The sequence below is a fragment of the Anastrepha obliqua genome, chromosome 1 (genome assembly GCF_027943255.1).
Source record: "Anastrepha obliqua isolate idAnaObli1 chromosome 1, idAnaObli1_1.0, whole genome shotgun sequence".
In the NCBI taxonomy this organism is placed as follows: Eukaryota; Metazoa; Arthropoda; class Insecta; order Diptera; family Tephritidae; genus Anastrepha; species Anastrepha obliqua.
The window spans coordinates 90,756,108-90,900,286 of NC_072892.1; the positions used below are offsets into that span (position 1 = coordinate 90,756,108).

The 144,179-nt window shown below is 35.7% G+C and overlaps 2 protein-coding genes across 3 annotated transcripts; one reads left to right on the forward strand and one right to left on the reverse strand.

Annotated features, from left to right (window-relative positions):
* The first annotated feature begins 6,077 nt into the window (after nt 1-6,077).
* On the forward strand, nt 6,078-10,154 carry LOC129235906 (uncharacterized). Its single transcript, XM_054869982.1, has one exon. The coding sequence runs from the start codon at nt 6,078-6,080 to the stop codon at nt 10,152-10,154; it is 4,077 nt and encodes a 1,358-aa protein (XP_054725957.1).
* Nucleotides 10,155-34,292: 24,138 nt separating this feature from the next.
* LOC129250813 (protein obstructor-E) lies at nt 34,293-105,541 on the reverse strand. 2 transcript variants are annotated; one of them, XM_054890406.1, is made up of 5 exons: nt 105,315-105,541; nt 59,352-59,561; nt 58,060-58,248; nt 57,777-57,987; nt 34,293-35,424 (listed from the first exon to the last, which is right to left on the reverse strand). In XM_054890406.1, the coding sequence occupies exons 1-5, from the start codon at nt 105,355-105,357 to the stop codon at nt 35,370-35,372; spliced, it is 708 nt and encodes a 235-aa protein (XP_054746381.1). In that variant the 5' UTR covers nt 105,358-105,541; the 3' UTR covers nt 34,293-35,369. The 2 variants fall into 2 exon arrangements, with proteins under 2 accessions (XP_054746381.1, XP_054746375.1); XM_054890400.1 differs by lacking the exon at nt 34,293-35,424 and adding an exon at nt 56,382-57,308.
* Nucleotides 105,542-144,179: the final 38,638 nt, after the last annotated feature.

Consider the following 144,179-nt stretch of genomic DNA (forward strand, 5'->3'; position numbering starts at 1 on the left):
CCAAATAAGGCCCTCTAATTGGATTGAGAGAGTTCAGAAAGTTGTTCCTCTTTTTGCGTTGCGATCTTTAAACTTTTCTGAACCTTTGTCATCGTACCGCCCTCGATGTTATTGATTGACTTAAAACCACTTAATAGCAGAGTATCTATTCTATCGCGCTCATTTATTATTCGTATCATTTTTGGAACTATTGGCTGTCCTCCCCTTTTATGTAAAATACAATTTAATATTATATTTCTAATAAGAAACTTCGATAGAACGAAACCTTTAAATTGCTTTCTCGAGAACTAGTTACGGTGTGAATGCTTCGATTTCTAGGGCATTTAAATTTGTTATTCAATTCTTCTGGTGCTGATTTTATATGGCCGTACGGCATCTTAGTCAGCCATCTTAAGTCGCTTTTTCTTAGTAATTACTAGACTATTGTACATTAGCTTAACATAGTATGTAAAAGTGTAACCATTAAAAGACAAATAAACACAATAAATAAAAAAAAATCAATAAATATTTTAGAAAATTTATGTGTATCTAGTTTTATAGCCCATTAAATTTTGGTATAATAAAATGAAAGTTTGAAGTGGCGTACAAGTGATGCATTGATTTTTGACAGTTGTTTTTTGCAGACGGTCTTGTGCGGTGATTGTCAATCTATCACCATTAATGTTACACTCACACAACAATTTTAGTGCAACATTTCGGTTTTTTTCTCAGCCATAGTCACAGAAGTGAAAGGACGCCCACATAATAATTATTATCTTATTATTGATTTCTGTTAACGATATGTAATTGTTGAATACATCTAAAGGAAATGGCTAACCTCTGCCTTACAGACATATACATTTTTTTAAAACCACTAATTCTCTTAAGAAATCATGCGCGCATTGGCATATAATCACAGCTATAACATTATACAATACTTTTACTTAATAACAGTTTTCCATAGGGCACTTAGCTTGATGAAAGTCGTAAGGACAGCTGACCATGGTTGATGACCCTCGACAGACTGAGGTAGTCGCCATCTTAGTGTTCACAAAATGTTTATCTACACGAGAAGTATGCGTACCAATTTTGAGATATTTAGCGCTTTCGGCCAACCTTTTCTCCTCACGCCCCAATATTGCAATAAATCCAAAGAAAGACCCAGAGTTGTGTTCCCGCCTTCGAAAGGCAATGGGCGAGAATGCGTATAAAGTTGGCGCTTACAGCTTTTTTTGGGTGTTTGGCCGAGCTCTTCCTCCTTTTCCCTCCTATGTGGCGCGTCTCGATGTTGTTCCACAAATGGAGGAGCCTACACTGTTAAGCCGAATTCAAACGGAAGATGATTTTTTATGGCCAAGAATTTCATGAATAACGATCAACGATCAAAAATTTATCGACTACATATTTTTCATGAACACAACTGAAGCGCATTATTCGGAAATAAATAGCAGCTATCATCTAAATAGGATCATATAACATACTATATGTAGGTTAGTTTACGGTGGTTGCCACTTTCTATACGAGTCTAGAGGATCTTGAGGCCAATTGTGACACACGTATTCGGGATAAATTTCCCTCTGAAATTCTCAATATTTGCGAACACGTGCACGCGATAGAGCAGAGTCCGCATAGGTTGTCTGCAACATTTTTAAGGCGTCTGAAGTCGAAATTTTGTTGGAGTAACAAAATTTCAAACAAATTCTTTGTTCAACTTGAATTTCCATCGTTAAATTCGAAGAACACACTCGAGCTTGACTTGTTTACAGTAGCACAGAAAACAAACTATGTGACATATCACGCTGAAATTTGCCATGTAAGCTTATAACAGTCCTACCAAAAAAAAAAAAATTTATTTTTGCCATATGCCATCCGCGGACCGTTTTATTGATAACGTCTCGTTCATATTTGAGTAGAAAAGACAGTTTAAGATCACACAGAACAAAAAATTATCATCAGACTTAATATTTTTTGATAACAAAGCTATTCCTCTATTCATGTTATCAAAAATTATTATTTTCATTGTTTTCTAGCTCCACATTCTTACTATTCTATTATATTGATATGACAAAAAAGTAACCACATTTTTCGATCACTCGAATCTCGCTGGAAGATTTTTCTTTCTTTCTTTCTAGTTTTTTCTTTACCACAAAGCATAAAACTGCAGCTTCACCCGCCATTCTTCAAACCATGTCACACTAACGTATGTATAGACAAATACGTATATAAAGCCAAGTTTTTGTTGGCATATATTTTGCTAGACCACAACCATCATAGTGCTGCCACAATTGTTCATTTTGCGGTAGAAACAACAACTTTTGCAGAATGGAGAAAAAAACATCAACTGCTACGCGCAATGTGTTGCCAAAGAATAAATACTTGACCGCATGGGGAGCTATAAATATCAGCGATAGCGGAATGCAATTACAACAATGAATGCGCTGCTGCTGTGATGTGGTACCTGCCACCAGCAGCAGCAGCGTGAAGGGTGTTCAACGAATTTGCGCAGGATTTCTGTTGTAACAAAATTGAGTCTCCCATTTTTACTATAGAAAAGTGACATTGGCTAAAGTGAATTTTGTGAAGGTGAAGCTGCTGAACTAAATAGCTTGAATAGCAGCTTTTAGCCATCCAAAGCGTACGTCTGTGCGTAGTACTGAATGCAATGCGTGCCAAGTATGCGTGTAACGTGCGTGTGTGTATGCAAGTATCCACAAACATTCTTTGGCAACTTCATATACAGAATGTGTAGATGTTTTTGTTTTTTGCTTTTGCTATTACTTTACCGCGCCAGTGATGAAGATAGAAGCTTTGCGAATGCCAAGCCATGGAAGTGAAATCTTTGCATTGTACAGTTTATGCTTATAACGTACAAAGTTCAATGGCAAATATCGTAAAGTATTATAAATGACACAATGGAGCCAACAAACAAAGAGAGAAAGAAGTTCGCTGAGAGAAAGTGTTGTGGGGGGATTTACTACAGCTTTGACTTGGCAGCTTCAACTATTTTGGCGTTACTCCTGCTGGCCATCTCATTCATAGATAAGCGATATGGTAGTAGAGCCAAGTAAATAATCGAGCTGCGAAATGGAATTGGCTATGGTGAGCAGAATTAGTTTCTTTTTGTCTTTCCCACTCTCATTCTTTTTTATTAACTTTCAACTAACTGACTGCGCTGACAAACAATATTAGTAAGGAATTTTCGCTACAATCTTTTGTTTGGAATGTATTCAACACCAAATCAACAACAACACCGACTTTTACGCTCACGCATGTCCATATCTGTTAATACGTATCTGTATGTGCATTAGGGTAGGCCAATTCTCCGCGTTCAGTTATTCGAATTCTGCACAAAATTCTAAGAGAATAAAAAAATAGCTCTAAAGTAACTTTCGTGTTCAAAAAAGATGTATTTTATTAATGCAGTTGATAGTATGGAAATTTAAAAAAATGATTAAAGTATTATGAATTTTGTTTTTTTAAAAGAAACTTATACTTGAGGACCGTCGTTACACTTTTCGTAGGACTGACAGTATGAAACTTAAAAGATAAATGTAACCCGGCCGCCGTAACCTAATGGGTTAGTGCGGGACTACCATACGGAATTCACAGAGAGAACGTAGGCTCGAATCTCGGTGAAACACCAAAATTAAGAAAAATATTTTTCTAATAGCGGCCGCCCCTCGACAGACAATGGCACACCTCCGAGTGTATTTCTGCCATGAAAAAGCTCCTCATAAAAAATATCTGCCGGTCCTCCATTTGTGGAACAACATCAAGCCGCACGCCACAAATAGGAGGAGTATCTCGGGTATTTACCCAAAAAAGAGTGTACACGCCAATTATACAATATATATATATAACCTGAATGATTCTAAGATTCTGCGTAAGATTTTTGGACCTTTGCACGTTGGCAACGGCGAATATCGTAGACGATGGAACGATGAGCTGTATGAGCTTTACGACGACATAGACATAGCGCAGCGAATAAAGATCCAGCGGCTTCGTTGGCTGGGTCATGTTGTCCGAATGGATACAAACGCTTCGGCTTTGAAAGTAATTTCTCCGAAATTCCGTAATTGATTTTTTTGTCTGGTTACTTCTTGAAAGAGAAACAGGGAATTGAGGGCTGATAACATTACATTACCGCATACGTAGAGAGCGACCGCTTTCTGCCGGCCGAGGGAGAAGGTCAGAAATATCGGCGCTGGGCTCGACGTGCTACATGGCGTTACAAAGAAAATTATGATAGAATCGCGATAATTCGTAAAAGGACGTTCACATATGCAGTAATTAGCAATAAATCCACAAAATTAATCTACCCGTTGACATATGGCAGATTACCTCCAAAATTGACAATCAGCTGTCAATACTGCTTTGAAAGGATTTTGTTCATAGAAATTGCTTTGGTGAAATATATTATTTTGGAGTTTTTGGTTTTTTTAATTATTATTAAGGATATGAAGAAAATACATAGAGAAGGAATAACTAATTTAATTGTGCAATTGGCTACCAGTAATAAACAGTCGGACGAAATGCGTAAACGACGTTTACTGAGGTTGGCAGCAATACGCATTCGAAGTTCGATATACATTTTATAATGAGTAATAAACGTTTATGGACACACGTTATTTTCTGTCCATGTCTGCATTTATATGCTTAGTTAGTAATACCTAACAAAAATTTTATTAGAATATCTCTACAAACCTGATTTCTTTGCCGGCTTCCTTTTTATTTAGTTTTTATTTTGACGTTTCTCTTTACATTCGTAAAAATATTTATCTATAACACAAAAAACACAGGGTTCTATGTAAAAAAGTTTAGGATTATTTTATAATCTCAGACTTCCGGAGAGAAATTTGGTATGGGTAATCTTGCTTTTGAATTACTTATTGGGAGTTGAAAAGTAGATAATCTACTTATAGATATGTGAACGTATTATAAGCCAAGGATTTGCCAAAGTACTACAAGTTGTCCCGATTTTCGAATCAGCGGAATGACCATCAACTGAGACTACGAATTTTAAAGCGCCTTTGCAAAACCAAAAGCAAAAGTTATGGCTAAAATGGATGTAATTTAAATTTTTGTATTATTAAATAAACTACGAGTTATACAGCAATAATTTATAGGAGTTATAAAGTAGAGCATTTTTCTCGTATATGTAATTTTTGAATATTGCGTTAATAAAGTGACTGTTTGGTTATGCCGAAAGTAGCGCAGTCAGCGCAACCAACATAAACGCGGCACTTGCCCTCTCTCATGCACTCTAACACCTGTATATACATACATACAAACTTTGGGAAATTTCTCTGCGCAGCAATCAAAGAAAGTATATATCTACGCCCAACTGCAGGGCAAAGTCAGTCGCAATTGGATCGTATACCACGTCGCGCAGATTAATTCGAGGCGCCGTGCCGTAATTTTCTATTTACCTTAACTTCGAATATATGTATATATATATGTATATAAAATAAATTGTATTTTTCGGAATAGCGTGTTTTTCTTTTCGTTGAAAGAACAGTTAACGAAAATGCTCGTTGACTACACATTTTGGTGACCCCGACGTGGTAAATGCAAACCTGCGCGCCCTACGCACCATGGGGACTTCGGAGCAAATAGCGGGGTGTATAATCGTACACACTCTTCTGCAAAAAGTCGACAGTATCACGCAGGCAAATTGGGAGGAAGCTGCGCCGTTAGATCTCATACCCTCATGGGAGCAGTTTACAAGTTTCCTGGAGAAGCGTTGTCAAAGGCTGGAGAATGTAGAACATTCCATGGCAGCGTATACTCGTGGCTCTCAGGTGGGAAAAAATAGTAGAACTATTAACCATGGTAGAAAATCATTTATTGCTACTAACAATACAAACAATTCAACCAATGGCTGTGTTTTTTGCGACAACACAGACCATGCTGTATATTCATGCACCCCTTTTTTAAATTTATCTCCACAACTCCGTCTCAAGGAGGTCAAAAGGCTTGCCTTGTGTTTAAACTGCCTCAGAAAAGGCCATCAGCTTCGAACGTGCAATGCTGGTCTATGTCGTACGTGTGGATCCAAGCACCACAGTCTGCTCCATATCGACTCCTCTTCTTCACTAATGTCGTCACAAGGTCCTGCATCTTCAGTGCAAGCATCCTCCCAATTAGCACCTCCAAACACCTCTAAGCTTGTTTCAACTTCAGTCGCACACCACACCTTGGCTGCAATCTCACGAACAACGTCAATTGTCACATCTGCTCAGAATCTCAGTCCTGATGTTGTGCTTCTAGCCACTGCTGTCATCAACGTTAAGAACAGCGCAGGTACATGGGTACCATGTCGTGCACTGCTCGACTCAGGGTCGCAGTTGCATATTATTACGTCTCGTCTTGCTCATCAACTGCAGTTGCGAAAAACCAAGTCATCCACCTACGTATCGGGTCTTGGTAATGCAAACTTCGCCTCTGATGGTTTGACTGTCAATATTAATATTCAGTCTCAAAACTCAGAGTACTCTACCTGCATTACAGCGTTGGTTGCTCCTAACATAACGGACAATCAACCCTCTTTTACTTTGGATATTTCTAAATGGAAAATACCGTCGAACATTTGTTTAGCAGATCGAGGTTTTTTCAAGTCGCAACGAATAGACATGCTTATTGGAGCCAGCCTCTTCTATGATCTCTTATGCATTGGACAAATAAAGTTAGCTCACGGTCTACCGTGCCTACAGAAAACTAGGTTAGGATGGGTTGTAACAGGTGGTGAATCGCAGCGGCAAAGGGGAGCGATATTGGCCGCACAGTCATCACTTGACATAGGTTACGAATCCAATGTTCAAATCGATCAACTAGTACGTAGATTTTGGGAGGTTGAAAGTTGCTGTGAATCTGTCGCCACATACTCCAAGGAAGAGTTCGACTGCGAGGCGCATTTTAAGGCCAATTATTTGCGTTTGTCTACAGGGAACTATTCGGTCCGGCTACCAGCAAAATTTAATATTGACCTCTTGGGTGACTCTTATCAACAAGCGTTTCGTCGTTTTCTTAATCTAGAGCGAAAATTGGACCGCCACCCACAGCGGAAGGCCCAATATGCAGCATTCATACGGGAGTATTTGAATTTAGGGCATATGTCACTGGTTACTAAAAACAATCTGCGGTATTGCAAATACTTTCTGCCACACCACTGTGTTTTGAAGGAAGAGAGCACAACTACAAAACTCCGCGTTGTATTCGATGGCTCTGCGGCTTCGTCTTCTGGATACTCGTTGAACGACTTGCTTATGACAGGACCCACCATCCAACCTAAGCTGTTCAACACATTGCTTCGGTTTAGAACCTTTCCAATCGCTTTGATGGGTGACATATGTAAGATGTATCGTTGTGTACGAGTCTCAGAGCCCGATAGTTATCTGCAGTGCATCTTGTGGCGTGACTCCCCACAGCAGCCGGTCAACGTCTTTAAACTTGACACAGTCACTTATGGTACAAGACCAGCTTCATTCCTCTCAATTCGTTCGATGCACCAGTTAGCCATTGATGAACAAACTGTCTACCCCATAGGCTCAAAAATATTAAAGCGCGATTTTTATGTCGATGATCTTATTACAGGCGGTGAGTCCATTCAAGAAGTCAAGGAAATTATGAGTCAAACTACAAAGCTGCTGGCAAAAGGAGGATTCAAGTTAAGAAAGTGGTGCTCCAATAATCCTGAATTGTTGCAGACGATACCACCTGATGATCGAGAAACACTACTTAAGTTCGACGATGGAAGCGATATAACTAAAACACTCGGTTTAACTTGGGATCCTGCATCAGATTGCCTATTGTTCGCGTTCTCACCAATGCAGCCTTCATCAAAACATTGCAAGCGGTCCATTTTGTCAACTATTGCTCGTTTTTATGACCCACTCGGTCTCATCGGCCCTATTATTTCGAAGGCCAAAATCTTTCTTCAACAAATCTGGAAAGAAAGGCTTGACTGGGATGAAAGTTTGCCTTCATCACTACATTCATCGTGGCTTAGTTTGTGTGCAGATTTTGGCCGCATACCGCAAATAAAGTTTCCCCGTTTGTCAATCCAGCAGAATGGCGCCTATGAAATTCATGGTTTTAGTGACGCCAGCATCGAAGCATACGGAGCTTGTCTTTACGTCGTGTCAGTCAGTCAAGGAAGAAACCAGGCGCAACTGCTATGTTCAAAATCTCGTGTAGCGCCCTTAAAAACTTTTACGGTTCCAAGGCTGGAGTTGTGCGGTGCCTCCCTGTTGGCGCAACTCATGCATGAAATAGCTCAAATGAAACTTTTCTCGTGTCGATATTATTGTTGGTCTGATTCGGCGGTGGTGTTATCCTGGATCCGCGACGAACCTTCAAGATTTCAAATCTTTACAGCTAATCGCATAGCCACTATACAGGAGTTGACTGCGGGTATGGAATGGCGCTACGTGCCTACGAAGTTTAACCCAGCTGATATTTTATCCAGAGGTGCAACCTCTAACGACCTCATTAACTCATCTCTATGGCTGCATGGACCGGATTTTTTAGCTCAAGATAAAAACAATTGGCCAAAGCCTTGCAGTCAAGTCAGTCAACTTCCAGAAATGCGCAAAAGGGTGTTATTTGCGACATCTGAGTACGTCGACATAACACTCAGGTGTAAATTCATAAATTCATTTGAAAAATTACAGCATGTCTTTGGTTACATTTATAAGTTCCAAAATCGCTTGCGGCTTTCTGGATTGACTGTTGATTGCATACGCCGTGGCACAAAACTACTCCTGCGCACCATCCAAAGGCTTCACTTCAAAGAGGATCTCAAATTCCTTCAAGCCGGTCAAGGTGTGAAGGCATCTAGTTGCATTGCGTCGCTCTCACCGTTCATCGATAGTTGTGGATTGCTTCGTGTGGGTGGACGACTGAAAAATTCAGCTCTGGACTTCGAGGCGCAGCATCCAGTCATACTGCCGAGGCGTCATCCTGTCACTCAGGCAATCATTATGCATTTTCATAGGCGCAATTTGCACGCGGGTCCTCGTTCCCTACTAGCATACATTCGGCTGCAGTATTGGCCTATTGGCGGACGAAAAACTGTTTCGAACGTTGTCAGCAAATGCACTCTATGCTTTCGAGCTAAACCGCACTTAGCGGAACATATTATGGCTGATCTTCCGGAAGATAGGGTAAACTCATCTTATGCATTTATGGTCACAGGCGTCGATTATTGTGGACCATTCCATTATAAAAACGAAATACGCAACAAGCAGCCCATAAAATGTTACATTTGCATATTCATATGTTTCGCCACGAAAGCTGTGCACTTGGAGCTCGTAGCAGACTTATCAACGAAGGCATTCTTAAATGCACTAAAGCGGTTCATCCTAACGCGTTGTCGCCCCACTCGTATATGGTCGGACAACGCAACCAACTTTGTGGGCGCTAAGAATGAGATGGCAGAATTAAAACGTTTATTCCTGAGCGATAATCATGTGCAAGCAGTTCATGAATTTTGTCTAGCCAATACCATAGAATGGCATTTCATTCCACCTCGCTCTCCACACTTTGGTGGGCTTTGGGAAGCGGCCGTTAAAACTGCGAAATATCATTTTCATCGCTCGGTGGGCTCGTCATTATTAAACTTCGATGAACTGCGCACACTTATTTGCCACATAGCGGCAATTATTAACTCAAGACCTTTGTTTCCACTTTCAGAGAATCCGGCTGATTTAGACGTTCTAACTCCAGCTCACTTCATTGGCACTGCTCCTATCTCTACTTACGTTGAACCAGATGTCACGAAGATTAACTTTAATCGTTTGGATCAATGGCAGCGCGTATCATACTACCAGCAGATATTTTGGGCACGTTGGCGTGAGGAGTACTTAACTACCTTGCAGCAGCGCTCAAAGTGGCGCACACAGAATTTCGAACTCTGCATCAACGACATAGTTTTAGTAAAGGACGAAAATCTGCCTCCTCTCAAGTGGCCCCTAGCAAGAGTCACTGAACTAATATATGGATCAGATCGTGTGGCACGTGTCGCTGTACTAAAGACTGCAAATGGAGTCATCCGAAGAGCCGTCCGAAAGCTATGCCCATTGCCAAAACAGGATGAGGTTGAAAGCCCGAGTCTTCCAACGGGGGGAGGATGTTTGGTTATGCCGAAAGTAGCGCAGTCAGCGCAACCAACATAAACGCGGCACTTGCCCTCTCTCATGCACTCTAACACCTGTATATACATACATACAAACTTTGGGAAATTTCTCTGCGCAGCAATCAAAGAAAGTATATATCTACGCCCAACTGCAGGGCAAAGTCAGTCGCAATTGGATCGTATACCACGTCGCGCAGATTAATTCGAGGCGCCGTGCCGTAATTTTCTATTTACCTTAACTTCGAATATATGTATATATATATGTATATAAAATAAATTGTATTTTTCGGAATAGCGTGTTTTTCTTTTCGTTGAAAGAACAGTTAACGAAAATGCTCGTTGACTACACAGTGACTATGTAATTTTTTTTATTATATGGAACTCAAACTAAAACTAAAAAAAAACCCAAAAACCATTAAATTTTTTTATTAGTGTGTTTTGGTTTTTTGTGAATGATTAATATTTATTTTTAAATTCAGCAACTTATTTAAAACTGTTTTTATTTTATATGCTTTTTCTATGGTTATACCCGAATTGTCCTTTTTCTCTATTTTCGTATTGATTAAAAGTTTCTATTAAAATTTAGATGGCTCGAAATTAACTTTAGAGCTATGCTCTAATGGACGTCTTTTCTCAGTATTCCAAGTAGAATGCGGAAATGCCGATAACGATGTCCAAAAAATCGTCCAATACAAATTGGCCCCGCCCTAACACACATACGGTTATACCTATATATACCAGCAATCTATCTACCAACATTGGCTTAGTCCTAACATTCACTTACTCTGCTATTCACCCAAAGCACTAAATTTAGGTCCCTGCAAACCATTTGGTAATACAATAGCAAATAACTGCCTAGCTATTGATAAATTTTTGGAGCACTTACAATTTCATATCATACAAGCGCTCATATTCACGTATACAAGCGTGTTCACAATAATAGCAGCGTGAAAAAAAGTTTTACTTACTTACATATTTGTATTCTTATTTATATCTTACTTATTTTTTTATACAAATATAGCTTATACCATTTTTTTTTTCGTTGCAACAAATTTTCCAACTTTTTACTCACAAAGTATCTAAAGATTTTTGCAAAAATTCTCTGTACACAGTTTAGTGGCCCATTAAACTTCGATCATTTGGCTATTTTCTTCTTTATAACGAGTGCTCGAAATGTTTCATCTGGAGAAAATTCACAAGACCACCAGCAAAAAAGAAATATACATATATACTTATACTTAGTTCTGTTACAAGTTAAGTCCGTGTATGAAATCATAATACCTTTTTTAATGAAGCTAATTTTATTTAATTATTAAAGAAAAAAAATTTTAAATTTTCATTCGAAATGATCACCGTTTGCTTTTACACAAGCCTCAGGCCTTTCAGCTCTTGCAGCACACACGGTGTCCATGGCTATTAGCGTCGCTGCTCAAGCCCATGATTGTTTGAGGCTCTCCAAATGTCTGCGAAGCCTTCGACAGTCCATGTTCTTCCATTCTAACCACAAACTATAGTGCATTGGATTCAGATCTAGACTTCCATAGGACCAATCTTCTGTGGTTATGAACCTAGGAATAGTGTGTTTTATCTAATGCTGGGTGGTTTTTCTCTTATGGACTGGAGCGGAATCCTGCTAGAAGATCCAACGTTTTCCATTGAATAGAGTACCGCTCATCTGCTTCACCACGTCTTCTAAGACATTCTGCCCAGGTCTTAACCTTTTTTTTCGCAGAAATAAAGAGAGGATTATCTTTGTAAGACACTCCCCACCAAACCATTACGGGGGCTGGATGGTGGCCACATTGAACCCTTACAACAACATTTTGTGTGTCTTTAGCAGTTTGGGCATAGATTTTGTTATTTTGCTTTTTCAAAACTTGTTCAACAGTGAAAATTTTCTTATGTGAAAATAATATTTTCCGTGTGCCACCGAAGAAGAGTACTTGCATATGTCGAGCCTAATTTTTTTTCAAGCGCGTTGTCAAAAGATGATCTGCGAAGGAAGGCTTTGATTTGTGCGAATTCTTTCTCGAGCAGCTGCACTGGTTCGAACCACGCGAGGACGACCACATCTTTTTCGGTCTGTCACTTCAGACATTTGTAAAAGTCGATTGATCGTGCGGTAAACGAACAAAACAAAAACAACGGAACCTTTTTTTGTGATTTGTTCTCGCCGTACACATTCTAAAATTTGTCACAAAAATTTAACAAAAATTCGATGGATTATAGAGCTGCATAATCGAAATGTTTCTAAAAGGGGTGATTAAAAAATTCAAATAATATGTTTTGTAATAAATAAAAAATTAATAAGTAGTAAAAACTTTGCGACATGTCGCGCTGCTATTATTTTTAACGCATGTGTACCTGTGTGTATGTTCGAGCGCATGCTCCCATGCATTAGCCGCAATTCGAAAAATGTTGCTTATACACCCTGTTGACAATCTTGACATGCACTGTGATAATGAGGTTTTAGGCGCCCATAATGGATAGACTAAAAAGTTTATCAACAATTTGGCGGTATAACTCTTTAAAGTCGAATAACCTTTTGTTGGGTAGGTGAGAAAGAGGATTTTTAATGTTCTAGAAAAATATTTATATATTTATCAGTACTTATTTTGTCTCCTTGTAAGCCTTTTTTCAGATACAGCTAATTCTGACTAAAATATAATATTACTTCTGGGCTCTATTGTCCACAATAAATAAGAGTGAAGTAAGTAGTTCTATTGGAGCGGTCAGAAATTACAACTCAAGATCACATAAATTCTGGAAGCAGCGAAAGGAACTGCGCGAACTTGGTTGGAAAAGTCATACATATTCCCCATATCGTAATACTCTTACAACTTCATGCCTTTTTTCAGAATCTGCGGAACCCTATTCATAGACCTCAAGAGAGGTCTACAAAATACACATCAGAATATTTTTCCCTCGGAGAAATGAGAAGTTCAACAATAACCAAATAAAAGCGCGAACCAAAAATAGGCAAAAGGCCATTGATCAAAATCGCACATTTGTTATTTAAAAAAATTTCAATAAAGATCGTATATTCTACTGCAGTTCGTGACCGAACTTTTTAGATTACCCGATATTTTTATTCTTTCACGAATATGTACACATACTCGTATGTGTATGTGTATGTACTTTTATATTCGGCAGCATGTTTATAGTGACGGTAGTAGAGCTCGGCTACGCAAATACACACATCTCTACTAGTTTGCCCGAAAAACCGTAATCATAAAATAAAATGCATAGAGGCAAACGCTGCTACTAGTGTTTGGAGGCAGTTGGCTGATTTGGTTTACCAACACCACAATAACGCACATTTATCACCCATTTAACTTTATCAAGTTGTCACCACGGCCGGTGCATGTTTATATGAATTTTTTGCAAGTAGACAAGCAGCATACAGTGAAGCAAATGCATGGGAATAGGAGTAGAACATAGGTGTCTATATGCATGTATATAAGATTTGATGTACATAGCTATTATATAGAAAAGTGCCACCTGACCATAGGAAATGTGAACGTTTTCAGAAACACTTTCCATACCAACAATGCGTATTACACGCTTTTATCAAATGCTTTGCGTATTTAATCATGGTTTATGCGTTTTGAATTTTATTCGCAAGTTTGCCACAAACAAATGGCCGAATAGTAAGAAATATCAGAATATGAAAGTAATACGACAATGGGGCATTTGGCAATGTAGACCTTCTTAATAAGAATAAACGCCAAGAAGAAGAAAATTAATTTGAAACTCGACCTAGGCTTGAGTTTTGAGCATTTATTAAACGACTAATTTTAAGAATTCCAAACCTGTATGCTGATAAATTGCCATTTGCGTGAGCCATTGACCAATTTTTAAATATTCCTCAGTGCCATGGAATCCAGTAATAAACAATTATTGTTATTAACGTCAAGCAATTTATGATAGAATTAATCAAGAAGTCATCCTCCGTAAAATAACCGATTAACTAGTAGCCCAACTGGTTATTGGGCCCTTAGTGATGAGGAGAAGACTAATACGTTTTCTCATGTAGCTCCCTACACCCTGTTCGGTTACTTTCCAAAGTCAAGGAAAATGTCTCGAATCATCAAGATTACCCAAACTTCAAAAAACTCCAATCAGATGTCTTCTAACACATCAGTAAGTGTATTGTCTTATCTTTTGAAACTAAAAAAATTTTGTTATTAAAGACGACTCACTAAGAAATCAATTAGGGTCCCACGAAAAACATATCACAAACCAATAAATTAGTCAAGTCAAAAAGGGCATATCAACTCAGGGGGCAGCCAAACTATAATCCAGGGCTGGATTCGGCTGCAGCAGCCTCAAAGCTGGTGTAACAAAGCAGAAATAGACTTGCCACTTTGAGCGAAAATCATAACACTCCTTTAATGTTGTTCCCGGGACAGCGAAACTATGAAGGAAACGAAAAAGCAAACGAACTGTCAAGAGGTGGGTCTGCCGTTACTTATGGCAGGACAGAGATTCACACCACTGGGTGAGAGCAAGAATGCAATCACCAAAAAATACCTATGAATCACGGACTGTATATGGGGTATCAGACGAAGTTGGCAGAACGTTATCGCCTACTACAACCACAAACAAACATCAACATTGGCAAATATGAAACAAAGGATTGCCTGCAGACTCACGGCAGTGAGCAAAAGGAAACTATCTTCCACTTCCTCTGCGAATGCCCCGTCTTATGGAAGGCGCGGATATTAATACTTGACAAGTCGCTGTTTGGGAACCTCGACGACGTGGCCAGTATAGACGAAAACGACCTTATCAGATTTCTCAATCGCACACACTGGATATAATCTTGAAGGAATAACCCGTATAACTTATTGGTAGCGAGGATGTGGCGGCATAATGGTGCCGAAGCGCTAATTTGTTCTTTGGAGAATCACCACTTAAACCAACCAACCAACCAAAGATCTTTGCCGATGTATCTGAATCATTTCATAAATTGTGGCACGAAATCTTAACACATAATATTAAAATATTGTTACATATGTGCACAATTTGTGCTTACACCCTATTTGTGGCGTACGCCTTGATGTTGTTCCCCAAATGGAGGAACAGTTTTAAACCGACTCCCGGGACATTTAAAACGTGTATGGGGAAGGTGTCATAGGTGAATCTACAGCACTGAAATGGTTTGCACAATTCAAAAATGGCGACTTTCACGGCGAATTCGATGAAGAACGTGTCAAATCGCTTTTGTAGGGGAACGGTCGCCAAACCAGTCGTGAATTGGTGAAAATTGAACTGCGGTCATAAAACGATTCTTAACCACCTTCATTCAATGAGATTTACCGAAAACTTGGAAAAATCGTCCAACAATTGCTTCTCAGAATTTCGCCCGCCATCGACCAACACCCGGTCATAAGCATTGCTCGTTGTACCGAATCGTCATGGAAGATGAGAAATGGTGCATATACATAATGCGAAGCCTGTTCCGACTGGATGGCTCCTGCGGGTCTTTATTTAAAGAAGATCATAATAGGTGTTTGGTGGTACTGGAAGAACATGGTGCACTTGGAAATGCTCGAAAAGAATGCTACGTTACCCAGCTAGACCGCGAGAATTAGGCTATTGGACTGAACAGACCTTCAGTATTCGACGTATTCTCCGGATCTTGCACCAAACGATTACCATCTTTTTCGCTCCCTGTCGAACTAACGATGCCCTGGCTCAACAACTTTTTTGATACCAGACCGGGTGATTTGTGGCGGGCCGGCATCAATTGGTCGAGAGGTGGGATGAGGTTGTAAATAGCAACGGCAAATATATAATTGATATAATTATTAGTTTTTTGTTAAATAAAAGATAAGATAAGCACGAAGTTTTGACAACTCTGGAACAGGGCCGAATAAATGCGGAATTATTGCGATAAAAGAAAAAAATATAATATTAGCCTACGGAACTTCCGATGAGTGACTATCGGTGCGAGCAGACTAGTGTTGTTCTGAACTATCCTATTGGCCTGGGCTAGTTATTTCTGACGATTTCTTTTTTCAGAGTGTCCAATAGTTGACAGGACAAGTGCGAATTAAGACTTCGGTCGGAAGTGAGCAGCTAAATGCTGCCCAGACAATCACACCAAACACATAGCAAAGCATTCTTTGCTGTCATCCTGGGCGTAAGTCATTGACACCAGTTCGCCGGGGATTCTTTGCGTTTGCCACACTTACATTGAGGCACTTTCTGTGTACAGCCTGACTGAAATGTTTATAAATTGTTTTTAGTGCAATGTCTAGGTTCGGTATAATCTAAAAAAATCTTGTAAGGTGAGTACGTTCGACGATTTGCATTATTTGATCGAGATTTTCGACAATTCGGACTTAAGATCGTAGTACATGAAAAACCGTCGCGCATAAGTGGGCGTTGCAATATCAGATTCTTAATTTTACACCACCTGGCTTGAATTTTCGCTATTATCGGTGTGCTCTGCGTTTACAGGTATCCATTCTGAGGGGAGTTGAAACTGATTATTGAGTCAAGTAATCAAAATTTTCTCAACAACTTTTTAGTACGAAATCTTATATTTCTGTATGCAATTTTTTTACTAAACTAATAAAAATTGTGAAAGAACAATTCGAGAAAGCTATAGCGAATCTTCTATGAAAACTTCCACAATTTTGCTTTCAAGTTAGTTAGTTAGCCTACATCATAACATATCCTTTATGCCAGCATCTACTACGACAATCAACATCATCAACTAGCCTATGATGTAATCTAAAAATGTTGTCGCCAACAACAACAACAACATCGATACAAATATCGACTTCTCATGCCTCACTTTTGGGCTCAACACAAACAACACCATGCAAATGGCATTGGTCATACGATGTTGTTGCGGTTTTAATGTAACATCGGTGCTACCAATCAGTTAGCCATGCATTTGCAGAGAAAATGTGGCTTGTGGTGTTCGGCTGTGGTTTCAATGACAACAACAACAACAATAGTGCAAAAAACTCTACATGCACATATATGCAGTTTCGTGCGTATGCCCATGGGGATGTGTATGAAAGCACACATATTTTGTAAGCATTCAATGTTGTTGTACATTAGCCCATACACTGCTAACTAATAGCCTGCAACATAGTCCACGCATGTGCATCAGAGTATGTGCGAAAGATAGTCGACAGCCTTGCATACACATAGGCGCTCGATAGCTATTACGAGACATTCGTATAGAAAAGTAAATTTGCTGCACAGCACTTGGAAAAACAGAAGCAGCGGAAAAGTATACCACAGATTACATCAACAACATTTGCGCTGAAGAAATTGGCAAATAAATTTCGAATCACGCATGTAAATGTTGTTGCAAGTATAATTTTCTCTTTAGCATGCGCTGTTTTGACGTTGCTGTTGTTGTTGGTATTGTTCGTTTGTTTGCTTGCTTGCTTGCTTGCCTTGTTACGACTGCTATTGGCATTATTGTCACCATTATTGCCGTATGCTGCATTATTGTTGCTGTTTCTGTTGCAGATACTGTCTTTCGTTATATGTATTGACACATACCTTTCTACTTATGAATCTACACGCATGCATAGGGGCGAGTATGATTACCCGTACCTCGACGCTCGTTTGCTATATGCTCGTTGCTTTTCTTTGTTTTTTTTTTTTTCGTTTTGCAATTTTTGTTCATTGTTCCTATTGTTGCTGCATTTTTATGCCGCCCACATGACACAATGCGGTTTTTAGCTTACATTGAAATAGCAAGTAAAGGCAAATTGAAACAGTAGGTGTGGACAAAATAGTCCAAAGCGGCAGCAACAACAAGGATAGCTCAGCAAGTGGCAGTGGCCATTTTATTAGCATTGCCAACATCAGTGACACAACAATGAGTGCAACTAAAATTGCAATGATAATAGAAATAGCCATGCTAATAACAATGATAAGGCCGATCGAATGCACTGCATGAATGGCAATCAGGCTGGGCTGAAGCCGATGCCGAAGTTAAAGGCGATGCTTAGGCACACGTGAAAAAAATTTTTCTTTAATTCTTAACTGCTTGCTCGATATAAGCAAAAATTTGAGGACAATGTTTTTCGTAGAAAGTATAAATATGTGAGCAAGCCTGGTCTGTTTGTTCAATATCCATACATAGTCATCGGAGTTATGCGAATTTCCTTTTCATCCGACGAAAAATTTGATTTTCATTTTAAATGGCAATCAAGTAATTGAAATTCAAACAATAAATCATTTTTTAATATACGACAGAATCAAACATTCCCCATTTCCCCAAAGTTCCGGCAATAGGTTCTGGGGGAAGCGGGAATAAAAGTATTCATTTATCGACGATTTGAAAGTTTACGTCTGAATTTTGTTTCCAGAGAAGGTCAAAGTTTTCACCTTTTCGCACATTTCTATGGTAAATTGATGCAGGAAACTTTGCGATCCTTGCATTTTAAATATCTGATGGACTCAGAAGTTCTATGTAAGAACAACGAGGAATCTTTTCTTGCAACTTTCTAACCCTCTAATTTTGCAATATCCCTACCATTTATTCCCCATACTCATAAGGGGAAAATAACGGGTTCAAATGTCTATTACAATATTTGTAATTAAATTCTACTTACAATACGTGGGCGACCTGAACTAAGAGCTTTACCACAGTTTGCTATTTCAGCTATCTAAAAATTGGTTTCGAAAAAGCTATCTTTAGTAGTAAAAATTTAATAAAACCTATTTCGAAATATTTTTAGAAATTCGAATTGAGTTGTGGTAATAACAATGTTGCTGCCATAACTTAAAAATTAATCAATAATTAAACTCTGCAATAAGAAATTCTTTATTCCATAAGGCGAGTTAGTATTTTCCAATTGGGCTATTAAGTGTATCTATTATTTCTGCTTCATTTAGCTTAGCTGCGTTTAGGTATCTTGTTCCGGTCTTCCTCAGTACCGGACTTCTTCCTAAGAAACATATCTTCTTCTTTTTAAATTGCAAAGGGTGCACATTTTCTGAGCATTTCTATGCGTATTTGTATTTCGCTTTAGTAAACCACATTTTCCTTTGAAAATTGTTGTAATGTCAGCTAGCCGCATATGTATCTCCTTTAGTATATGATTCCCCATTTGAATAGTCTAAGTCACTGTGCTTTTTGCCTTGCCATATTCAAATGAATAATATTTCTATTTCATCTGAACTTTACAATGCCCTATTTTCGATTTAAAACTATCGAAATGTATCGCTTGTACTAAATTCGATTAGGTGAGCAAATCAAACATTTTACAACGGCGAAATTGCGAACACTCTTTATTTACTAAAAGTATTACAATGACTTCCTAGGTGAAGGATTGTTGATGTGAAAAAGGGTTTGGCACGACTTGACAACGTATAGCTTTGGATAAGTGGTTCGATTAAGGTGATAAATATATTAAAAATTGAAAATGTGATTGAGATAGGTCAATCTCCATAAATACATAGGTCGAAGACTTAAACTTCGTTAATAAAACTTCCTCAACCCAAGATGTGATGCGACCCGTGAATACTGGATGAGTTTGGCACTAACTAAGGCTCTCTTCTAACGGAGCCCTCTTGGTATCAGGCCGCCTCAGGTTGTAACGGTGGCCGTGCCATGGTATGGGGCTCTGCCATGGTCGACCGGTTACTTCCCCTTAGTCCTCTTTGGTCACCGCGCATGGCGACATGCGCAGCTCTCTTGGCGAGGCAGATTACCGTAGGAACAAGTTGAAATAAATAAAACAAAAAACAAAAACTCGGATGACGGTAAAAAATTCACAAAACAAACGGACAAAACGATGGGAAAGCATACAGACTCAGTGGCAACACGGACTTATATAGAAACAGACACACGGACAAAACCACAGGACAAGCAAACGGACAGACAGTTTAAGTTTAAACCGGCCTAAAACAGAACTTATGCTTTTTACCACAAGATACAAAGTACTAATGTTTACTCTACCAAATATTAACGGACAAACTCTTTCACATTAACCCAGTGCAAAGTACTTAGGGGTAATTCTGGACTCCCAACTTAGCTAGACATTAAACGTCGAAGAACTGGTAAGGAAAGCAGAAATTGCTTTATATGCCTGTAAACGTATGCTTGGAAGAAGATGGGGTCTTCAACCTACAGAATGGGGTCTTCAACCTTCAAAATACAAAGATCAGCCTGTGCAATAACAGTGGGTGCAATCAGATCATGACCTAGGTAGGCTCTCAATGCACTGACACACGTTATTCCAATAGATCTACACATTAAGAAGACGGCAACCATAAGTGCATTTAGGTTAAACGAAGCGGGTCGCTGGAAAGAAAACACTTATGGTCATTGCAACAAACTCAGCTCACCTCGGAGAGGACCGACCACATCGTCCCGACGGTAACATTCAATAGGAATTTTACCACTCTCTTTCCATCTATGGAGGAATGGAATAAGGGATTCTCATTAAACAGCTTCCACACTAAAGTCTATACAGATGTCAGTAAAATGGATTGTGGTGTTGGAGCTGGCATATATTCTCATAGACTTAAAATTTAAAAATCTGTGCGTCTCTCCAACGCCTGCAGTGTCTTCCAGGCGGAAGTACTTGCAATTGGGGAAGCTTGTAGACTACTAATCGCAGATTTATCTTTTAAGGGCAATATCGCTATTCTTTCCGATAGCCAAGCTGCAATCCAGGCACTTGGTTCGGATACAACAACCTCTGTGGTGGTGGAACAAAGTAAGAATAGCCATAAAGTTACCTTAATCTGGGTCCCGTGACATTGGAACATTGAAGGTACCGAAAAAGGAGATGAACGGGCAAGAGGGGGATCTCCCATGAATAACAGTTCTTGCAGAATCGGTATTCTCACTATCGCGGATTGTAGATGGAGAAACCAGACGAAATAAAAAAATTAACAGAACGTTACGGCCCACTTACAACCTCAAGCAATCGTCGACATTGATAAACATGAAACGACGGGACGCCTGGAGACTAACGGCAGTCATAACTGGCTTTTGGTCTGTGGGAGAACAAGCAGCCAAAATGGGCATCCCTCACAACACATACTGTCACAGTTGTAATCAACCGGAGAAAAAGGAAACAATCTTGCATTTCCTCTGTGAATTCCCTGCCCTATGGAAGCACAGAATGTTAACCTTGGGCAAACCGCTGTTCGAGGGTCTCGAATAACTTTCTGGCTTAGATGTCAACAACCTAGTAAGATTCTTAAACCGTACAGACCGGATTGCTAAAATAACCGTTGAACAAGTTGGTAACGAGGATGTGGCAACAAAATGGTGCGGAAGCGCTAGTTGGATTCTGGATGAATCACCACTTCAACCAACCAGCCATTGGAATATTTTATTCTTAATCTCTTATTCCATTAACTACATCACGACGTTTCAAAATCTGTTTACGAGGTTGAAGTTTTGCATCACTTACGAAGGACTCAGATGATACAAAACATCAGTGTTTATTGAATTTCTATTGCATTTTTTTTAAATCTTGCGGTAAATTTTTAACAAAATATTACTTTCAATAAAAACGTTTAAGCCTAAAAGTATGCAACATATTTCTATACTCGTAAAAATTTGGATTTAAATTTCCGTGACCTCTATCAGAAAACGTGTAACTTTGTTCAAAGTTCCTTACCCAGGAAGACGAAGCCAACTCATTTTATTTACAAGGAAAATTACAGACGCTGTCCTTTTTAATACAATTTTGATTCGCAGATTTTTTGAACCACTTGCGAAAAGAAGAAATAATTATTTATTCAAGTTCTTAAGAAAAAACCGTGCCGTAATAAAAGCATCTTTAAAATTTTTGTTAAAAAAATACCTTGCATATATACGCCATTGAAATATATAAGCAAGTCAACCTGTTCTCGCTGTACAAACATTTAGTAAATCTGATACAATTTTTCTTGCTCCTTTTTTCTACTTATATAATACCTGAGAAATGGAAGGTATTCGTACTTCCAAAATAATATTTTTTTTTTCAGAGCACAATAATATGGCCAGTGACCCTGTTTAGGTGACCATACTTTGCAATAGTATTAGAAATAATAATACGAGTAGTTTATAGGTGTTTGGCCGAGCTTTCCCTCCAACCGGGTGTTTTCTTAGCTGCATGAGATTAAATTAGATTATATTTGTGGGGGGTTGGACAAATCCCTCACCTAGACAACGCCGGACAGCTACAGAGAAAATATTCTACAGTGTCCTCATTCTCACTACAAGGTAGACATATTGGGTCGCCAATGATTCCGATGCTAGCCGTATGCTGACCACAGGTGTTGTGCCTTATGATTACACCTACCAGTACTATCTGGCCCTTTCTACTAAGTTTTATGAGAAAGGCAACTAATTTCCTGTTTGGGTCTTTCACAAATCACTTAGCTACTCTGCAGAAGCCCAACACAAACTAATGTCTTCTATATGTAGATTTGATGAAGTCGTCAATCCATAGTTGAATCGATACAGAATTTACCTCTAGGAAGGTTTTCAGGGTCCGGTGGCATGCTTGCAGAGTCTTCATTAGCCAGTTTATCAGCCAACTCGTTCCCTGTAATACCGCAGTGTCCGGTCACCCAAATAAGACAAACTTTGTTGTGTTTAGCAACTCTTTGAGTTTTGTCTTACATTCACTGAGTAATTTCAAAGAGTCGCGTGGAATGGCAAGGGCTCTTAGTGCAGCATGACTGACACTACAAATTCCAATACTACTACCCCACTACTTTTTCTCAATTAGCCAGTATGGTACATTTATGATGGCATAGACTTCCGTTAAGAATGGCTATTGTCTTGTAGCGAAGGAGTGTTTAGTGTCTTCGTCTAAGTATGCACCATCCAGATCCGCTACCATCGCTGGTTTTGCATCCGTCGGTGTAGAGAGTGTGCTAAAATCCCGTGAAGGGTTCCTTTGACTTAACCATTGAGGTGCATGAAAACCATTGATATCGATAACTATGACTTAATAGCTGAGAATAGCAAACTGTGTTGATACTTCTGTTCAGTAATGTTTGATAAGTCATCACGAATTGTTTAATGGTAGAACAACGTTTTCTAATAGGTCTATGAATAAGTTCGTGCGGTTTTTTTCGAAATTTGAATTTCGGATCATTCCCATGGCTTTTAAACGTTTGGAAATGGTTGATTGATCAACTCCCAAAGTTTTTGCAACCTCTTCTTGCGTTTGAGCCGGATCTTGATCGAGCAATTCCTCCAATTCGGTATCCATGAACTTTGGCGGCGCGGCCAAAATCACCACTTTTAAAGCGTGCAAACCACTTCTGGCACGTTCGCTCAGCTAGAGCATGCTCACCATAAACTTCCACCAAGATACGATGACTTTCGGCTGCTTTTTTCTTCATATTAAAAAATTCCCGCGAAAAAAACACATTATTTGGTACGAAATTCGACATTTTCAAGTGTGGTAAAAATATTGTTGTTTACGCTTCAAATAAAAAACTTATACTGACGTTTGTGCCTTACGACAGTAGCTCTCCAATGAATGTTTGGAAATGTGGATCGATGGAATAATAATCAAGTTACGCCATCTGTTGTAAAACCGAACTTATCCATAGACCTATTAATTATGGAAATTTCTTTTGAAAATCACTGGTGTCATCATCGGTTCTTATTTCTTTCGAAATCAAGAAGAACCAGATGCTACAGCGAATGGCGAGCGCTATGGAGCCATGTTGACTGAATTTTTGTTTCCAAAAATTAATTAGCTAAATATTGACGACATTTAGCTCTAACAAGATGACGCGATTTTCATATAACGTTTAGCAATCGATTTATTGCAATATTCAAGCCACACAAAAAATAGTAAAAAGTTGTACTGATCGAATGGATCGTGTAACTTGTAGCAGTGGAAGTCATCTGCCGGATAGCATAGTCTAAACATAAATGCCATTTTATTCCATTATTCCAAGAATATTTCTGTTTTATATTATCATTTTAAGCTCTCAAGCTTTTAAAAGAAGGACCCGATGTTTGCAGTGGGCAAGTTGATATTTGTTTTCACAAGTGGAGGAATCAACAGTCTTGTGCTGCCTCCAAATGGCAGCTCGTTGCTATGGGGAGCTCTTCCATATCAGAAGTTCAGGGTCGTGCCACTGCTTCTCCAGGGAAGACTGCTGCCCAAAAAAAAAAAAACATATACTAAAAAGTAAATGTAGAAAACGAAACTCCAAATTAACTGAATGTTAGCACCACAGGGTTGTAGTGACATAGCCACCCATTCGGTTGCGGTAGCACTAGCGAAGTGTTACGTAGATTAAAAATGGCTCTTCTTATCTAAATAAGCCATTATTCTTTCTAACAACAAGTTCTGAAACTATTTTTTAATCTAAATTTTTTACAGTGTTTTCATTTTCGCATCATTAAAAGCGGGGCACGATACCATTGTCATTGTCATGGTTGCATAAATAGTAACAATGCTACTTGTAGTCATTGATTTTGTGCAGCCATATAAGTAGACTTACTTGTTGACATCAAATAAAGTACTACACAGTCTTTGTGAATAGTCTGTGTGCATGTGTGTGTAATATGAACGCATCAAGTGTTTATTGATTTCATTTAGTATAAAAGTACAAAACCTTCCACTCAACTCTTCGCCAACTTACGCAAAGTCTTTATCGTTTTTTATCCACATGTTTGTTTGCTTTTGTCTTCCCTCTATAGCACAAAAGCAAATACCAAACGCTCATACTTGCAACTGCATACAATGTACATAAAATGTGTGAAATATTCCTGTAGCCGCTGTTGTAGTAATTGCCTTTCTATTTATTTATTGCGTGCTTTGTGTGATATTGGGAAAAGATTGCAACAATGTGTCCATTACGGCTATCTTCTTTAACATGCAGAACTCTCTGTCAATGCATGTATGTGCGTATGCAATTATCATTTTACAATCTTTGTCCGAACTTTTGTTTGCTATGCTCAAGTGTCACTCGTTAAAATAATTCATGACTTTGTATTTGTGGGTGAGCTGGTGTGAGCAGCATTTATTGCCTGCATGTTTTAGTTGTTGCACTCATTTATTATCATTTATGCACTATTAAGTTCAATTGTATACATTAAGCTCTTTTGTATTGAACTTTGTTAGCACAATTACCACAATACACTGTATAACATTTTATCATTGAATATTGGGATGCGGGTACGTATGAGTGACATCAATTAGTATCAACTATAGGTGTGCGCAGGTTTTTTTCTTGTAGAACGCTTACATTGAATATCTGGATATACACAGGTGTTTCAGAAATGGCTTTTTATTATTGTTGTAGCAGTTCATTAAACCCTGCCGGAACGGCAGTTCGTCTGGCTCATCGAGCGGTATGCCCAGGAAACATGCTGTTTCGACGGGTTGGGTCCAGAGCGAGGGAGAGAGAGTAGTGGCTCGCCTGGGTTTAAAAGAGCAAGGGAATAGGAGTTTAATATAGTGTAAAGTGCCTCATATATTGAGCATGCCAAGATCGATTCTGGATAAGTAGGGGCTTAACCTGCTACAATATCTAGCACGTTGATCTCACGAGGCGACTGAAGCTCTTTGTCTACGATGGGTGGTGGTTGGATTCCGATGACGGCATTCAGGGGTCGGGAGTTTCGGAAGCTGGTAGGAGACTCCCGATGGATGTCGTTTAATGTCTGTCTGTATACTGTTCGATCCAGTAGTAGCGGTCGTGCCAGGTCCTGAATGTCGTCATTGTTGTCGAAAAGATAGCTTCTAATTTACATTACCCTCTTTTTTTCTTTCAAACCTGCATCAATGCTACATTTTTAAGTTGTACGTTAAGATTTAAGGTATCTTGAAATATGTCGGTTTCTTGCATTTACTGACGCCTGTTAATATGTTATATTACCCAAAGCAAAACTCCAAGTATTCAACATTTATCGTTTAGTTTTAACGAAGCTGTGGTAAAACGAATATTCAATATTTTTTCAATAGATAGTTTCGAAAAAATTTATCTCGTCTTGCTTAAGTACGATCAAGTTACGTTAGATGGCATTAGAAGGATAAGATTTCTTCATCAATAGTGACTCCAGTGGAAGCCGAAAGTTTGGTTGGAAGATTCTGATATATATTTAACATAAATTTGAACTTCTAGCTATGCTAAATAAAGCTTTAAATGTCCTAAAAAATTACCTATTATGCAAAAAACTGGAGCAGTAAAATTTCGCAACCTTCCTTTGAGGTATATCTTTTACTTTCAGATTCCTGCGCCTCATGCAGAAATATATGGTAATCACTTGGCGCTAGGTTCGGACTATAAGATCCACCTGTCATTAAGGAGAAGGGACTGCAGACAGCTGGCCCACTTTCTGTGGGCGAAGCACGTGGAAAAGGTGGACATCTCAGCCAGTGTACTCTCCCCGGGTTGTAAAGATTAGGATGAAGCGGTCAGCTTTGAGGTCTTTGGCAGTGATGTGTCTCCTTGTCACCACTCCATCTACTCAGATTTCTTCGGAGATCGGGGAGATTTAAAAAAAATTAAGCCCAAGTGTAGTACAATGGATTAAATTGTGTCTGAGTGCTGCAATTGCTGGTTGCCCCGACAAAAAACAATAAAAAAGTAGTATTTTCCTCAATGCTTAGATATGCATTTGAACCATCATTTGGTGGCAATAAGTGCTTGAAGCCGGGCAAACATTAAGGCAACGACCTTATGATGAATTTTTATTTGAGTTTCCTGCTCCCATACCTTGCTAAGCACCTTTTTCAGATTTGTTTAAGTTTGGTTTGTATAGAGCCACTTTTATTTCAGTGCGTGCCATAGATGATCAACTGGGGAGAATTTCCTGGCCACTCCGTAAGTAATATTTCGAGGTGTGCAACTATTTTGTGCACCTGTCGGAAACAGAATGGCGACCGATGACCCTTAGTGGTGTTTAAAAAGAATCAAAGGAAAAAAAACATGGGCAAAAAGGGAGAAGAGGCTTTTAACCGCTTTAAGAAATTTAGCAGGTGTATTTATACCCGCAATAAAAGGAATATGTCCGAAGTAAAACATGAATTCTGCACTTACAGGTATGTTCTTTGTAATATTTATTGAAAGATTATGTTGTCATTAGTAATTTCTTTTAATTTTACTTATAATTCCTAATTCTGTCACCTGCCCCCCTGTATATTCCTAAATTTTTACAATTACAATCAAAAATAATTAAATTTTCTACTTTAGGAACACCAGTTTAAATCAGAAAATGATTTGGCTCCCTTAAATAGGTCGTGTTATCGTAACCTTCAAATACTATAAAGCAAAACACACCGCATGGGGCTACAAAGGGAAGAGAACTGTATAAAGCTATGCAGCTTGCAAGTTGTAGTTCAATCTTTACTGCTAAGCCAACGTCCTGGCCATCGGATGCTAACAAAATGCCAGATATATATTAATTTTTTTTTTTTTATTGTTTTTTATTAATGCATCTTAAAGTATAAACAGAATAACGTTAAAACAGAATTATAACTAATAGTACTAAATAAAGATACTAAGGAGCAATTTTTATTGAACATATGTATATATTAAAAGAAGGAAAAACTAAGATGCCTCAATATTCATAAATTTATTATGAATGTATAACTATGTATATAAGGTATAGCTGCTACTATATGCCCATCTGGTCTAAAACTGTTTTCCGCTGGAGCCGCCGACAATGAGTATTTGGCTGGAGCAAAGTTAATGCTTCAGCGTTGACATGTGTACTTAGACGTCGTCTGTGAGACATGGCATATTTATTCGCCACAAGCAGCATACGAAGATCACGATGGCGGTCGAGATTTCTCACATAGTATAGATCATTGATAATAGTCATACAAGATTCACTTGAGTATCCCCATAGCTGAATGCCATACATCCAGATTTGGTTATATTCTGTGGGCAAAAAGTAAGGTGAATTTATTTGTTAAACTTCGCGGGATTAAAATTTCGCTCTAGTTATTTTTTTCTTGAGTTGGCAGCACTGTTAATAACATCTGGGCCAACTTTTATGTGAATGTCATTATCAGTAATATATTTACGCTTGTGTTTACCAAACGACCAAGAGTGCATTTTTCGATATTTGATTGAGCAGAGAAGTGCCATCAAATTTTGTTTGCGGAATGAAATTTCGGCTGCGGAAACGTTTAGCATGTTGCAGAAGGTATTTGGTGATTCGACCATGTCACAGAAAAATGTTTATAAGTGGTACAAATACTTCAAAGAGGGTCGAGAACGTGTTGATGACTTGGAGCGCTCCGGACGACCATCGACGTCAACTGATGACCAACATGTCAATAAAGTGAAGGAGTTAGTGCTCAAAAGTCGTCGGTTGACTGTTAAAGACCTTACTGATATGATCGGACCATCAGAAGGATCTCTGAAGACCAATTTGAAAGACCATTTGGGCCTACGAAAAGTCAAATCTCGTTTGGTACCGAAAACTCTCAATTTCTTGGAAAAAAATCGTCGCGTTGATGTGTGTGAAACAATGCTTTCAGACTATCAGGACAAGCTCAAATGCATCATTACGGGAGATGAGACTTGGATTTATGCTTACGACCCTGAAACAACCGACCAATCAAGCGAATATCGTGCTAAAGGCGAGACCAGACCGAAAAGAGCACGTCAAAGTCGTTCAAAAATAAAGGTCATGATGACAGTTTTTTTCGATTTTCGTGGTGTGGTGCTCTATGAATTCCTTCCACCTGGCCAAACTGTTAATAAGGAATATTATTTGAGCGTTATGCTTCGTTTACGTGAAGAAATTCGTCTAAAAAGACCAGAATTATGGGCCAACAACTCTTGGTTTTTGCATCACGATAATGCACCGTCTCACACTGCACTCGCATATCGTTCCGCAACCACCGTATTCGCCTGATTTGGCTCCGTGTGACTTTTGGCTATTCCCAAAACTCAAGAGACCACTCCGGGGAACGCGTTTCGAGTCGATTGAGGAGATAAAAGCTGAATCGAAGAAGGTGCTGATGGCTATATCGGAAATGGACTATTTGGCATGTTTCGGGGGCTGGAAAAATCGTTGGCATAAGTGTATTTTATCGAAAGGGGATTATTTTGAAGGGAATGAAATGGATTTACAGGAATAAATAAAGATTTTTCATTTTACAACCAAATTCACCTTACTTTTTGCCCACAGAGTATAGCACTAGTTTGTTGTTCGTTGACTGAATAGAGTGCCTGCCAATGAGATAAAGAAGGTTTTTTGTTTTTAATTCAGATCGAATTGATTTCTGTATCTGCAAAAACATTCCAAAAACCCACTTAAGCGTCGCTGATTGTTTCGCTATGTGCTCTGATCATACGGTAGAATTGATTGTATCTCAACATGCAACGCAAAATCAACATGCAATGGGGTTGACGAACTCTCTAACCGATTGGAAATACTCTCAATTAAAACTAGAACAGCTAGCCGAACGCGACTGTATCAATACTTGCAAATAGCTTGAAGATGCCGTAAATCTTTTTATACAAAAAATTCAGGTAACATTAGGTAACACAAACACACTTGATCAAGTTGCTCATGGTAAAAACTACCCGCCCCTTATTAGAAGTTTAGTCGCCAAAAAACGGAAACTACGGAAACGTTTGCAGCAAATCAGATCTGGGGAAATCAGAACTAAGAACACAGTGATCCAGATATTAAAAAACGATTAATTCAATCCGTTTCTAACAGACTCACAGCTGCAAACGGTTCAGACTTAACTTTGTGGAATGTGGCAGAATCTTTCAATAGGCCAATACAACACTGTGCTCTGATTAAAATTGATGAAAGGTTAAAACTTGTGAGCAAAGAGCGAGAATATTTGCTGTACACCTTAGGAAATATGTAACCTAAATTACGGCTACGACGTAATCGAAACAACAAAAAGTTTAAATGAATGCGATGTACACATTACTCCAGCTACAGCAAAAGAAGTTGGCAAAGAAATAAATAAAATCAAGTTGAAAAATTCTTCTGGTTTTGGTTTAATAACCGCTGAAACGCTCCGAAATCTCCCAATGAACTGCATACTATACTTGACCAGCGTGAGATATATGTCAATATAAGTATACTGGAAATTCGCGGAATTTATAATGATACCCTAGTCTGGAAAATCTCCTAACAAAATCTCCTTATAAGTGCCAATATCGCTGTTACCAGCAATGTTAAAATTATTTGAAAAAAATACTATTAGCGCGGCTACTGCCTTTTATCGAAAACAATCACTTGATTCCCTTTCATCAATTCGGTTTCAGAAAAATCCACTCAAAAATCGATCAAATTCACTGCTTTGCAAGCACCATCAATAACGCTATGGAAGAGAAGAAGGTATGCTACGCCGTTTTTCTTGACGTGTCACAATCATTTGACAAGGTATGGCACGTAGGGCTACTCCAAAAGCTGAATCGATACTGCCAGCACAACTCTGCAAGGGGCGTTAAGTACGAAAATGCCTATTCTGTTTAAAAAAAAAAAAAATAAGCGCTGGCATACCACAAGGAAGCATCTTGGGCCTCTGCTGTATCTCCTCTTCACACAAGGCCTACAATTGGAAAACCAGTATGTAATTGCAACATTTGCGGATAATACGGCGCTACTTGCAGTGCACTATAGAATTAAAGGTACTGCTACTAAGCTTGAACAAGCTGTGAACCAGATTGCTTCCTGGACCAAAAAGAGGAGGATTCAACTAAAAAAAAGATAATCAGCCCACATAGTTTTTTCTCTGAGCAATACAGTATACAAACCGATCTTTATGGATCAGTCGACAATCCCATATGTCAATGAAAAATAAACGTGCGGAGTTCGGTTTGAAGCTCAAAGAACTACATTACCTACATAATTGGACGGCGCTCTAAATAATCAATTTTCAACAAATTACTTATCTACAAATGCGCCAGCAAAAAGCAAACAACTTCCATCCAACGTCTGCAGAACAAGGTTCTGTGAAACCTAGTAAACGCGCCATACTATGCAATGCACACGAAGCAGAGATCTTCATCTTGGCATGTTAACTGTCACTGAAGACGGCTAAAGCATAAACAGTTGCAGACCTCATGCAAAGCGAGCAGCATACATTTTATTTTTGCTTATATGCCTTTCGTACATGTATTTAAAATAAATATAAAACTAGTATGTAACCCCCGAAAATCGGGTGGGATTTTTTCCCACGGAAAGTAAACAGCGTATGTGACACTTTTTTTTCACAGATCTTTACGTTTTAAAAAAATTTACTTACCTGCTCTATTCCTCCACTTAAAGTAGGAACTCTTCTACGAATTCTTCTTGGTCGTCCTCTAGGCATATTTAAAAATTAAATATGGATTTACTTTTTTCTTAAAATAAATTCTATTTTGCGTCTGTCCAAAACTCTTTTGCATTGTTACCGTTGTTTTAAGTGAATTGACAAATTTCAAGTCAATTGTCAATTCATACCAATTATTGCCATCACAACAAAATTTTGAAAAAAATTCGCAACACCCGTTGGGACTATGTTCATGAATACATATTTATTAGTAAAGAGAACAAAACAAAACAATTATTGAGAATCCAAATGTATACAATGCTGTGCTCATTAGAAAGAGAGCTAAACAAAGCAAACGTACTCATATATGTATATGCGTATATTTGTGTGTCATCCCGCTTTGCATAGACATCGCTGTTATCAATATGAAAATTTTGATAACTTTACACGCAAATATTTCATGAACAAATTAACCAATTTTAATTTTTATAATTTTCCGGAAATATGCTCATCAAATCCTTTCTTTTGATATATATTTCATATCTGCACATATTGTAGTTTAGTCAGAATAAGCGCCATGTTTTAAAATAATACTATAGATGATTTCTTTTAAAATAAAAAAAATTCAATTTAAATGTATTGTTAGTATTATTACAATATTTATATACCAGCTGCAATATTATAACAGAGATGTTGAATTGTATAAGATATGTTAATAAAAAAAATCGGAAAAATCAATTATAAGTTTTAAATTAATTAAATTGTTTTATTCCTGATGCGTTCAAAATAAACTTCAAAAAGCACTAAATAAACTAAAATATCGTGTTGCAAGAAATAAAGTAACTGCATGCACTACAGATGCCAAAAGGGCATATCTACAATGAAAACTCAATGATAGTTTACCTACGAAAGTCCTATGGAAAAACCTTAAATCCTTAAATGCCTCATGAGCGGATAAGTCCGTGTGCAGTTTGGATCCAGAAATTTTAAATACCCACTTTCTGGTATCTAACAGGGTTCCACTCAACATACCTATAAAATTTCCTCGACGAGAGCATGCTGATGACGGTGAGTTTGAATTTGTGTCTGCAACTGAGACGGATTTGACAGTACAGTGTGTACATACTGTCAAATCTAATGCTATAGGGACCGACGGCATTTCTTAAAATTATTTTACCATTTGTATTACCATCACTTACGCATATAATTAACTTTTCACTCACCTCATCTACATTTCCATATCTCTGGAAGATAGCAAATATCATACCTGTGTCTAAAATAAAATGATCTACCGCTCCTCAGCACTTCAGACAAATAAGCATTTTACCTGCCCTATCGAAAGTATTTGAAAAAATGTTGGCGAAACAAATTACATACTACTTGGACAAGAATAATCTACTGAGTAATTTCCAGTCGGGTTTCAGAAGTCTGAATAGTTGCTCCACAGCTTTGCTTAAAATTTTTGAAGATGTTCGTTCTGCTTATGATAAAAACTACCTAACAGTGCTAGTATAGTATTACTCGATTTTTTTTCTGCAAAAATTGTGCTATCACTATAAGTTTGGAACATTTTCTCTGCAACTAATAAAAAGTTACCTTTCGAATCGGCTACAACAAGTTAAGTGTGGTGATAACTACTCAAGTCTAAAACTAATTACTTCAGGTGTGCCGCAGGGCTCTATTTTAGGTCCCATTTTACTATGAATTTTTATTAATGATATTGTTGAGTGTTGCCAAAATTTGTCGATTCCTCTCTATGCTGATGACACTCAGATCTACCTGCCAAGGCTAAAGGCGATTGCTATTTCTCATTCAAAATATGATCTTAGCTCTTCTTAATGAAGTAAATATCAACTTTGATGGCATAGTAACTAACCTGGGTTTCAGAATAAATACAAGATTATCATGCGTTAACCACATAAACCTTGTTGTAAATAAGATATATAATACTCTTAAAAAGCTATATTGTACTGCCTACTTACTGCCATGGCAATCTAAATTAAAACTTTTTAGATCACTCATTGTTCCTGATGTACCATACGCTGAATGAGTATATTGCTGGCTTGATAATAAATAAATATAAAATCGCTTTAAATAATGCAGCGCGTTTTGTATTTGAAAAAAGGAAATAAATTATAATATAAATATAAATTAATATACGCACAAAAGCCATTGTACCGGTATACAAATATTAAACAATGACATGTATCCGAGCATACAACCTGATTGTTTCGACATTTGCTCACTTGGAATCAGAGCGCATGTTCTTTGTTAGTGCCATGAAACTATGGAATTCTATACCAACTTTCATAAAGCTTATAAAACAAGCAAGGTGTTTTAAAACTGCAGTTTCTAACTACTTCTAACCTTTAATCTCCCTTCCCTTCTTCCGTTCCCACCATCCTTCTCTTTTCCTCACTTATTATGCTAAGTTTTAGTCTACAAGTTTAATAGTTAAAACAGTTTTAAATTTTAAGTAGTATTTTTATGTACACCATCCTAATATTCTAGAATTATAAGAACATGTACTACCACAAGACTTTGTCTTACTATGTACAAAACAAAAGAAATAAATTGAAGTTGAAATTGAAAATAAACTTCATATAACAAAAAGCAGGTAGTGGTTTTCCCCCTATAGTAGTGCTTTCAGTTAGAAAAGGAGTTGCCATCGCAGTCTTTGATTCCTATTACTCCATAGTTTTTTCTTTCTTTTTATTGGTTTTTTGACTTTGACAATTCTAATAACTAACAACAGATGACTTTCACATACACCTAATTTTCGACAATTCCGCATAAAATCTATTGAACATAGTTTAAGGTAACGTGAAGGCAATTCACCAATCAGCACTTTTCTCTTTACTTAATGACTAAAATTATTAGTACAAATTTCGAAGATCATAATTCCATGAAATCTAAACCATGTTTTTAATTTGAGTTCTGTAACTTACCTTTATATTTTGCCTTAAATAATTTTTCTCAAATTTCTTAAATCAAATTTTATTAACGGTTTTCATACCTTAAATACAAATACTAAATTACATACAATGACTCTGTCGCTCTGATCCTGCCATTTATCAACACCTATGTGTGTGTGTATTTACAGTATATATTGTGACATGGTAACGCCTATTTGCGATTATTTGTATGTTTGTATGTATTTATATATGTGGGTGTATTCTCACATAGATCAGCTTACAAAATTAGTGTATTTGAACATCCATTAGAATTTGACTTGCGTGTATTTACAGGTTATATTAGCTCATATTTGTTATACATGTGCATATGCACGTGTGTGCGTGAGTATTTACAAATAGGGTGCGGTTTAATTAATAAATTAACATGCTGCTATCAAAGTATTTGCCATAAATATCGGAAAGCTGTGGGTGGCTTTGGATAATGACAAATTAAGTGTGATCGGCTATTGCGAAATAATTCAACACTGTAGATATGTACATACTTACAAGTATTTAGATAAATGCATAGATATATATAATAATTTGCACTTTAATTTGTGCAATTGTGTTGAGCTGTTTGAGTATGTGTGTATGTTGGTATTTGGTATATATAAGAAGGACAATTGTTTGTAGTTGTGGCAAACTCAGTTATAGCAATTTGTCTCTTGGAATTTGGTTAGCAGCGTCAATTTCAACGCCACTCTGATTGCGTTGACCTTCACAAAACTGTATAGTGCCGAGAATTTAATTTTTAATTTTTCTTTCTTCCTTTTTCTTAGTAGAGATTTTCTATTTTTTTTTTTTTTTTGCTGCTGCTCTTACTAGCTCAGTCTTAAAAAGTCGAGCAAATTTGTGCTGATTTCAAAGTGTGTGTGTATATGCGTGTATGTCCTTTTATCTATTACAATTTGTGTTTGTATTTGTTAATTTGCACTGCATTCTCAAAGGTTGTTTTATGCTTTCTGCGGTTGCGTCATCCTCCCTTTCTTTGCATCCGTTAAGTCCGCCTTTTTGCAAATTTATATTTTGGCATTCTTTTTTTATTTTGCCATTTGCCTTTCCCTCAGCACACACTTTGCCTCAGCTACTTTCATTTGAGCTCTTTTAATAGCCCAATTTTTTTAGAGCCTTAAGATCTACATCACCATAGTAATCCTCGCTATAAAAATGTGGAAAGAAAACAGTGAATAAATAAAATGGAGAATATTTTTTTTATTTTTTTTTTATTTTGTCTTTGTAGTAGCTTGCATTTTTCATTTTAACCATTTCTTTGTTGTTTCTCTTTAATTAGTTTAATTTAATTTTTATTCGTTGGTGTAGAATGTTACCCTAATTTCATGTTGTTTAGTTATAATTGCAATTTTCTTTAGTGGGTTGAAATAAATTTTCAGTCGGTTTCAGAATGCCATACCAAAATATATTATTCACTTATGGAAGAAGAAAATCTTATATTTAGTAAAACACAAATTTCTAAAAGAGTTATGTAACTACTTAGTAAACAGTCTATTCAAAATTATAAAATAAAAGTGAGTTTTTGTTAGTTATATGTAAATGAAAAAAGGAACACTGAAAAATATTATTAGAAAAACTTACCAAAAAGAATTACCAAAATAAAAGTTTTAATAGAAGTTTTTATTCACGTCAAAATTCAATAACTTTATACTCATGTTTAAAAATGTGACTGGAAACCCAAATCTAACTTCGTTCCCATACAATGGTAATACCATAATACCAATAACGAAATATACCCGGCGTCCATTTCAAATCCTATATATATATATATATATATATATAGTTGGCGCGTACACTCTTTTAGGTGTTTGGCCGAGCTCTTCCTCCTATTTGTGGGGTGCGTCTTGATGTTGTTCCACAAATGGAGAGACCTACAGTTTCAAGCCGACTCCAAACCGCAGATATTTTTTATGAGGAGCTTTTTCATGACAGAAATACACTCGGAGGTCTGCCATTGCCTGACGAGGGGCGACCGCTATTAGAAAAATGTTTTTCTTAATTTTGGTGTTTCACCGAGATTCGAACCGATGTTCTCTCTGTGAATTGCGAATGGTAGTCACGCACCAACCCATTCGGCTACGGCGGCCGCCTATAATGATAACAACAATATGAGACAAAAATTTAGAAATTATGAAGGTCGAACCAATGGCACTATCCCACAGTTTTGACTCAACACGAACAAACGTTAATAATTATGAAAGAAGATATCTCGCAGACTAGCTTAGACCTAAGATTTTTTACAAAAGGTTAAAGTTTTAAAAGCCTGAGCGAAAATGCGAATATATTAGCGAAAAACTTATGTATGAAACGGCTTTAAAAATAATTTCTATATTTAGACTTGTATAACGAATTTTAAGACCCTTTTTTGTAGTACACTTTAATCCTCTATATCCTACGTAAATGCGCATTTTCGGTCCTTTACCAAAACGGGTATAATGAAAGCTCATTAAAAAGGCAGTTGGAGTGTCAAAGTATTTCATAGAAATTTTAAACAGACAATTTCACTCGGACGGGTTTAAATGAGTGCGCCAGATAGTTTTATCCGAACTAATGTTCACACATTTGGTATAGCCGCATTGTAAACAAATAGAGTTATGAGCATTAGGGAGATTTGATTTATAAGGAAAGCAATTTTTCGCTTACTATTTTGACGCCAAGCTGCGATCAAGGCCCTGCCGACCCCTATAAGGAGGAGATTAAGCGTTGCGAATGTGCAAGAAATATTTCTCTTATCTGGGCTTCAGGGCATAGGAACATTGGCAGAATCGATTTCAGTTATCCCCGTGTCAGACATCGGTGTCCACTTGACCATTGTTAAAGGGAAACTGCACAATTTTTTTCTTAAAAAGTGCAAGATAAGATGGAGTTCTATATTTCCATGTGCTATCTCAAAAACATTTTGGCCTCAGTACGACAGATGCATAACGATAAATATCCGCTACATCTGTTAAATATGCACTACCAAGCATGCGAAGTCTTCTTCTAGCTATTCCTTCATACTTACAGAGGAGGTCTCTAATAGTTTCTGTATTGTAGTAACTTCTACAATATTCGTAGCATGGAACTCCCAGTCTTCTAATATGGTTACCTATTAGACGGTAACCGTTTAATTCACCTATCAAAGTTTTTGCATCCTCTCTGTTGAGTTTTAGCAGAAGTTTTGAACGTCTATTGTTAAGTTTCGGCCATGTCAATTTGTTTAATTCGTTTATTGTTAGGTTTATATATATATAGGGTGATCAATTAAGAGGAGTTTTTTTCATTTGCGTTTTTTTTACAGATCGCGCGCGAGTTGTGGCAAACTGTCATCGTGGATTTGTTGAACAGCGTTTGGCATTTCATCATGGAAAGACTCACACCGCAACAACGTCTACAAATTGTTCAACTGCATTATGAAAATCAGCGTTCTGTGACAAGCCACTTGCCATACAGCTCGTGAAACAATGACTTTATTGAGAAGTCATTTCGGAGAGCAGCTGATTTCACGTTTAGGACCTATGAGTTGGCCACCAAGATCTTGTGATATCACACCTTTGGACTTTTTTCTTTGGGATTCGTGAAGTCCAAGGTCTATGCTGATAAACCAGCTACGATTGAAGCTCTGGAAGCCAACATTACGCGTGTTATTCACGACATACCAGTCGAAATGCTCGAACGAGTGATTGAAAATTGGACCTTCAGAATGGACCACCTTAAGCTTAGTTGCGGCCAACATTTGAATGAAGTCATATTCAAAAAGTAAATGTCAAAGAATGTCCTTTCAAATGATAAATAAAGGTTTTGAACATAATTTACATTTTTTTTTTTTTTTTAACTATTGAAAAAAGCACCTCATGATTGATCACCCTATATAATTGGCGAGTGCACCCTTTTTGGGTGTTTGACCGAGCTCCTTCTCCTATTTGTGGTGTGCGTTCAGTTTCAAGCCGACTCCGAACGGCAGATATTTTTATGAGGATATTTTTCATGGCAGAAATACATTCGGAGGTTTACTATTGCCTGCCGAGCGGCGACCGGCAAGAAATCTTTTTCTTAATTTAGGTGTTTTACCGAGATTTGAACCGACGTTCTCTCTGTGAATTCCGAATGGTAGTCGCGCACCAACGCATTCGGCTACGGCGGCCCCGAAATAGCGGACAGGAAAAGTCAAAGCTAACGCAATTGCTTGGGCTCGTGTATGGCTATCAATCAATTGAAGCCGAATTCGTTGCCCACCACCATGACGTATCAAATGATAAAAAAGTATTTTCTATACCGGTCGCATCTTCGCAGGTAAATTGTGTTTATGTATTTATGAAGTCACCTGGATAGATTTTAGCTATAGCTTGACTCCAAAATTATGCTGAAGTCGAGATATTCAGTAAAATCGTATACAAGATCCAATCCGCTTCATATTCAGAATAGACGTAAATAAGTAAATAGAAAATGAATCTGCGGACTGCCACTGTAATTGCGACCCGGAGTGAAGCAGATAGAGAATTAAGTGGTAGCCGCTAATACGAGCGCTTATCTAGAGCAAACTATAATAAAGTATGTGAAGAGTCAGTGCTGGTAATTGTCACGGTATTTAAAATACTTTTTTCAATTCTGGCAAATTTCCAACAACTATCACTTAGGTCAAAATAAATAAAATCCAACTAAGGAATTGAAACGAATGAAATAAAAAATTAAAATAATAAAATAATCCAACCACATAATCGTCTAACTTACTAACCAACTTATCCTTCCACACTTGTTGCAAAGCCAAAATGTCAAAATGACAATCAAAATACCTTTTTGCAAATATGGGATTTATTTCTATGTAACTCTACATTTTTAAGAACTGAAAGCTAAGTGGTGTTGTAGCTGGTTTTACATTCCCACTTGCCACCAAGTGGGTCGAAGCAGCCCATACTCAAGTATAGATACTCAAAAGGGCAGATATAATATTATTATGTGAGAAATATGGCAAAAGTACGGACACAAGTGGGAAATTTACAATTTGCTTTGTCTTCGAAAGTGAATTGAATGCAGTAAAATTCATAGCAACAACAGCAACAGACAGCCAGAAAGACAAACTGACGAAGACGAGTTCTGAAAATTAAGAAAATTGAAGAAGCAGTTTGTGACAAATATAAGGGAAGGCACAGCAACAAAAAAAAGACCTGCAGCGCTGGGCAACAGGATAATTGGGTTGAGCGAGGCATCGCGGTAAGAGTGAGAGGCAGTGAAAAAGTAGGACAACTATGACAGACTCAAAAATAGCCAACTACAGTAAATATGGAAATAAAAGCCTAGTAATATGAAAGACAAATGCAAGCAACATGGCCGGAGGACACTACGAAAGCGGTAAAACCCGCTGCGACGGAGGGCAAGCAAATCGCTATGACAGTAAATTGCCTTAAAAATGATTTTCCTTTATATATTTTGTTTTTGTTTATTTGATGTTGCCGCCGGACACGTGGCGCATATGTTTGGCTGCGTTTTTGTAAGTCAACGAGATGAAGGACACAAAGCAGATGGAACTGGAGGCCATGCAATGTGAAGAAAAGCAAAATAAAATAAAAATAAAAATAAAAACACTAGCAAAAACAAACCGAACTGAACTGGACGCAATAGAAACCGCAAAGGACAGCAAGAAGCCAACACACGAGAAAAAACAAAAGAGAATAAAAAGAAAATATTAAGTTAGCCATCCATAGCAACAATTGTGAGTGCTCGTTAGGAAAAAGTACAAACACATACATATTTATATGTACTCGTGAAATAAAGATGCCCCGTAGGGTGACTCTCTGATGAGCCCATGTGGTGGATTCCCTATCTTGACTGACTTAGATTCCAACCCGGTACATGAGTGTCAGCAGTCTTTCTGCTATAACTTCCACTCGCCTCGTTAGTTTTAAGGGAGAAAAGGGTATGGTATTTAAACTTTGTACGTTCCTTGCGTCAAGCTGTGTTTCTATGCCAGCTCGACTTTGACACGCATCAGTCGCTTGTGTCAATTTGGCCACGCCATTACTTTTTCGAATTTTATTGCTTAAGTTTGATATTTGAGGAGGAGGCAAATTGAAATTGTTTGGCAAGGATTGATGCGTGTTATAGCGTTTTTCAGAAACTTTTTATTCTAGAAGTCTCTACTTCACACAATTCATTCTTTGGCGCGTTTTCAATTGTTTTTTTTTTATACGTAAATTCACTGTACAAATATGGACAAAGGATATGCTAGCTTATCTTACTTAATTCAGCCTTCAAAAGCATCCGCTGTTTTGCAAGATTGGTTACAGTTTTCGAGATAACGGTATTTGAGCTGAGAGCTCATTTGCAAATAATTTTACATAATACATTTTCAAACGGAAAACCACTCTAAGCTTAATTTTATTGTGTTTTTTTTAACATTTTTGTATAGGACTATGAATAAGTTCGTGCGGTTTTTTTCGAAATTTGAAACTTTATTGACGTAAAATGGTTACAAATTTAATATTCAAAGTATTGTCCATCGCTTACTACTACTTTTTCCCATCTTTCTGGCAATTCACGGATTCCCTTTGTGAAAAATTCGGTCGGTTTTGTCGCAATCCACGAATCGATCCATTTTTTGACTTCATCGTAATTACGGAAGTGCTGGTCAGCCAGGCCATGTTGCATCGATCGGAAGAGATAGTAATCGGATGGCGCAAGGTCTGGACTATACGGCGGGTGGGGTAGGACATCCCATTTGAGCGTTTCTAAGTATGTTTTGACCACTTGTGCAACATGTGGCCGAGCATTGTCATGTTGCAAAATAACTTTGTCGTGTCTATCGGCGTATTGCGATCGTTTTTCTCGCAGTGCTCGGCTCAAACGCATCAATTGTCGTCGGTAGACATCCCCCGTAATCATTTCATTCGGTTTCAGTAGCTCATAATACACAACACCCAGCTGGTCCCACCAGATACACAGCATAACCTTCAGGCCATGAATATTCTGCGCCGACGTCGATGTTGAAGCATGGCCAGGGTATCCATACGTTGCCCGACGTTTTGGATTGTCGTAATGGACCCACTTTTCATCGCCAGTCACAATTCGATGCAAAAAACCCTTTCTTTTGTGCCGTTGAAGCAGTTGTTCGCATGCCATAAAACGGCGTTCAACGTCTCTTGGCTTCAATTCATACGGCACCCAATGGCCTACCTTTCGGATCATTCCCATGGCTTTTAAACGTTTGGAAATGGTTGATTGATCAACTCCCAAAGTTTTTGCAACCTCTTCTTGCGTTTGAGCCGGATCTTGATCGAGCAATTCCTCCAATTCGGTATCCATGAACTTTGGCGGCGCACCCTCGCGTTCTTCGTCTTCCAAGCCAAAATCACCACTTTTAAAGCGTGCAAACCACTTCTGGCACGTTCGCTCAGCTAGAGCATGCTCACCATAAACTTCCACCAAGATACGATGACTTTCGGCTGCTTTTTTCTTCATATTAAAAAATTCCCCGCAAAAACACATTATTTGGCACGAAATTCGACATTTTCAAGTGTGGTAAAAATATTGTTGTTTACGCTTCAAATAAAAAACTTATACTGACGTTTGTGCCTTACGACAGTAGCTCTCCAATGAATGTTTGGAAATGTGGATCGATGGAATAATAATCAAGTTACGCCATCTGTTGTAAAACCGCACGAACTTATTCATAGTCCATTAAATTTAAATTTTTTGGTTTTTGGAAATTTGTCTATATGTACATTTTTTTGCAGATAACTACCTTCGTTTTAAAGTTATTCTGTCAAATAACATGTTTTTTATCATAACTACCGTTAATCACTCTAAACTTGCGGCCAATCTGATAAAAATATTTCTAACATTTTTGTAATTTTTTTTTCATATACTCTGTAACTTTGTTTTGAAAAATTTAATTTGTAAAATAACACCACTCCGATTTTTTCATAGTTTTTCATTAGTAACTGAGAGATTTTCATAACTTTTCGGATTATATTCAAATAGTGTAACGAGGCAGTGAAAAATCACTGCGATTTACTGCTCTAGAGAAAGGCTAGCATACGTAGTCGTATACATATTACGATATTTTTCATACTTCAATACAACTCGAACATTCAAAGGAATTGAAGTATGAAGCTTTTAAGGATTGCTGAGCATAGTCTCGGGTTTAATGAGGTAAGAAAAAGTCTCAAAAAAAAAAATAATAATAATAATACATTTTTCCCCAGAAAAAATTTTTTTTCAAGCAAACTTTGTTTCAAAACGTAAAGGGTTTTCCAATAACAATTGTTATTTTGAATAGGATTGCGCTATCGGGAGATGATTAACGATTTTTTATGGCCGGAATTGGATGATATTGATCTGAACAACGTTTATTTCCAAGAAGATGGCGCTACGTGCCACGCAAGCAAAGAAACCATTGATCTTTTACATGAAAAATTTCCGGACCGTGTTATCTCCCGAAGAGCTGATCACAATTGGCCACCGAGATCTTGTGATTTAACACCTTGCAATTTTTTTCTTTGTGGCCCCGTGAAAGAGAAGGTCTACGCCAACAGCCCAGGGTCGATTCAAGACCTCAAAGATGGAATTCGTGAGGCTATCGAGGACATAAGACAGCCACTTTGCAATTTGGTTATGGAAAATTTCATGAAAAGGATATTGTCCTGTAAGCATGGTCGTGGTGGTCATTTGCCTGATATTATTTTCCACTATTAATGGCATATCTTACTCTTTATAAGGAAATAAACACCCGATCATTTATATTAAAAAATAGCATTTTTCTTTGAATATCAAAATAACACCTCTTATTGGCAAACCCTTTATATTTTATAATAGAAAAAGTACAAAAATCTTAAGAAGAAAAAAAAGATATTACACTTTAATAATCTTTAAACAAAAATTTTCAACATTGAATAAATCGGAAAATTATGATTTTATTATTTTATTTTTTCACTTTCTATTATACGTATTCAAACTTACAAAACAGCAAAATTAGGGAGAAATTAGGGAGAAAGTCCAAAATACTTGGATCTCTGGACATGAGATAACTCAAATATGAGACATTCGCGGCGTCCAATCGTAGGAGGTCAGGACCAATGGCACAGCACCGTGAAACGGAACGCAAACCTCAGAAAAAAATTGAGCTAGATTCAAATTGGCACAAAGTTTAATATAAAAAAAATCAGTACCCAATTTCACTTGAATGACTCAATTACGAATACTTATGTACATTTATATATAGAAAAGGTGTGCATTAGTTCTTATATTTCTTCTGTTCTTCTGTTTTATATTTCATATAATCCCATTTTAGTAGGGTCTGAAAAACACTTTTTTATTTATCTTGAGCCTTCTTGTGTTTGCCCAACATTTTCTCACAGGGCAACATAAATCGCAAAGCAAGCAATGTCAAGCGCAAAAGCTATTAAATAAAATTCAATTAAATTAAATTGGCCAAAGCGGGAACATCTTGTTGCTAACACAGAGAATAGAAAGCACACGGCGCAAAACTAAGTAATACTAGCAGACGTAATAACAAATCAACAAAAACTTAACAGTAAACGAATCAAAGCAGTTTCTTTGCTATAGATGCCCAGCAACCAATTCCAAGTTGATGCTCTTACTCGCATGCAGCTTTGCAGATTGGATCTGAAGTCCTTCAAGGGCTTGCGGCTTCACGTGAAGATGTGGGCACTTCTAACCACTAAATCTACTTGCCAGCTGTGTACAGTTAAAGTTGAAGATATAATACATATTAGCTGTCAGAGTGGACGTAACAGAGCCTTGTAAGGCACGCAAAGAACATAGAATTCAAGGCAACCACGCTTTTGGGAGATGCTGTTTGCGAGTTTAGTGCTGATTTGGGAAGGCTTTTTTGGATTTATTTACACATACATATGTATATATAATATTATAAATATACTGCACATATATTATAAAATACCAGCACATACATACGTTACATTCATACATTGTTTGCTGTGAATTCTGGAGGTATCTAACAAATGCGAGAATTGCCTTGTAACAGGGTTACCTTTGCAAAAATACGTGTGATGAGCCATTTTTCGATAATTTTCTCGAAAAGCTTGTCATTTTTTAACATAAACTTCTATATAAAGTTTTCACTTACGGGCTTATTTGTTCTTTCATTCAAATTAATCTCACCCAAGAGATGCAATTAACTCGTGTACATTTTTGTGCGATGTTTTATTAGGATGTCCAAGGCAGATTATCGAGACAAGAGTGCATTGATCAACTTAATTCGACTAGTGGCGACTCTTAGCCACTATCGATCCAGGCAGGTTGAGTATCGTCAAGTCCATCCAAAAATAGTTGAATTATCGCGAGATAGAGGCTTCCTTGATCAATAGTGGCATCAGCATACATTCAATATTGCATGAACATTTGGTCGTCAAGAAGATCGTGGGATATCGCATAATTTGACAATTGGCTTTCTTAATACAGAAATGCTCTCGCAGGTTTGTCGTTGATTGTCGAGGTGCCCACTGCTGTTAGATAAAACTTTGTCTTGTATCATTTGATCTGAATATAGCATCCAGAATTAACAGAGTGATAGTCACGCACAGACATACTCAACTATAGCAGGCGCAAGGCTTTGGGTTAGAAGCTGGATGTTTTTCTTTGACTTTGATTTTTCTGGTATTCCCTAGTCATTTGTTTTGTTAAGGATTCGTGGTTATGTGAAAGTTTCCATCCTAACTAAGGCAAATGATTCAGAGCCATCTCAGTTTTGGCTTAACATATTTTATAAAAATATATTAAACTTTACTTTCACCTTTCTAGTTGATGTCAACTTTAGGAAAAGCAGACGTGATTCTTCTTGAATACATTTTCGGATCAACTAGGCGGCAAAACAAAAATTAAAGCACGCAAAACAAAGATCTTTACTAGAATAAACAAATTTAATATTCACTCGTTTGGAAACTTCAATGGAATGTTCGGCGACATTTTATCGAAATTCGAATGCGTTGGAGAAACATGAATTTAGCAGAATATATTGCAGACCAAGAAGCCATTTTGGCTAATGGAGGATATGGTGGCTCTCGAGCGGCTGTTTTGGATTTGTGAAACTTCTGTCGAATCGACATTAAAGGATTCTTCGCATTTTAATTAGAATTTCTTGGAAAAATATGTCGGGAATTTGTTAGATCAGAACATTCAAAAAACAAAATATACCAAAATACATTGTGATTTTCGCATCGGTATTATAAATCTCTTATATTTTAAAACTTTCGACACAAAAAATTCCACTTTCTCGGTAGTTGGCTATAGGGATCGATATCTCATAAAGTATGGATCGTTGTGAAGGTGCTATTTCACACTAATAAAATGTGTTTGCTGTTCTTTGTTTGTTCCACTCAATTTAGAGTTACAGGTGTCCACAAAGAGGAAATGCAAGCCAGGCTGCTGAAATTGTCAGTGGGGTTTATGGTGTCGATACTGTAACAGCTAATTACGTGCAATCTCGGTTTCTTTGATTCCGTTCAGGCATTTTTGATGTTAAAGAAAATGTCGGTAATGTCGATAAAATCACAGAAATAATTGAAATTGACCGGCATGTTAGTAGTCGTAGCATCTCCCAGGAGCTAAAGATGTACCATAAAACAGGTTTAAACCATTTGCGCAAAAATGTACGCAAAAATTATGGATCTTTCTTTGATTTGTGTAAGTTGGACCGAAAATAACTCCAAAGTGCTCGATAATTAGGATTTTGTCAACAGAATTAAAATCGTTTTTTTTGGAATTAATGAGTTAATTTTCTCGAAATTGAAAAAATGAGAAATACTTTCCCAGTGATGCTTTAGAAGTCTATATTGGGTGTTTTGCTTAAACTTATTTCCCTTCCAAAAATATAAATAACACTGTGCGACAGTGAAATTATACTTTTATGGAGACCTAGTTCAACTTGTAGGTATAGTAAAACTAAGAAAAATGGTATAGGAGAAATTTCCAATACACCCCCAAAATCTCATTTTATGGCCATAAAACCGTCTTTCAGTAAGTTGATGTGAAGAATAACTCCTAACTTCGCCAATTTCCATCCGATTTTGAATTTGCTTTTTTAGTTCGAAAGAACAAACACAAGCCTTTTTGACAGTGTGTTGACAATTTTTCTGAAATGACAACTGACGAGACTGTAGACGGAAGTACTTGGAATTTATTTATTTTTTCTCTATTTTTTCGACTTTGACATAATTTTTACGATATTATCCGATATTGAGGATTTTTTTTAGTACACTACTGTTATAGTAAATTTAATTTTGCGTCAAATGAGCTATATTTGACTGTAATTGAATTAAAATTAATAGAGTTGTGTGAGTTTTAAGATTTTATTTTTTTTTATATTGGGATTGAAATTAGATAGAAAAATCCCCTTTTATGGCAAACAAATAAGATACAAAAGTGGTTTGTGTTTACACTTTTGTTTTACACTATTCGTGCTGTATCAGCTAAGAAGAGTGAACAGTTATCAACTTCTTCTATGCACTTAAATAACAGCATTAAGTTCTGATCTTATCATTTATGGTTTTTTTTCAGCACCAAATGAAGGCAGCAGCATTCTTCTCTCTACCTTTTGGTCATACTTTTTAGTAGCGATAAGAGTGAAACAGCTCAATATGAAAGATGTGATAAAGTTTCAAAAACAAAAGGAGGACCTACAAAAAGGGTTGGGCACACAATGCACATGCAATAAGTAAGCAAAACAAAGAAACCTTGAAGAGCTTTCTGATTCTACTCTTGCAAACAGCAGGTAAGTAAACGTAACTTATACTTTATTAGAGAGTAGACACATACTGTATCAGCTGAATATATGTTTATATTACCATATATGGATTATGCCTCTTGCATGAAACGTGCACTGACATACTTCATTTTTAATTTAATCTATCTTTCCGTTTATTCCGTTTAGATTGCCTATATTCTTTTTGCATCCGACCAGTAAAAGAACACTAGAAAATTTAGCGAATTACACAAAATATCCTACTTAAATTAATATAACCGGTTTGCGTAAAAAGCGCATAACTAAATTTGGCCTCATGAGTAGTTTTGTAAGGTAAAAAAAGAGACTATTGCATATGAACCGCTCGAAAGTATTTGGAAAATTCAAGTCAAACATCAAACTGCAGTATACACACATACAGTTGTACGAGGACTGCTGCTATCACCTGCAAGAATTCGCCTTGAATAAAACGAAACGTCCAACTACAAAAATGAAACGACACAAAATAGAAAATATAAAATATAACTGACTTCGGTTGAATGAAGCAATTGTACGAGGTTCGAAAATGTATGAAATTCTATCAACCACATTTTTTTCTACTTTTTCATTGATCTTTTTTCATGTTTCTCAGATATTTACACGCTAAAGTGTAATCCATCTTTTGTTACTAATGACCTTATCGAGACTACAACGCACTGTGGCCATCTGCTGCACCGGAGCTTTTCCGACTACTTCAGGCCCGGCATTAGATGCTCTGATTGGTTTACCACCACTTGATGCTTTCATCCAAGGAGAGGCCTTGAAGGCCATCTGCAGACTGAAACACAATGGGAACTGGTACGGCCCTTGTCCGGCATTGGAACACAGAGAAGGCATGGACGTCGATCCAACGATTCCCTCCATGCCTCTTGACTCCATGCCATCAAGAGATACAGTGTAGTGCTACCAGAGGCTCAGTTGTGGGAGGACTCAGAAAATGAGCCCGGCAAACACTGTTTTCGCATTCTTATGGATGGCTCCAGGACCGAGCATGGCTCTGGCTCTGGGGTCTACGTGGAATCCAGCGGGACAAAACTGCACTTTGCTCTTGGAATGCTTGCATCTGTGTTTCAAGCGGAGGTGTATGCAGTTCAAGAAGCGATGAACTTTGTTGTGGAAAAACGATGGAGAGACAGATCTGGAGACATGGAAAGGTTGGGCATCTCAGAGAGTGTACTCTGCCCAGCTTTTGAAGAGGAGGAGAAGACGGCGGACCACTTCCTGTGTGTCTGCCCTACCTTCGCTCGAATCAGGTTTGAGGTCTTTGGCACTGATGTGTTAAGAAGGGACCATCTTGGCTCCTTGGCACCACAAGATCTACTCAGATTTCTTCGGAGATCGGGTAGACTTAAAGAAAATTAATAGGGAATCCAAGTGTAGTACAATGGACTCAATTAATGTCTGAGTGCTGCACTTGCTAGTTGTCCCGACAAAAAAAAAAGCATTCGAGAACAAGTAGTTAGCATTTAAATGCGTTTTTCTCAAAACTTGTTTTCTGAACAGGTGATCACTATAATTTAAAAACCGTTCGGCAGATTTTTATAAAATTGATACTGCTTTTGAAAAACATGAATGAATCTCCAAGGGCTTGTGATGATCACCGCAAGGAACTTCTGTAGAAATAGGACCCACACAAACAGCGATAACTTTTACAATTATACATTTTTGTTTTTGAAATTTTGCTAAAGTCAAATCGAAACATGATGTATTAATGGTATGTTTTTGTTTTTGTAAAATAAAGCAACTGACTATCAAAAAAAAATTATTGAAAAGCAACACTTTATCGGGCCTCTGACTACCTCTGACCCCTTAAGGATATTAATGAGTGAGGTTATGAGTTGACACCCAAAGTAACCGTTTTCGTGATACTCGATTTTAGAGATTATTTAAAAAATGTTTTTATTTTTGCTATTATTCACGCACTAAAAACTGGCCTCTCACACACTCACATACCCAAAAAGCTTACGCGTTTCAATTACAGCGTAATTATAGTTCTAGGAGAATTTTCCATTCAACTGAACGTTTCAAAATTTTACCGCAGCATCTTTCAAATAAACGTTCTTTTGGTGATCTTTATATTTTGTTGTTATTGTATAATTCTGGATGCTATTCCTAATGCTATTGTGCCAACATTGCTAGCATCATTAAAATTAATTAGAGTCAAGAGTGGTTGGTGGATTTTGTACTTTGCGGTTACTTTACATATTTTTTGCTTATATTTTTACATTTGTATATGTTTTTTGACACTTCTAATTATTTCTTGTGCTTTTCATTACTTTTTACTCTTTTGCATGCTGCTCGTAATTTCGCTCAACTTTTCCGTCCAGTTCCACCTTTCTTTCACCCATTTATAAATACAACTAGAAAAAACACCTTCTCTCTACTCTTTGGTAAATTATGTTAGCGAAAAAGAAACTGCGTGTAATTACACTTTGTCTGCGTTTATTCACGCACCATTCTTCTTTGTTTACTACACACAGCCGTTTTTTCTAGCGCTTTATGTGCACTCATACGCACACAAACACATGTGTATTTAAGTATATCGGAACCTTACTTTTCTCACACATAGACGAGAGTGCAAGTGTATTGTGCCATTTTTTGCGTATGCAAATCTACTATTAATCCTGTCGACACAACGCAATCTCCAGTGCTGCCAAAGTAACCAGGCAACCAGTCGACCAACCAGTAAACCAACCAACTGGCAAACCACCAACCCAACCGTCGAAGGCAACCGACAACAGACCAACAACAAATGCATTGCAAATAGCAAAATGTGGTTACACTTTCCTGCTTTTCATTCGTCAAACCCCTCTCTTGCCTTCTTTCACTCTCACTCGCACACCACTGTCTCTATGTCTCTATCTTTCTCTCTCATTCATTAATTTGCGCACTAGCTATTTGTGTACGAACACACAAAGGGAATTTAACTTTTAATTGTGACTAAACATAAACACTTTTTAACCTCATTCGCAGTCCTTTGCCTTATAGCTTTGCAGCTGCTATTTGTGCGTGTGTGCGCTAATATTTGTGTTTTGTGTTGCGTTGCGTTGTGTTGGTATTTGTGTTATTTGTATTTTGCTTTGCTTTTCAGCTTTATGCTTGGTGCAATACGTTTTTCGTCTTTACCACACACAGCCACACTCACATAGGCATACGCGCTTACTGTTATTTGCCTGAGATGCTTTTATTTTTCTTTGTGTTGTTGTTTATTATATTTTATCGTACTATGCGCTATGCATGTTGTCGCCGCCTGTGGTTTTCACGCCTCATGACTTTTTATTGCGTCAACATTAACTTTCTATTAACTTAAGCAGCAAGTAAAAGTGCAATCAGATTTTAGTGTTACTTTCATTTTTTACATTTTCTTTTTGACAAAATAACAAATATTTATTTAGCTAATGCAGGGTAATTGCAATTATTTTCCTGAAGTGCAAACTAACCTACAGGCCTTGCAAATAAAAGGTCTTTCTTATAAGCAGATAAAGGTAAAGTTAGAGTGGTTTTACTGCTATAAAATATGTGCTCACAAACCCTGTTAGCCGTGCCGCATAAATTTGTTTGGATTACACACTGCAATTTGCGCTGCGACACATTGCTACGATAGTCGAGGTGCTTTGGGCGCACTCCACGGAATATGATATAGTACGAGCAAATAGTTTTTTGAAATACTTTTTAGTATATAGAAACGAAAGTAAAAGAGTCGTTACCAAACTGATTTTTTTATTACCACATATTTTTACCGACTTATTATTTTTATTATCGATTTTGTCGTTTATTCGCAATGCGATCACGTTAAGCATTAACACACCAAACGACTTTTAAATCGATTCTAAATTTCTATTTATTAATGCTTTGTGTGCGGCCGCGTAGCCGAATGGGTTAGTGCGTGACTACCATTCGGAATTCACAGAGAGAACGTCGGTTCGAATATCGGTGTAAGATCAAAAATTATGAAAACGTTTTTTCTAATTGCGGTCGCCCCTCGGCAGGCAATGGCAAACCTCCGAGTGTATTTCTGCATTAAAAAGTTCCTCATAAAAAATATCTTCAGTTCGGAGTCGGCTTGAAACTGTAGGTCCCTCCATTTGTCGAACAACATCAAGACGCACACCACAAATAGGGGGAGGACCTCGGCCAAACACCCAAAAAGGATGTACGCGCCAATTATAAATAAATAAATAAATGTTTTGTGAATACAAAATACCTTCCTAATCGGGTACAAACTTTTATCGATACACCATATATGAACGAGACTTTATCAATAAAACGGTCCGCGGATGACATATGGCAAAAATAAATTTTTTGTTGGATGGTAGGACTGTTATAAGCTTACATGGCAAATTTCAGCGTGATATGTCACATAGTTTGTTTTCTGTGCTACTGTAAACAAGTCAAGCTCGAGTGTGTTCTTCGAATTTAACGATGGAAATTCAAGTTGAACAAAGAATTCGTTTGAAATTTTGTTATTCCAACAAAATTTCGGCTTCAGACGCCTTAAAAATGTTGCAGACAACCGATGGGGACTCTGCTCTATCGCGTGCACGTGTTTTCCAGTGGTACAAATCGTTCAAAGAGGGCCGTACATCGGTTGAAAACTTGCCTCATGAACGTCGTCCAGCAACATCAGTAAACGACGAAAATATCGGAAAAGTAAAGGAAATTGTGCTTGAAAATCGCACAAATCGCAAAATCGGTTAACGCTGAATATTATTTCGATGTTTTAAAGCGTTTGCGCGAGAACATTCGTCTTAAAAGGAAGGAATTGTGGGACAACAAGTCATGGTTCTTGCATCAAGATGATGCACCAGCTCACACATCACGTCTTGTTCGCGATTATTTGAATAAAAATATTGTTAATATCGTTCCGCAAGCACCGTATTCGCCTGATATGGCTCCATGTGACTTTTTCCTGTTTCCCAAGCTCAAGTTGCCGCTCCGTGGAAAACATTTTGAGACAATTGAAGTCATAAAAGAGAATTCGAAGAAGGAACTGAAATCCATACCGAAATCGGCCTTCCAGAAATGCTATGATGATTGGAAAAAACGTTGGCATATGTGTATCGCCTCCAATGGTGATTACTTTGAAGGAGATAAAATAAAAATTGAACAATAATTAACCGTTTGTGTTTTATTAAATCAGTCTCGTTCATATTTGAGCAGAAGATATATCATTTATCCGCAATGCGAATATATCAAATATTACGATGTAAAACGACTTTCTAATCGATTATAAATTTGTATCGATTTTCATTTGTTTTATCGAATTTAAAATCTTTATCAATTTATTATCTATCGAAATCGATAATTCCAAATTTTTGTCGAGTTCTTATTTCGATTATCATTTGTATCAGGAATTTATGTTTCCATTATTCTTCTACAATAATATAGTCGAAATCCATTAATAGACTATATTAGAAATGCGCTATTAAACGATTTTTTTATCGATTATCAATTTTGTTTAGGTTTATTGTTTTAATGGAATAGGGTCTTGGAATCATACGTTCGAAAGTTTATCATTAGATCAAATCCACAGAGCGAATAATACTTAACCGATTTTTTTTTTATGTTCAGTAAAACTTTTATGGTTCTAAAACTATGATTATGAAAAAAATGTTTTATATTTTTCGGAGACTGGAAACCCGTCCTTTCCAGCTCCCAGCTATGAAGAAGTGGAGATTCACAACCGATTTAATCATATACGTAAATATATGTTCATTTGAGCAAATAATTCGTTTCTTAGCACTGGCAAGGAAACATATTACTCTAGTATATAAGATTTGTAAACTTATTGCTAGTTTCTTATACAAGAAAGATTCAATAAATAAAGAAAAATGAAAAAAAAAAAAAAATATTTGCAAGCAATTATAATGAATTTTTCAACATATTATATATGTTTTTTGGCATATACACACCGGAGAAAACAGTAGTAATGCAATACTTTGACCAGATTTTAATAATTTTCTTGTTTTTCTTTGAATGCTCATTATTATTTTTATAAGCATGCTTCATTGTCTAGCAAAAACTACATATACCCAAGACCCATACTTTTTCAAAACTCAAAACAGTTCTATACATTTTTCATCACAAACCGACTATTTTTAGAACTTATAGAACATTTTTTGGTATGCAGTTTTACGGCTTATAAAATTTTCGTATAATGAAGTGCAAGTTTTAAATTTTTAAATAATCGCGTAGATTTTTTATAAATTTTTCGTTGCTTTCCTAATATTTGGCGCTGGCTGTAAAACTTATTTTTTTAAGTTACCGTATAAGAGATAAGGCGTAAGTTTATATATAAGTTTAACTGGCGTTTAGGTACGATTGTTACGAAGAGTTCGTGTATTGCATAAACAAATACTATACTATACTATATCCAACTGAACGTAGTCGATCTGGTTTTTCAATGCATTTTAGTCGAGGTCTGAACTAAATAAGACTTTCAAAGCATTAACTCATCGATAAATCAATTTGGAATTTATTGAAATACTTTTATCGACATATAAGAGAAAATAGAAAGTAAATAAACATTTAATTCAGAATCACACAACTTTGAAGAAGCATAATTACATATTTATTTATTCATTTCTTATACTAGAAAAAAACAACTGAAATAATTCAGTGAACTGTACAGCTACAGTTTAAGACCATTGTTAATAGAAAAATCTTCAGTAACCTTTGAATTTTATTTCGAATTTACTGGTTGCACGTTGTGGTCAAAGAATCAGAAGAGCGTTTACCAAAAATTTTAGAAACATGATTGGAGAATCAGTAGACACTGGCACATTTGGCAAGTCTTGCTAATGTTGAAATGATAATTAACCATTATCTAACAGCAGATTGCGGCTCTTCAATATATTTTTTAAAGGAAACTCGCGAAATTTTGTTAAACACCTCCAGGAGCTGCTCTGTGGCAACTAAACATTTGTACCTATTCGTAAAAAACTGCAAAGGATTGTATAGATTTCACCGCCACTGGAGGTGGCAATCAATCTTTGGTAGATGGGAGCGTTTTACGGTTTTCACAATCCAAGAGAACGCATGCGTCGTTTTTACGATCGGAGTTTCCATTTGTGCTGCGAGCAAAAATGAGGTGACTAGGAAGGTGAGTAGCCGCTTGGGGCTATATCTTGACATATTATATATACTCCGACCCACGCATTACTACAACTCTTTATAATTTCTTGTTGCCATTAGTGCCGTGAAAATCCTTTTGTAAGAAACAATCTTTCGGCAAGGACAGATCAAGACCACACACAATCTTTATAATTAGTAGTTCTTACGAAGTCGAAACACTAAAATTGTGAAGTGATCTGATTTAAATTGTATTAAGAGTTGCTGGAAAGTTGTGTGTGAATTCTGCTGATATCTCACAATCAAAGTGCTATTTAAAAATGGATGACCCAACCAATGGCTGAAAATGTATGTAATTCCATTATTTAAATTGATTGCTAATGCAATTAGTTAAGGGAGAACAGACAGAGGGAATTTGAAAACGTACGAGCGCTAGGAGCAGCTAACCCATTTATACCTTCAGATTATTTTAAACCAAGAGCATTATCCCTAACGTTTGATAACAGCGAAGATTTGTGGCACGAAAACTATCCTGGCAACTCTAAGGAAATTTTAAAATGGCCGAAAACTTTATTATTAGGCGTTTCAACTGGCTTCGTCATTAAAAATTTGCATCATAATATTTTCTGCCGAGCTGCCGATTTTAGTCTCATATTTATCAGCCCGCGCTTATGAGCAACGATTATCTGCACATCTGTTCGATGCTTACTACTTAAAAATCTTCCAACTTGAACTCGAGTATAGCGACCTCTTTGAATTATTTCAGCGATGCTTGTTGTGATTATTTTAACATTTTTGTCAGCACTTTCTTTAAGTCTTACAAATTATTCATACAAAGTGGAAAGCTAAAGAAATGCCAACAAATACAATTCACAATTTTTGTTTAGCTGCTCAAATTCCTAGTATAAAAATTTCCTTTATGTGCGTTTTTTTTTTAATTTTTTTTAATGAAAAAAAGAAAACAAAAAAACACGTAACTGCCAAGACTGCGTACTGATAAGAAATCTCATTGCTACCTGATATATTTTATATCATTTCACTACACTAAAATTTTTTAAAACCTCAAAAATTTCGCACAAACATTTATGTAGTTGCGCGATGAACAAAATTTGAGCGAATGTAGAGCTACTCGCACTGCTCGATACCCGGTTATCTCGAGCTCTAGTGTACAAACCTCACCTGGTTAAGCTGACTGTGTTTTAAATAATGAAATATTTAATTTTACAAATGATAACAAATTTACTCAAGGTGGCCGATTTGAACTGGCCAATCAGTTTTAGTTAAAATTCTAAATTGTCCAGCACAAAAAAGACATTTACGATTAGTTTATCAAAAGACAAAAAACAAAAGATGTAAACAATGACTCCCAATTATTGTTATTATATGTAACTTTATAAATTTTTTTAATAAATTTTCATATTTCATTACAAAATCCAGCTATCTCGTTTTTAGTTACAATTTTTACAACAGGTTGTTAGTCAGAAGAAAGAAAATTGCCGCTAAGGAACCCAACAAATTTTTACACAGAATACAAAGAGCATACACACACATACACAAAAGTCGATTATATATGCACACATTGACAGTTAACCTTTTTATTAAAGGAAATGTGATGGTAGTTATTATTGCGCTACCAACATTTTACATTACATATGTACATATGTATATATGTTGAATTTAGACATTTTGTATTGAAAGAGATGAATATACCAAACTGCAACAATATTTAGAAACTGTTAGATACCATAAAATGATTTCAAAAGAGGTGGGACTAGGAAAAGTAGTAATCAGACGCATTATATATGTATATATGTTGATGTGTACATGTTTATCTGAGAGAAGATATATGATTTTTTTTTGTTGGGAGGGGCATGACGTTTAAATATGGCTGTTTGGTGGTGGTAGTTTGTATGTACAGAAAGGAGTAAAGATCTCTCACGAAAGGTTAGAAATTATTCATATGGAGCTGGGAAAGGCTTTTGCAGCTAACTAAATATACATATATACGAGTATATGACTGTGAATTACAGTCTTATTGCTTATTGTTCTATTTTTACAATCATGCTTCCTTTTTTATTTTATTTACAGACTGAAAGAAAATTTTATGTATGTATATTTCAAATTTTCCTATTAATTTTCGAGTCAACATAAAAACTTTTGTTGATCATTACTTGCAAAATCTTTTTAACATTGACTTGTCGAAATTTCGCATCTTCTTACCCTTTTTTCATTCAATTTTTATCAATATCCTTTTTCAGAAATATTCAAAAAACTATTGTTTTAATATTTTTTTAAGTATTTTATATTTTTCATTCTTTTTCATTTTCTCTTTATAAAATAAAATTATAAACTTACAATCAATAATCACTTAAACGTACAAAATCTCTAAAATTTACGCGACAATTTCAGATTTTTCTCAACTTTATTATTTTCTCCTCCTTTTTTCATTCTTCACTCCATTTCTTGTGCCATTTCTTTTCTGCTGCGTCAATGCTTTCTTTATATATATTTGTATAACTTACTCGCGAATTTCACTTCTCCAAATTGTTGTTCTCTTTAAAAGCTCAGTTTGTTAACGCTCTCAATGAGTGTGAAACTATTCTCAAATGTATCTTCCTCTTCTTCGCTTTCATGACTTTGTGTATTTTGTAAGAAGATGATGAGTATTATTTATTGGGGGGATTTCGAGACTTAAATTTAAGCCGAAAATAGAGTTATCATATAAATAAAATTAATAAATTGTATAGACGCGTTTTTAGGCTGGAAATCCTTAGAATTAGCGAAGTGATTTGTGAGAATCGTAGAAATTTCTCTTTTAAAGAGAAATGCCGCTTATTTGTAAGAGAACAATTCAATGAGTAGGGAGAACCTCTAAGTTAGGAGCAGTCGTGGGTTTGACTTATCGAAATTCTGACGATTAGGTTTGTGAAAGGGACTCATATTGTAAAAGTAATGATTTGTGGAGAATAAGTTGAGTACAGGGAATGTATGTGTGAGAAGATAAAGAGGGAGAGAGAGAAACAGATGGAGCGACAAAGTCAGAGGTTCACAGAAATTGTGTGAAGGTGTGTGTGGGCGTGTTAGAAATTTATTTTAGAGCTTATGAGGAAGAAGCAGCGGCTGCTTTGGCTTTTGATGCGTTCTTAGTGCGACCTTCGCTATTTAATCCAGCTAAGAGTTCACTTTTACGGATGCTCTTCAAGTCCAAATCACCATAGTAGTCTTCGCTGTAATTGTATAATGTGGAGATGGTAGAAAAGGTAAAAAGGGTTAAAGGATGGCTCACTTAGAAAACTTAAAAAAATATGTCGTATGTAGGGAAGCTGATTTTTACAAAGTTTTAAGAGTATAAAAATGTAATAGCTAAAATGGTTTGAATGCAGTTTTGGGGGAGAGAGAGTGCTTAGGTAGAGAGAGAGAGAGAGAGATAGAGCGGGGAGAGAAAGTGTGATTAATGAAGCAGTAAAATGCGTGGCAGAATGAGGTGCAGAAATATGTATTAGATCAGAAATATCCTTAGCTTATAGAAACAAAAGCGAATGAAAACACAAGCTAATGAAAGCTATAACTTAAGCTCGAGTTAGTTACCACCAACCGCAGTTAATAAATGAAAAGCTACTAACTAATGTTAACGTAAAAGTGCATGCAATTAAGAAAGAGAAAAATAGCTAGTGGACACCAAAAAATGTACTCACCATCCGGGAACATCTTCTGGATCTTCGCAATTGCCAGTACCATCAGAATCGCCAATCTTGAAGACTGTGCCAATTGGGCAACCATATTCACGGGCAACACCCTCCAAGCAGATGTAGTATTTGCGGCAGTCTTCAGGGTGAGCGTGTCTCGAGAAGGAACCAGCGTTGGCAAGTTCACCGGCGGCAGGACAGCTGAAACCATTGGCGACTTCTAATGGAATGGAAAACAAATGACGCGAATTAATAAATAGAAATAAGGAGAACTTATGAGTGTATGCTGTACCTTCGTTTTTGCACTCTGGCACCTGATCGGCCCACATGCACACACGAGCATCACGATCGTAAGCAAGACCGGGCGAGCATTGGTATCTGGATGGTTCACCGTTCCAACAGTTCCAGAAGACATCGCATTTGTTCTCATCGGGGAAGATGCCGTAGAGGCGAGAACAGTGTGGTGTAGAAATTGGAGGTTCTGCAGAAAATAATTTGAAATATTAATAAATGTGGTGGTGATGTTTTTGAAATCTCTATAAAAATAATTTCTAATTGTTTTCTGATTTTTTGTAACTTTCATTTTCTGTATGGAAATGTACTTATAATTTTTGCCTTCTTAGTTTCACCACTTTTCCATGCTTTGCAGAGTAACTACACTTTATGATTTCTGCTATAACTAAGTTCCACATTTTGATCGTATTCTACATCCACTCATCTCTACACGGAACATGACGTAAATACTTTCAATAAGCCCCAAATTGTAATAAACCATAATTTGGCTGAATATTTTGACTCGCATTCAAAAAAATACTGACAAAACTTCTATGCCTCAATGGTGGTGTTATAGAGAACTGGGACTACATATTTTAGGATCTACTATCAGAGGTAATAGTGGGAAAAGCGAATACAAAATGTTTTCGTTTCGGCAAGTATATATTAGATGCCTTTCTTTACTAAAGTTTTCTGATCCTCACACCGGTAGCAGAATATGGAAATAGGATGCTAAAAACCATAAAATGATCCGGCCTAAGTGACTAGATTGGTACTAATTGGTTCGAATTTGCTGAGAAAAATGTTAAGGTTAAACTTCAACTTCCTTATAGCAGATTGAACTGAATAGTCACTTTAGACGATAGTCATTTTTCGGATCGATAGTCACTTTAAGTCAATAGTCTCTTATTGGATTCGTTATAGCAAACCGCCATTTATTTGAGCGGTTCTTTTCATAAGGTTAGACATGTATTTATTTATTTTTTTTTTCTTGTGCAATATTTTTTTTTTTTAATTTCTTTTCATATATCGACTAAACCTAAATGTAAAACATTATTTGAAAACGTAGTTTACTGAAGAGCTCACACAGTTTCTGTGTTCTAATTTCATATTCTGCTGCAGAAGGGAGGATTTCAAATACTTTAGCAAAATGCATGGAGCAAATAAGCCATCTAGTGAATATATACAATTGTTCATTAAAGACTATATGTAATTATATGAGGACTAGACGAGCCACGTGTTTAACCAGAGGTTTTTTACCAATTTTAAAAAGTAAATTATGTGAATACTTTGCCTTCCCCGCTTACTTACCCAATTGTGTGCGATCGCCACAATCCACATTGTGCAAGTAATCACAGTTCTCCGTCAGGAATTTCGGGTCTGAAGAATCGAAGGCGAGACCATTACCGCATGTCTTCAATTCCGCAACATTATTGTCACACTTCCAGTACTTGTCGCACGACAGATCGTGTGGGTAGAATCCAAAATCATCGGGACACTTGAAGCTATCTTGAGCAGCGGCTGTAAGAGAGCAAAGAAAAGGAATAATTAATAAACATTCTATGGCATTGAATTATACAACAGATAAATGCAAAATTTTAAATTCACAATTCGAGCAGGAAAAGCGGAACGTAATCACGTATGCACTTGGATCTTTTAAAAACTCCAAAAAACAACAAAAAAAAATGAATCTTTTTCTGTTAGGTAACACATTTTCATGATGCCTCAATAATTTATTCATCAAAATTGTTTTCGAAGTGAAATGTGTTCGAATCCAAAATTTGGTTGTTAGCTGTAAAACAACACATTACTATGCATACCTATGCAACATTGCCATTTTGCTGCTTCTAAAACCCGGCCAGTAAAGTTGGCAATTCGGTTAGCTATTGGCATATTTATGTGTGTAGGTACCCGCAGAGTATTGCTGACAAGATATTTGCCAAATGCAGGCAGCCTGCAGCACGCAACATTTTTCAATAGTATTTCATTGCATTTGCGCACGCACACATATTTACGGGTAACAAATGTGTAATAGCTTTTAATGGCGTTGTTGTGTTGAGATAAACAACAAAAACAAAATTTGCATGCTGGTGCGCATCTGAATTGGTTAATGTGAAAATATTCGTTAGCTGATTGAATGTGCAAGTATATGCAAATGAATGTTGCTGGCAGTGCGTCGAATGATGTATTAGTAGTAGTGGTGTGGTTTTGTGGCATCACAAAAGTGCAGCTTTTTTTATGCGAATTTGTTAAATATGCAAATACTCTACTGCAAAATAAACAGAATGCATATTATAGGAGAGGATTCAGTATTCGCAAAATTTATGAATATTTCTACACTCATAATTTTGCAATTGATCTCATTTTGTGAAAATATTGCTAGAAAGTAAATTTGCGCACAAAATGTGTAAAATTTATTGTAATCCATTTTTTTTTATAAAGTTGTGTAAGAATATTTAGGAATATCCCTTGTGAAAATATTTAATTTACTTTATTTTAATTTCATAAACTATTTTGTTTTTATTTGTATTTAATTTCTTTTTTATTTTATGTAAATTTTTTTTGTTTTAATTTGGAACTTTTTATAATGCTTTTCGTTTAACCATTTAATAAAGAGAGTCATATTTTGTTTTACTTGAATTATTTTATTTCATTAGTATTATTGTTTTTGAATTAATTCAATTAAATTTTACTTTCACTTTAAAACAAACATTTTTTTTTTAATAAATTTAATTTAATCCTAGTTTTTATTAATCTCACTTTATTTATTTACGGCTTCGTTCTTAGTGCACTGGTTCGACACCCGGTGGAGGCATGAAAAACCAAATCAAAAGAAAATTTTTATTTTTCTAATAGCGATCACTCCGCAGCAGACAATGGCAAGAAATCTACTGGCATACATTTTAGGTCTCCTCATTTGTAGAAATGCATCAAGACTCATCCCATAAATAGGAGGAGGAGATCTTGCGAAGTATGCAAGGACAAGTATATACACATATGCAAAATATATTCGTTCAATCTTATTTATTTTAATTTTTATTGCTTTTTCATATATAATTTTATTTATTTGAATTGTATATCATTTCATTTCGCAATTTTTTTTTATTCAAACCAATCTCATTTTATTTGACTTCTAAAATTTGAGCTTGTATTTATTTTCATTAGAATTTACTTTCTTTTAATTTATATTTTAGTTTAATTTAATACTATGTTATTTGACTTTTTAATTTTTTTTTTATTCTTTATAATCTATTTTATTGTTTTTTAATTTTATTTTAATATAAAGCACGTATAATAAATTAAATATAACTCATTATTTAATTTATTTCAACGTGCTTTCATTATTTTTTTAACATGCTTTTATTTTTTTTTTATAATTATTTAAATTAATTTAATTAAATTTAGTTTTTATTTGTTTTTTTTATTTCCCTATTTAAATTTTCACTATTTTAATTTATTTTTTTTTTAACTAACTTTAATTTATGTTAGTTAAATTTGTTCATTATAGTTTTTTTTTTATTCAATTTATTGTGCCTTATGTTTTTGTAACTAATTTAGTTTTATTTTATGTCTGCTCAATTTAGTTTTTTGTTCTACCACATTTTTCCCATCTCTCACTCAATTTGTGGATGCCGCGCCAAAAAAATTGGCCGTCTTTGGCCGCAAACCAATCATCGAGCCATTTTTTGGCTTCTTCGTGAGAATTGAAGCGCTGCTCGGAAAGTGCGTGGCCCATCGATGCAAACAAATGATAATCGGAAGGCGCCCAGTCTGGTGAGTAAGCCGCGTGCACCAGTGGTTCCCAATCGTACGTCTCCACCAATTCCCGGGTCCTTCCTGTTCGATGTGGCGGTGCATTGTCATCAAGTCAGTTCATGCGGCACCCATCTTCCGAGCTTTAAAACCATGCCCATGTCTTTCAAACGTTTGAAAATGGTTTTTTGGGTCACTCCCAACTGCTCTGCCAGCATTTTTTGTGTTTGACCATCCTCAAACTTTTTCGGTGGCCGGCCACGGCCATAAGCTTCCATAAACATTTGATGAGCTTATGAAGCGTTTTCTCCAATTGATAACAGAAAATCAACGATGTCCGCAAATCGTAGTTTGAAGGCACGAAATTCGACTTTTTTAAGAGTGACAAAAATGCATTGTTGTATGAAACGTAACAAACAATGAGCTGAATATTGTTGACAGATGACAGACGAAAAATCGTCCCCTTAGTATTAAAATAGCCTATAAATTTTTTGATGTTTTGAGAAAATGAATTTCAAACTTTTTGTCGAAAGTAGCTCTCACTCAAATCTCGTTATGTCTGTAAATATTTATTATTTTTTGACTGACGTTTTGACCCACTTTGTGGAACTAGAGTTTGACAAAATTTTGACCACATATAAAATCGACGATGGAGAATCCAAAAATTCAATAAAAAAATAATAGCCTATGAGCACATAGGCTATTGTTATACTAAGGGGATGAAATACAAGACATTTGGGAAGGTTTAAAAATACTTCTAGCGACATCTATGGACTAATAGCTGAAAGCTTCATAGGTATAGATGTTGATAGATATTATGTTTCTCTTTTTTTGTTTAAAGTATCTAATTGAAATTATATTTATTCAATTTTTTTTTATATTGTACATTTTTTTAATCTACTTTTTTAATTGAATTCATTTTTATTTACTTTATTTCAAATTTTGTATTTTGTTTATTTTCATTACATTTATTTTTATTTTGTTTTGTCTGAATGTTTTCTTATGTAGCTACAATAATTTTTTTTTAATTAGTCTAATTTAAATGTTATACTTTTTACACATCTATTTTTTTTGAAAATCTCCCTTTTGTGAATTTAGTTCATTTTTATTTTGTTTAATAGTTTTTTTTTATTTTTCACTATATTTACATACTTCTATTTTATTTATTTTAATTTAATTATTTTACTTTACTTTATTGTAATTTATTTTATACATTTCTTGTTACACCATCTCAATGCTTCCAATATATTTTCAGTAACTTCCACTTCCGTTCTTTTATTAAATTTAACTTGTATTAAAATTTCAACAGAAATCAAACAAGCAAAGTAAAAAAATACTCTATGTTGCGTGTTATATGTGACAGGAATGCTTTGTTTCATACATACATATATGTATATATGTATATGTATGAATTGTTTAGAAATTTTTCGCTTTTATTTCCCTTTAATTCCGTATTATATGCATGCACCTGCGTATATTCAACAGCATCAGCACGTCGATTTTCTTTACAATTACACTGCTTTCACTAAAAATATTTAATTAAAATTCCGCCAAAAACAACAACAAAAAATAAATCAATAAATTATAATAACAGCATCAAAGAGTGTTCAACCCGTATAGCCACAAAGTGTGGGCAAAGTTATTGGCGTTGAACGGGGTGGAGTGGGGAAAGACATCAATAGCAACAACAATAAGCGCAAACACAGTCACTTTGCAGTTTAATACTATCGTCTGTCGAGTCCATGCAACGTGCTTTTGCCGTCGTCCAAACTGGCTTGTGTGGCATGCATTTTAGTGGTGCTCTTTTGTGGCCGCTTGTCAGCTGGCCAACATAAACAAAAACCACGAACCGGCAACAATAGCAACAAATACACAGAAAAATAATAATAATTTAGAGTGGGAGTGTAAATAATAGTAACTGTAAATCTGAAAATACCACTGCAACCGCTGGTGGTCGGTGTATTCAAATGAAGGGCTACTGGTCTGATAGACTGAGTGGTAAATTGTTGTACTTTTATGCAATGGTTGCCTTTGGCAAGCGACATGAAATTTGGTGTAAAACACTTTGGCAGGTATTTAACGGTAATAACAATAACAACTTCGACAAGTTATAATGTTATAATAATTGACGGATTTTTGCCTCTGGCACTGAAATAATGGAAAAGATCGAAAATAGAAGTTAATTGCGGCGGAACTGTCGGAAGCAGGGGTTTATAAACTTTATCCTACATAGTCAACAGAGCTTTCATGTTGTAAAATTGTAAAATTGTAATACTATTTTTATTTTTTCTGCTGTGATTTCTTTTGGTGACAACATGAATATGTGTAGATTCAAGTTATCGCCAAACTATTAAAATATTTAAGGAATGTGGAAAACGCTAGAATATGCTGCGTGCATCGTAAAACAGAAGCGAAACAGATACCTCAAATGCCACACTAATACCTTTGGCTTTGAAATGCATGTTGGAACTGCCGATTATGTCGACGGCCTAAAATCATTCGCCAATTGTTTTTAATATGGACGAACTCGTTATCGGAATAATTGTGACCATCCTGGTACAAAAAATAAAAAATAGGCAAGTTAGTCTCGTTTGTCAGTTGATTTGAACAAAATTTAAATTGTCTCTAGATTTTATTTGATTAAATTATTCTTGCATTGATTTTTTTCCCTCTTAATTTTCCGAATGAATTGGAATTTCACCCGTACTTTTTCCTTCCCCAGATGGCCTTCACTTTTATAGTTGCTGTTGACTTAAACGCTCATTTCTGCGGTTACTAACTAAGCCTTTAACATTTGATCAAATGCGCACACAAAGTTACACGCATACAAATGACTTTTTTTTTACTTTTTTAAGGATTTTATTTGCTTAGCTTTAGCTCTTGCTGTCACTGCTGCAGCGTTTGTTTATGTTGCACATTGTGGTTGCAACTCGTTCGCCGCTTTTTTTCCAGCTCACACACACTCTCTTTTGCCGTGTTGTTAGTAGCATTGGTTGTTCTTGTTATTGCATTCATGTTTATGTTTCATTTGTTAGCTGTTTATTTTGTTGGCAATCAGTCAAATGTTGGTTAGCGTGGCTAAGCGTTGAGTTGTTGCTAGTAACATTTGCCAATTTCAACACATATACACATACGTATGTTTGTGTCGGTGTGCGTGATAGCTTGAAGTGTGCGTGATGAGCGCTGCCACACTTTTGCGGCTTTGCAATTAGATTATCGCTCATCAGGCAGCCACACTGAGCCAGAAAGTCGAAAAAGGGCCAATAAGATTTACGCCAAATACAGAAACATATGTACATATGTATGCATATACAAGAGTGCAAACACACACATTCATTTCGCACTCGAATTTAGTGCACTTTTTGCTGTCTATTTGAACAGCCTAATTTCACTGGAGTTTCTCTTTTTTGCAGCTCCTAAATGTATGCTTTCATTTGAGTTCGCAAATCAGTTGTAAAGTTCGCCCACACATCAGTTTAATTTCTCTTCTTCTGTGTAATTGCATGCCGTTAGCTCACTCTCACTCTCTCTCGCTCACTTCTATTATTCCTTATAATATATTATATTTAGTTAAACATTTGTATGAGATTACAGTTTTATGGTTTCGGAATGTGTTTCTATTGCTTTAATTATGCCCAACAACGCAATATAAGGTCTATAAATAAAGCAGACACGGACTGAAACATTAAAAAATATGCTTATAGATGTGCAAGGGAAATCAAAATCCACTTGAATGAGCGAGTATTTGTTTTATCTAATTAATACCTTTATTAAATATTAACAATCTCAATGATATTTTAAGCGCAAATATGTTAGAAAACAACATATAATATTTTTTCCATGAGATGCCTAAAAACTATTGTCTGATATTAAGTTAAAGGTGAAGTAAGGTAATTTTAGAGACATATTTTAGGTTCATTTTATTATCGTAGCAGATTATTTCGTTTCAAGTAAATAGTAAAAAAAATTTAAAATTTTTAAAAGATTATTTCGTTTCAAGTAAATAATAAAAAAAAATTATTTAAAAAGCTATGCACGTATTTGTACAGTTTTAGTTTGCATCATATTACGCAGCAGTGGTTTTCCTTTGTGCTGAGCTTAGTTACTCTTCAGTTTTCATCAGCACATCTAATTATTGTTTAAATGCGGCTTACCACAAAATGTAATTGTTTTTAATTGAGAATAGTTTCCAAATAGAATTAAATAAAAAATTGTCCATACATATGCATGCATATAAAAAGTGTTTAATTAGAAATCAATTTTATGTTATTAAATTAGTTTTTATTTCATTTTAGGTGCGTGTACAAAAACTAAATGTTCCTTAATAGGATTGGTATGTGTTGTATTGACTTATTGTTTTTAACATTATTTTAAGCTTATTTTTATTTATTTTCAATATTAATTAAAATGCTACGGAAGCAGAAATACTGCTAAGTAAGCTACTAAAGTGTGTGAATTTGGGGTTTATAAACTCTTTGCGAATTATTTATAACTGAACGCGTTTTTTAAGCGGGAGTTTAAGTTTTGCTTTTCTTCAAGAAAGGAAGAGACAACTGCCTGAGAAAAAAAGCGCTAGCTGCGTGCTTAGCTGCTATATAGCGATTGTTAAAGATCAGCGACTCATTTGAATGATAAAACATACATAAACAGGTAAGTGAAGCAAATGTGTCATGAGAAAATCTTTCTTACAAAAATTAGCAAGGTGGCACAAAACTAATCATATAACATTAAATTTGTGAGGAAAAATTGTGACGTGCCATACACCAGAAGCAACGTTAGTTGATTTTAGACAGCCTTTTTTTAGCACTGAGAAGTTTTTATCCATCACTGCTTTCCATAGGACATCGCTGTTCCTGTTTTCTTGAATATTTTCTGTAGATTCTGAATAGCAGCTAACATAGACTACATACACAGATTGGGGAGAAAGTTTTCCTTATTAACAATTATTTAAACAAAATGATTTTTAAATCCGAAGCGAGCTTCCACCATGTACTTATAGATAAGTTTCCATGTATCAACACTTAGTATAGTCGTACTGACATTTGGATAGCAAGCTCCATCAATTGAGCTATATTTTGAACCCTATAGTCGAAATATTTAGTTCTTTATAGAATTTGCCAACGATCCACTTATTTTGGAATTTACTTTAATTTCATCACAGAAGTATTACTCCGAGGAAGAGCTGAAAAATTGCCAACAATTTTGTATATTTTTCTAAACACTCTTCAGAAACGCTCAAGTTGTTCCTAGGGGGTTCTTCGTCTTCACATAAATACATGTATGTATATATGTAAGTGTTAAAAATAAATAACATTTGCCTCCGCATAGATTTCCACTAATTCTCCATTGCTCTCAGCAGCGTTTAAGAGAGTTGAGTAGTGTTTGTTCAAAATTCATCGAAGCTTTTTCACTTCCTAAGACAATTAAGTTTTTTTTTTCATTTAATTGACTTCGTTTATTATAAGCTAATGCCTATCTTTGGAGCAAAAAAAAAGTATAAAACTAATTTGCCGACAACTTCCTTCGTTCACCTACACAAACAAACTCGCCTATCACCAAAAACAAAACACAACACCACCTTTGTCGGTGTTTAATCCATAATTACCGTTAATTAGTCACATTAATAAAGACTGTATGTATGCAGCGGTGAGTGCAGTAGCTTTATACAAAAAGAGACGAGTGAAAAAAATTATCAAAAAAAAAGGCAAAAAAAGGTGAGCGGCGTTAAAAATTTAATAATCAAACCCGTTTCGAGTGCTACTTTTCAAAAAACAAACTCAACGTAATTGTGCGCGTACATGCACTACAACTGTCTGCAAGTATTGCATAATGACACATTAAACCCATTCAAGGTGCTCCAGTGGTTATGCAATAACAAGATTCAAAAACGCAAAAACACAAAGTGAATAGTGAAAAAAATGCACGTCCTTCATAGCGATTGGCGACTGTTGATAAAATATATTTACAACCACATTCATACGAACATTCATATGCACATGCAAGTATAGCTGAGCATTTAAAAAGGAAAGGCGAAGGTGTTGTCTGCAATTTGTATCACATGAGTAAAAATGCTGAAGAACACACACATGCATACATATGCATATAAAAGTGTGTATGCGCTGTAAGTGCGTTTGTTGATCGCTGTGATGTCGATGTTGCAATGAGCAGCTGAAACCGAACGAGACAAGACACGAAAGAGGCCAAGCAACAAGGCGGCACAATTGCAATTTGCAGCGGTGTGACAGGCAGGCGGCAGCAAGTCGGTGAAGAAGAGCAGACGACACGATTGCCAGGCAAATGGTTTCCCCTTCCTTTTAAGGTTTTTTTAATGCATTTTTTTTCTTATTTTCGATTTTTTTCCTGTATGTCTTCGCAGCAGTTGCCGCTTTTGACCGACTTGTTGCTGCCGCAAACTGGCATTCACGTATATGCAGTGGATTTTTGTGTACGTTTTTTCCTATAAATTTCTGTCTTGTAGATGTCGCAACCTTGTGGCAGCTTGCAGCTTGTAATTGCAGCCGTTGCACTTTAAAGTCGTCTGCCAAAATTATAGAGTGTTGCATGTACGAAAAGATGGTTAAAGCTTTTTTACATATTTTTGTTGTTTTCTTTTTGCTTGCAACATGCTTGTTGCTTGGCGATTTTATGGCCATTACATAATTTGTGGCAATAAGTGAAGTTGTAACAGAGCAACTTATTTAAGGTAAAACACAAACATAGATAAATAAAAAAAGAAGGAATTGAAAGAGTTTGTGCAACAATTTTTCGTGAGAAGTAATAAGCCAACAATACGCCTAAACAGTTATAGGAAGAGCTGCATATGAACTGAATGCTAATTGTAAATACCTCAAATTAACACTGCACCTACTGCAGTTGCCTTAAATCTTTTACTCACTCACTTTTAAAGGAATTTCGAAGCATTCTCATGCAACAGGTTGCATGGGGGCCTTCAAGGTGCAATAAGAGAGCCAAAAAAAAAATGCACAAAGTGTTGCTTAATATTTTTCAACTAAAAAATAAAGGAAATTAAAATATCACTGTTTATCGCACATAGCGCATCTTTAGAGGCGTTAACCGGCAACAACAGTGCAAGCAATTTCATTAACTTTAATGACTTACTAATGCCACGACAAGGCAGGACTGTGGCAAAAAACAACTAAAAATACTAAACAAAGTCACTTACTACTAGTTGCCAGCTACTAACTTCCACGCCCAGTTGTATATTTGCATCCATTTGCGCGCGTTGTTGGCATGCAACATATGGCTGCCTGTGTGCATGCATGTGGGTATGTGTGGAAAATATGCTTAAAGGCGATTTGGCAACAAAAATATATATACACTTGTACTTGTATGTGTAAAATGCTGCTGCCGCTGCTGTTGCAGAAGAGACAAATTTTTAGATTTATCCAGAAAGGAAAGGAAATTAGTATGAAACGTGTGTAAAGTGAAAAATGCAGAAACAACAAAAACATAATAGCCTTACAAGGCAACAACCAACGTTGGGCGACACCTCATTACATTCATAGCAAGGCAATATACAGAAATACGTACATGCACTCAGCATTTGCCATTAAAAGCATTAAACTTAAGATGTTTCATAGTGATATGCAGTAAAAAATATCAACAAAAACTTATATTACAAAAACAAAAAAAAAACCAAAAGCAATCTCGAAAAATGCTAAAAGTCGAGAAAAACAGTTTCACGTTGTAAGAAATGCTTGCCTCGCATAAAATTCGTAATTAGGTTAGTTTAGCCATTCACCTTGTCGTGAAGTTGCCGCTACATTCACTTGCACGCATACCAATCTTGTGTGTATGTACTTACATATACATATAAGCGTAGGTACTTATGAGTATCATACCATTGCAGACGCTTGTGAGCCTTTCATTCATCAGCACCTTTCGCTGATTGCCCAGCAGCGTCGCTACATGTTGCTCTAATTATAAAATTGCATGTCTGTGGTGTGGCATTGTTTTTGCTTTTTTTCCAATTTTTCATTGCAAGCATTTTACAACTTTGCTTTTTATTAAAAATAATAGATTGTTTCGTATACATACATACTTTTGTATGTATATGTGTCATATATGTATGTGCGTGTTGTTGTTCTTGGAAATTTGCAACAAGTTCAACAACAAGCACGCGAAATAATTGACACGCCCCACAGCCTATGCAAAACACACCTGTAATACTTATAAATATAAAAATTACATACTTACATACTCAAATGTGTATGTGTATTTGGGCGTATATAGCGGGCATCTAACAAGTTTGTATGTTTGCAGGTCTTTTCAAGTATTTTAAGAAAATTGATGTGATGCATGCATAGTTTTGAACATACATACATGTATGTATATGAGTATATGAGTGCTTATGCAGAATTAAGTACCTGCATGTATCTCGCCATAAACATATCCGTGCAACATGCTTGTTACGGTTGTCGGCAGTCAAGGTGAATGCTAGTTTTTAATTAATTTGCATATAATAACGTACATGTATGTGCAGTATACATGTAGATATGTAGGTATGATGGGAAAATGTAAAGAAAATTCTCAAAAGAGGTCAGAATATTCTAAAGGTTACCCACTGCATTCGACAATAATTGAAGAAAATTAAAGAAATATATGTAAGCATGCATACTTTAATAGAAATATATATACTTATATATAATAAACTGTATATGTGTGTATTTGCCATGAATCCATAAAAATATTTCATTAGTAACACAGTCCGCCAAACTTTTTTTCTAGTTTTCCCTTTCAAGCATAAATTCTATTGCTAGACATCGAAAATTGCCAACTTTTCCATTCTCAGCTTTTAAATTTTGCTGCTATCTGTTTCACGTGGATAAGGAGAGTAATACGAGAAAAAAAAAATAGCTAAGAATATTCACGTATATATTTATATTATTTTTATGAATTCATTTTATTATTTCACATTTTTGTGCTATTAAAAATTATTAACGGCTCCGTTCTTCAGCAAAAATGTTTCTGATTCTTGTCTCCTCCAGCGAACTTGGATTCGAACAAGTTGCCTCCACCTATGCTTATAATGAAGCAATAACAAGATGAATTAGATGATGCAATAAGTATTCCGAAGAAAATTTATAAAACTTCATATTGAATTTGTTTAACCCTCCCAAATTTTACTGGCCAGACTTTTCCGACTTTGGACGTGCTTTTAACATATCTTTATTATAGCTAACGACTTGAGCTTTCAGGTAGCTTCCTAGATTTTAATTTTCTATCAATTTATGGATATTATCTTTTAAAAAGGGTTCTCGAACTGGACGGAAAAGGGCCAGATCCGGGTGCCCAACCGAAGCTTTTAAAAAAGGTGTTTAAATGTTTAACCATTTTAGTAGTCCGTAGGAATCTCTGTAGGCGAACGATAATAAACAAATAATTAGCCCTAGCTAACAAGACCTCTCTCCCTTATCACAAAGAGTGGAATAATGCGAAATAAAATATTTTTTGTTAAATTTTCTGGCAAATAAATGAGTTTGTTAATCCTGTATCATTATTTTTCAATAAAATAAACAGTGAAAGTCTTACCGACGCAAGCTAATTTGAGTGCATCGCGCACTTCCAGCGGTGATGCTAACCCTTTGCGCTCAAAAAGAAAGAGCTGAAAAAATTGCTCTATTTTCTACAAAAGCAAAATATTATAACTAAAGGGTGATTTTTTAGCTATTATCTTTTTAAACCGTTCGTTTAAACAGCTGACGCACGTTTCGTGATTTGTTTCACTGTCAAACATCTTCAGTTTGGTTTATAATTTAACCATGAGGCGTCTTACAAACGAACAACGCTTCCAAATCATTGAATTTTATTATAAAAATTCGTGTTCGGTTAAGAAAGTTTAAGATCCACTGTTTTATCGAAAAATTGTGTTAAGCGTCGAAGCTCATTTTTGGATCAATGGGTACGCAAATAAGCAGAATTGTCGATTTTGGAGTGAACATCAGCCAGGGGAATTGCAAGAGCTACCAATATATCCAGAAAAGGTCACAGTTTGGTGCGGTTTAAGGGAGGGAGGTGTCATTGGACCGTACTTCTTCAAAGATGCTGCGAATTGTAATGTAACTGTGAATGGTGAGCGCTACCGTGAAATGATATCCAACTTTTTTTTGCCCAAAATGCAAAAGCTTGACGTGCATGACAAGTGGTTTCAGCAAGACTGTGCCAAATGCCACACAGCACGCGTAACAATGGACTTGTTGAGAGGCGCATTCGGTGAACATTTTATTTCACGTTCGGGACCTGTCAATTGGCCACACAGATCGTGCGATATCTTCTTCTTAATTGGCGCTATAACCGCTTACGCGATTTTGGCCGAGTTTAACAAAGCGCGCCAGTCGTTTCTTTCTCGTGCTAACCGGCGCCAATTGGACACACCAAGTGAAGCCAAGTCCTTCTCCACCTGATCTTTCCAACGCAGAGGAGGCCTTCCTCTTCCTCTACTACCACCAGCTGGTACCGCATCGAATACTTTCAGTGCCGGAGCGTTTGTATCCATTCGGACGACATGACCCAGCCAACGTAGCCGCTGGATCTTTATTCGCTGTGCTATGTCTATGTCGTCGTAAAGCTCATACAGCTCATCGTTCCATCGTCTGCGATATTCGCCGTTGCCAACGTGCAAAGGTCCAAAAATCTTGCGCAGAATCTTTCTCTCAAACACTCCAAGCGTCGCTTCATCGAATGTTGTCATCGTCCAAGCTTCTGCGCCATACGTAAGGACGGGCATGATGAGAGTCTTGTAGAGTGTTAGTTTTGTTCGACGAGAGAGGACTTTACTGCTCAGTTGCCTACTTAGTCCAAAGTAGCACTTGTTGGCAAGAGAGATTCTACGTTGGATTTCAAGGCTGACATTGTTATCGGTGTTAATGCTGGTTCCTAAATAGACGAAGTCTTTTACAACCTCGAAATTATAACTGTCTACAGTGACGTGGGTGCCGATACGCGAGTGCGCCGACTGTTTGTTTGAAGACAGGAGGTACTTCGTTTTGTCCTCGTTCACCACCAAACCCATTCGCTTTGCCTCTTTATCCAGTTTGGAGAAGGCAGAACTAACAGCGCGGTTGTTAAGGCCGATGATGTCAATATCATCGGCATACACCAACAATTGTACGCTCTTATAAAAAATTGTGCCTGAGCGATTAAGTTCTGCGGCTCGTACGATGCTCTCCAACATCAGGTTAAAGAAGTCACACGACAGCGAGTCACCCTGTCTGAAACCTCGTTTGGTATCAAACGGCTCGGAGAGGTCCTTCCCAATTCTGACGGCGCTGCTGGTGTTGAGCAACGTCATCCTACATAGCCGTATTAGTTTTGCGGGGATACCAAATTCAGACATCGCGGCATACAGGTAACTCCTTTCCGTACTGTCGAATGCAGCTTTGAAGTCGACGAAAAGATGGTGCGTGTCGATTCTTCTTTCATGGGTCTTTTCCAAGATTTGGCGTATTGTGAATATTTGGTCGATGGTAGACTTTCCAGGTCTGAAGCCACACTGATAAGGTCCAATCAGTTGGTTGACGGTGGGCTTCAGCCTTTCACACAATACGCTCGCTAGAACCTTATAGGCGATATTTAGAAGACTAATCCCGCGGTAATTGGCACAAATTGCAGGATCGCCCTTCTTATGGATTGGGCAGAGCACACTTAAATTCCAATCGGCAGGCATGCTTTCATCCGACCATATTTTGCATAGGAGCTGATGCATGCACCTTACCAGCTCCTCGCCGCCATGTTTGAATAGCTCAGCCGGCAGTCCGTCGGCGCCCGCGGCTTTGTTGTTCTTTAGCCGCGTTATCGCTATTCTCACCTCGTCATGATCGGGTAGCGGAACGACAATTCCGTCGTCAACGATTGGGGTATCGGGATCTTCACTTCCTCGGTGACATGCGCAGCTGTCACTGTTTAATAGGTTCGAGAAGTGTTCCCTCCATAATCTAAGATTGCTCTGTACGTCAGTCACCAGTTCGCCGTCTTTGTTCTTACAGGAAAACGCCCCGGTCTTGAAACCTTCTGTAAGCCGCCGAACTTTCTGGTAGAATTTTCGGGCGTTGTTCCTGTTGGCCAGCATCTCAAGCTCTTCGCACTCACGTATTTCGGCCTCTCGTTTCTTCTTTCGGATAATACGTCTCTCTTCCTTTTTCAGCTCTCTGTAGCGATCCCACATGGCTCGCGTTGCGCCCGATCGCAGCGTGGCTCTATAGGCGGCATCCTTTCTTTCTGCGGCAGCATGACATTCCTCGTCGTACCAATTGTTTTTTCGGGCTCGCCGGAATCCGATTTCTTCTTCGGCGGCGGTACGTAGGGAACGAGAAATGTTGCTCCATTGCTCGCGCATGCCGGGTTGTTGGGCAGTGCTCTCCGAGAGCAGGAGTGAGAGTCGAGTGGCGAATCTTCTGGCTGTCTGTTGTGATTGCAGCTTTTCGATGTCGAACATTCTTTGCGTAGGTAGATGTACGTTTTTTGCTGCACAGAGGCGGGTGCGCAGTTTGGCTGCAACAAGGTAATGATCCGAGTCGATGTTGGGTCCTCGGATCGTACGTACATCTAATACACTAGAAGCGTGTCTTCCATCTATCACAACATGATCGATCTGGTTTCGCGTTTTTCGATCAGGAGACAGCCAGGTGGCTTGGTGAATCTTCTTATGCTGGAATCTGGTGCTGCAGACTACCATGTTTCGGGCCCCGGCGAAGTCGATCAGCCTCTGTCCGTTACCAGATGTTTCGTTGTGCAGGCTGAATTTTCCGACTGTGGGACCAAAAATTCCCTCCTTGCCCACCCTGGCGTTGAAGTCGCCAAGCACGATTTTTATGTCGTGGCGGGGGCAGCGCTCATAGGAACGTTCCAGGCGCTCATAGAAGGAATCTTTGGTCGCATCGTCCTTCTCTTCCGTCGGGGCGTGGGCGCAAATTAGCGATATGTTGAAGAAACGGGCTTTGATGCGGATTGTTGCGAGACGCTCGTCCACCGGAGTGAACGACAGTACTTGGCGACGAAGTCTCTCTCCCACAACAAATCCGACACCGAATTTGCGCTCCTTTACATGGCAGCTGTAGTAGACGTCGCAAGGTCCCATGGTTTTCTTTCCTTGCCCCGTCCATCGCATCTCTTGGATGGCAGTGATGTCAGCCTTTACTCTCACGAGGACATCAACCAGCCGGGCAGAGGCACCTTCCCCATTAAGGGACCGGACATTCCAGGTGCATGCCCTCAAATCATAATCCTTAGTTCGTTTGCAGGGGTCGTCATCAGTATAGGGAGGTCTCATCCGAGGCTTTTTAAAACTTTTCATTGGGGGCGATTTTTAAGTGGCGGGTCCCAAACCCAACGCACAACCAGCTATCCTGGAATGTTTCGCCTTCTCACGTTAGCTCACTCCCGAACGGATGTTCGGAAGCTACCCAGAGGATACGTGGGCTAATCCCGGCCGTTGTGAGCTGCTTGAACCATATGCAGAAGAATCGTCCTGGCCATTCCCAAGTGAATGGCGATCAGTAACTTTCCCCACTTGCGTGGACTTCTACACATGGAACCATCCTCCGTGCGTTATAACGCCTTAATTTTTGACAAGCCCGCTTCAATTAACGTATTTAAACGAAAACATTAAAGCATTTATGTATATGTGAGATACAAACCGAAACATTGGAAAAAGTATGCCAAAATTGGACTAAGCGGATGGACCATTTGAAGCGCAGTCGCGGTCAACATTTACATGAAATAATCTTGAAACATTAAATTATATGGACTCTACTATCGATTTAAATAAAAATTGCATGCATTTTTCTGAATTTTACATGTGTTTTTTTGAAAAACTTTCCTACAGCTCTTAAAAAATCACTCTTTATAATTGCTGTTTCCTCTATCAGTAAGGTAAAAGAAACCAAAATTAAACATGTAGATGCCATACACGAAAATCGAGTCGAGGGTTGCAATTATCCAATAATTTCAAAACCAGCACACAAAAGGGAGTTTATGAGTCAACCAATATGTGCACCATACAGCTGGGGGGATTTCTTCCTCAGTTTTAACGATCTATTTGCCATTTCACATTTTAATAGTCATAAAACTACGCTACTAAAATATTTGCCACAAAATTTTCTATAAGTATTTTAAAATGCCAAAGCTCAAAAATCAACTTAGGCGCCAGAATAAAGCCAAATGGGAAAATGTGTACTCTAACTTATCAGAAATTTTACCTACACAATTTTTTCAGTACACACTAACGAAACCCTTACCCATTTGCCGAATTAAAAATATCTTTGCGATTATTATTTTTCTAAAAAACACGTTTCGCAGCCCGCATAACGCCTCTATAGTACAAACGTATGCAGACCATTTGTGTATGTAGGTACTTTTCTCATTGCAGTCACATAGTTTTTTCATAGATTTATTTCATGCATACAAAAAGGCACATTGACTGGTAACCAGCGATTATAGTAAGTCGTATGTGTTATATGCAAAAAAAAAAAAAGAAAAAAACGAAAAAAATAGTAAGTAGTATTTTGTATTTTGTAAAGCTTTCACTTTCTTTCAAAAACCGCAAATGCTATGAAATGTTGGCAATAAAAATTAGAGCAGCGCAGAGGCGAATATAATGAGGAGCAACACAAAGGCACAAAACAGCAGCTGAGATAGCGGGCTGTGGCTGCTGATTGAGTTGAAGCTATCGAGCTGTTGGGGTGTGTGTGTGTTTTTCGTTTTTGTTTTTTTTTTGTAACTGATCGAGTTACCGATCACAGATACTCGAATTACTGATTACTGCTAAGCAATTTTGGTTGCTGCTGGTACCGTTATTGAATTGTTGAGTGCTTTTGAGTGTTGTGAAGTTATTATGACTGCAGCTACCAGTTTTACAGCTTTTAGTGTTGTAAATTATGCGCTGGCAAAGTGGTCATTCCATATATACGAGCATATATTATATTTGTTTATGCATATGCATTTAGGTATATATGTAACTAATAGCGGCTTCTTCTGACAAACACACAGCCAATGTGTATAAATCGTGAAAGTATAGAAAATAAGAACATTCATAACATTACCAGCAAAAACAAAACAAACACTGCTGCACTGCAACCCACACCACCAGTTATGACTACTGCAACTATTAAATAAACTTCTCGTACATATTTCAAGCGCACCATTTCACTGCAATAATTGTGACACTTGTGCGCATTTCTACCGCAAGCATAATTGTGGCAGCACTTAACGCCAATCAGCATTGCAAGTCATGAAAAAGTGAACCCGTAAGAGAAATTAATAATCTCTATAATTATGCAGTGTTTAATAAATAGCAACAATGGCAGCAGCATGAAAATGAGCAACAGCAGCACTATGCATGAGAGGCAATAATTAAATTATACAAGCAAACAACAATGGGATTTCATATGTTTTCCAATGTTTTTCCAGCAGACACCAAGGTTTGGCCGCAAAAATGCGTAAAAAGTTGCTAGTAACCATACACACGGATTTATGCAAAAAGAAAAAAATTAATTTAAAAAATGTACGCTAGCAATAGTAGCAACAACAATTATGCCATTAAGCAGCCAGTGTTTGACTACTGTGATTACTGGCGGCGCGACGGTCATTGTCGTCGTTGTCCCCATAATTGAGATCGTCGGGGCTTGCATGTGGTTGCCGGCGTTGACTAGCAGCTGCTGCTGTGGTTGTTATTGCTATGTGCCGGTTTCCAGCCTGCGCGCTCATTACATCAGCTGATGCATCTGCAATTGCAATAATTACACAACAACAAATCATAGAAAAAAAAAAAACAAATATTCGCTACTGTGCATAATTAAAACAGTAGCAGATGCTTGGCTGAGCCTGTGAATGGATGTGCGTGTGTGTGTGACAATTTGATGTGGCATGCTCTACATGCTGGTTTGCTCAAACCAAAAAAAAAGTTATTTTACTTGAGAGATATTGCTTTCGCACTTATTTGGTTAGTGGAGATCCTCGTGTCATAGACATAATTGGAATATAATGAAAATATCGTGTTTCAACTTATGGCCGATTAATTGGCAGTAAGCGAGTTGAAGTTTGTAATAATATTTTATTTTATTTTAAACATCTTTTATTTCCCATCAATACAATGAGGCTTCTCAATGAGACTGGATACTGCTAGTAAACTTTTTACTAAAAAAAAAATTATTTTGAATGACGGAAATCTTTATTTTGACCCTTACGTGCTCCATTGTGTCAAATATGATTTCACATAACTTCAGCTATACACTTAGAACATCTCTTCATTAGTGCTACCGCCACATAGAACCACTCTATCTGGCCGTTAAAATTCTCTTTTGAAGCCACGCTGGGAATGTTTGTTATTTTTGTATTATTCTTTGAACCGTGGTCTACCGTAAGCGCGATCTGCTCATCCAAGTTTTACTTTGAATTCAGCCAAACATTCGCCTTAAGATTTTTCTATACCGAGCTAGCAGGAATTTTTAGAAATGTATTCAAAGAGGGCAGAGCTGAGTGCTCCTGGTTTACAAGCACACAACATGTCATTGATATTCATTCATAAGCTTTATAAGAGTTGCAAATATGAGAGCAGACTGATGAAATGATACCGTGTAATGCGATAACTGAAACCGTTAGGAGTAGTCTTGTAATTAAATCGAAAATTCATGCTCTGACTGTCATTGCCTGCTGTATTGTGAGCATAATTGCTGGATGTCTAAAGCGTGTGATCCCAATTTAGAAGTCCATTAGCAGCATGAGAATTGCATACATGGCGAATGAAGCGCTAAGCAAATAGTGCAAGCAACTTAAAAATCCCAAGTGGCAGACTTCAGCATGCCATTACCTCAGGAAATGCGAAACCCATTTAAACAACTTTAACATCTGCATTATGAATATTTTTTTTTTTTTTTCGATTTGCACATTCCGATATCTCGTTATTGCAATTCCGGGATCCCGAGATTAGTCTGGGATTTATTTATTAAAATATTCAAAGAAGTTCGTTCCCGAAAGTTTTGGGACTTGAAAAATACTGAAATTCCGTGATCATCCCGAATTCTCGACATTCCGAGATCCCGGGTTTGACATCCCTATTGTAAGTTCAGTTTCTACTTAAAAATATTCATAGAACTAACTATTCCTGTGTGTTTAATTTTGGTTGCTAGGTGAGACTATCTATTTATATGCGTCGAACGAGCTACTGAATGTGAAACACGAAAACTCTGAATTGAAAAATTTAATTCGGGCATTCAATCAAATGAACAAATTACTTTAAGAAGAAATTTAATACAAAAAACTTTTCCTCTTTAAAAATCAAATTTCATAAACATCCCGTCATCGTCGACAATATCCATACGAAATATTTATGTCCGAAGGAAACTGGGCGCCCATGCCAACAATCAGGTGAATTCATATAAACTATGGATCTTACTGATATATTCATAAGTATGCATAAGTAGTAAATGCAAAAAAGATGCTACAACGCAACCAAGGCACACATAAATAAATAAGTGCTACAAATACACATACGAGTACGAGTCAGCACAGAAGAGTCCCTAAAGGCGCACTAAAGCCATAAGTACAACTGGTCGCAGTGTTATGTTGCGTACATTTTAGCACTTTATTGATACATGTGTATGAATATGTACATCTAACAGCGATGCTCTCCCCACCTTCATACTCGTACTTACTGCATGCATGTATGTACATACGTCCGTACACGGCCCTTATACTTAGCGGCATTCAATTTGTATACATGTTTGTCCAACAAATGTTGCTGCAGTACACCAAACACTTTACTCAATTACTCGTATGCTGCAAGGCATAACATCACTGCTGTTGCAGCTTCTATTGTACACGTAAAGGGGCAGGAGTTGGCTGGTTGGTTGGGCAGTCGGTTGTTTGGTTGTTCGGCCGGTGGGCAGCCGCTTGTTAGACGATCTTAATGCGTTTAAAAACAACAGCATAAATATTGTTACCCACCAGACATACAAAGCTAACTTTACAACAATACTGAACTGAAGTGGTCTAGCTCAAATGCTGGTGTTGTACGAGTGCATATGTTGCACTACACTAATGTTGCATGAAATAGAAAAATGTGTAACGACACCATACCTACCGCCATACGTCGCACTCATTGCTAAGTGCAAAGTAACACAAGCTAACAACAACAACAGCAATACCGATGGGAGAACATGCAGCGGTGTATTTATTCGCATATATTTCCTGGCGTATTATGCTACTTGTGTGTGCTTATATGTGTATGTATATATGTGCAGACATATATTTGAAGTGTTCACGACGTATGCTCAACAACGATCATAAGTTGGCTCTTAGAGCTTGCAAAGTAAATGGAGATAGGGTAACGGTTTTAGTGAAACAACACAGCATTATGTAGTTGCTAGTAGAGTTGGTAAAAGGCACAACAATACGAGCTAACGTCAATAGCAACAATAAGCAAAATAACGAACAAATTTAGCAAAAGCAACTAAGGTACGACTCACTTACAAACATACACATGTACGCGTACGCTTACAATTGTAATATGTAGTAGTCAAGGCAAATTAGAGTGCGGCGTTACCTGCGGGTATGCTGACGCAGCTACAACTTGAATAAATGTTGCAGATGCATTTATTGTTCGTTTGTTTTTTTTTGACGCATTTTTTGCCGCAACTAATACAGCAGTATGAAAGTGAGAAATTTGGTTGTTTGTGCTTCTAATGTTTACATATGTAATTATTATATAAAGCATGCCACGCACAACATTGGTATGTCTTTAGGCCAACCCTATACACCAAATGTGGTGTGCTTCTGGATGCTGTTGCACAAATTGAGGAGCCTACACTTTTATTCCACCTCCAATAGCAGATGGCTTTTCGAGGCATTAATGCATTCGGAAGTCTGCGATGGGCTGTCATGGGACGACTGCCATTAGAGAAAACTGTTTACTATTTAACCTGCGCAGTGGGACCAAATCTAATTATTCCTGCTTGGATGACACACTGAAATAGATTACGCCTTTTTGATCGCCATTTTTACTCCGTGGAAGTTATGTTTTTCACTTTTTGGTGAAGATATGTATTCATGCTCTTAATTTGTTTACCCAAAAATAGTTAGAGTGCCATAGAAATTAATTAATGCTTCTTTTTGAAAACGTCTGACTAATTAGCGCTTTGAGATGTGATGGGTATCTTCTTCAATCTAACGTCTGCTCAACATTTTCATATCTATTCCTAAAGCCTATTTTTAAGAACTTTTTGCATTCTTTTACCCAGTAAAATGCGGAAGAGTTAACACTGTAAAGCTATAGAGTAGCTTAGGCGGTTGTAGAAGTCGCATCATGGAAAATATAAATATACTTATAACTTCAAATGAATTAAATTCTTAATCGCCGAATAGCGCGCACATAACATTTTTGAGGTAAGCATCCAAACTATAAATCAATAAATTAGTTAACGCAGTAATCAGCGGAGCAAAGAGAGAACGAAACAAAAATCTTTTATTTGAAAATGCTTCAAGCAACAAATTTGGGCTAACTGTTCTTCATAGTCTCCTCACTAAACACCGAACAAAAGCAAAACAGCCTTTTAGAATATTAGAAAACAGAGTTATTGCAACAGCTACACCGCGAATGTATATCAATGCACAGCCAAAGCCGTACGCGCTAAAGTCAAAACAAGTAAAGCGGTTTCAAAATTAAATAATTTTCTTTCGTAAGCTTTCTTATATCTACACAAATTAGGCGTATTAAATGCATTTAAATACACCAGTCGGTTTGTAACCCAACAAATGTGCGTTTCATCATATGCGACTTATTGTATATATGATTTATTTATTGTTTATTTATTTATTTTTTTCATTTCCCCATATCTTTCATGCCAATTTTTCCTTCTTCAAACCTGCCTGGGTTACCCAATAATTTATTTACCCTTACGCGCAATCGATTACGTCTCGGCCATTCGATCAGCTAGTTAATGTTATTTACTGCCTACACTTGCACAAACATGCACACACTCACACGCTCAAATGCATTGAAGGCATATGTTTGTGTGTGGCTCTTTCCTGCTAGTGCAACACTTCTTTGTTTTGTTGTTGCTGGTATTATGTCACTAACATGCCGAAAAATACCAACAACGACAACAGCAACGGCAACAACATCTGTTAACCAACTGAATAGCCAGTAAACAAAATTTAGTGCCACAACGTGTTGCATAAATAATGCAATTGGGCGTGTCGCATATCAAGTGTAGTCCAAACTTCATTTAAGTAGCCACATTATAGCAGTGCTTGATATGCACATATCGATAAGTAAGCTTGTCAGTTTGTTTGTATAAAGCGCCTTTATATCAATCAGAGGCAAAGGTAAATTTCACGCATGCGCCATCAGCCAAATGAAATCCACTTTATATTAAAGTGCATGTCAGTGTAATGCTTTTATGTGTGTACTCGTATCTGTGTATGCATGCTGGCTTGTATTGACCACTTTTCTAGGTTAGTAAGTCGTTGTTGAGCTAACGAACTGGTTTGACCAAATTTTTAGCTGTTGTATCTTAGCTTTTGTGGGTATTTATCGTTTTTTTATCGATATTCGAGTGCTCACACCTCGTTTTTCTTTCTTGTTCCTTTGTTCGCTTTTCTTACATGTATTCATAATTAATTTAGCATTTCGTTTAAACAGTCTATGGTTAATAAGAAAAAATAAAAACTGATATGAAAAGCAACAGTCAAATTTCGATTTTATTTGCCACCACAGCAAAAAAAAAGTAGCAAAGCGTAGAAAGGAGTAGCAGCAGCGCCCAGCATCTACATAATTTATAGCAATGAGCTTTGCAAACAAATAAATTCGGTTTCTTCGTGCTTCGTCTGAACCTGTGCCAACAAGCCAACCTGCCGGCAATAGTTTCAATTATGTAATTGTTTCGGCGTTTGTGTGCTAGTTTTCTTTGTTTATTTCTAGTTTTTATTTTTCTTTTTTTTTTTCTCTTTTGCTTCTCAATTTTTGTTTTGTTCACCATATTTGGCTAGCTACACTTTTTCGTTTGTGTTTTTTATTCATACATTTTATTTAATTAATTTTTTTTTCGCTTCAGTTGGCCGGCAGAACCGGTCTGTTGGTTAGCATCAAGCATATAGCCGGTTGTAGTTGTTGTTGATAGCGCAAGTTAGCTTTTGGTAGCACGTAGTAAGATTTGTTGGCTGCGCAGTCTATGCTGATGTGCCAATCTTGTCTGATGGCATCGCGTTTTCGTTGGTTTTTCATAAGCGTAGCAGCAGAGAATTAACATTTTTGGCGAAACCTCTTGATGTTTTTTTTTGCTTTTGGCATATTTTGCGGTAAGATGTACTCATGTACGTACTTGTATACACAATGCTGACAGCATTTTTGCGGTAAACCATTGGCATTCATTGTGTAGTGGTGCGCTTAGTAGGCTAGAAGCCACAAGCGGAAGTCGCAAATGTTGGTTGGCGAATATTTATTTTTGTTTTTTTATTGCGCGCATTTTAAGTATTGCCAAATCTTTTAAGATGATACATCAATTAACATGAGAACAAGACTTATATGGATATAGGAATGTCGAATATTTTAGCGTATAAGAGGAAATATAAAAAACCAGCATGCTATTATTTACGGCTTTAAAGAAATAATCATATGTTAGATATTATGATTCAGATGAGCATGAGCAGTTATATATACCTCTACTTCTGGTTTTCCAACTCTATTTCGTGTAAGTGTTCAAGAAGTACTTCTGTTAGATTTCAAGCTTGCTGAGCAGATCTGCACGACCTTATGGCTTTATAAAATTAATTGAAACTTTTTATCTTTTAAGTGCTATATTCACTATCAAAATCTATCTTAAAATTGTTAAATTTTTTCAAAACTTTTGTAAGTTTACTTCTTACTATACACAAACCTACAAATAAAATAGTTAGTTTAGAAGAAATGAAGACAATCAACAAAATACTTTGATCACTTGATATAGAACCGCTCAAACATTTGGACAAATTTCTTTGAATATGTCATGAGGATATACGGATATTACAATATTAACTCTTTGACGACCAGTTTCGAATTGGTAAAAAGTTAACTGGCTGATCGGCAATGCAATCACTGATACGCTTTCAATTTCGTGACGCATAAGCATCATACATAAGAACACATATATCCATATGTATGCATTTCGAAAGTAGAACAGAATTTATGGTATGAGTGACAATCGCCATAGTTGCAGGTAGTGCCATGCAAAAGCAGGCAATTCAAAGCAAATAATTTCATGCAACAATTGATGACCAGCACCCTCTCACAATAAGCCATCTACGCCCCAGATTTAAGATTGGTGACAATAGAAAATTATATCACGCTTTAGTTTATGTATTGCCAGTCTTTCTCATAACAGTTCGAAATATATATGGTGTCCCTAAAATAGTACAGAGCAGTTGATATTATGGCTCAAAATATTATAAAGCAACTTTAATGAGAAGCAATTGTTAAATCGTAAAGTAGCTGCTGAAGCTTTGGTTTACTGGTCTTGCAAAAAGTAACTATTTATCGTAAATGCCTTTTGAAGTAACATAAATTTTCCTTTTTCCTTAAAAGTTTTGGTAGCAGCTGCATTCAAATATATATAAAAATTCGAGTAGTATACTGGGCAGTATATTTATAATACTGAAACCCAACAGTGTTTCTTCTAGATACTATATTATAACAGGCCATCGCAAATGCTTGGCAACAATGTAGCCAAAATGTAAGGTGAATGAAAGCATGGCATGAAGCCTAATACTATAATATTTTGTAAGCAGACATACAATGATTTGGCTTACTGGTGAATGTCACAATAAAAATTTCTTCACATTCGATGCAAATGACTTATTGTACATTACGGCTCGAACACATAAAGACTCCAATGCAGGTTCTTTGCTATGTGTTAAGCTGCACACGTCTGTGCGTAATTTTAAGTCGTCTACCAACTTTAGATAGTTGTTCAATTCAAGTGATTCCATAAGTCATTAATAACACAATATTGTGTCGCAAATTAGTAACTTGTTCCCTCATACTTTTTACTAATAAAACTTTAAAGCTAGCGTTGTGATGAAATGGAAAAACAAAAACAAAACCGAAACAAAATTCAGCAAAAAGATAATTATTTTTGTCGTCCTCAATTATGTTGGTACCAAGTATTGGCAAAAATATGCAATAAATGTTGATAATTGAACTTTGACATTACTTGTTATTGTAAGTGTACAAAATATTCGCACATCACAAGCCATTCACTTTTGAACTCATTCTTTAACATGTTGACATGATGTCGTGTCGCTGATATGACGTGACATCTGCTTGATTTGTTGATTTAATCAAATTGTGCTAGGTTTGTGTAGAGAATCAAGTGAAAAAATCAGATAATAAAAAAAATAAAAGTGAGGACGGGATTTCATTTTATTTATAATTTTGTGAGGATAACTAGGAAGTAAAACTATAAAAAAATGTATGTGGAAAAATTAAGTTAGTTATAATTTTCTATGGTATATAAAAAATAGTATGACTGCTGATTTATGCACGTACGTTCTAATAATACATTTGACTATGAAATTGCTCTTTTCAACTGTATATATATTTTTCTTCTATTTTTCTAACTTATATAACCTGATAAATAAATAAAGCGCTCAGCAGAAAATGTCACTCAAAGTTAAGCTGATTATCATAAAAATGTTGATTGCTCCGTTGATTAAAACATTCAAAACAATTTATTCTACATAGCCTAGCAACCAAATGTTCTATGCAAACCTATATATTTTATTTAAGAAGTGAATATATAATGGCACAAACAATTGGATACTGGTGTGGAAGAATTTGGTAAAAAGTTGTCAAGCAAACAAAAAAAAAAAAGACTGGAAAATAATTGAAGTGATTTTCTTAAAAAATGCGATTAAGAGACTTGACTACCAAACAAGTTTGCAGCTTCATAAGGAATAATGGGTTTGCGTGAATATAGCTGAAATATGCAAATAAATTTGGAAATAGTAGTACGCTCTTTCATTTGTAGTAATTTTTAAAGGCAAACTAGAATTTTTAATACTACGCATGTGAGAAAACTATTATGTGGAGAATTGCGTAAAGCATCAGAGCTGATATTTCCGGAAGATTAGAGCAAATGAAAAATTACTTTGGTTAAGATAAATACAAATGGCAGGCAAATGGCAGAAATACACTCGGAGGATTGCCATTGCCTGTCGAGCGGTGTTTCACCGACATTCGAACCTACGTTCTCTCTGAATTCCGAATGGTAGTCACACACCAACCCATTCGGCTACGGCGGTCGCATGTACTTTTACATTAAATAATAAAAGCAAATTAATTTTAAATTGTTTATATATGTATTTCTTAAAGCGAACTATTTATCATTGCAAGCCTTTGGCGTTGAGGCTAAGCGCCAGCACGTGGCGAATGAGTAACATTTTAAGCGCACGAGAGTGTGCATGAGCAGTAGTGTGTCCAGCTGATACATTTATTTTTTAGGCAATGCAATTACATTTGTAAAGTAAATTTAATTGTCACTATGCAGCTGCACACGCTCACTCAATCGCTCAATCGCTCAATCATTCATTCCCATTTGATCTAAAAACATGCGCACGGTAATCGGGTTAATGCAATCATTCAAAATTGTTTGTTTGCTTGTTTGTATGCGCGTGTGTGTATTTGTGTGCATGTGTGTGACATTAAAACCATGCAGCTGACAAGTAGCTGCAGCTAAATTGAATTAGTGCAATTGCCAATGCACACTGAATTAAAATGTAAATGATTTGTTTACTCATTTTTTTGTTTGCGCTATCGGGCGACACAAAAAAGCACACTTAAATGCAATTTACCGAAAACGTTTGCATAAATTTTGCATTGCCATGTAGAGTATTTATAACAAATTAAATATTTTAGCAGTTAATTAGCATAATGAATGCGATCAATTGCATTAAAGTTCTAAAATTGATTAAACATATAAAAAGTTTGATATTACTAGGTAAACGTCAATGACAGGGGCGTTTTATTGTATTTAAAAAACAAAAACTAACTAAACAGGCAAAAAATTATTAATTTACATAACCATAAATTGTCAGTATGGCCTGTCAAAGGGTGGTTTAGTGTTCATTTCACTGGGTCAAAAAGTTGTCAATTATTGAGAAATTGCGCAACCGAGTGTTTATTTATTTACTTTGGCTGAATTAGCTGTGGATGGACTCTGTTTAGTTTCGCTTCTTTAAGCGAAATAATTTATGAAACTATTAAAAAATTGAAGCAAATGAAATAACCAAACAATTCGAATAACTTATTAATTTATTGGCGCAAAGCAATTAGTGACTAATAGCAATTTGTTCGCTGCTAATTGATTTTTTTATTAGAAAGTACTTAGCAAGAAAAATGGCAAAACTAGCTTTTAAAAAATTTACAACTTAAATAATATTAGTTGAAGTATAAGTGAAGCAAAGTCTGACATAAAAACTACGTGTTTTTGGTGTTACCGTGGAAAATCTAAAATTAAATTAACAGACAACGTTAGCCAGAGGAAAGGACTAAATTTAATTTCATCAAAACAAATTTTAGGAAAAACAGAATATTTATAAATTAATTGCAGAACGAGCGCTCAACAAGAAATAGAAATCAATGAAAAAAATGAAAAGGTATTGTCAACAATTTAAAAGTAAATTATTTGAAAAAAATTACAAATCTTGAAATTTGATTTTATGTGAAATTTTTTATGAGAAAAAATAAGAAAAATCGTGAAATTTTTGTTTCATGTGAAAATTTCTAAAGAAATAAAATTGTTTAATTTTTGGGCGTTAAAATTTGTTTGTAAAATATATTAAAATATTATAGTAAAAGTGGATAAAAGGGTACTAGAAAGCAGATCAAACATCCTTAGTTCTTTCAGCGAGAAAGCTCTCAAGAATTTTCTACCACTTAGCAACATATTTTTTTCTCACATCTAGTGCTTGATTTTGGTTTTACTTAAATAAAACATTTTTGTGATGGAGCTGCTTTTTTTGTTTCTTTATTTCTTGACAAGATATACGTTTAGAGGACATTTTTAAAAAGAACTAGAGAACTGTTATAAAAAACCATCAGTCTACTTATATTATCGCCTCAGAACAAAGGAACATATATTAATAATGAATCAACATTAAATCATGCCCCATTATGTGTATGATATACATTTTGAAGCTTTATGGCACATGGAAGAAAACAAACTCAATTTTAAAAAGTGCCTCATTAACATCAGGGCCCCAAGATGGGAGGAATTTGTATTTGAAATGTTATGAATGTGAGCAGCTATAAAATGGTACCCATTTTAGCCTTCAACCAATATATGTATATAAAGCGAGAATTGTAAGCCACTTCAAATTTGCACTTTTTTATACCTTAATTTATTTTGCTATAAATCAAATCTCATCAATTTATGTTGACCTTGTTGTGAGACGCAAATTAGTATTTCAAGTATAGGAGACTACTCCGCTAAACAACGAAGTAAATTTGCACACACTTTGTTACTGGCACATATTTAGTCATATTCTTTTAATATCTAAATTTGTCTGTCGTTTTATTTTAAAAAAGCCACCTTCCAAAAACCTGGAATATGCTTAGACATGAAGTCGAATGTATATATGTAAGTGGCTTTCACAATATGAATAGCAAAACAATTAAAATAAGGATGGCCGCGCCTGAACGCCTACTTGCAAACAATACATACAACAGCAAACAATTGTCTGGCGCTCTATGGCACAGCTGTTGGTAGAAAAATGGCAGGCATGCTGCAACTTTAGGTGTGACAAGCACGTTACCGCATACACACTCACACTCGCAGGCATAAGCACAGAAATAAAGAGGCACAGTGCGCGCTGACAAGCATTGTTGCCGATGATAAATTACAACAATAAACTACAATCACTGGCAACATGTGGCAACTTTTGGCATTTTATGCGCGAAAAATGTCACAGAAAAATGCCAAATATACAGCAACAACAAGAATATTTGCAATGTTGATATACATAAAGCTGAATGCGGTGACTACATTTAAACTTCCTCAAAGGTTCATTTCACCAGCGCCTCGCAATTTGCATGCCTACCTAGCTGAAGTATTTATTATTTTTGTTTTTATTTTTTGTTGCTTTATACAAATAAACAAATAAGCGTACATAATGCTTTTTTACAAAGTATGTTAAAAAATTAAAGAATAAAAGTAATACAATGAGAAGTAATCGACTGTAGTTACTTGAATTTGCACCACCTCAGTTGGATGTGCTTTTGCAGTTATCTTACATCTACTTGCACCTATGTATGCATGTATTGTATTTTTATATTGTGTTTGTAAGTGTTTGCAAGTCGCATGTGTGGCCTGCAATTATGCGAATGCAAGAAACAAAATCGCAAACTCAAAACATTTATCGCCTCTGCAAAACAGCATTCCATTTGAACTTGTTGTGACACACAAAACAAATAAATAAGTAGTTACACACATACATACAGAGGTATGTGCACAATTATATGTGCATGCTTGGCGTATATCTGTATTTGTTTATGTTTTTAACTTTTTTTCGTTAAACATGCATATATGTATGTACGTGTGCATGCAATCAACTTGCCTTAAACGGCTGCCACCTTCCGCTGAGTCTGTAGCCATGCAGTTGAGCGGGCACTGAGTTGGCTCTTAGTTTTCTTGGAGTGGCACATAAATTGTCGAGACAGTCAACGTACATGCATGCATGCATAACTAAACATAAATAAATACATATAAGCAAGTGAGTGTGCGCATAAATATACATATATATATATATATATATATATATATATATGTACACATTCGTTTGCATCTAAAACGTCTCAGACAAGTTAAAGCATTTTTTTCTTTTCGTCTTCAACCAAAGAGTTACATTTTTCTTCTTCTATTTCTGTCTTTATTTTTGCACTCGTCTACCGTAAGTTTTTAATAGAAAACTATTACTTGCAACAATTCACAAGGCATATGCATACGTAGAAACCTACAGCTGCATTCAAAATAATATGTAAGGCCTAATAAGCCCTGAAGAAAATTATGTGGGAAATAAAAATAAATGTTTAGTTTAATGAACGTTAGTTACTAGAAATTATTACGCTTTTGAAGTGAGTTCACTAACTTTTCTGGCAAATCACGCCACCAAGCACCCTTTACTGACTAAATTACTGGCGAACTATTTCTTTGTTTGAAATTTGCACTTGCATTTTTTACATTTCCTATCAGATTAAGATCATGGCAATTGTGCTGGTCTTTCCATGACCTCAGTTCTATTGGTCATAAATATCACTCGCGCCACTTTGCATCAAATTCAGCATTTAGTGGCTTGCTGACTAATTGACGTGGCCATTTTATGGTGCAGTTCATAAAAAACGGAACAGAACAGCGACACTGAATACTTGCATATTAGAGGCGCTATTAATTTTTTGACCCCAACTGTATATATGGACATATAAGTGTAGAGCAAATGTTTGTGCAACACGTCTAGCTATTTAACAACTTGCCACTTTGGTCTAGCTTGTCCTAACTGCCGTAGCTTCGAAATGCCGTAGCAACATTAGTTGCATTTATTTTTTGTTATTTTTGCCCACCTTGTATGCATTAATGGTATTTAAATATTTGTGTCTTTAGAGAGTTAGATGCATATAGGTTAGCCAGTAGTTAAGGTAAGAGCCAAGGGTTGTCTGGATGGATCAGTTTTGCTGCAATTGGAAGCAAGGTTTTGTTTTTCTTTTTTGTGTTTTGAATTATGTTGCTTTGTTAGCCAAGCGGTGCAATGCCTTTTGCATTGGCTGAATTGTATAAATTGAATTGAAAGAGATTGGAAGAAGAGTTGGTCATTTAAATTAATAGTTGGGAAAAAGGTAAAAGCCGCAACAAAAAAAAAAGAAAAGTAAAAAGTAAAGAGGAAAACTGGAATTGGGAAATGGAATTCACAAAAAAAGAAAAGTAGAGTTAGAGTGGAAGTAAAAGTAGGAATAGAAATAGAAGTAGAAGTGGAAGCAGAAGTAGAAGTAGAAGTAGAAGTAGAAGTAGAAGTAGAAGTAGAAGTAGAAGTAGAAGTAGAAGTAGAAGTAGAAGTAGAAGTAGAAGTAGAAGTAGAAGTAGAAGTAGAAGTAGAAGTAGAAGTAGAAGTAGAAGTAGAAGTAGAAGCAGAAGTAGAAGTAGAAGTAGAAGTAGAAGTAGAAGTAGAAGTAGAAGTAGAAGTAGAAGTAGAAGTAGAAGTAGAAGTAGAAGTAGAAGTAGAAGTAGAAGTAGAAGTAGAAGTAGAAGTAGAAGTAGAAGTAGAAGTAGAAGTAGAAGTAGAAGTAGAAGTAGAAGTAGAAGTAGAAGTAGAAGTAGAAGTAGAAGTAGAAGTAGAAGTAGAAGTAGAAGTAGAAGTAGAAATAGAAGTAGAAGTGGAAGCAGAAGTAGAAGTAGAAGTAGAAGTGGAAGGAGAAGTAGAAAGTGAAGAAGGAGTGAAAGTAAAAGAGACAAGGAGATTTAAAGAGTAGAAGAAATAGACAAATAGAAAAAAACAGCTCGCGACTTATGAGAATTGAAAAAAGAAGACAGAAAAAATAGGAAAATTAGAGAAAGGAAAATATTTGCAAAAGGAAAGAATTATGCGAAAGTTAAGTACGGAAAAAATGGACAAGTAAGAAACATTAAACTTTTGCCAAAGAATAGAATTATCAAAAATAGAAAATCAAACATAACAATTAGCAGAAACGGATATTAGATATTTTTTGTAACTTCTGGGAAAATAACTCAAAACAGCGAATGACTGATTCAAAGAACAATAAGAAAAATATAGTAGAAAATAAAAGTAGTATGAAATAAAAGAAGAAGAAAAATTAGAAAAGGATTTTGAAATATGAAATGGAGAAAACATATAAGTATGTATAATATTTAGTAATAATAAGTAAAATAGAAAACTAATTTTCTCACACTCTAGAGTTTTACGTTAAAAGTAAATTTTCAGCTCAAAAAACAGAAAAAGAAAATTTATTTGAATTATTTCGGAATGGCATAAAACATATTTTGAACAGATTATTAACTACTCCACATGCCTCACAACAAACAAAACCAAAGTACACCATTTAAAAGCACATCCATTTCTAGCGCACAAATTTTCCACAGTTGCAGAAAATTTAATACTTGACTAATAAAACAGCACAAAACCTTTGTGAATTACACCAATGTTCGCTGCATGGCAGTTGACGTTGCGACAGATATTATCAGTGATCAAAGTAATATAAATATTTATAAGCACATATATGAGTACGTAAGTAAACAACACAGCAAGCACAGACAAGAGTTTCCTTTACATATATATGTGTATAAAATACACTCTATAAATACACCTGTGTTCACAATAATAGCTACGCGACATGCAGCAAAATTGTGAAAATTTATTTATTTTTATTTAGTTTATTACTTTTTTTATAAACATAGAGTTTACAGAATAACAAACAACTTAGCAATCAAATTTCCGAGCTTTGTACAAAATAAAAAAAAAAATTCAACATTTTACAAAAATGTCAAACTCTTTAATCAGATTTTTTGAAAAATTTTAGTATAATGAAGTACAAGTTCGAAGTAGCTCAAAAGTCGAATTAATTTTCTACCACTTTTTTTACTTACTAACTTGTGTATTATTCTAGTTTGAGCTATATTTTTATAAAAAATAAAAATAAAATTAAATAAAACATAACTAAGTAATCTTAGAATTGCAAAAAATTGCACTGCTGTAATTGTGAACACAGATGTGTACCTGATATTCTCTCAACTACATACAAATGCACGCTAGTTGCTACGCTTATAGCTTATAACCTTTTCAATTTTATATCTCATAGCCAAAGCGAAAAATTCACACTTCAATAGCGGCATTCAATGCAATACTTTTCAAATTTAACGCATCACTGCAAATGCCAACAACAGCAAAGGTGCAATAAGCTCAAAAACAAAGCCAACAAAAGCAGCAATAACAGCAAAAATCTTAAAAAATGAAAGACTGCGCTATTGCGCTGCCATGATAAATACATAATATAATTACATACAAACACAACGTATAATGCATATTGAAGTATAGTATTTGTATTTCGATATACCCGGCAGCAAAAAAAAAACTGAAGATGTGCATTTTGGATCCTAAAGAGCTGTGCGTTATACCTGAATGGCCAATATAATTAATTTGAAAATATTGAACAAGAGGGGGTATCACTACACGAAACTTATCGTGCTGTACTATTTGTAGATTAGCAAGCCAAGCAGTTACCCTTTAATTGCCCTACAGGGCATTTTGGCAACATGTATGTATGTACTTATAAATATGTATGTGTGCATGTATCTTCCAAGTTTATAGTTTATGTGGCTTCCGTGTGCGCTAGCAGGAGCGTTGAAACTGTTATGTCACGCATCGATTAGCAAGAATTGAGCTGTGCAGAAATTTACTTTATGTTATACGTTCTATATCTAACTGCTGTGTGTGTGAGTATTTGAGTAAACAAAATAGCGCAAATACTGATATTTGTCATATTGACGCTGATAAAATTTTTCCCGCTCAAAATCTTGACTGTCAGCCAGTATCCTATGCGGAACAAAATTACTCGTCTTAAGCTTAGACTACATTAGAATACATTTCGTTGTCTTAAAAACGCGATTTTGGATGGTTACCTCTGGGTATCAAAAAGCCTGAATATGATTGCCAAGAAGGCAATCAATTTTATAGTGGTATATGAAACTAAAGTCTCCTAAGTTGGCAAAGGTTCTGAGGCTGGATATTGCCGTCATAAGTACGAGTATAGCCGATTGTGTGAGTTAAAAAATAGTTGTTGCTGCCAAAAAGTTGTTTCTGGTTTGGCATTTCAAAAGATACAGAGCAAATTGCATATTCTTTGAAATAAGTTTAATCTCTATGTGTCGCTGGTTATATAAAATATTTTTGTTTCTTTTTTCGTTGTCGCTTCTACCTTTACTGTTAGGTATAGTTGGTGAATTTGAAAAGCAATTTTGTTTCCACGGAGTGATTTGATTTTTTGCTATAACTCATAATTGTTGCTATTGCAACATAATTTTACTCGTTTATATTTCTTTTTTTTTTTTTGTTCAAAAGAGCCAATAAATGGAAGAGTGACGGTCCGCGTGTATGTGCCTATTTTCCTTATGTGCCTATTTTCCTTAAAAAATATGGTTACTCAAATTAATTGGCATCCAATTCAATGCAAGGACATTTTAAAAGTTCTAATGAATATCTAGAGAAAACCAGTTTGCAAGAAGCTTTGTTCACTACGAGAAAACTTTGAAATTTTCTTGTAAAATCGTTGGGGCAGAAAAATTGGTTAGGTTGGGTTCGTTCAGTTTAGTTTAGGTTAGTTTAGATGAGCTCAGATAGCCTCAGTCAGTCAAAAACAATGTCACATATACCTGTTTACATGTTTATAACTGGTGTGTGTACACCCTTTGTTGGGTTATTGCCTGGGCGCTTCCTCCTATTGTTCCACAAATGGAGGAGCCTACAGTTTTATGCTGCCTAAGAACAGCAGATTGGTCTTTATGAGGAATTTTTTATGACAAAAATACACTCTGAGGTTTGACACTGACTGTCAAGGTACGACAACTATTAGAAAAAACCATTTCCTTTAATTTGGTGTTTCGTGCCCACACCACAGCTTAGTTGACCAAGCTACTTAAAGCACAGAGTTAGTAGTTTTTGGTGCTGCTATGCGCTTTTGCTTTACTCGCATTGTCTTTTGTATTATTTTAAGACATTTAGTAGATCTTAGTACTGCTATGCGCTTTCGACTTTATTCTCATAGTATTTTTTTACATTGAGAACATTTAAATTTCCATGGCCTGCACAATTCTTAATTGAAAAGAATAATGTATAGACAAGAATACTGAATGCTGGGACATATAAATATGCAGCATCTTAGAATTAGAAAACATTTTCTTTTCCTAAAATTCCCTTTTTTCCTAAAATTTTTTGTTTGAAATTTGGAAAATTATTTATAATTTTTAAAATTTTTCGAAACTAGTTTTTAATTACAACACACTTTCGTACATTACAGATAACTAAATTTTTTTTTTTTATGTGAAAAATGAATGCGGCTCAAAGTTTTGTTTATCAAATTCGCGCAACTTGACTGGTCTTACAAGAAAAACTGAAGTTGCAACACTTTTTGAAATTTTTGGTTTCCTTTAGTTTTTTCTTTCACCAAATAGCAAAAGCAACACCACTGCCTGAGCTGTTGCAACACTTGATGAATTTATTTTTTGCTTCACTTTTCATTCCATTTTATTTTTATTTCATTGCTTAGCTTATTTTGCATAACTATTTTGTGGTTGAGTCAATAAACAAAATCAGCGAAACATAGAAGAGAAAAAAGAAAAAACTAAAGAAAACCCCAAAAGCAGACAAAGTAAAATATAATACAAAAAAAAACAAGAGCATGTTACAAAGTACGCGGAAATTGATTTTGTTTCACGCTAACTTGTGCAACATTGGCGCTGTCGTTGCCACCAGCGCTGCTGCTGCTGCTGCCGCCAGTATGCAATCGTGCGGCCTTTATAAGGAAACTGAAAATGCTCACTCTAGTAAAAAAAACACATACATATATCTGCAGATGTATAACGCTATTCAATACAATTTGCAAGTAACAAATACTGGTGTGTTTATTGTTGTTCCTAACGCTGTTATTAACACTTTTGAGCGCCAAACGGCAAACAATTCGTACTAACTCGATCGACTCAATACATTCAATGCATATTACTGGTTGCAGTGTAGTGATGCATTGAAGGCGCTCTTGCTGCAGAAGCAGTTGGCATTGAGGACTACGTACTTACATACAAACATACATGAATACATGTGTGCATATGTACATACAAGCGTGCGCATACCGATAGAAAGATAGTTGCACAGAGTAGACGGAAGTGTACATTGTAGAAAAGAAAATCGTAAATGCACGAATTATAGCTAGAGACGAGCTCTGTACAGTTAGGGCAAGCACAGGCAAAGTCATAAAACTGTGCCACACCAAAAAGTGGGCGGCAATGTTCGTGTTGTAAACATGCTCGTGCCCAGCTAAATATGTACCGTGTAATCTTGCAGGTAAAATTCAGTCAGCTGCACGCCCACTACCGCCCGGTAGTGACTGCTAAATTTGCATTACTACAAATTAGCGTTCGTATTTTTAAAAATACTATGGCAAAACATTGTGTTTGTTTTAGTTTTGAGCTTTGCATTTACGATATCTATAATTACTTATATTTCAAATTTAAATGTTGCACTAAAATGTATTATTATGATACTTTGTAATTTTACTTTTCCATCGTGCCTATAAAATTGTCCACCTGCTGTGAAGCAAAAATGGAATCCACTAGAAACATTTTTGTTAATAGTTTAGAAATAAACTAAATTTAAGTTTGAAGTCTGATTCAATTCAAAAACAACAAATCTCAAGGTTTATGATGCAACCGCCATGGTTCAGTGGACTTCTACGTAACTACTGTTTTTTGGTTCGATAGAAAAAATGCTTATACCTATTAGCCATCACTCTTCAAGAGGCAATGGTTATCCGCAGAAAGCCTTATTACGGGGAAAAGCTTTCTCATTAAAATCATTTTAACTTGAGCAGCTGGCAAGAAACTGTAGATCCCACTATTTTTGGGATAACATCAAGAAGCAGACCACACATTGGGGGAAAAGCTCGACCCAACATCTAATAAAGGATGTATGCTCCAATTAATGTATATCGTTGTATGCGTGGAAGCTCACGCTATCTGAGCAAATCGTACAGGAAGGTATTAATTAGTATTTTTTATAGGGATAAATTGCACAAGAAAAGCAAAAGAAGGATAGCTACAAAAATCAAATAGATTTTCAAATCGAAATTTTTATTTTGACCTTTACACGCTCCATTACTTTTATTTTTGTACACTGCAGCCGTTTAGTTCACAAGTGTCGTATATGATTGATTTAAGATCTCATTTGCCGAAATTGTAAATCGTCACCTTGATATTTCAACATGTGCCACTTGTGCCTTTATTCAATCGCTTTTTTGCAAACAAAAAACAAATTAGAACGAAGCTGTTCGATCGAAATTTAATGCTCAGATATAATTTGCGAGTTTATTTCTTGATATTTTTTGGAAATTCCTTTTAACTTTAAGTCTGCTCTGTTAACTAAAGTCGAATTACTTTTCAATTCCACTCTTCCTTTATATCTCTCTTACAGCCATTAACTTATAATTATGCATTGGCATTTTTGTTTAGTTTCATCAATCCACTGCCGTGTCCGCACATGTTTTCTTTTTGTTGGTTATTAAGCAATCTTTCGAGATTGTAAGCTCAAACTTGTTTACAAAATTTTTGCAAATATTTTCCACTTGTTTTTATATAGATTGTAACTTTAGCAGAAGGTTACAATTGGCGTGCATTTTTTGTACGATAAAATAACTTCGCACAATTCGCATTTAGACACTTACACATACAGAAGTAAGAAATGCTATATTTAGCTGCAAGAGTGACTTAATATTATTATCAAAGAACCGGATATGTGTTCTTGTATTTTTCTTTTGAAAATTATTCAATTCGCAAGTCTTTTTACGAGTCATGTAAGTGGTACGTGAAGAAGCTTGGCAACAGCAAAAAGTGTATCTTTAATTTAGTGGTATTAATTATTCTTCAGACCAGTTTATGTATTATATTATATTATTAGTTTGTATGTAAATGCGTATCACTTTTATGACATAGGCAAACCTGATTTAGGTCTACAGGTCAGCAAGTTAAGCGGCTAGCGAGTCAACTTTGCGGTACAACAAGTTGCCTTTCATTTTCTGGATGAATCGATGTATACAAAGAACCGGTCTAAATGGTTAAGTAAGTAGTAGTTAGTTAAATAAAGATATGTGGAGCACGTGGTGCTGTTGCTCAACAAAGCAAAAGTGTTGGCAAGACAGCTTGCTTCTAAGAAATTAATAACTTAGTCTCCCCATAGTTGGATTATTTTACAAAAACAATAAGAACTCGTTTTATGCTATTCTTTATTTATTATGCAAAGTGCCTTAGACATTTTTCGCAAACCGAAATTGATCAATTTCCGTTGAAAAACCACAAAAGACACCAAATTCACAAAATTCACAAAATTCGCAAAAATCTATAAATACTCAGAACACAAAAACTTCACGCTAATGAAGTGCTTTTGTTTCAAGCCAATCTTCACCGCATTCTTTTCCAGTTACCACTTAGAGCCAATCTCCGTTTAGCATTTTGCGTCACTTTTTACATGGCTCAGTTACCAGCCGCCAGCCACCTACCGCTAGCCATCAACCGCAACTCAATGTGCTTAGCCTCAATGTCAACTGGTTTTGCTACTGAGATTGAATACACTTATATGTACCAGTGTGCATACTACATGTAGTTACATTTAGATATGTAGTTATATATTTATTATTTTTCAAAACCTTTCTCAATACACTTAAGTATTTCATTGCAGCCATTATTGATACTGGCATTAATTTTCTACTATTGTTCTTGCTGCTGCTGCTTGTCAGGTTTGTCTACTTTATTGAACGGGTGTGTATCGCCGGCACTTAAGTGAATATTTTAAAACAAAAACAATTTTTATTAACCTCAAAATGGAAACAATGAGTATACTCGATGTGTGTTAGAACGCATGAGGCCAACACCAAGTAGTGGTTTGGTTATTTTGCTTTGAATGTAAGCGGATATATTTACTAAGTTTACTTGTTGGTGGATTCGTGGTGCGCGCATAAAATAGTGTGAATTTATAATTGAAGACGCTTTATTGTATATTTATGGCTTTTCCAGCACGGATATTCAAGCAAATTCTTTCTTCTACAGAATCTCATTAAGAATTGCTAAAATTTAGATATGAAGTTACTTACGGTACTTATGGCACGTAAAAAATAATAAATTTTTGATAGTAACACACACCGAGGAATTCGAAAAAAATTATTATTGGCCAATAACGCCAAAAAGCTTACTAACTTCTTTGGAATGCATGCGAAGTTATTATTCATCAGCCACTTAAAAGAACAAATACTAATCAGCGCACCATCTGAGAAAATCTTGTACACATATTATATTTATCATCTTTGTTTATTAGCTGGAACAAAAAATATAGATTTTAGGCTAAGTGGCTTTTCGAGCACGAAAAAGTAGGAAACAGGAAAACAATAATAACAAAATCATTTCCTAAATTTACTTCTTAAAAATAACGAAATGCCGCAAAGAACTTAGAAAATACATATATGTAATGTGCAGCCAAGCGAGCTTTATCGGCATTAGGAGGTGGGTGCAGATCCCACTGTACTTATAAAATACCAAACACAGTGTTACCATTATCAGTAATGATTAACAGTATTACTATACGAATTGTCGTTGCGGTTAAAAGTATTCGCAGTTTACTAAAACTTGCGAAACAATGCACTGAGGTTAATTTCTAGGGCCCATGTCTACATTCATGTACACAAGATCTTAGCAAAGCTAAGCCCCATACCTTTGGTTTATAAGAGTGCATTGTCGAGTGTCCAAGTTAACCTAATGCAACTCAAATGGATACTAATGCTCGTGCTTGGTTTTGATTCTATGACCGAATGGCCAATCCGCATTCCGCTGTATAAGATTTATAATACTTTTTGCGACTAATAATACATGAAAGCCTTAGAGTAAATCTCTCTTTGTCGTAGCACCATAACAAGAGTTAATTCACATATTTGTAGCTGAAGTTGTATACAGAAGTTGACTCAATCTAGTGATTAAAAATGCATTATTATAATTTCCAAATTTTTGTTTTTTTTCTGTTCATTAACAAAAGTGATTAGCTAAACAAAAATTCCTTAATTTACCAAATGTGAAAGTGAAAGTCAGCTCTGTGCACAGCATACACCCATACGTACATGCATACAAAACTAATTAAAATTATATAACATTTTATTAAAGCTAATAACTAAACGAAATTTAAGCGAATTTTAAATGGTTAGTTTTTAAAGCCACATTACTGTGAAATGAGCAACCAAAAATGATTTTTCAACTAAAATCTGAAAGCAAAAAAATACCACCAAAAAAAAACAAAATTTCGACACACAATTAACGCCAGTTACTCGCTCTTTCTCACGCTAACTTTTCCTTTCATTTTTTCCCCGGCTCTCAGCCATTCTTTCACTGCTTACTTCTCTACGCTTTTTCAATTCCCCTTTTGTCATAATCTTCACTTGCCTGCCGTATTAATCTTCAAAGCTTATAAAAAAAAAAACGAAAAACTTGTACCCACACTTGACCTTTGTTTTCTACATAAACCGCGAACTGCTGTGCGCCTACTGCTTAAGTGGCATGTATTTATTAGATAACCGCTTAAAATTTAGGCTGGTCACTCGTCAAATTGCCGCTTTGTGTGCGCCGCCTTGTGCGTTTGATAATAAAAAATACTCATATTTTATGATGATTATACATTTTGTTGTGCTGTTCATCGTTTTATGTTGGATATGGGAATGGTCAGTCGGAGAAAGGTGTTTCCCTGCATTTCTTGCAACATACGCATAAATTTGCTGGTAATGCACTGCAAACAAGCTGTTCGGCAAACGCGTCGCTGTGTTAACTCTTTTTATTGCTTTACAATATTATAAAATTCTTTTTATAATTATTTTTTTAAGTAGCATCACTGATCGCTTCCTTCCACCTCTTTTCTTTGATTTTGAAAATCGTGTAAGCTTATTAATTTGATACGGTAGCGCGCGTTGCTATTTATTTTTAATAATCTTATTTGGTTTTTTTTTGCCAACCTTGGTGTGACTGTTAAGCCTATTAATATCTCTTCTTATTTTCATTACTCATTTTTATTATTTCAATAAAGCGCAGCTTTGTTTGAAAGTCATTGCCACTTGCGTCAATAGGTTGAATGCTTCACAAGCGGATTAAAAGTAGTGTTTGTAGGTAAAAAATGTATGTATATATTGAAAAGTTTACTTTTCATATTAATAAGTATTTAAAATTATATTAGGATGGCATCGTCAATGACTGGAATTTTCCAAGCACTCAGGCAAGCGCTGGCTCATTGCACTTAAGATCTAGAGAGTGGATATAAAGAATATAGAAAGAAAGATGAATTAGGAATTCATTGCGCCACTGTTAACTTCTCAGATTTGTTTAAGAATCTTGGCAGTTTATGGAGTGAAGGAGAATGCAGCTCTGGGCTCTTTAAGTCTGGCGAAAACCGGCTGCCAGTAGCGAAAATGTTGTGTACTATCACAATCCTCCAAACAAGATGCACACAGTGGTTGAGCGATGAGGCCTATGGTAATTATAAGTCATCCCTATGGATTTTGCTACGTAATTAGCTCTATTAGAGTACGCAGCCCACCCCATCTCTGTCTAAGAAGGAATTTTGCAACCACCTTAACAGACCTGGCACAGGCAATGGCAAATTAAAATAACTACAGTTTTTCATTTATCAGTACAATGCCCCTAAATGGCAGAACAATTATTTCCATTTCAAATTATTATTTCTTATATACATACTTAGTCACTTATCCATTATTTACACACTTTTATGGTTTTTAGAATACTTTCCACTTACATCGAAAATTTGGACAACGCAATTTGTAAAGCAGTGTGGTACCTAATGTGTGCATAGAAGCGTGCGATGAAAAATTTAACAAAAAATAATTCAAGGCATATTCAACACCAAAATTACTGCATCTAAATCTATAATGGCAACGACAACACCCAGTCAGCGACTTTGCCACTCACAAAAACCAACTCTTTCACGCCCATTCGCGCAAAGTTGGATAAAGCGCAGGAGCAGCAGCAACTTTTTTTTTTTTTTTTGTCAGACAGCCAGCAACTTAATAAATGTACAAAGTTGTATACGAATAAATACTCATTACCTCTATACCTCTACTTCGAATGCAGCAATGGTACTTTTAGTCGCTTTCATGGCTATGACTAACTGCGTAGTTTGGCAACTACATATATCAAAATTCAAAACTAAATTGCATTACACAGAGTGGAGTTATAAAAATAAGTAAATGTGACATAGAATATGAAATAATCTTACTTATTTTCACGAAACTGCAAGTCAGTTTTATTTTCTTAATTTAGTGCAATTTATTTTTACGCGCACTCATATCAACTTATGTAAATGTGCAAAAAACAAATAAAAAGAATAAAACAAATTGTGCAACTTTCAATGACACACCCTGCAGGGAAATTCACCAGTACCGAACTGGTTTGAATCTAGTGAATTTTGAACCTTAACCAGCTCACATTACATCTGTTTCTCATATCAGCAAATAAATAATGCTCTGGAAGTGTAAATTTCATTGGTTTATCGATAGCTGGGAATTCAAAGGATGGCACAAAGAATGCGCTATGATTGGAAAGAATGCAAAATGATTTTCCTTAGGGCAGGACGGGATTTCCCTATAGGGCAGTTACATACACAGAGCATGTATGCATATATTTAGTAAATATATGCCAGTATGTGTGTACGTGTACTCAATAGAGGCAGCTTCAGACTTGCAATGTTATTTTGAACCGAAAGCCGGTAAGATCTTCATATCTATGTATGTGCGATTTGGTTACTCCGATAAAATTATTTCTCATTTTCTAATTTGCCAAAAGTCGCTTGAAATACCCTTCGCTTATGTTTTTGCTGTGATTTTACTTTTTTATGCACTGCGCGTTTAAGTAAAATTGAATTTGTCTCAAATGTAGCGTTGCTTTGCTGAACTCAAGAGCAAAAATACATTGTCGATGCCAAGCGTTGAAGTCGCTGTAGTTTAGCATACAAATACAAATGTACTTATGCATACAAATTAATACTCTTATACTAGTTTTTTGCTTCTTTACATTGCTTTATTGTGCATTTTTAGCAAAACCAACATTTCTAGATTACTTCTGTCTCTAGTTAAAGCGATAATTGGTATTAATTACAAACAATTTGGCCAACTTGATTTTATGAAGATATTTCAATTGCATAATAGTAGCGAAAGAGGCAAAAAGGCAACTGCAACAGCAATTAAGGGCCTTCCCAATGGAAGGGAGGAATTTCACCTATATGCCTCAACTGTAAGCCAACCACCGAAAGCAACAGGCAATGCATTTCCAAGAGCTCAGCTATATTTGCCTGGAAAGCGAAATAACTGCGTAAAAAGGAGATATTTTTAAGGTAGTGCCGAAAGAGGCTCATGAGGCACTTAAAAGTAAAACATCGCAACTTAGCTACAGAAGGTACTAAGGGCGCCTATTAAATAAGAAGCGAAAGCCGCCACGAAGCTGATTGTATTGAAAACACATTTCCAATTATGAAATATTACAAAAAGTCAGCGTTCACTAGTAGTTTTACCCTTATGCTAGAAAATGGCAGGAAACTACTTGAATGGAACTTGAGGGACTGCTTGTGTACTCAGCTTTGAATTTGAGTAGTTATCAGGAGGTTTTTATTAAGAGCAGTGTTCAAATACTTATATTATATAATACGGAGAATTTTGTTTTTTTTTCAAAATTAAATAAATCCTAGTAGGAAAATCTTTCTGTAGCTTTTAAGCTAACAAAACCTCAGGCTAAGACGAATGAACATGAAACATATCAGGAAGGATTACACTTCGCAAACTTTAAAAACATTGGAAATTCCAGTTAAACAATGTTTCTATACATTTCATAAAACAGTCTCTTAATGCAAAAAAATTTTTTTTTAGATAATTATGCAGAAATTATCCAAGCTCTTCTTTCAAACTGTGTAAAAGATTCATAGCGGAATTACATAACCTTATCTCATTATATGAAAATCGCCTTTACTTTTAGTTATCGAAGCATAGTGAATTGAAAATTGTGAAGGCATTTTTCTCAACATTTTGAATTTTTTCAATTATGATACTACTGAAGTACACAACTTGCCTTTATAAAAGCCAAATTTTTTATATTCATATAAAAAATATGTTTATTAAAATACGAGTACCTTTTGGGAGTAAAAACTCGAAGGGGAAATTTTCAATATATCATTTTTTTCCAAGCAATAACAAATTTATTAAGGATTCCGTGATAATTGTGTTTAAAATTATGAATAAGTAACCTGGATTTACTTTCATTTTAGTATTTTCATATTTTATTTATTGAATGAAAAGGAACAAAACATAATTATTGTTCTACTTCAAGTGAAGTATAGTTGTTATTAATTTATTTACCAAAATGCAGAATAACAAATTGCTCCTCAAGATTTTCTAATTTTTGCATTAGAATTTTTGTTGGTTCATAAAGTAAGAACCACACTAAACCCCAAACATTTACACCTTTTTTTTAATACTTTAAGTTTCAAGAAATATTAAATTATTATTAAAAATATTTGAAACAAAAAGTTTGTTTTAAAAAAATTATTTAATAAATTTAAATTTGTTATAAATTTTTATAAAAAAAAAAAAATTATAAAATTTTTATTAAATATTTTTTCCAAAACCTCACTTTAATTCTCTGAAAGCCACTTTATAGCCATTATATATATATTTATTTATAAGAAAAGGTATTTATTGATTATTTTCCTGCTAATTTATAATTATGAATTTCATTAATTTTTTTATAGCAAAAATTTAGAATAAAATTTATTACTTTATTAAATTTTCCAAATTTTTATATTTAACTTTTTTTTACGAAAATCGATATAATTTGTTTTATTATAAAACTTTTTAAGGAAAAATTTTATGAATTTCTTTATTAAAAATGGTTTTTACGAAAAATTGTATACATTCTTTTATTCTTTATTATTTAAAAAAAATTTAAATTTTTTATCAAATATATGTTTTTTGAGTAGAATAGAGTTATTTAGCATTGGCAAGTCAGTCCGTAACTAAAATTATTTTCATTGATTTTTTAACTTTCCGAAGTATATATTAAAAAATTGAAAACTTTTAGCTTTGTGAAGCACGTGAAAAATTTCGAAAAGTAACTATTGCTATGTCAGAAAATTTGTAAATTTTTTATCAAGAAAATTTGCATTCCTTAGAACTTTAGCTCGAAAATATTATAATTTTGTATTTAAAATTTTTTTTAATCTGACACGATTTGCTTATAGTCCCGCAAAGTGCACCAGAAGTATGTTTCATGAATGCAATAATAACTTGTTTCGTATAACTCTTTATTATTGCCGTTAATATCAACAAAACCATTTCCACAAAAACACTGAAAGCAGCTCGCATTATTAGCCCCTTGTTTGCGACATAATTTGTCGCATTAGCAGCCTTTTGAGGCCAGCTATATATGGTTTTCACAAAAACGTCCATTATCCTTGCCTGGCACAAAGCACTCAAAGCACGAACAACATTTTTATATGTATACGTGTGTTTCCAATTAATTTCTTTCCAGCAAACATTTTTGCTCTTCTTTACAATTGTTCCGCTTTTCCTTGAAATCTAATTTCAAAGTTGATTTTTATTTTGCATCTTCTATTTTACTTTTTAATTTTTTCACTTTATTTAATATAAAGAATAGTTATTTTTTTTTTTTTTGTACATACCGGCTCCAAAAAGTGCAACAAACACAAACAAAAACTTATTCATTTTGTTAATTTGAGATTATTTTTTATAACTTTTTCAAGCGTTAAAATGTAACTGCGTAGGCGTTTTTCGGATTATATATTAGTATATTCCGTTAAGTAAGAAAAATTTAATTTCCTTTCTCGCTTCGCTTCTTTTGCTTTTCCAAAAATGCCGTTGATATGCACAACGTCTTACAGGGAACCACTGGGATCGACTATGTGTGGTACGTTGACGTACATTCGCTTTTTATACCGGGCCATGTGTAGCGTGCGCACGCGTACGGCTGCGCACCAACGTCCGCCGCGTCTGCGCCCGCCAACCACCCGACCACCTGTACGATCGGCCACACCGCGCGCTCGCCCCCACCGAAGTTATGGCTAAGTACATCAACAGCCACTAGCCAATGTAAGAAATTGTCGCTGCCGTTGAAAGCTGCTGCCAGCGTCATTGGCTTTATCTTGGTGTAGTCGACGCCGACATCGCAGCCAGTAGTTGCTGCGTTAACTAACGTTGCAGAGGGCGACAACAGAGTGGAGTGAATTTTTGTAGTCGCTTGCTACTAATAATCGCTGAGTGACGTTGGCGCTTGCTCTCTTGCCAATGTGAGCGCGCGCGCGCCACTGTCGCTGAAGTAATGAAATAAAACAAGACAAACAAAAGTAAAGCTCACTAAATGAATTGCTAAAACTAAAATTATGTTGTCTTGGAAATAATGCGCGAAAGCAGGCGCAAAACGTAAGTTGTAAAACCGCTACAGCCTATGCGCGGTGTAGCAAAATCACCTACGCTACTGGGTGCAAGCAATAGGCTAGCTTTTGCTGCGCCTAGACTTGGAGCAACGGCATACAGCCAATTTGGCGCTTTGTAGCCAACAGCTGGTGCTATTTTAACTGTTGTGGTTGTAGTTTTGCCGTTTAACATTTCTTACGCTACTTTTGCTAAACTGCAGTTTGTTCAACAAACAACCACAATTGTTTACTATTCGCTTTTGGTATTGCTTTCATACAATAAGAGTGGACGCTGAAGCCAAAATTATAGCACAGTATTCGTGCGCCCCGTCTGTTATTTGTACTATGCAAGTGACGCATACGCAACTGCCGGCTAGTTGCGCGCACAAACACACACTTAGCATACATGCATAAATATTGTACGAAGACGAGGGTGGTGACAACACGTTCAACGTCGCCTGGAATGCATTCTTGCTGCTCTCTATATCTCTACGATTGTGACTCTAGACTTCTCATTATGGCTATTTTTCGAATTTACTCTCCGTCCACATGGTAATAGGAAAGAATTGCTTGATCGTCCTAAAATACATAAAGAACGTTGTGATTACTATTCCGTGCACATACATACCCATACATTCATGGCACGACTAGCTGTCATATAAGTGCGCGCAGCTTTCTGCTTAGAATACCTTTTATTGCAGCGTTTCAAGTCTTGAATTGCTTTCTACTTTACAGTCAAAGCATTTTAGATACCAGAAGCTTGACCGCAATACTTAGTAGTTAGAATAATAAGTGCACAAATGTTTATAGCTTTCAATTCTATGAATAATTACTAATATATTAATAAAAATAATTTACTACTCTCGCGCTGGCAAACATAAAAGGTTTAGGCCTCTCAAATTGTGTTTAATATCCAACCAGAATTTGACACCTCCAACCTGCTGTTAGCATTTTTTAGAACCTTTACACTTGAATTTAGTCTTAGTAAAAAAAAACAAAGAATTTAACAATGAATACCAATAAATAATATTGAGTTGTTTCGCACTATATATTGTTGCTGACGCTTGAAAAGTTAAGTTTCAATTTAACCTTCCTTTTTTGGTTAAGGGAATGCATCTCTAAGCAAACCTCATACGTAGAAACTGGTAATATCAAATCACAGCCCTTCGGTGCCACCTCTGGCATTCACGAGCAATGGAGCAACATTTCTCGTTATTTACGTACCACCGCCGAAGAAAAAATCGGAATCGAAAAAAGAATTGGTACGACGATTGGTACGAGAACTGCAACGCGAATCGTATGGGATCGCTACTGGGAGCTGTAAAAGGAAGATAGACATATTATCCGAAAGAATAAACAAGAGTTCAAATTACTTGAGCGCGAGGAGCTTGAGATGCTGTCCAGTAGGAAAAATGACTGAAAATTCTATAAGAAAGTTCGGCGGATGACAGAAAGTTTTACGACCGGGATTTGTTCCTGTAAGAACAAAGATTACGAACTGGTGGCTGTCAGGCTTGAAATCCAAAGAAGAATCTATCTTGCCAACAAGTGCTACTTTGGACTAAATAGAAAATTGAGAAGTAAAGTCCACTCTCGATGAACAATCCTAACACTCTGGAAAGCTCTCATCACGCTCGTCCTAACATATGGCGCAGTAACTTTGACTATGAGAATAGCCGATGAGGCGTTCCTTTGAGTTCTCGAGAAAAAGATTAGGTGGAAGATTTTTCGATTGTGCGAAGTTTCGTTGGCTGGGTCAGAACGTCTGAATGGATACAGACGCCCGGCTCTGAAAGTATTCAATGCCAGCTGATTGGAAAGATCAGATGGAGAAGAACTTGGTTTCACTTGGTGTGTCCAACTGGCGCCGGTTAGCACGAGAAAGACATGACCGGCGCGCTTTGTTAAACTTAGCCAAAAACATGTAAAGCGTTATTATGCCAATCAAGAAGAAGAAGGGGATGAAGAAGAATAGTTATTAGGGACTTACAATAAATCATTTTTTCTTATGGTGCTCTCGACTTATCCAAAATCGGTATCATTTTGTTGATAAGACTGCTCAGAATATAAAAATTAATGGCGGATAATCTCTACGTCGTTCTTGTGGGACTGAACGACTTTAAGCCACATTAAAGCGTTTTTGAAAGTTCTATTTGGTCCAGTTACGTGGTTATATTTTCTAAATGCTTCAATTTCTTGGGCATCCCTGGATGACATTTTATAAAATAATGGGGGAAAACCGAAATTCCGGAAAACTGTAAAAATGTTTATCTTATTTAAAGCAGTGCCAAATAGGTATACATAAATCCAACTAAATAGTAGTGTGTATTTGAGGAATGTGGACTTACACCATTTTCTAAGTAACTACTTATGTATTTTCATTAACTACGAAAATTTGTAATGATAAAAACAATGAAAATTCTAACAGATTTTTTTTTTGTGAAAATGGGCTTAGACCACTTTCAAGGAATGCGCTTAATATATTAAAATAATCCTCTTAATTCTCCTTGCAAAAACGCTTTCTTGACAAACTATGCATTCCTAGTTTAAGTTTGTATGTATATGTACGTACTCGTGTGCGCATAACTTTCAAATCAAACCAGTTTAAAAATTACAATACTAACATCTGCTTACAAACTTTGAGCTGCCAAGGAAAAATTTCAATTGTTTTATACACACGGTAACAAAATTCAAAGCTATATGGATAAATATTTGCATGTGAGCTTTGCAAAAACGCGTTCGTTCCTTAAGTCTTTTGTTTCAGCGGTATTTTTATCTGCTACCGAACAGCCTTTACCGCTGTCGCGACATGTCGACCAAATAGCCAACTGGATTTTTCTTAATAAAAATTATAATAAAAAGCAAACAAATATTCGAGTAAACTCGTTTGCAAATTTTGCAACGGCCTAGTCAAACGGCAATAAGAAAATGCAGAAGTCAATAAAACTGAAACTGTTGTAACCCATTCACGCGCTTAACTTTTTCATCTACATAAATTTATTTCTACACATACATATGCACATATGCACATATATTCAAGACAATAGTAAACATTAGTATTTCAAACGTAAATGTGTGAATCAATAAAAAAATATTTAGTAAATTTTAATCTGTGCCGTAAAAATTGCTTTAAAGTGTTTAATACGAGTGATGATATAAAAAAATTAAATTAACAACAATAAATGTGTGTCTGTGTGTTTTTAAGCCTACTTAACTTAGAACGTACAAACAATAATAAAATTTTGCTTAAAATCAAAACAAAAAAAAAAATACTCTTAAAACTGCACAATGCTAAACAATGCATGCCGGCAAATAATATTCAAATGTTCATAACCAAAATGAGACAATTTGTAATCCAGACCAAAACACTGTTAACTGTTTTAGTGAACTTGCACATATATTCAAATGCTAGACTTAATTCTTTTCATTGTTCGTACATTTTTATTTTCCCTGCGTAACGCCATTAATTTTTATAATGAAGTCAGTTCATGGAAATATGCATCCTGATATTTGGCATTGTCTGCCATTTTCAGTTATTTTAAGATTTCGATTCGTATTCATAACCAAAGAAGTGAGCGCACCAGTGACCTCCGAATATGCCAGCTGCGTGCACGCTTTGTAGGCTAAAGTCAAAAGTGAGCTCACCAGAGTGAGTGAGATCAGAGAAGATGGGGTAGAATTGTCAAGTCATACGTATTGCACAGAAAAGTCGCTAGCTTTCAAAGACTAAAAGCTTTGATCCTTCTCAAAATTGCGAGGGTAATTTGAATAATATAATGTGTGTTTACATTAAGGGGTTAGGGGTAGTCAAAATTTTCAAACAAATTGATTTTTTTTTTGCATTTTCTTAAAGTATAATATCTTAAAAATATTATGTGAAAATTTGAAGTGACATCGACAAATACTTTTCGAGTTATTCAACAATTAAAGAGGGGCGCTGGGGCGCTCCGGAGACAAGTGGCAGATAAGCGCGCTAACGATAACACTAGAGAAGGTGTAATGGTACGTAGGTAACAGCAAATCGATATTTTGGAAGTTGCTATGACGGCCAAAGAACTATTATATGGCCCAGGAATAGATGACACAGTGTAAGTAATTAAATAATTCGTATAACTCTACATAAATCGATAGCAAAACTTTAAATGCGTTGTTCTCACTATGTTTTTTGAACTGTTGATCACTGTAACTTAAACCCCGCTTGGTAGATTTCAATAAAATTTATGCTGCTTTTGAAAAACATAAAATACTCGTGCCTGATAGAAGGATTTTTTTTTTCAAAAACTTCAATTTTTTTTAAACAATTCATTGTCGGTTTTTTCTCGAAAATCTGAAACATATTTCCTGAGGCCGCCATATTGTTAATTTTGAAAAAAAAAGCTTCGACCAGGCACAAGATAAAACTAATAATAAAACTAATTTCTCTAAAAATTATTGAAAATCATCATTTTTCTGGGCCTCTGACTACTTCTAACCCCTTAAATAAAACACTCTGCCTTCATTGAAGTGCATCTCTCTGAGAAGAACGAACGTACAACTGACCGTGGGAGAAGAAGTCAGTGCGTAGTCAATAATTGATTCCGGTAAAGACTGCTGCTATGCCTGATTAATTGTCATTGAAAAGCACAAACTAATCGACAATTTAAGTCGCTCGAGTTTAAGTGGCTAAGCTCTTGAAATAATTTGATTTTCTTGTAGTTTTTTAATTCTCAAACCTCTGCCATGCACAAGGTTTTAAATTTCTTAAAAGTATTATCGAAGCTCTGATTTGTAATGTGATTTGGTGTGCTAGCTAAAGTTTTCAAGCTATTTAAAAATTCGACTACATAAGCAGTTTTTGATTTTGTTTAACGAGCGAATCTGTCCGATTTTACCTAATCTATCTCAAGATGTGATTTTTACGTGCTTTTCGGCGTTAATATAGCTCGATAGCAAACCCTTTTTTCGGTATATGCCATCAACTTAGTCACATATTGAAGAAGTGACACCTTCAATGTATTCCACTCTTTCATATATTGTAAATATTGAAATATTGAAACACATTTCTCCTAGCCGACTTCTAAAAGAAAATCTGCGATTTGTGCGTTGGTGGCATTTCTCTTTCGACTCCTCAAATGGACTAAATTCCCCTATACTTTTTTTTTATTTGCCATTACAACCGCTTTTCAAAAACAAAAAAGAACTCGTTAGTTTTGTGTTTCACGCCCGGGACTTCGAAAAAGGGTGCTACCGAATGTGACTGCAAATTACAATACAATAACAAGTACATACATATATATACAAGATGACAAACAATTTTTTTTTTTTTGCAAGTACATATTTCTGTTACAAAAACCAGCTAAAACTATTATTTTATCAATCTTTCTTTAAACGCTTTTCTCCTGATATTCCAATTAAGGGGACAGACACCTGTAAATGGCCATATTTTCCTTGATTTTCATTAAAATTATTTAAAATGAAGAAGCCAACATATTTGTTCAAAATTGGCACCAGTTTATTTATATATTAAAATAATATAATTTTTTTTATTTTTATTTTATCATTTAAAATGGCGGATGTATTCCTAATTCTTCCAGGAAGATCGCAGCGGGGTTTCTCAATCGGCGGGCATTGTAGCATCGGCGTCAGTGACCTGAATACAAAGAAGCAAAAATTCTTTGTTTATTAATGTCATAATTTCTATATGAATCAACAATAAATAAAACAAAAAACCTCGGGGCATAAAATGCTTAAAAAAATTAATTTTGGGGAGAATTTTCCTACTGTTTTTGCTTCGAAAAAATTATTTTTTCGAAAAATTTTCGAAATTGTAAATTTACATAGAAAGTAATATCATAGAAAAGATGTGTGCAAAATTTCAGGCAGATCAGACAATAACTTTTCGAGCTATCGTGTACGCTAATTCGAAAAATATAGTTTTTAGAAAAGCGCGTCTAAAGTTTGAATTCAACGTAATGTATACCTCTCCCAGCGTTCGAACGAAAAGAATAGAGTCGTCATGGTTGACTATCTATAAAATGAGAACTTAAATTTACGTTCTAAACATTTTTTGACATTTTTTTTTTTTTAATTTTATCTCTTAAGTATTCGAATGAAATATTTTAAAAGTTACTATTTTTGCGAGAAAAAGCATGTGGCAACACCAAATAAATCTTTTTTCTAAAACTCTCCTTCATTTGAGGCAGAAAGTTTACACTCGTTTTTCTCGATACTACTTTTTCCGGCATGATAACTCATATAGGTTTTAATATTTCTTTATGCGGTTTTTTTTTAATATTCGAAAGTATTTTCTTTGTAGTCTGTAGAGTCGGATTTTGATATTTTCATTAATCAACTTTATAAATATAATTAAAGTGTAACATTTATGACGTAAGCCGCATACTTTTTTTAAAAAACTGTAAATTGCAAAAATTTTTGAAACTCAAAAAATTCGGTTCGACAGACTAAACTACAACTTTATTTTACAAGTATTTTTTCATCAACATTTCAAGGAGAAATGATGCAGACCGTGGCTAGCCGATAATGCAGACGGTTTTTCTGATTTGCAATAATGGAGTAAAAAGGTGGCGCAAAACTAGTCGCCCTATCCGTAGATTTATAATTTTTCCAAATGACGTACTACGCCAATCATATTTAACACTTTGAAGTAGACAGCTGAAATATACAAACGAAATAACAGTGGAGGGTGCGAAGGTCATAATAAAGATTTCCATCACACAAAATAATTTTTTTTTTTACTTACTAAAACAGTTATTCACAAACCATATTAAGTGAGTAGTTTTGCGTCACCTTGTTGTTGTTTAATCTTTTTGATATTTTTAGTTTAAAATTGCCTTAAGTGCCATAGCCTGTATCAATCCAAAGGTAAAGGGCGGTCACCGTAGCCGAATGAACCGGTACGCGACTATCATTCGAAAGTGCATAGGCTCAAAATCCCGGACCTGAAGCAATAAATGATATAAAAAGATTTTTCTAATTGCGGTCGCCCCTCGGCAGGGAATGGCAAACCTATGAGTGTATTTCTGCCATGAAAAAGCTACTCATAAAAACCATTTGTCGTTCGGAGTCAGCTTAAAATTGTAAGCCCCTTCATTAGTGGCACAATATCCAAGCACACGCCACAAATAAGAGAAGCTCAGCCAAACGCCAGACAATATATATTGTTGTCATAAGTGGTTGCTGCGTAATTTGGCTAAAGAAACAAACGAGCGCGTAAGAAACATAGAGAGGCTATAGATACTTTTTTATGATGTGAAGTAGGAAATACTTAGTGAAAAATCGTAAATTAAAAACTTTGTTAAACACTTATTTACTGTTAGGTCTTAGCAGGAAAGTATATTGATGATTTTTGATAATTCAGACTCCCTTTACCTAAAAACAAAAATACAAAAAAACGCAAACAAATCGTACACTGGAACTAAAATTAAAAAATGAGCGTACACTGGAAAAAAAAAATTTTAAATAATCTTTGAAATCGCACATCTCGAAAATGGTAAGATTTGGACTTCATGCCATGTGACCAAATTAACTCAGGGCGATTTTCCCGGTAACTCTATTTATATACTTGCTTGGAGGAATACCCACGAAACAGTTGCCTGAATTTTATTGAATTCTTAATTTCAGGTTTCAGTTTATTATTTGAGACTAAGCCAGAGAGTATTTTCTGACAATATGTAAAGAAGAAAACTACCTCTTTCCGTTGGCCATTGTTTAAATTAATGCTGTAGAAACCTCGACTCCATAGAGTACTCTTGAATCAATAAAAAATAGAGAATTACTACTCATAACGAAGTCAAACTTAGCCACCGTAGAGTTTAAAAATCGCCTTTTATACAAGGTGGCGTGAAACTAGTCATGAAATTTTGTTTTTGAACAACTCTCTTCCTAAATAAAAAAAATTATTTTGAGTGGGCTTTACGCGCCCCTTTGCTTGATGACGTCGCGTTCAGAAGTGTCAAATATGATAGACGTAGCCCGCCATTTTAAAAAATTGTACATTTATCTACCTGAATAGGTGTATTAATTTTGCGCCAAATTTTTTTTAGTAATCAAATAGTAATACAAGAGAGTGCAAAGCACACTTTTCCTTTTACATTACAAAAAAACAAAAACGAAATACCTCGTACTATTGATTGATAAAAACCAATCATTTTACCTTTTGCGTTTATCTGCTGCAATCAAAACCAATTTTTGTCTAAGTTAACTATTGATTTTATCACGTTTTTACTTTCATATGAAAAATCACATAACCCTTGTAGGCAAATACGATTTACACAAATGTCAAACAGATGCATGTAATAGTTACAACAGCAAGCAGAAAACCGGTAATAACAACTGTCGCTGCATGAAAATCGATTGTGAATAAGAAAAACGGAAAAAAGGAAAGGGTAAAGAAAAGAAAAATCCATCAAAAGCAAAACACACTAATGCGTTTACCACTAACGGAAATATCTTTTCCTTTCATTACACCCTTTGTGGTGGCAAGTCGCTAAAAACTCGATCCTAAAATCCACAAAAACTTCTCAATAAATTATCTGTTTACCCACCACACAGCGCGCATGGTACTCTATTTGCGTTTGTATTGTAATTTCAATGCAGAAATACACTACACTTCGAAATAGGTAAATGACGGCAAACAGCATAACTATGTGTATGTATATGCTTTATTTGTTTATATATGTACATATGAATGGATGTTTGTATCAATAGTGTTGGGCACAACTCAACTGCCTTGACGACCAGCACCAATACACGAGCATTTTTGCCAATTGCTGTAAAATATTTCTTAGCGTTGCCATTGGTTTGCTTTACCTTAAAATGGTAACTCAATACTCTTCCTGAATTCCAAAGCCTTGAATCACATTATGGTTCATTACAGTTCACTTTATATACCGATAGTTGGTGGAGACTGCGCTCCAACCTAGATGAATGCCTTCTCAATACACTTCGGTTGAAATACATGCATGTATGCATGAACTGTGCATTGCTGCTCAGCTGCAACTGCAACTGTTTAGTTACAAGAAAATAAAAAAATAAAAGTAAGAAAAAATAATAACGTAAAAGTAAAAAAAAAAAAAACTGACTTTATCTGTAGTACTATTTGCGTACCATAGTCAGTCAGCATCAGTGTGTAGGTCACTTTTGATTTCACTATATTTTGCATTCATTAACTGGCGCAACGTAGGACAGCTTCAGAGCAGATTTCAATGCAGTGAGCGAACCAGCTCAGCATACATACTTACATGGTTAGTCAGCTAGCCTGCTAGCCAGGGCAGTCGGTCAAGCCAGCCAACGGCGGCATATAAAGGTTACATGCAACAGTCAACTTTTGTTGTTGTTGCTGACTTTGTATTTGTGCGGGTCGTTGTAGCCACAATAATAACACACTCTTATAAACATACATATCTATGTATCTTTAATTCAACTTGGTTGTGTACATAAAATGAAAAGTAGATTTATTAATGAGTTCGATCTCTACTCAATCGGTATACTTGTTCGCACATCCATGCATACATAAGCGATTAGCCGTCAAGCTTGTTGAATAGTTGGTGACCATCAACACATCGCAGTGACATTATGGGGCATGTAATAAGTCTTGTTGAAAGCGTATCCGTTCCCATCTCCTGCTTCGCTATTTACCTCTTTCGCAACTAAACCAGTACTTGAGATGTGCGTGTTGCTAAGTTCTGTCGTGAGCTGCCGATATACATACTCGTACAGTTTTCTAAATGCTTTGCTCGCAAGTGAAGATGGTAAAGTATGTTGTAAAACTTAAGTACTGAATATTTCTTCAACTAATGATTCAATTAATAGTTGGAACAATGGCTACATTCGAATAAAAAGACTATGCAAGAGAAGGCGTCGATTTAAATTACAATAAATACGTCTACAAGTACATCGTCCCTAACTCGTGCATCTCATCGTTACCCAAGGCTAAAGCACACAGGGCTTCAAACCCCCAAGATTACCCATTCCTAGAATACTCTTAAGCTATCCACAATGATTGCAGCCATCTTAGATCCTCCTGCATTTATACTCATACACAATATTATTGGCATTATTAGAGATGGATATTAAATTATATAGATTGTCCACCGAAATGTCATTCAGCATAACGGCTTAAGTCTTCTGAATCACTTTTATGCTCCGAAAATGCTTTATCTACAACGAAAAATGTATTTTCCCGAAAAGCTGAAATCTAACGCAGTTTAATCAACTAAGCTGAATGCTTGGGGTAAATTGGCTTTGCGTCGGTGGGGCATGTTGGCGTAGGGGCACAAAAGGACTTTGAAACACGTCCTCATCTTCATTAGAATAGTATTCGAAATGTCTTTTGTATTGTGCTTGTTATGCGCCATCACATTCCGATATAACCATCTAGGAATTCCTACCTTCTTCGTGAAGTATTTACATTTTTTCTTCAAAATCTGACATCAGTCTGAAAGCTTGATCCATTAAACTCTGGCGGTTGCTTTCGACTAGAGTTCTTGTCATGGTAGCAGTCATGTTAAGCTTGCTGTAGTATTTGAGTGTAGCTTTTTATGATTTCGCATTGTCTTTGCATATCAAAATGTGTTTAGATGGTGAAAGGTTTAAGCTTGAGCCGCTACTACGACTGGAAAAAACTACATCATATATATTATATAATAATTTAATATTTAAATACATTTTAAATCGGAATATACTACAATAAAAACTTGACATTCTTGGGCTACTATAAGTAGAAGTTTGTATTGAGTATGTAGAAAACCTAGGAGCCTGAAAAAATATAAGTAGGATTAAAATTTGTAACGGTCTGCGAGTTTGATTTCTGAAACTTCGATTAGCAACGAAAGAAAGTCATCAAGTCATCATACGTTGAAGCTATTCAAACTGCTTTACCACCATTCCAAGCAACAGCTTGGAAAAGCATGGGAAATTTTGCACAAAATATCATATTCGCGTTTTGATTGTTGGTATTAAATGAAAATAAATCTTTTAATTTTAGCTATATAAGGCACTTTCCAAAAAAAGGGTTTTCCAATAGCAGGTGCCACCGTAATCGAATAGATTGGTGCGTGACGACCATCCGGAATTCACAGAGAGAATGTTGGTTCGAATCTCGGTGCAACACCAAGAGACGGTTCGTAAAACTCGAACATTTTTGGGTCATCGTCAAGCAGTACAGAAATTGGTGAAAAAATTCGAGCTGTTGGGACAAGTTAGTGATGTGAAGAATAAAACCCGTGCAGGTCGCTCAAGAACAGCGGAAAATATTGCTGTTGTAGCCGAAAGTATTGAAGAAAACCCAGGTTTGCCCATTCCTCGTCGTTCATTGGAATTAGGCATTCCACAAACGTCATAAGGCTTATAAAGTCCAGTTAACTCAAGAACTCAAGCCAGCCGAACATCAACAACGTCGTATATTTGCTGATTGAAATACATGAAAATGATCCGAGATTCCATCGAAAAATCATCTTGAGTGATGAGGCTCATTTCCACCTCGGTCGCCTCGTCAACAAGCAAAATTGTCAGATCTGGGGCTCAGAAATTCCAACAGTTATTGTGGAAAAGCCTCTCTATCCTCAACGTATGACTGTTTGGTGCGGTTTATGGTCCGGCGGAGTCATCGGACATTACTTTTTCGAAAATAAGGCTGGAGCAACAGTTACGGTGAATGGATTGCGATATCGAGAGATAATTAACGATTTTTTATAGCCGGAATTGGATGGTATTGATTTAGACAACTTTTATTTTTAACAAGTTGGCGCTACGTGCCACACAAGCAACGAAACCATCGATATTTTAGCAAAATAACACCTCTTATTGGAAACCCCTGTATAAGCCAAACCGCACCATAAATACGAATTGTCGTAATATCTTAATGATAGCATCACCTACCCGTCTTAGTCCTCGTCAAAACTTTTATTTTTTATCACAAATAAATAAAAAATACGATTTTTCGCAATGTTTCTTTGAATTAAATATATTTTTTTCCTGTTACCATTTTACTTAGTCCGAAAAGGAAATAATGATTTTTCAAACGCTGATACTGCAAACTTTCGCTGCTGCATTTGAATTTCTTCACTTGTTTGAGTTTATAGCTTTAGCGGAGTGTCAACGAACTAAACGCTGGTATTACGTTTTAAACGTTGTATGATTACCATCGCTTTAGTGTACTTAAGACAAACATAAATACAAAGGCAGATACCAAAATATTGAGCCACTCAAATTTTGTTACGTAAATTATTCATTATTATCTGTCACAAGTATGAATAAAATTGGAATAAAATTAAAAAAAAAAACCTATGGCGGGTTTAGATATTGCCGACGTTAGTACTGAAGGAGTAACATAACTCTAGCGCTTAAAAAGCAACAAACTTTGACAATGTATTATGCGAATGTAGACAAAGGCTGGAATTCCTTTGGAACATTTCTTAAGTATAAATAAAATATGTTCTTATCACTCTGATGGCAAGTGGCGGCGTTTAAAGCATTCTTCGCAGATAAATGGGCCCATAATGCCACGATTATTAAGTCCTAGCCAAAATCTCACTCTTTCTTAATGCGTTGGATTCTAGACAATCACCAGGTGCCTCAGTATTTGTACTAACATAGATATCGAGATGAAATGCGTGCCATCCAAAACTTCGCATGTACTAAATTCGCTTTGTACTTTGTATAATTTTACTAAATTTGCAAATAGTTTTCAAGCATTAATTGTTATATATTGAACCATGGAGATATGATACTAAGCTTATGTGACTCTTTGAATTTGTTATATATAGTTGTTAGTGCCAAAATAAATACTTCGTAGAAGATATTTGGAATGCAAAATCTTTTTAAAGTTTTCACAAATAAATCAGAAGGTTTTCCGGCTCATGAGTATGAAATTTTAGTCTGATCACATTAAGATTACCTCTGTATTTTATTATTAATAGCAAGTCACATATTGCACTCGTACCAATAGTATCAAACAGTACATCATAGATTTTACATTCAATTTTTTTTTTACAAAAAACAATTGAATTTTTTTTTTTTACAAAAAACAATTGAATCCCGTAATATCAAGGGTTTTCCAATAACAGGTGTTATTGGTGAATGGATTGCATTATGGAGAGATGATTAACGATTTTTTATAGCCGGAATTAGATGGTATTGATCAGGACGTTTATTTTCAACAAGACGACGCTACGAGCCGCTCAAGCAACGAAACCATTGATCTTTTATGGGAAAAGTTTCCACACCGTGTTATCTCTCGAAGAGGTGGTCACAATTGGCCACCGAGTTCTTGTGATTTAACACCTTGTGACTTTTTTCTTTGAGGCCACGTGAAAGAGAAGGTCTACGCCAACAGCCCAAAGATGGAATTCGTGAGGCTATCGAGGACATAGGGCAGCCACTTTGCAATGTGGTTATGGAAAATTTCATGAAAAGGGTACTGTCCTATAAGCGTGGTCGTGGAGTTCATTGTGTGATGTAATTTTCCATTATTAACGGTATACCTTCCTCTTTATAAGAAATAAACATCCGATAATTTATATTAAAAAATAGCATCTTTCCTTGAATATCAAAATAACACCTCTTATTGGAAACCCCTTTACTATATACTTGTGCAAAATGTACTTCTGCTTGATAGATAGCCCCCATATATTTTATACGATACTAGCGTACCCTCGCCCGCTTCGCTAGACGATAAATTCAATGATTTGCTGAAAGAGAATAAAATTAATACGAAGCAAAGCAAATTCTTTGATACAATTTCATTCGAACTTTATTGTAACACTTTTTGGTAGACAACGTTTTTGGTTTTTTCATCTTTCGCGTGAATAATGACGATGGTTTGCCAACTCGTGAGCAAGCTACATACAATTGTCCATGAGAAAAAATTGGGTATTCTAAATTAATACCGCACATTTGTAGAGACTGTCCTTGTGCCTTATTAATTCTCATAGCGAAGGCAAGGCGAATAGGGAACTGCAAACGTTTGAAATCGAATGGTAAATCCGCCGGAGTCAGTGGAATTCAGGGTATCAAAATGTCTTCTCCTTTGTACTTCCCTTTCAAAATTGTTGCTTCGATAACGTTACCCATTAGCTTCTTCACAGCGAGTCTGGTACCGTTGCAAAGTCGGGGCACATTACTATTGCGCAGCATAATAATCGGTGCTCCAATTTTTAATCGTAAATTATGAGGTGGTAAGCCTGGTAAATCGAGTGAGTTTAAGAATTCAGTTGGATAATTTACATCTTGATCAGTAATAGTGTCCATTGACTTATACGCAACTATGTCACCAGGTATTTGATCTAAAATAGCTGAATTTATATCATTGACGTCCTTATTTTTCTCAGCTAAAATTGCTCTTTCGCTGAGTCAATCATGGTTTTTGTAATGTTGAACTATGTTTGGAAATACACTCTGTATCAATGCCTCTTTAGACTGTGCAAAAGTGCAGAAATTGTTATGCAATGTTATCATTCCTGTTGTTTTTGAAAAAAAATTTATTTTTTTTGGTTAAAAAGTGTTTTTTGAAGTTTTGAAAAACACTTCGCTCTAACAAATTTCTTCTCAGTTAATTGCTGAAAATTAAATATTTTGAAAAAACTATTTTTTTTTAATTTAACGTTTTTGAGAAAATTTTGTTCTTGAAAAAATTTCACACTTTTGTAAAAGTTTAAATTGATTTGTTAAAAAAGATTTTTTTCCGCTTTGAAAAACACCCCCTCGAAAAAATGTATTCTCTATTAATAGTGGAATATGAAATGCTTTGAAAACACCATTTTTTTTTTAAATTTTGTTTGATTTTCAGAAAATTTTGTTTTGAAAAAATTTCATACCCTTGAAAAAGTTTTATTTTATTTTATTTATTTAAAATTTTTGAAATTTTTTTTTTGTAATTTTAGAAAAACACCTCTTCGAAGAAATTTCTTTTATCTTTTTGAGGAAAATTTGGTTTTGAAAAAATTTCATTTTTTTATTTTACTTTATTTCTTCAAAATTTTTGAAAACAATTTTTTTTATAATTTTCGAAAAACACCCCTTTGAAAAAATGTTTTCTATGTGTCATAGTGGTATTCCATTAACTTTTAGGATTATAGTCAAATACTTACAAATATCTACGCTTTCACAAATAGCAACAATAAACAAATTTCCTCAAAACCAAAAAATTTACTCTTTTTTCTAAAAAAATTCTAAACAAACAACGTAATAAATTTAGAATTTTGTGTTCACGAAAAAAACAGTATTGTTTTTATTGTATTAACTGAAAACCAAAATGTTGCAAAAAATCAAAACAAAACTAAATTATTTTTTTGTGTTCATTTGGTCCATATGTTCCATAAAAAGTTGATATGGTAAATAATATGCAGGGTCTGATACACGCAAATTTCCATTGACCATTATAGTGACAAAATTATCGATCACCAAGTCGAACAGGATTTCAAAATCAGAGTTGGAATGAGTTCTTGTGTGGTGTACTTCTGAAAAAATGAGAAATAAACAAAGAATTCAAGATTTTTTTTTATCATTTCGCGTTTCTTTCCTTTTTCATTCGATTCCAACATTTGTTCATAGCCGAAAACATCGTTTGCAAACGCATTCATTTCCATATAGAATTGGTCAAAGAAAGCATTGCTCAATTGAATTGAAACATTATTTTCATAAATACTTAGGACCTTAACTAATGCACCTTGGTACATACCTAACGCAGATATTCATCGCGACCTTGACATCGATACTATTGATGAAACAATACAAAGCGCTAGCAGAAGACACATAAATAGACTATTAAGGCATACAAATCCTATGATGAGAAGACTACCAAATAAAGAAAAATCTACCCAAAGTCGGCTTAACCGTCAAACACCAACAGATCTTGCAAAATCCTTGTAATCAATTGTCAACTAATCGTATATATCATTGTTTGTTAACCACTTGTTTTTAAATAATATGTATATATTTCTTCTAAATGAGCTTGGGGGCATTGGCCCTTCAATATCACTCTCATTCCATCTTTTTGTAAATCAAATTACTTATTGTCTAACGACAGGTGTAATATTTTATGGAAGAAATAAAAAAAAAAAAAAAAATTTTCATTCGAATCATTTGAAATTTCTGTATACAATACATTTCTGTATCACAATACAAATACAAAAAATTCAAAAAAAGTTGTACACATAAAATTACACATAAAATGAATGTCGATTCGAAACTTACTTTAATCTAACAATCGAGCAAGTTTTGTTTTGGACAATATTTTGATTTTTTCTTTTTTTTATATGAAGAAAATATTTAAAAGAAATTTTTTTTTGCTAAAAACCTTCCCCTAGTGGATCCCTATAATATGAAAAAAGAACGAATAAAATTGGCCTCGTATCGGCCCAAAAAAATGCGGACGAACGAACATCATTTCATTTTTATATATATAGATCAATAAATGTAATTTTTTTTTTTTGGAAGTTGTTGACTCAAAATATAAATTACAAGATTTGGTCACCCAAAGAAAAGTTTTCGATGTTTTCTGGCGTTACTTCCATGATGAAATTAACATAGTTTTAATTATCCTCTCGCAGATAGTTCCAAACAATTTTATGATTAATCTTCCTTTTAATTTCGCACGCGGATTCATCTCGACCATTTCCGTGTTTACATCAAAACCTTTAGCGATTGTCCTACTAGAGTATAACTTGTCTTCGATGTCCATGTTACCAGAATGGAATCATAGAATCCACGGTTTTACAGTAAACATAAACAACTCTCACCAATTTTTTTTGCCCCCTGTCCCCCCTTGATCATTTTTATACTAAAGAATGTATTCACTTTTCTCTCTATTACATTTCTTTCGAAGTTCTTGCTTCACCAAACTTTAAACTTTAAACAACAAAAATGCTAAGCAACTTTTTTGCGGCAATATAACTGCAGACAATATTTTCAAAAAAATTCTTAATATGCGGTTGAATGTTTTTTGCTGGCGGTCCAGAGCAAAACAGAATTTCCGTACAAACAAATTTCGAGCATTCGTTATATGTAAGAAAATGCATAACACCATCAGCAAAGCAAAATTATTTGAAATAAACGAAAATTTCAAGTCTCTTTATACTGGCACTCATTGGTTCTAAAATCTAAAATTCTTATTAAAAAGTTGAAAGTTTCAAAATAATTTTATGCATTTTTTTAGATTTTGTACAAAATTTTCAACTTCAATTAATATTATTTTCGGTATATTACAAACATGCAAAGTTAAATAAATAGCCAAAATGTTGGATGTTGTTGTTATGAATACAGTTATAAGTGGATGAAATGCGATAAGATTCAAAACTCTGGCGTTACCTATTTCTTGAATGTATGCAAAAACTCCACTTTTACACTATAATGCAATGGCATGGTTTCCATGTGACAACTTTGAGCCTATTACCGCATTCTCGCAATATAACTAAACATTCTGCGGTAAAGTTTTCTAAATAATTTACACTGTTCAGTGACAACTGCATAGGAATAATTTCAGTTGAGGTGAACATAACTATCTATTTGTAAATATTTTCGATGAACGAATTTTTACTAATATTCCTTGGCAATAATCCAATTTAAATTATGTGCATGTATTACAAAAACAATAACAATATCAACATATTTCTTTTTAATTAGTCACCACGCAGCTAACGAGACCAGTGCTCGAAGCAAATTAAAAATATGCTCTTAATAATAACTCTTGCTTCCAAACACTTGTTAATGCTCACAATCCACTTGATTACATACAAATGTACAGGTATGCAGTACATACAACATACTACATATATATCTGACAAGCCGGCATTTGTACGAGTATTATTTGCTTCAGTGGCCAAAGTGACCGCGGTCGCCTCAAAGTGAACAACATTCTCAATTTATTAGCGAGCACGTAATAAATAAAAGGCAAAACAAAACACTGATCACAGCTCAACATTTCATTTGTTACAACATATGCACATAAATACATACATACCTACACACATACAACGGGTGATTTGAATTTTATTGTACAATATGTATACAAATATTTTAATAATGCAAAAATTGCATCAGCGAGGGTGTGCCACAAATACCTGTAGAGGCGAACTAAACAAATTAGAGTTAGAAAAGTGGCGAAATAAATGTGAGTTGCAGAAAGTTAAAGCAGTTTGTGGGTGAGCATTCAAGCTGGACATATATTGGCTATCAATTAAAAATCGGTGTGCGATCAAAATTCAAATACCGATTAAGGCAGCGCAACCACAGCGTACGAGTATCGTACCATCAGGTAATGGAAAATGGATGTCAAATGAATTGAACGGAAAACGGACTGCAAAGAGCGATTTTTAATTACTTTTTCATTGCTTTTTTCAATAATAGATGCATATTTTCAAAATATAAAGCAATAATTGCTCGCTTGCGTTAGCTAATTCAAGCCGGCCTTGTCCACTTTACTCAATCTTTCATATGTATAAATAATATGAATGATGTATTTATGTATACTATGCGGTAAATAAACGCTTTATTAATTTATTATCAAATTTTCCATACAATATACCCAGTTTTAACAATAAAGTACTGGTTGTATAAATAAATAAACTATATAATATAATAATTTTGGAAAAATAGCATATCCCTGTTGAAGAGTAAACAAAATTATTAAATATAGGTAGCAACAAATGAACAACTAGAGTATTATGTAATGATTTTAATTATAATTAACCCTTTAATAATATTATTAGCTTTTAGTGTTTTTGGCGAAACTCGATTTTTGGTTATATTCAACACAACCCGGATATAATCAGTATTAAACTTTTCTCCAGTCGAAATAATACTTTATATATAAATAAATTTAGTCTGTATTTATATCAGCTGTCTTTTTAGCTGCATGAGAACTATCAATATCGATAACCATGATTTGACAACTGAAAACAACAAACTGTATTGACATTTCTGTTCAGTAAGGTTTGACAAGTGAGTATGAATTGTTTAACACTGGAACTACGCTTCCATATAGTGGAAATTCAGTTTGAAAAAAACCAAACCTGTTCGCGAAGTGCATAGAGCACTGGCGTATGCCCAGTCCTCGGCCATTTCTTTCGACATGAGAAAAGAGTTGCCGTTACAGTTATTGGCGTGCGCTATCGAGCGATGCTGACTGAATTTTTCTTTCCAAAAATTAGTTGCCTATACATTGACGAGATTTGGTTCCAACAAGACGGTGCAACTTATCATACAGCAATATGCAATATGCAATTGCAATATTCAAGCCACCGTGAATGCCATACGCCCAAAATTGGTTTGATCGAATGCATCGTATAACTCGTTGGCATATTTATTGGTAATATCATATTAGAAAAACAAATGTCATGAAATTATCTACCATATTTTAATACAAAAATGCACTTTAGCAACATTTAAGTTTTATATTAACATTTTAAATTTTGAAGTTTATAAAAAAATACACGATATATGTAGAAAAATCTGTCTTAGACAAATTTTAAATGATGAAATGCAAAATTGGGAGAATTCCGTTTGGTTGGTGTGGAAGGATTTTATGCAAATCCTGCTAAAACAAGTCTTGGTTACATGACTGTGTTCAGTTATATGCCAAATGTAATTAATACTTCTTATTAAAACAATTTTGTGCTTTGTGTGTTTTTAGTGCTCTATTCCCCAACTACCTCGATATTTCTGTTCCTATGTGCGCCTCATAAAATACGATCTGTTTGTTGGCAAGCTGTTATTATATGTATGTATGTATGTATTAAATGGATTAATGACGCACGTAAGCCATTTTTTGTAGTGGCACATACATACATACATACGCGATCACTTATGTACATGCATACATACATAAATACACTCATGAGCACCAACTGCCACGGACGTGCTTCGCTAGTCTAAATGCCTGCATTTTAACGGCATTTGCATAGATATTTTAATTTTTTTGGTTTTTGTTTTTGTTGTTTTGACTAATAAGTTTCGAAGTGGCCAGAATTTTCAGCGGAAAATAACACAAAGAATTTGTAGCGACTGAAAAATTTCAAATATTTTATTTACATGCAAAATGTAAATGCAAAAAATCCAACCTACTCTTAGCAATCGCCAATTTATATAACATTGCAAAGAAATTTATTACCGTACCATAACGCAACAACAATGTATAAGCAGCAGGTATAGTTGACAGACAAAAAAAGCAGAAACTTGTAAAAAATCAAAGACGACACCAACTAGAATTGATTAATGCGCCAATAAATGATGCATAAAATGCCATTGTGGGCAAGCTATGCGTCAGAGCGCGCCAGCAAACCGCTACAACAAGATTAACACAACCAGCTGTGGCTATGCAATAACTACAGCAGCTAAAGTAGGCAGCGGTAATGGTTTTGTCTGCGGGTGTGGATGGCGGCACCTACCATTGCTGACTGCCTGGCTGGCATTTTTGTTTTTGTCTTTTAGCGTTATTTTAATACCTTTTATTTATACATTGCTTTTTTAATTTTTGTGCTTTTGGCATTCAATTAAGCATCAGCAAATGCAGTTCGACGGTGTGGGGAAGTGTAGTTGCATGTTGTCGCAAGCGATGCGCTGCATTTTAATTGCCGCATTTACTGCTATTTGCCGCCAACAATTGCGCACGCACACTCACTCACACACACACACACATCTCCACCTGCATGTAAGCTTGTTGTGCGGTTGCCAAGTATAAAGTTAAAACTGTATTTTTTAGAACCGTTCGACGAAGAAAAAAATTCAATAATGAATTGGCAATTTTGCTATTTGCTGATGCAACAAATTTTAGCCACAGGCATTTTTCGTGCAAAACAGTTTTTATTGCAATTTAAATGTTCACTTTATTTCAAGCTTTATTTTCAATGTCGTTTTGTTTCGTTCCATTTTTTCGTTTTTGTTTTTTTTGTATTGCTTTGTTTGCCAATGAAACACTTGCTTACACTTGCGACCCGTCCAACAATCCAACGACCAGCAAATCGGTGCATACTTTTTTGTTGCTTTGCATTTAATTATAAGCAAAAACAAATGAAAAAGGGTCTTACATCCTGTAATTTTGTGTCATTTTACTATGCCGTATATTATTTTTGGCATAAATCATTAACACAAATACATATGAATTATTATTTGATTTGCGTCAGGCCACTTTTTTCGTTCACAATTTTTTTGCGCATATTTTGCTTTTTTTCAGCCCTTTTATACTTTATGATCAGCATTAAAATGAAATTAGCGCCGCTATTTAAAAGCAAGCGTAAAACAAAAGGTTAATCATTAACTGAAAGTGTTGAAGTCAATTTCAACACTTTTCAAATTACTTGGAGTAGGGGAGACCGGGGATGGTTGACTAACTTTTGACTTAAGCTCGTATATCTCTGACGTTTAATTTGATATAACAAAAACAACAATTGCTACCGATAAAAGAACTATTCAGGTACCTAAAATACTATAATATGACCTATATATTCACTATTATAATACTTATTTTGCTGATTTTATAAACCCCTGACGCTTGGTCAACCTACCCCATGTCCGGGGCAGGTTGACTATATGCATGGGGTAGGTTGACTTAGGCAGTAATTAGTATAAATTAAGAGGATTGGTATACACAAAAATTTACTTTTTAATTAAAATGAACAAACTAAAATTCAAGATCCTTTTTCAGGTCACAAAGAACTTTGATAAATCTAACAAACAATTTTTAATTCTCTCACTTTAAATCTTAAAAAAGAACTTAAAAATAACCATTAGTAAGATTAATTCTTGAAGTGAACCCTTGGAAACACAAAAAAAGGAGGAACCATGTTGCCGAGAGCTGATATAGCTACTGCAATCGTTACTAAAGTGCCCTTTTTCAGCTGTGGTGTGAGTCCCGTCTCATCAACATTCCATATATGACCTGATTTCAAATTATCAAAAAAATTATTTACGTTTTTCTGGTTGAACGACGTAGCTCTAGGCAGGCTCGTAGCTTGAGGTGATCTTATTGATAATGAGGGATGACGTTTTAAAAAATTACCAAACCAATCTTCAGCAGCCAAGATTCAGGCATAGTTTTATTATTCTTTTTTGCGTATTCAAATGCAAACTTGCGTGTCTCATGCGGTGTCAATCCATAATAAATATCAGCAGCCGTCTTCAAATAAACTGCCAGTTTATTTTCTTCGTCATCGCTAAATATCTGTCTATTTCTTATGTACCCGGCCGTGTCCAGGGTCAAATCAGCTCTCGTGAGGTTAGGATTACTTTCTAACTTATTTTTTAGTTTAGTTACATAACGATGCAACGTTTTGTACGGGATTTGTTATTGTTTTGACGTGGCGTTTATACTTTCATTATCGAAGATAATCGCGGGGCAAGCTCTTTCTATGATATCTTTTGGAGAATTACCCCTTTCAGATTTTCTTTTGTAAGTCCTCATTGTCTGTAAAAGTACAACAGTAAATTAGAATGTGACAGAAGACTATAGAGCGATTCCATGAGAGATGATCATGAAAGTAGGAGCGACTGGGGTTGGTTGACTAATTAGTCAACCTGCCCCGAACACAATTTGTCAACCAGCCCCTGACGCCATTTTGCATTATAATTGCTCATAATATGCAAACTCCGGCACTAACATAGGAGCAATACTGCGTTATATATAGTAGAACTATTATGTTTTTATTTGGCATAAGAACAAAATTGTTTCTAACGGATACATAGGCACAATAACAAAAAAAGTACGAGCTAAAAAAATTACTTTTCCAGAACAAAAACACAACATGTGATCTCACTCACGAACGCTTTGCGACTGCCGCAGCTCACTTTGCACAAGTTCGCGGGTCGTGGGGAGGCATCGATATTCATGATTGGTTGATGAAAATCACGTGATGATGACGAGTTATTGTTACTTAGTCTACCTGCCCCTATAGTCAACCATCCCCGGTCTCCCCTATCCGCACTAAATACACTAAATAAGTGGCATATCATCTCACACATATGCTACGAAAATCTCAGCGCATTGATGTTAATGGCAGCATTGCATATTAAGTATAAAGTATATGGTACACTGAGAGAAAAGCAGCACAAAATTTAGTTGCTAAAAATTATGATTGACATTAAATTAAGATTAGGGCTGAAATCTTATATTTATTTTATATACAGGGTGCGCCACCTTTTATGTCGGTATGAAAACATTGAATAACTTTGAAAAAACAACTGATTTGTATAAGTGAGGTGTTTTTATTTGGTTTGGTTATTTACAATTTATTAAAACTGATTTTTGAGTACAATATCAATCAAGTGTCAATCACCTTTATTAGCAATCACAACAAACTGCGACGATCTTTTTTCTGCGTTTGTCATCACCTTGTCAATCATTTCGGGTTATATAGCGGTGATTTCGGCATGAATCTTTGCCTTAAGCTGGTCAATAGTCAGCGGCTTGTTGGCGTAAACCTTACTTTTCAGATAACCCTACAAAAAGGAGTCCGGCAATGGGCCAGTCGATGTCGCCTCTTTTTGACACTAGACGTCCCGGGAATTTTCGTTGCAGAAATTCAATTGTTGTATTCGCAGTGTGACGTGGCGCACTGTCTTGTTGAAACCAGTAACCATCTTAACCTTTCTCACGCATTTGCGGGCAGACATAATGAGCCAACATCCATCAATATCGGTTTCCATCGACCGTTTCGTTTTCTCGGTAAAAATATGGCCCAATGATGGTTTTGGCACAAATGCCGGCCCAAACAGTTGCTTTCCGGTCGTGCAATGGCGTTTCATGGATTTCGTATGGACTTCCAGTTCCCCAAATGCGGTAATTTTGTTTATTCACGCTGCCAGAGTGGTTAAAGTGTGCCTCGTCAGCCATTAAAATTTGCCGCCCAAAAGTTGGGTTCAGTGTCAACCATTCGACGACTGTTTGGCCGTATTCCAAGCGTCGTGAATGGTTTCAGTGACGCCAAAATGCTGAGCGCGACGACGATACGACACTGTTGGTTCCTGGGCAACGCTCTCCCTCACTGCTTCAACAAGTTCATTAGAACGTCTTGGTCATTTATGAACGGCATTTTGACGATCTCCTACTGTCCCATGCTCAAAAAAACTCGACAGCAAATGACGAATAGTATTGAAATAAGGGACCTGTTTGCCCCGATACTTTTTTCGATATGCGCGTTGAGTTAGAACAACAGAACGACTATTTTCGATGTATAGCGTCACTATTTCAGTGCGTTGTTTCGGTGTAAAGCGATTCATGGTTCTGAATTGACGTATCGAAAACACGTATGGTGAAGTCAATCGGTTGGTAAATGACAAAGTTATTCAGCCTTTACGTATCGACATAAATGATGGCGCATCCTGTATGTTTCATACTTTTATTTTGTCAGCTTTTATTTTGAAACAGCATAAAATTGAGTGCTTCATTTAAATCCGGCCGTGTGACCAACTTAGTGACTATAATATTTATAGTTTGACAGATCAAACCCAAAAATTTTCTAAAAAAATGTAAAGCGTTTGCCAACAAAAAACAAAAAAAATGTGTACCCAAATATGAAAAGCATCGCTGGAATACGACCTAAAAATAAGAGGCATGACAAAGCAACCAGAGAACGATCGAACTCATGCTTTGAGTTCGACCATTTGGGGTCACAAAATTTTAGATCATTTTCGTTTTGGCTAGGGCCAAAAAAGTGTGGAACTTTTACACATCATTTGCTCCTTCATCAAGTGCTCAATTGTTCAGTGCCGCAAGCCAGCTTTATGCCGGTAAACGACACACTTTTAAAAATAATTTTTTAATATTTTTGCAAACACAAGTACATGGTTTCAACTGAAATTAATGTGATTACCTTATGTTTCTTCCCTTTTTTGTTATTTAAAACACTGGATTTAAAAAAAAGCATTATTTGTTTATTATTTGGTCCCTTTAAAGGGTTAGGGTAGTCAGAGGCCCGGAAAAATTATGATTTTCAATAATTTTTTTTTCTAGTCAAAAGCTTTTACAAAAACAAAAACATAGCATTCATACATCATGTCTCGACTTGACTTTACCAAAATTTCAAAAAAAAAAAACAAATTAATAATTGTAAAAGTTATCGCTGTTTGTGTGGAGCCAGTTTGTCCAGAAGTCCCTTGCGATGATCATCACAAGTCCTTGCAGATTCAACTAAAATCAATCGGACAAGAGAAATTAGTTTTATAAATAAAGAAAAATTTAACAATTAATTGTTAAAAAAAAATTAAAATTTTTGAAAAAACAAAAAATCTACCGATCAGGCATGAGTTTTTTATGTTTTTCAAAAGCAGTATTAATTTTATTGAAATCTACCACTTGTCGCGCACTTGTCCACTTGAGCGATTTTTAAGTTACATAGCTTTGAGAAAAACGCATTTAAAAATTTGCTATCGATTTATGTAGAGTTATACGAAGCATTTAATTTCTTACACTGTGTCATCTATCCCTGGGCCATATAGTAGTTTTTCGGTCGTAATAGCAGCTTCCAAAATATCGATTTGGTGTTGCCGATGTAGCATTCTACCTTCTCTAGTGTTATCGTTAGCACGCTTATCTGCCACTTTCACAACACTTTCTGTCGGTTGCTTGCAGCTGCTGCTAGCCACTTGCTCTTGAACGTTCCGAGCGCCCTTTGTTAATTGTTGAATAACTCGAAAAGTATTTGTCGGATTCCCTTCGAATTTTCACTCAATATTTTTAAGATATTATACTTTAAGAAAATGTAAAGAAATAAAAATTCAATTTTTTTAAAATTCTGACTACCCCTAACCCCTTAAAATGTTTGGTTCGGTTTCGGTTTGACTCGGCTTTAAAAATCTATGTTCGGTGGTTTCTTACAAGCAATCATATTCATTTCTTAAAGAAGGTAGCGCAAAATAGATCCCCCTATCGTAAGATTTAATCAATCATCAGGGCCGTAGAGAGCATATCTGGGTCCCGGGGGAAAATCCGGGCCCGGGGGAAAATTGCAAATGCGGGCCCTTTCCAATGAGGTCTAATTCATATAAATACGTATAATCTCGAGTCCGGGCCCCTCTGAAAACTCCGGGCCCGGGGGAAAAAGTACCCGAGCAGTTAAGGGGTTTAATGTTCTGCTATTGGAAGGCCAACACCTTACCATACCTTATCACACATGATATAAGGCATACAAGGCAGGATAATGAAACACATAATTAGTGTAAGCTACAACTCTGTTCCAAATAATAGCAGTGACATATAATGAAATTTCTACCCAAGAAAAAATATCTGAAAACGAGATTTCAGCTACGATTTTTATTTTGATCTCTTTGCTTTTTATTATAAATGTATGAGAAAAACAGTTATAAACGAAAATTGCAGTACCCCATTTTTACAAAAAAATAATGAGTGAAAAGAAATATTTAGTTTATGATGTAAAATAGCAGTAGTCGGCGCATTACTTCAAAAATAAAAAAATAATTATAAAAATTTATTCATTATATAACGTAAAATAAAACTAAAGTTTATTTTTGTATAATAATTTTATTGTTATGTAAACCTTTATAAAATAAAATAAATCAATAAAACTAAAATTACTCTTCATCTCTCGACGTGAATGGCCTTCCTCGCATTTCTCACAGTCGCTCCGAGCTTTTTGATATTTGTGGAATTATCAATGCCAACAGATTCATTGACATCAGTCCAAAGATTTACAATGAAATTGAGGAGAGGTTTCTGAAACAAACAAGTCATGATCTCATCCCCGGTAGAAACGCAACAATTTCTTGCCAACTGTTGAGAGTGTTTGAGAAGCAGCCTCATTTATTGGTTTTGGCACCTTTGTGCTTTAATGCCCCCCTGCTGACTTATTTAGTGTTAAAACAAGCACTCTTTGGCTCTCGTACAAATTTTCTGTCAGAACTGACCAATTTAGGTGCTTTTTGTTTTGCTTTTTGGTGTCCAAAAAAAACCTATATAGACATAAAAATGTTACAAAAGATCACCACCTTTACTGAAGTTAATCCAATTGATTTGACTACTTCGATTGCACGACTACTTTGGAGCAGAGTATAAAAGAAGTGCCTAACGCAGAAATTAACGGCATATCTTGAACATGGCAACCAGATGAGAAACTGATATAAAGGGTAGTTTTAAAAGATTAAGAACTTATAATGCTAATACAAAATAGAAATAATCAAGTTGAAAATTTCATCGGATTTATTTTTTGAATGTGATATCCATCATATATCCACCGGCTTCGAGTAACATGGTCCATTCGATTAGTCCAATTTTTGAAAATTTTCTCCAATAAGCCTGAACGATAAATCTAAATGAGCCCAATCAGTAAAAATGCTTCACAAGCAATGGTCTTCGATTCTTGCACGAGCTGTATTTAATAGGCACATAACCCAAGATCCTTACATAAAATGTTCCCCGTAGTCAAAGGATAAAAGCCAACAAGTTGAGGCTGACAACGAATCAACAGTTCGGCGCTTTCTTCAACACTTCACTCTACGAATTGGGTGGGTTTTTTCAAACCAAATTCCCACAATTTGGAACCATTTTTCTGGCGTTAAACGATTAGTGATGGCTTGCCAAGCCTTACTGAACAGAAATGTAAACACTATTTTCCATTATCAGCTATTAAACCATAGTTGTCGATATCGATAGTTTTCATTCAGCTAAAAAAACACTCGATGCATGCAGTGGTGTAGTATCTAGGGCTACCATCTGACATTAAGAACTTTTATTTAGCAGCTGTTATTTAAATTCAAATTATAAAATTTCTTATTTTTGTTATAAGCCACTATTATTGTGTGGAAACTAACAGAATGCAGAAATTCCAGGACGATGAATTTCAATTTCTTCAATATAAAATTCGTTTACCGAAATAATTAAACTCGCGAGTAATTAAAAATGAGGCCCATTGTGACTTAAATGCTTCATATAGATTCTGCTCACCACAATAGTTTAATTTACTTCCTCATATACAGACGTATAGTATCTTACACATTTATATATGTCCATATCTACAAATATACATTAGTGTTGCATATATACATGTATTTCTTGTATACAAGCCAAATGAGATAAAACCTTAAACTCAAGATGTGGCAAGACGAACAAATATAACAGCCCTATAACCCACAACAAAATCATACCTGTTTTGAACCAGACAAACATTCAAATACATTTTTCATATTCCTTCAACTTTTATGTTACTAGTTATGTTTATGGATTTGTGTAAATAGCAACCAATACCAGTCATTAAAAGCACAAACAAAGCGATAATCGATGCTCATGGCGTTCGTTTGTAATTTACATGTTTGTAATATGCAGACGCGCAGACACCGATCGACGAACGAAAACGTTCATAATTTAAAAATCATTTCGCTTTTCGATGCCCCAGTTTCGAATAGACTATGTGTGCGCGCGTGTGTGTGTGTATGTGGTATGTAACATCATAACTGCGATCGTAACTACGCATGCTAATATGCAAGCAGTCAAATTACTAGCTGATATCCATACATATGTACGTACAGCTCAGCGCGCTACGGATTGATCAGTTAGTTGACTTTCAGCCGATTTGTTGGCTGTTTGCCCAGCTATTGCACTCATCCACTTTTCAACTAATGCTACTTGGCAAATGTACACATGTACATACATACACATACAGTACACACATGCAGAATTTCATACATATAGCTGCATGCATATATACATACATGTGAGAGGTGGTGGTATGCAAGTTTATGTGCTGGCATGCAGATCAGCGTCAGATTAAGCAGCTCTGACAGCAGCACCAGCGGCAGCAACAAGTCAACAACCTCAGCGTAGTCTTGCTAAAGGTTTGCCTTCGGTATTTCTTTTTCTTTTTCTGTTTTTTTTTTTTTTTGCTTTGCTTTTGTTTTTTTTCGCTACTCATTGCTGCATCTACTCGCGGCGCCTATACGGTTCCGGCAATTTTCGCTCATCAAATGTTACAGTTGCTGCTGGTAAGTCTCTGCTATCTTTGAAGCAGATAGCTTGGTAACGTTTGCGTCATCGCTGATGCTGAGCGCAAATGTGGTACATACGAGTACATTTGTGTCATGTTTGTTGCTATTGTTGCTGCTTGTTTTGCCTGTTGCCGCGTGTTTGATGCTCGCGTCAGCGAGCTGGCATTTTTCCGCTCCTTTGTAACCTTTTGCAGGTTTGTTATTTTCAAAGCGGTCGCCTTGCACATTGGTTTCGTTGACGTTAATCCCGCAATAATGAGCTGAAATGTAGGTGCTTACATTGTTATATACGAACATCTGTATAAGTATACATGTAAGTACGTACAAGTATATTACAAGTATTTGTTGAAGGAGCGTGGTATGCATAAATACATAAATGCTTACGTATCTCACATAGCTATGTACATATATATATTGACAATCCTTACGACGGTTAGAGGTCTGAACGATTATTTTCTTTTTGATATTGTGCCTATAGGAGACGTTACAAAATGCCTTATTATCATGCCACGCTAACACACTAAGGAACCTTAGGTGTAATTTCTTTAAAAAGGAAGAAAGAAATTTGGCAGCAAATTTTTGAACCGATGAAGCAAACCATTTCTCTTTGGCTATATAATGTGCGCGTACACTCTTTTTGGGTGTTTGGTCGAGCTCCTCCTCCTATTTGTGGCGTTCGTCCTGATGTTGTTCCACAAATGGACGGACGTACAGTTTTAAGCAGACTCCGCAGGGCAGATATTTTTTATGAGGAGCTTTTTCATGGCAGAAATAAACACGGAGGTTTGCCATTGCCTACCGAGGAGCGGCCGTTTTTAGAAAAAACTTTTCCTTCATTTTGGTGTTTCACCGAGATTCGAACCAACGTTTCCTCCGAATTCCGAATGGTAGTCACGCACCAACCGAATATTGATTCAGCATGCTTATCTGGAATTTTATTAGTCTGCGAGAACACGCACTATGAGCATTAACTTCAAGCAATATTTTATTCAAAAAAAATGTGTATATTCTGTTGTACTTGCGCGGTTGGTACATACATAGGTACCTTCATTAGAAATTGTGCTTCCCCCCTTAAACCAAGCATTTGTTTCGATTAATGCACGATAATAATATCTATGTAATAATAATAGGTCGCAGAAACGACAAGAATCTGTGGATGGTTCACATCCCGATCATCTGCTGCCTTTGCGAATATCCGTAAGCATTCTCAGTTCATCTTTGGGGAAGGTTAAGCCTTTAAACCACTTTTGGTTGTACCCCAGTACCTCCAGTAAGGAGGACCATACTTTGGTGTCAGATAGCCTCCCTTAGCATTAGCCCTTCACTCCTAAGTTTCTCCTTGATGGTATGTTATCTCATAGCAAGGAAGGGCTCGGGACCTATTAATAACGAACTCGCAGCTGTTCCTAGCTATGCCCCAAAATTAGCAAGATTCAGTTTCGGAAATAATAGATTATTAAAATTCAAAAATGAAAACAACATTAATCTACTTTTGCAAATTTTTAATAATATCTACTGTACTGGGTAGTTTTCACAAGATTGGCTGAAATCCATTTTTATGACATTGTCCAAGAAACCTCAAGCTAAAAAATGTGAAGAGTATCGTCTAATCAGCTTAATGAACCATTCCCTTAAAATATTCCTAAAAATTATTCATAATCACAAACAATCGACTCTCGTTAATTTAACCCTGCAATATTTCGAACCCCTGATTAATTCAAAGTTATCTCGAGTTCCCTCCAAAATCTCTATACATTTCGAATTATGTCCATACATTTTTATGCACTCAATAATTCGAACAAAAAATCATTGCTACGACGCGGTAGTTCGAACCCATATGGTCAAATACTCGACAATACAAACTTGCCAAGTTTCTTGGTGTGTTGGAAAGAACCTTGAATTTTGGGACTCCCCTGAAAATATCTTTACTGTGCGTGGTTGCGTGTTACGCATAAAATATACAAAACTTTGCGGAAGTGATGGGTGGCTAACAAATGTCAAAAAGAGGAATAGAGTCGTGTTTAAAAATGAAAAGAGCAACGATGAAGATGTAGACGATACATCAGAACCTTTTGCAGAAGTGTCAGTTAAGGTAGCAAGAGCCTCTTTCGATAACTTACAAAGCTTTTTGGCTACAAAACGAAACTGATGAAACAGCATATCAGGCACTTTTTCTCTTTAACAAAATTATTGAAAAGTCTGAGCAGCAGCAAACTCGTATAAATGAATTTTTTTCAAAGATTAATTAATTCACATTATGAATATGTAAAACATTAGCGGTTAAATAAAAACACTTGATTATTCGAAGTTTTATTTATTTTCTCTCAAAAATTACGAACCATTTATTATAATGTTTCCAACACTCGATAATTCGTAATATTTTAAGGGTCCCTCGAATTTCGAATTAACGGCAGTCGACTGTTTGTGCTAAATTCCAGAGAGGCATGCGACTCCCGAATGGGTTTTAAAAACGGATTGGGTACACGCGAAACTCTCCTATATGTTAATGTATTAACTCAAAGCTTCATTTCCAATGGAAAACTATAGTAATATATATATTACCTGTATACTATAGATTATGGAAAAGACTTCGACATTGAACAACACGACAAGCTATTTAATATACTACAGTACACAAAATTTCTACTGGAACCAAACCACACCAAGTTCAAGTGAATTTTTTTTTATAGAAAGGCATTTTTTTCTTTAAAACCTTCAAAAAGTTGAAATTTTGGAATTTCTCTCAGTTTTCTTAGTTCATCTAGAATAAAAAATCATGATAATTAGAAATCCATTTGAATTTTTTGCTTTAGATAATAATTACGAGCTGTATCTTGTACGCCAGTTGGAAACTCCAGCGTTGCAGCGCTCTACTAATTTCTATATTAAACATTTTTTTCAACTTATTTTAACCAGTACACAAATTTTATATACTTTTTAAATGTTCATTAAAAGATAGAAACAACTTTGCAGTGCTAAATTAATTTTTTCCTTAAAACAAATCGCAAAGAGATGTAATTTTTAGACCTCATAAACCAGGCTCCCCCCTTAAGCTTAAAATCTATTCGCGACCAAGTTCATCTCCATATTTAAATCTCTGTCCATTAGAAACGGAGGTATCTGGCGCGCCGTGAATGCAACTCCGCAATGTCGGGTAATTTCAACAAAACCGATACTAAGAGCAAAAAAAAAATAATTTTATAACTCAATACATTTCATTACTCCAGGAAATTATTTAAAATCCAATAAATTTATTACGAGGGTTGTCTTCTATATTTTGTACCTTTGCAGCACTATGTGTAATGAACTGTAGTTCGATATTTTTTATTAAAAAGTTTGGTATTTTTTAACATAAACTTACATAAAACGTTTTCACTTACGAGCTTTGTTCTTTTTACAGTGAGTTGATGAAATTAACTCGTGGAAATGCTTTCGCGATGTTTTGTTATGAGAGAGACATGAGGAGAGCATTGACCAACTTACTTTGACTTTTGGCGTTGAAGCACCACACTTAGTCATTGTGAGACGTAGATACAATGAGTTTCAACGATCGTTCACGAAAGGCTAACCAAAATCCATTGTTTCTGATGCAGTCGATTGATAACACGACAACGTCCCGTGACATAACGTGAGATAATGACATCCTTGGGCATTCGTGGGATCAGCATACCTTCAATATTGTATGAACATTTGGTCATCAAGAAGATTTGTTCTTGTTGGATGCCGCGTAATTTGACAATTGGCCAAAAATGCCCTCGTGTCGATTGGTGTAAAGAAATGTTAAAGAAATTCATCCGCCGTGGTTCAAAGCACATCTGTGGCATTTTTATAGGTGGCTTGCTGAATTTTTGATACTTGCATATAGCCGTAAACATAGTAGCAATCGGTAGTATGGGTGTTGCAAGATGAGTTTAATCCATCAAAAGTTATTTGCGGAAGAAGCATATCAAAGCAAATGATCGCCTGTTGTTTAAGAAAATCTGGCCATGTCGCAACTGTACTACTAGATAAACTTAAAGCAGTCTATTCTGAGTGGTACACAATCAGTATTTTGTCAGATTTTAAAGAATCGAGGAAAACCAAGCGTCAAACCCGAATCATTCTTCATCAAGACAATGCGGCCCACACAAGAGAGTTTTTGAGCACTCGAAATATGGAGTTAATGGGCGCAAAATTATATTCGCAACCGTCGTATGCCTAAAAAAATCCTTTTTCTTGCAAGCAAAAACGCTTATATACATTAATCAGCACTAAAAGAAAAGAATTTACTGCTTACGGTATCGTGAATACAAGCATCGAGGAAGGACGTGGTTTGTGTTGAATGCTATATGTCAGGTGGGTGAGTGCACCAATTTCATATTTCAATTCTTAATATTTTCTTGTAAAATTTTAAATCTTTAAATCCATTTAATGACCTTTAATTTGTTATTGGGTCTGACAGCCCCGCTCATACTCTATATGTCCACGTATACACAAAACGCTTTAAATTAACTCAAATTTGTTTTCGAACCTTTTATTTTCAGACTACGCAATAATTACTAATTTATGTTAAATGAATACGAAATTTGCGGGCACTAAACAGATGAGTGGCTTTTCAGCACCGCTTCTTTTGTTATCGCTACATTTGCATGCATAGAAGTGCACTAACGTAGCGACAATGTCTCAAGATTTGCATAGATATGGAGAACACATTATGTGCGGCAGTTAAAATACTTACTTCCATTTATATATTCAATGAATCATGAAATATGTGTACTTGATCTTAAAGTTATCTAGCCATGTGGTACCAAAGAGGAAAACATAAAAAATCCAATAATACGCTTATTACTTGATTCCACACGCTTGTTGTTGAATTAAAAATCTGTGTACCACTTTTAGTGCGAAATTACTAAATGTTTTTACTTCAAATTTTCAATAGACTGCTATTTATCTACTTCAATTTATTAGTCACCTTATTGATTGTGCAAAAAACTCGTAGCTATCATCAGCTAGCCAAGGTAGTGGAGGCGTTGCATTTTTGGTTATGGGGTGCGTCAATGTCATACACTACTGAATTGTGTCATGACAAATGCTTCAAAGGTAAGCGTACACACAAAACTTATCAAAAAATGCAAGTCAATGCTGGTGTTTTTAATTGCCTTGCCATCACCAATAATCGACTATTCCACAAAAATTTAACTCCACGTACTTTGAGAACTGCAAGAAGGGCGTATTATTAAAAAAAATTAAAGTGGCAATTTCGTACACCTACTTTTTTAGATTAACGAAATTAAAATATTAAAGCTAGTATAAGCATAAAAACTTTAATCAAGCGGATGTAAAGACAGACTTATTTTTGGCTTTTCACTGATATGTACAGAGATACGCAAGTAGGTGAAATGGTTGAAGCGCCAGTCTGGCACTCCCCACGTAGCGCCAAAGCGCCGTTTTGATACCAACCTAAGATGCTAATATGATGGAGAAGGTTGGTGGCATCTGCTCCAGTCTGCTGATGAAAGGAACGCCCAGTAGCCTTAACCTTCTAGCTGCCAAACCCGAACTTTTGTGTTTTATTGGGTAGGGGAATAAGTTTGCGTCCTTTCTTAGCCAAAGCTACGAATTATTTAAACAATTAAATAATACACGATATTATGTGAAGTATTTGCCATTGGAAGCTACAACTTTACTCCATCTTTCAGGCAGCATACGGATTCCTCTGACGAAAAATTTGAGTTATTTTGAATTGACCCATTCATTGAGCCAGTGTTCAGAACAGATAGCAACCCGAAAGTGCAATATCTGTGGAATATGGAGGGTGGGGCAAGATTTCCCAATTCAGACCCTCTAAATATTTTTGGACCCATTTAACAACGTGTGGGCTGGCGTTGTCATGCAACAAACTCAGTTTGTTATATCTATCGTCCCATTCCGGCCGTTTTTCTTGAGAGCTCATTTCAAACGCATTACCTGCAGTCGGTAGCGATCACCAGTAATGGCTCCAAATTGTTTAAGTAGTTCATTATAGATGACACCCTTCTGATCCCACCAAATGCACAACATAACCTTTGAAGGATGAATATTTTTTACGCTGTCGATGGACCTGATTCACCTGGCAGGCTTCAACATTTTCGACGCTTAGGGTTATCATAATAGATTCATTTTTCGTCGCCAGTGACCATGCGGTGCAGAAATCCGTTTCTCCATCTCACACGTCACCAAACGTCTCTCATTATCCATCTCCTTCAATGGATGTGGCATTCAGTTCCCTGCTTTCTGAAACATTCCCATCGCGTGCAAACATTTACCAATGGTTGATCCGTCAACATCCAAATCTTCAGACATATCTTCATCCAATAATTGTTGTAGCGATCTTTATCACTGACTTCGAAATTACCACTTTCAAAACGTCAAAACCACTTTTTACAAGTTATATGTGATGAAGCGTGATTACCGTAAATATTGATCAATATAGGATACGTTTCAGTTGCACTTTCTTTAAAAGGTAGTAATATAGGTAAGTAATTTCGGGACGAACGTAGACATTTTTGACGTCAAATAAAAAAGGATGTTTACGCTTAAACCGAATGCGAACTACTGCGATCGAGACCTCACATATACACCTTCACCTGTATATTACTAGAGCTAACACAAAAATAGTATCAGCAGTGACACCTCTTTTACAAGGGCGGAAACTTATTTCCGTACCCAATATAATGATAAAATGATATGCGATTAAATTTGAAAGGGCTTACAGATGGTTTATATCAGAATTAAATGTAGGAAATACAGCACCATGACTACTTCTTTCTCGAAATTTCTGTTTGATTATTTCATAACATACATCTTCCTACTTTTTATTCTTCTTATAACCACCTCCTGAGATAGATGCTTCGTTGTATAGTTCATTTAAAAGGTCCCGGTGGTCTCGAGCTCGAAAATTTAGGGTATTTTCAGGGTTTTTTCTACTTGAAACGATATTTAAATTTTTTAGGCTTTTTATTTGACTTTTTTTACATATCGCACCCTAAATACAAAAGGGTCACAACTCAAAATGAGCAGATGCTCAAATATGAACGAGACGTTATCAATAAAACGGTCCGCGAATGACATATGGCAAAAATAAATTTTTTGTTTTTTGGTAGGACTGTTATAAGCTTACATGGCAAATTTCAGCGTGATATGTCACATAGTTTGTTTTCTGTGGTACTGTAAATAAGTCAAGCTCGAGTGTGGAAAATTTTGAGTTGTGCCCCTTTTGTATTTAGGGTGCGATATGTATTTACATAAATGAAAAATAATATATTTTTTTAGTTTTAATAATTTAAAAAATGACGCTAAACTTGACACTCTCGAAAAATTGGATCTCGACGTTGTTGTCCATTCTGGCTCTTCTATTTATCTAAAACGCAAAAACCAAAAAACTTATTAATCAGTATGACTGTAGCTATGTCCCATACTGGAATAAAAAAAATAAAAATTTGACAAAATAACGCAATTTGACACTCTAAACTCCGTGTTTTTCAATTTTTTAATAAAAAAATACGAAATAATTTACATAATAATATAATTCTAGTACGGACGATAACCATTTATGTCCTGGACAACATATTAAAATTGCAGACGGTTCGGTTGAAAAGGTTTTTTTTTGTACCAGACCGAAAAAAGTAGTTTTGAGCTAATTGAGTTTAAATTTTTGAAAGTGGCCGCGTGACGAATCTGACTCTTAGCAGGTAGAGAATCGAATATACTGTGAATATGCTTTCAAAAATTTTACAGTATATTCTTAAGTATGAACAAAAAAAATCAGTATTTTGAAAAGTTTAGGCCACCCCTTACCAAGGTTTGCTATATTCCATCCTGTATATATTTGAAGTTTGGTCGTGCTGCAAAATTTGTCTGCTATCAGAAGAAGTATTTACCTATTCAGACAATATATACGACGCCCACGGCTTGTACATAACTACGATTCGGTTGTATCGGGTTCAAAACCCATTGTGGACATGAAACATCAAATGATAGAAAAGGTTTTTTTCCGTCCCTCAGCAGGCAATGGCAAAGCTCTAAGTGTATTTCCACGAAATTCACATAAAAAGATCTACCGTTCCGAGGCCGCATAAAATTATAGGATCCTCCATTTGTAGGTTAACAAGATAGGAAATTGGAGGAAGAGCTTAGCCAAACATCTAATGGAGAATATAAGCTTCATACATATTTTAGTAGGTACTTTTCCCCACTTTGATTTTCTTTAGCTTGCATTTTGAAGGAATGAATTGTTCATATTGAATTCCCGACTTACTCGATAAAATTTATTTTTTGCATAGTAAGCCTAAACCAAATAAATTTTATTACCATGGTACAAAAAATTATCTATTCCCTATGAATGAATGAATGAAAGAAAATGAAGTTTGCACTTCGGCGTCATTGACTTTGTGCCCTCGACTCAGATAGAGCTGGGTTGGGCTAGCGTATGTGCCTTTTTCTGGTCGCATCCGGTCAAGATGCCTCAACCTTCGTCGCGCTATAGCGTCACATTCGAGAGAAAGAAGTGCTGAAGTCTTCGGGGATTGGTCGCAGAAACGACAGAAGCTAAAGGGCCAGTCTTTAAATTCTGTGAATTTAGCTACGCAATGCAGTGACTGCTGAGAATGCCCGTGAGTATTCTACATTTGTTCTTAGGGAGGGTTATGATTTGCCTGAATCTCCTTTCATAAATAAGCGAAGTTGTCATTGAATTTGCTCTCGCTATAATATTCGCGTTTGCGTGATGCTCTAAGTGCAGATTTGCTTCGTTGATGAATGAATTGGCCTCAGGCAACAAGTTCGGGGGTAAGCAGCCCACGGCCGTGGCTTAACCAAAAATCTAGAACAAATAAAAATATTCAACTCGTTTCTTAAGGTTTGCACGATAATCCACGTCAGTCCATGCGCAAGGAAGTGGCTACCGTGAGACTTCCAAATACTACTGTGTAAGAAATTTTTTAAGAAGGACTTTAGATTTCACCTCTCAAAATTCAAATCGTGCAAGCGCTTAAGCCTAAAGATTACAATTACAGTAAGCACTTCAATAATTTTTTGAGTGATGCATCCCTTATTTAATTAAAAAGAAGCGTAAATAAGAAAAATTGTCATTAGTAATAACCTAAAGGACACAATCTCCCTATTAAAATATCAGCAGCCACTTCACAGTCCCAAAGTGACGGTTTGGTGTCACTC

Coding starts and splice junctions, on each gene's coding strand:
- LOC129235906 (XM_054869982.1), top strand. CDS start 6,078: ATGTCGTCACAAGGTCCTGCATCTTCAGTGCAAGCATCCTCCCAATTA.
- LOC129250813 (XM_054890400.1), bottom strand. CDS start 105,357: ATGAATAAGTTTTTGTTTGTGTTTGTTGCACTTTTTGGAGCCG. Junction 59,562..105,314: donor TGTTGCACTTTTTGGAGCCG/GTATGTACAAAA, acceptor GCTCTCTTACAG/CCGCTGCTCAAGATAGCTTC. Junction 57,309..57,776: donor CCAGAAGATGTTCCCGGATG/GTGAGTACATTT, acceptor ATACAATTACAG/CGAAGACTACTATGGTGATT.